Below are 144179 nucleotides of genomic sequence, written 5' to 3' on the forward strand. Positions count from 1 at the left end.
ATAGATTGAAATCAGATTTATCAGATAAATGTTTTAGTTGTGGTGAGGATGTACGATCTTTCATACATTCATCGTGGTCTTGTCCAAATGTGAAACCCTTTGGGTGTCTATAAGTAATTTTTTTTTTTTTTACAACAAGTTACAGAAGTTGTTTTTCCATTAAATCCTGATCTGTTGTTATCAGGAAATATTGAAGGTACAACTCCAAAATTGAAATGGTCAATTTATCATTTGAAATTTGTCAAATTAGCATTAACAGTAGAGAGAAAATGTATTGCAATTACTTGGAAATTGGATATATTTTTAACTTTACCAAAGTGGCATGCTAAAATTCTGGGAAAAAAATTACTTATAATTTAAGAAATAAATAGTTCATGTTTTTAAAAATTTGGTGTCCATACACTCAAATAATAGGATTGAATTTGTAGTTATCCTTTCATCCCTCTAACCCTGCAGAATTCTCCTCTGTATGTTTACGTTAGAACTAATGAACTGTACTGCACGTCATCACTTTCTCCAATACAAAGGTTCTTTTTACTTTCTCTTTCTTATTTTTTATACGTATAGTTTTTTTGGTATATTGTTTTTTCTTTGGGGGAGGTTGGGTGGGGGGGATGGGTGGAGGGGAGGAGTGAAAACCATCATGTATCTAATCAATTTGTTCCTTTTTGATATCTGTATTATCACTATAATTGTAGTTACTGCATGTATGGAGAATATTGAAAAAATGCTGAAATGTGCCGTGTCAGACATCGTGCTTACATAGAAGAGTACAGCACAGGAAATGGACCCGACTGCCCACCATGTCTGCGTCATCCATAATGCAAATCTAAACCAATCCCATTTGTCTACACACAGTCCTTACCTACCTAATCCCTGCCTGTACAACGTCTATCTAAAGCCCTATTACAAGTTACTATCATTTTAACTTCTCCACAAGGAACGACTCCAGTTGTCTACCATTTTCTGTGTAAAAATCTTTCCTTGAAAGATCAAGTTCATTATCATCTGACACACGGATCATGGTGCATATACCTACACACAAAATACATTTAATCACACAACACATAATAATCACATACATGCATAAAAAGATAAACAAAAGTATATAAATATTGTGGAATGATTTACTCAGTTACATTAATGAGACACACAGTTATAGGATACTATTTATCAATCCCACAGCCTGTGGGAAGAAGGTATTTCCCTCCCTGGCAGTCCTGATTTTGATGCTCCTCCACCTCCTTCCTGATGGCACTAGGTCATGTGAGATGGATGGTAGGGATCCTTAATAATAAGCAACTTTTCCGATTAATGCCATCAATAGAGAAAAGGAAGACCTGAGTGATCTGGGGTTGCATTATTACCCCCCGCCAAAACTCTACAGAAATTAGGAGCAAATGTGTAGAGAGGTTGTAATCGTAGGTGACTGGATTCTCACACTCCAAAGGGCTTGGGCAGGGCAGAACTAATTGTGTCCGAATAGAGAGGGAGTAAAACTGGACAAAGCAGAGCAAGTGTTTGAACTGTCAGTCGAAGACAGGGCTTCTCTGCTGCACAATTAAGGTTTCATCACTGGATTCCAGAGTGCTTCAGATCTGCAAGAACAATAATCAGCATCCAGATGTGCTCGAGCTTGTTAAATCCACTTCAAAGTCAACAAAATACACAATCAAAGTATTTGAAAAAGATTTATTTTGCTTCCAGAAACATTTTGCAAATTCCTTTCCCTTATTTAAATCATACACTTTGTTACAAATCCATTATTACTTTGCACAGAATGTCAAACAGAAATATATGTCTATATCATATAGTGAAGTCATTGCCCAGCTTTCAGTAAATATTTAAATGTAATTTTTCCTGCATCATGCAAAAATATTAACTTATTCCTATCAAGAGGAATCAAAGTTGAACAAAGAAATCAATAAAATCCCAAGTTTTATATATTTATTATGCAAAGAACAAGATAAAACTAGAGCAATCAGCACAGCCGTTAGTACTTGTTCTCTTTGGCTATCTTCCTACACCAGTTTTAAGAGAAAACTCAACATGACTACAATCTCAGAATATGTGTTTTATGTGGGTAATTAAAAGGCTTTTTTTTTCAAATTACACCTTTTCCACACCTTGTATGGCTAAGATTTTTAAAATGATTGATCACTGTGTCTTAGTTCTGAATGATCATACTTTCTACAATGACTTACCTTTTTTTGGGCAATTGATCTTCAAAGATTTTAATGCAGCCCAAAGGTTCAAAACAATAAATATTGACGAAAATACTTCATAAATATTGAATTATAATCTTACACTCTAATGTTTTCACTTTTTGGTATGTTGCAGAGAAAATCAAATGAAGGTTACAAAAATGTTTCACTGTCACAATATGGCTATCCTAAGTCACTCACTGGCTGGCAAGTTATTTTATTTCAGCAGAAAAGCTTTCCCTTGGTTTTACAATGTAATAATGAATCCAACACATAGTACAGAGAAGCAAATTTGTTCGCTGACATTTATCTTAAAACAGCATTAGAATGATCTAGAATGCAAGTGCTACTAAAAGTTCAAGAGAATCTCTCCATCAGCTCTATATTCAAAACAGAAACAGCCAACATGCAGAAGAATATATTGCATCACATCCAAAAGTGTACATTGATGCCATTTGAATTATACTTCAAATGCAGGAAACTTCGCCTTTGTGGGTTGCAGCAAATCAGCAAGGAAGTAAATAGTTCCTGCCACCCCTTAAGTGAAATGAACAAAGTAATTAAGTTTAGCAGATAATCAGAAAAACACTGCACAATACCAAATTTACCACAGTTAGTTGTAAAGCATCAAATTCTCAATTCTTTTTTAAATGCATCACATCATTTTGAAATCGAACATGTGGGTAAAGCAAACAAATAGGAAGACATTTATATTGACCTCTATTGCAAAAGGATTTGAGAACAAGAGTAGAGATGTCTTGTTGCAATTGAGACGGTTTCTGGAACACTACAGTATTTAGGTCTGCTAGTTCTACCCAAGGAAGGAGATACATGTGATAAAAAAGATGCAGTGATTGTGAGGGGAGGCAGTGGGAAATGAGGAGATGATGCAGATAAGACCTGTGTGTTTGCCCTGCCTGGTCTCAAAATAAAGTATCAACCATTCAGGACAGAAATGAGAAGAAAGATCTTCATCCAAAGTGTGGTGTATCTTGGAATTTTCTATTCAAGAGAGGTGTGCATGCTCAGCCATCGAGTAAATTCAGGATAGAAGATGATAGATTATGGAAAGAATGTAGAACAGTCCCAAAGGGCCAAAAGACTCACTCCTACTTCTGCTTTTATGAATTTTAGCAGAATGAAGGATTCCACTGCTCCAAACACGGCTCTTTAAGCTGTTTGCTGCTTCAATTCAAAGTTTTTTTTTGATACTTCAAATTGTTTCACGTTTTGAAATTTTACAGGGGAGGTGTTGAACAACATTTTGTTGATTTTAAATCTTCACAAATCACTCGTTCTCATTCATAGGTGCATTAACTCCCTTTCTGCTGAATTGAATACAGTGAAGAGAATGAGCAGAAGCAGAGTGCAAGACAAGATGTAGTTCTCAACAGCAGACTTGAATCATCTAGTGTTTAGGAAGCAATCCACCTAGTGAATCTCAGTGATGACCAGTGTTCCACGTGAGCCATCAATGAAACATGCCAAATGCTGTAGACACAGTTCTAACCCTGGAGCAGCTCAATCGTCACACTGTTGGTGGCTGTCATATTATACAACTGAGTATCTGGTTTCTTTCCAGATTCTGGAGTTTTTAGTAATATTGCACCAGAGTGTAGTGATCGGAGCAAAAACAAACCTTTGCAATGATAAGATGCATCCTCAAAGAACAAGGTGAAACCAAGTCTGACATTCCTGATGAAGGGCTGAGGCTCAAAACGTTGACAAATATTGCTTTCCATGGATGTTGCATGACCTGCTGAGGTCCTCCAGCACTTCTGTGTATTGCTAATGCAACCATCTGTCTGTACATTGTTTTACTGAGTCTCAGGTCAACTCAAGCATTTACTCAAAATTCCCCTTCAACATGTAGGGGATGTGTGACCACACTCAGCATATTGTGCAGGTCAATGCACCTTAATTAGGTAGCATTCACCCTGAAAAATTACTGGGTGACAAGGGCTTCCTGAACTGCTCTAGGACAAATATAGCTATTGGCTGATTGGGGCTGTACAGTTAGCGCGACGTCGTTACAGTGACCCGAATTTGAATCCGGTCTTGTATGTAAGGAGTTTGACGTTCTTCCTGTATCTGCATGGGTTTCCTCTGGGTGCTCTGGTTTTCTCCCACCCTTCAAAACGTAGGGGGCTGTAGGTTAATTTGGGTGTAATTTTACAGCATGGGTTTAAATAGACAGAATTGGCTTCTATCGTGTTATAAATAAAAAAAATGAGTGAAAGCTATGCTGTACAACCTTGAAACAACACATCACGCTCAAAGCCAGTGGAGGAGCCTGAGCAGGCAGCAAGAGGAGACATTAAAGGTAGAGAGAGGAGAAGAGAAAGGCAGCCTTGACAGCTCCTCTCTGCCTAGACAGGAGAATCAGATTAGCAACCTGCAACTGTAATCTCCCTCACCATCAGTTGTACAAATCTTAACTTCACTCCATCAGTAACCATCAACATTATAGCAAACTTCAATTCATATTTCTCAATAAAATCATGCTTTTTTTTATGGAAACTAATCTTGCTGTGTATTGCTTAGTTTCTATCTCCCATATGTCCTTGAATGTTCTTATGAGTGTGGCTGATGATAGGCTGGTGACTATCACTGATGGAAACTGCAGATGGCTTTGGAGGCCATCACCAAGCATTTCTGACCAAAAAGGGCCAGCTGTGGACTGCATCATCTCACACCACTACTAAAAGATCGAGCTAGCTGGCTGACAGATTATAGCGAGAGTCTGGTGAGCTGGCAAGGGTGCAAGCACAAATGCTCTCATTATGAGAGGACTACAGGCTCACACTTTACAGAACTACTGTTATGGTCATAGCCATAGAGCAGCATCTCAGTAATCCACAAGAGTGCAGATAACTAACTAGTCATACAATCGGGAAGAACAAAATGATATCCGTAATAGACGATCATTATCATAATAAGTAGTCAAAAACTGGATGCTAATACTGTCATACAATGGAAACAGAAATGTTCACTGTTAGACATTAATTCAAAGCTGATGTGAATGGGCTTTGAGGTCAAAACAAAGTTCATCTCAAGATAATGTAGATATTTTCAACCACCTCGACATTTAATTACAACTTTTTGGTAAGCTTCTCAATGCAGCCCGATACTTTGGCATTTTCTGTGTCCTGGCTTCCCAAAACCTCAGCAGCTGATTTTGTATGCATCCTTACCCACCAGTGGAGTTGATCCCTGTAATAATATACTGGCTGAAAGCCACTTGTTCTCAGTGCCTCAGCTCTAAAAATGTCCCGTGATAGCACATGATGTGGAGACTATAAGTGTCAAATCAAGTGACTGTATGCCTTCATCATCGACAACCTCCTGCTCTTTACTTCTCCCATGGCAGGGTGCAATTCTTGTACGTTAGAAATAGGAAGGGAACAAAAGTTGAATCACGGTAAGATGAAATGTTACTGCATGTGTATGCTAATATGAAGCTGAAAAGAAAATTTAGAATGACAAAAAGTAGGATGCATGAAGAAATATTAAGTACAAGATTCAGCTCCATCAATTGATCTCTGCAATGGCCTTTAACATAATGGTCAGCACTGTATCCTCAAAAGTGTGTACCTCTTCACCTTGTTGGTCCCTGCCTCTCACTTTGCTCCATCTCTTCCTGCAAGAAACAGGTGAGACCGTTTATATGTACTGCACAAAATAAGTTTTGTTGACGAAACCATAATGGTCAAATAACCAACCCAATTCTTGCTCATGACATTAATAGCTTCCTGTTCCCTTTGTATCCTTGCTTCTGGATGGGATCTTGCTCTGAAGAATACATGATGTTTTCTACCAGAACATTGATAAGATACTCCAAAAGTCTGGCTGCCTTCATTCTCCCATGGTCAGAATTCCTTGATCTTTCCATGATCAGTACCTTTGTTGTCAAATAATACAGATGCTGTGCCAATATTCCTTTTGTTCCATTCCAAATAAATTGCAATTTGTTCCCTTACTCCAAGAGCTAAAACACTAACTTTTGTCCTTCTGAACATCAATGAATTTGCTTCAGATTTTTACTTTAAATTTCTATCAGAAACATGACCACTCACAATATGTAGTCCTCACAGTCATTGTTTCTTACCTTGCAAATACTGCTGCACTTGGCCATTGTTTCTGAAAGTGACATAGCAGATGTGCATATACAAATCAATGAAAAAAAAAAGACTAAGGGGTGATCTAGTGTCATGCATAAAATAGTGAGGGATTGGAAAAAGTGGATAGTGGAAGACTGTTCTCTTTGGTGACAAGGGTAAAATAAAAGGAAAATTAAAACAAATGGAAGAACGTTCGCGTAGCTCACAGTTGAAATCTGGATTGCCCTACCTGTAGATGTGCTGGAGGTAAGGTCCAAAATTGTACAAATACTGTGTATGGTAGAGAAAAGTTTAGAATGCTGTGGGGAAAGGGCCATGAGTGGAACCAGTGAATTGCTCTGGGACATGACTGGAGGACAGAAATGCCTTCTCTTGTGCTGTAATTATTCTATAACTCTGTATTCCCCATGCATCTTTGGCTCATAGCTACATGAACAATAGAGTGATGTAATGTAAAATGAACACAAATGCTTAAGTAAAATGTAGTGTAATGGAGCATGAAATGAAGTTTTCTCACCTCGCCCCACCACTTTCCAATTGTCTGACCAACCAACACAGCAACTTAAAACAACATCAAGATCATCCAAGTTGACAAGACCTCATGTGCTTCGATCATTCCTTTCTGTTGTCAGCACCAATTATCTTCAACTATGACAAGGCACCATTTTAATTTCATCAAATTAAAAAAAAAAATTCATAGCAAGTATAAAATATTATTCTCATTCAAAACAGGAAAAGAAACCAGAACACATGGGATCCAGATGGAAACAGATTCAAAACCATAACTACCTTCGAAAAGAGAGAAAGGTGAGTCTGGTGTCCTACAGCCATGTTTTCCAAAATCAAAGCACCATTCTGCAAACTTAAAAGCAAATTTACTCAATTACAACAAATTCACCAGGCAGAAAACAAAAAGAGACACTATTTGAAAACTTTGAATAACATGCTACAAGGCTGGTGTTTTTCTGAAAAGCAATCACTTTGTCTTCATATTCCAATATCTTCTGACAATCAAGGAAAATGTGGATTCTCATAAGATTTAGGAGCAGGACATTCAGCCCATTGAGCCAGTTCCACATTTCAATGAGATTATGACTGATATGATGATAGGATCATCTCCACCCACCTGCCATTTCCCCATATCCCTTAAACTCATTAGCCATTCATACATTGTACAGCATTTGTAGATCATTGTGCTATACCAAATCACTTGGATTATTAATGTTAGTCACATCTCATAAGTGATGGTTGCTTTAATAAGAATTGCAGATATAAAAGAATCTTCTTTGCTCAAAAGCAGAATAGTGTGATGTTTATAAAACAGAACATATATAAAGGCAGAAGCAAAACACAAAAATCTGTATATACTGGGTGAAGTAAAAACACAATGCTGGAGAAACTCAGCAGGCTAAACAGTGAGCTTTATGTAGCAAAGGTAAATATACATAACTGACGTTTCAGGCTTGAGCCCTTTATCAAGGTATGGAAAAATACAGACAGGCATCTGAATAAAAGAGTTGGGGGGGGGGAGAAGATGTGGTCGCAAAGGCAGGAGGTTAATAGGTGGAGAAGGGAGGGAGGGGACAGCAGCGATCAAAGGAAGGGGGATGGAGAGCTGGAAGGGGGAAAGGAAAGGGGGAGGGAGAGGGAGAAAGAGGAGAGCAGGTTCACAAAAACTGGAAAAGTCAATGTTAAGGCCATCTGGCTGGAGAATGCCCAAATGGAAGATCAGGTATTGTTTTTCCAATTTACAGGTGGTCTTAGTGGGATAGTACATAAGGCCATGGACATACACGCGAGACACAGAACTAAAATGGTTGGCCACTGGGAGGACTCTGCCACTGTTGCGGATGGAGCGATCTCGCAGTCTGCACCCAGTCTCTCCGATGTAGCGAAGGCCACAAAGGGAGCACCTGCGGAAACACAAGTGAAATGTTTCTTCACTTGAAAGCCCTATTTGGGCCCCAGACTGTGGTGATGGAAGAGGTGTGGGGACAAGTGTAACACCTTCTGTGATCACAGGGGGAGATGCTGGGAGGGATGAATGCACGAGGGAGTCATGGAGGGAGCGGTTCCTATGGAACACAGAGAGGGGAAGATGTGTCTGGTAGAGGGATCCTGTTGCAGGTGCTGGAAATTCTGGAGGATCACATGTTGGATGCGGAGGTTGGTGGGGTGGTAGGTGAGGACAAGGGGATTCTGTGTCTGTTGGGTCTGGGGGTAGAGGGGGCCAGGGAAAATGAGTGGGAAATGGAGGAGATGCAGGCAAGGGCTAAACTGATGATGATGTAGGGGAAGCCACATTTGTGGAAGAAGGCAGACATTTCAGAAGATCTGGAATGGAAGACCTCATCTTGGGAATAGATGTGGCAGAGATGAAGAAAATGAGAGAAGGGAATAGAATCTTTGCAGGGGTCAGAGGAAGTGTAATCGTGAGAGTTAGTGGGTTTATAACATATATTGGTGGAAAGCTCGTCTCCCGAGATGGACAGAGATACAAAATGGGGAGAGTGTTGTCAGAGATGGATCACGTGAGTTTGAGATCAGGGTGGAAGTTGGAGGCACATAAAAAGGCAATTTTTTATTGACTCGCCACAATCCTAAAACGTTTTAAGTCTATTCTCTTCCCTGTTCACATTTCTTCACATCATACAATCTTCAGTGACAGGAACATTTATCTTAATCCCTAGGACTGGCACCAGGAAGTTCAAGAAATAAAATAGCTTGTTTTCCTGAACTTTATCCCTCCAATCCAAATAGACTAATTTTCATTGCTTCCGACTAACACATTATGTTATACATAGACTAAAGACTAAATCATTTTTAAAAAATTAACATGTACCTAAGTGAGCAACATAGTAACAAATTTATGATCCCACATTTTCTTTAATAAAATGTGTGGTTCATGCTCGTAGAGACTCCCCATCAAAGAGATGTCATCACATACCTTGCAGGCTCTGTATAGATACCTCTTATCTTGAGTAAAATTGAACATGGCAAGAAATCCATAAGCATTACCAGCAGGCCCATGGCACAGCCCATATCCTTTTTTCAACAATCCTCTCTGCCAAATTACTTCAGTGCAATCAGAGGCATCTTTAAGATATTTTTCATCCTTGAAAATCTATTGCCAAATGAAAAAACAGATTCAATAAAAGCTGATGTATTCACATTACAAAGGATTGTGAAAACTGGCCGTTCAATTTAACCCATTCATAGTTAATGTTCACACTTTCTTTTCTTTGGCTTGGCTTCGCGGACGAAGATTTATGGAGGGGGTAAAAAGTCCACGTCAGCTGCAGGCTCGTTTGTGGCTGACAAGTCCGATGCGGGACAGGCAGACACGATTGCAGCGGTTGCAGGGGAAAATTGGTTGGTTGGGGTTGGGTGTTGGTTCACACTTAATGTTCACACTTAATGTTCACACTTAATGTTCACACTTAATGTTCACACTTAATGTTCACACTTAATGTTCACACTTAATGTTCAAACAACACCCATCCTTCCTCCATCTTAAATGGTCTATTTCCTTTTCCTTTAATTGTTTGTCCAATGTTTCTTTAAATGCTATCCCTGTTCATCCAAGGCCAAATACTGCCCCAACTTACATACAAGATAAAACAGTGCATATCAACCTATACAAATTTACTCCACATCAATCTAATATTTCCCTCCCTTACACCCATAACCCTCCATTTTCTTACATCCATGTGCCTATCAAAGAGTTTTTAAATGTGCCATTGCACCAGCCTCCTGTATTGCAGTCCAGTCACCCACCATTCTCTGAGTAAAACCTACCTCTGTCATCTCCCCTAAATTTTCCTCCACTCACCTTAAACAGATTTCCGCTTCTGGAAAAAGATGCTGGCTTCCCACCTTACCTCTGCCTCCAATACTCTTGTATCGCTCCAAAAAGAAAACAGCCCAGTCAACCTTTTTCCATGAGTTATGTTTTCCAATCCAGGCAACATTTCCTCTGCACCCACTCTAAGTTTCCACATTTGTCCTATGATCAGAATCTGGTCCAACAAGAGTTTTAAACAGCTGCAACTTTATTTTGCGGCTCTTGATTTCAATTCCCCCAACAAATGAAGTCCAGCACGTCATACATCTTATTAACCACCCTATCAACATGAGTGGAAAACTTGAGAGATTTGTGGACCTGGAACACAAGATACCTCTGTTCCTCCACATTACTAAGAATCCTGCTACTGACCACATGCTCCACCTTAAAATTCAACCTTCCAAAGTGGATCACTTTATACTTTAGCAGACTGCTCGCCATCTTCCACTTCTCTGCCCAACTCTGCATCCTGTGTAACCTACAGTTTTCGACACTATCCACAACACTTTCAACCTTCATGTCATCAGTAAACTTACTGACTGATCCTCTCCCACCAGCACCCCCCCCACCCCCCCCCCCCCACTTCTATGCCCACACCAAAAATGTCAAAATAACTAAGACTGTACTGCCAGAGCTGCTGTAATGGTATTGCTGCCGCTGGTGCGGACTCACAGAGCGAGGAGTGGAGGCACAGCATTCCCTTGGGGTCCAACCACCCAGTTCAACTGCCGTCAGCTCCATACACACTTTGAATGGCCATTAAAGGAGCCGACAGGAGTTTTATTTAAAATCCCCTAACTGCAGGGTTTTCCCCCCAAGATGGTGGTCCCTATGATTGGCAGCAGCCACAGGGGTTGCAGAATCCGAGGAAGCAGAAGACTGGCGCAGGGCACCAGGAAATGGAAAGACCACCTCCTTTCCACCCCCCCCCCCCTCCTAGAAGACTAACCATGGGACAGTAATCATGATGGCGGATGAGTGAGGGGTTCTGCAGCTGAAGGACACACATAGGTGGTGGGCTTCTGGTGACTTGAGGTGAGAAACCGACAAAGGCTGTGGGCTGCTGGAGACTGCGGTCATAGGATTCGCATCAGGTTGCGGACTGGCTTGAAGCTGGCTGAAGGGGTACCAGGTATTGGAATCGGGATGTGAGAGGGTGCCAATGACGCTGAAAGGTTCTTAATTGTATTGGAGGTTCGCGTTGCTGATTGTTTGGACTAGACTCTGTGGCTGCAGAGGCTGAGATAGCGCTGGAGGCAAATCCACAGACACTCGGTGACGCTGGAGGGAACTCTCTTTTGTTTCTCTTTCTCTGTAAGAGGCACTTCAGGCAACTTCTGCCGATGACAAATCTGTCTGCCTTTCAGCAGACAAAAGCAATTTCACATAATAGGACACTGCTGTTATTACATGACAATAAACGGAATCTTTAATTTTGAACAGATCCCTACATAACATCATTAGTCACTGACCTCCAGGCAGAATACTCTCCATATATTATCATCCTCTGCTTTCTGCAGGCAAACTAATTCTGAATCCACAGAGTCAAGTTTCCACGAATCCCATGCCTCATGACTTTCTGGATGAGCCTACCTCGCGGAACCTTGTCAAACACCTTACTAAAATCCATATACATCACATCCACCACAGTATCTTCATTAATTTCTTTTATCACCTCTTTGGAAAAACTCAAATAAGCTCATAAGCCACAACCTGTCCCTTACAAACCCATGCTGACTAGCCCTGAGAAGAGTTTCTCCAAATGCTCATAAATCCTGACCTGTAGAAATTTCTCCAATAGTTTGCCCATCACTGATGCAAAACTCATTGGTTTATAATTCCCAGGATTGTCCCTATTACCTTTTTTGAACAAGGGAACTACATTTTCAAGAGTCCTTTCTTGTAATGTAATATTATACAAAATTGCCATCTGCCTGCTATAAGGCAGTCCAAGAGTCACTATTAGTGTCGCCCGGCGTCCCTTACAGTAAGAGAGAAAGAGAAGTGAAAGCGAGTCCATTCAGAGTCACTGAGTGTCCGTGTATTCACCTCCAGTGCTTCCACATCTTCTGCAGCCAAACAGACTCCTTTTCGATTCATCAACAACCTGAGCTTCAGATCCAATCCTCCAACACAATCAGGAGGCTTTCAAGCACATGAGGCCCATCGGGATCCTTTTTGCCTTTGCCACCTTCTTGACTCCAATTCCTGGTTCCTGTGAGCCAGCTCTAGCAGCCCATAGCCAATGCAGGTCCCCTGACTGCAAGTCACCCATACCTTGTGTGGGTCTTTCAGCTGCTGAGCCCCTCAATGTCCTGCCAGGATCTTGTAGAGTTGTCTCCTCTGCTTCTCCCTCTCAACTGGGGTGGTGTAGGCCCCATTTCTGGTGCCCTGCTCTCCAGAGCCTGCAACCCCTCGTAGCCACTGCCGAGCACAGGCATTGCCATCTTGTGCACAGACCTCTGTGGTTGCAGGATTTTACTTTACAAACACTGTCAGCTCAGCTCCTTTAACTGTTCAGAGTCGCCAGCATTAGGACTGGGCAGATGAACCCTTCAGAGCAGTGATTTGCCTCCGCTCTCCAGTTTCTGTACCAGCGGCAGTGCTGCTGTTACAGCAGTGTTGTCATTTTTTAACCATTCCAATCCTTTAGAATTCTCATTCTACTCCTGTGGCCAGGGAGGATGTAAATGCCCCAACAATTTCTTCCCTCACTTGTCCTAAGAACCTGTGGTGTATCCCATTTGGTCTCAGGGATTAATCTATCCAAATTCCTTCAAGAACCTCCAGTACTTCTTTCTTAATCTTGACATGCTCCAGCACATTTTCCAGTTTTATACATCACATTCACTAAAATTCTTCTCCCTGGTGAATATGAAGCAAAGTGTTCATTAAAGACCTCCTCTGTCTAGTCTGCCTCCAGGCACACGTTCCCCCTTTTATCCCTCATCACTCTTACCTCACTTTAGTGATCTTCCTGTTCTTCATGTTCCTATAGAACACCCTATGGGTTTCCTTAGTCCTACTTGCCAAGGCTTTTTTGTGCTCACTTTTAGCTCTCATAAGTCCCCTCCTGGCTACCTTATAATTCTCATGAGCCCTTTCTGACTTGGCATTCTGGAAGGCAAAAGACTCTCTTTCATCCAAAATTAACTCAAGCTTCCAGTAAACAAAATCAATGTGCCCATTGGCAAAATCCTATGCTTAAGACAAGCCAGATAAATGCATAGATAATAAGCAAGATGGATTATGCAGAGTTGGATAAAATGCATGGGAAGAGTTTTGTGTGTCATGCAGCATAGCTCAGGCCCTTCTATCCAAATAGTCCATGCCGATAATTTTTGTATTCTGGGCTAATCCCATTTGCTTATATTTAGTCAATACTTCTCTAAATCTATCCAAATGTCTTTTGAATGCTGTTATTGTACCCATTTCTACAGTTTCCTCTGGCACTTAAATTTAGCTGAGAGATCTTCATCAGAAACACTGGTTTACTTTCTTTGGAAGTAAAGGCACAGTAGAATTTGAAGCAAGGCTTAGGTATGGGATCAGAAGGAGGAGGAGGAGGAATGGGAGGTCACCAGAGGTGGGACTAGTTTACTCAAGTGCAGCCACCTAGTTATCATAAATATTTCCCTCAAACTCTTGCAATAAATAATCCTGCTTAAATAATCTAAATTTGAATTATATAAAGTCACTATTAGAAATTTTGGTAAATTTATTTGCATTTCCAAACTTTCACTTCACAGCTAGGTTGCCTTCACAAGAATGCAATTAAAAAAAAACTGGATGATCCCTCAAATCTGCTTCATTGTTCAGTAAATCTTCAAGTTAATAGTTCTGTTTTGTCTCCCCCTTAACTCATTTTTTTTAGTCCAAACATTATCTGATCTTAATCGTGAGATCATAAGAGATGGAGATATTGCAGATGCTGTAGTTAAGGAGGATGAGAGTAAAACAGTGAAGCGACAAACAGAGGAAGAAATAGGAGATTAGAATCTTTGAATATTGATAAATTACCAGGGCCAGATATAATAAACCCTACGATGGTAAAAGGAAGGAAATTGCAGTCTCACTGGCATTTTCAATCACGAAGAGCAGTGCCACAGGATTGAACTACTACTAAATATTTGTTTAAAAAGGGAAGAAGGGATAAAGTGAGTAATTATAGGGCAATTAATTAAAAAAAAACTAACAGCTGGAAGACAGGTACAACACACAAAAGTGCTGGAGAAACTCAGCAGATCGTGCATCCTCTGTGGAGTCAGAGGGATAGTGGATCTTTTGGGCCACAGCTCCGCCACAGAGTTCCTCCAGCAATTTGTTTTATGCTTCAGATTACAGCATCTGCAGTCTCTTATATATCCAGTTAATTTAATGTTGCTAATGGGAAAATCATTGGAATCTATTTTTAAGACATCTTAAAAATTATCCTTTACAAAAATGCTTATTAATCAAGAACAGATAGCACATACTGGTTAACAGAAGTTTGTGTTTGATTAACTTGACTAACATTTTAAAGAGGCAACAAGAAAGATTAATGAAGGCAGCATATTTGACGTCATCTATATGGGATTTTCAAAATATTTAACAAAAGGTCATTTGAAAAGCTGGTTACCATTCAGTAGAAGCCCATGGAAATCAAGAGTGACAAAATCTAAAGCTGGACAAATGGAAAGAAGCAAGGACTAATGAATGATGATAGGTTTTAAAACTGAACGGCTTTCTCCAGTGAGTTCTACAGGGTCCCTCACTTTTGTATGTTTATCAAATACATCAGTAATTATAATAAATAAAATCATATTGTCTATTTGGTCGTACAAAAAAATTTTAAATGGAATTAAGTCTTAAGAAGTGCAATATAATGCTTTTGAATAGGTTCAACAAAGTAAGGAACCAGACAATAAATGGGAGGATATTGAGTGGCAATGAGGGGAAACAAATAGCCTATGTTCTAGATCCTTAGATCGATAGAACCAGGTTAATTGGGCAATTATTATTTGAGGCAAAATAACAGACAAGCAGGTAGGCTGTGCCAGATCAGTGTACAACACCACAGAGGCTGCAAGTGAATATACATCAAGTTTTGGTCACCACTTTACAGAATAGATAGATATTTAACAAATTGCAATTTTGAGTAAAGAATCAGGTCACTTTCTTTAGCACAGAGAAAAGCTAGATAGGCCCAGAAAGAGCAATAGATAGGATTTATTTATCTTATCAGAGAGGTTAAACCCAGAAGGGGGCATGGATGTAAAATAATATGCAGAAGAGATGGAAAGATAAAAATATTTTACCATCCTAAGGATGGTAGGGGTCAGGAATCACTGCCTGGAAAACAGGTAGCGCCAGGAACCCTCCTCATTACTTGCATGCTTCTTGAAGGGTTGTGTCATGCAGATGTAGAAACCTGGAGCAGATAGATGGGTGGCAAGTGTGTGGGTCCTTTCCAACTGGGATGGAAATAATCAGCTGAATATAATCCTGTCTCAAAATCATTTTACATTATTCCATCAATATATGCAATATCTGAACATCTACGGACCTCTAGAGATTTCAAAAGATTCCTAGCACTCTAGATGAGCCTTCATCTTTGTCTTAACTAACCCAGAAGACTAAACTTTCTAGTTCTACAGTCAGCAGCCAGATGAAACAGTCTCAGCATTCACCAGATGAGTCCATTCTGAATTTCTTTCGGACCATCTACATTTCATATGCCAGCGAGTCATGGTTTCACTTTATTTCTCGGAAAGATCAGACTACCACAAAGTGTACATTGCAGATCTGCCTCTACTCATTCTGCAAGAACATTGAATGCAATCAGTGAGATAGATTTAATGCATGATATTTGTAGACACAAATAAGGATACCTTATAAGCTTGTAGAAGCATGTAAATTACTCCAGGTGACCCATGGCACCAGTGAACTAGGTTATCTCTGGATTCGCCTATACATGGAGGATAATTTCCAGATGAAAACTTCAGTTGACAAACATAATCCACACTTGGTTTCACCAGTTTAAGAAGTATATCTTGGTCAATCCCAATCTCTGGCTAAAGAGGATAGAAACAAAAAAAGAAAAAAAAATGGCATTAAGATATTTACATTTTAAATTTTAAAAAATTAGACGTACAGTATGTTATCAGACCCTTTTGGCACAAGAGCCTGTGCTGTCCAAATACACCAATTAACCTATAAGCTGCATACATTTTGATGGGTAGGAGGAAACTGGAACACCTGTGGAAAACCCATGCAGACATGAGGAGAATACACAAATTCCTTATAGACAGTGCTAGTATTGAACCTGGGTCATTGGCACTGTAATAGCATTGCGTTAACTGTGCTGCCTTTCAATTTTCTTCTAAAGTGACAATTGGCAATTAACTGGCCTCTGTAAGTTGTCCATTACCTGAGATGAGTGGTAGAATTTGGCAGAGTTGCTGCGAATGTGGGAAAATAAAATGGGATGACTTTAAAGTTAGTATAAACTGCAGAGTTGGTTGGTGTGGGCTTGGTGGATCAAAGGGTCTGTAATTATAATAAATATAATTGTACAGAAAATTTTTTTAATGGAATTTCGTCTTAAGTACAATATAATGTTTTTGAGGAGGTTCAACAAAGCAAGGAAACAGACAATAAATGGGAGGATATTGAGTGGCAATGAGGGGAAACAAAAATCAGACAGCTTTCTCCAGTAATCCTTCTTTACATTTTTGCTTCAATTACCTTTTAACTGCTTGATCAGCTGTCATTTAGTACATTAGATGGCAGACTATTCCACAACTGTGCACAGATGATTAAATTGTCATTGGCAGAGCAAGAACATTTAGAGCACACACCTCCAGGAAACATTTGGAGGGAGAGCAGCATCAATTTACCAGAATAATACCTCCACTCTCAGGAGTAAATTACAAATCTTGGCAGACAGCCTATGCCTTTCAATTGCATAATCAAAGTAAATTTAGATGCATAAAACCTCTCCTTTAATAGCAATTGATGCAATGTGATTTATTCATTCCAAAGCTGAACAGACATATTTTGTGAACCAAAGATATTAAGGAGGTACCGTATTTGATGGCATACAAGTCCCACTTGTTTCCCCCCAGAAAATGACTTTAAAAATATCCCCAGGTCCAATATGCAAAATTAAGGTATCTGGTATGCTAATGTTTATACCCAGACACCGTAGATTATATACAAGTACTGGGAGTCTAACTCCATAATACTGCAATATTATTTATTCAAATAACACCATTATTATTACTATTAATTTTATTACTATGGATATTTTAATTAAAAATAATTATTGTTAAAAATTAAAGCTGGATGTTCTGAGACAAACCTCTTTGGTTAGCACCCAACTCTAAAAAGTTAAGCAGTAACCATTTCTGAGCTTGTATGCATGTAAGTCTATTTCTATTATACCTTCCTTGTTGGTTTTCGTGCAGTTGGATAACCATGTTGAGGAACTAGAGCGCATCGGATGCCCCCCAAAGTTCCTCAACATGGTTATCCAACTGCACGAAAACCAACAAGATCGGGTCAGATACAGCAATGAGCTCTCTGAACCCTTCTCCATTAACAATGGCGTGAAGCAAGGCTGCGTTCTCGCACCAACCCTCTTTTCAATCTTCTTCAGCACGATGCTGAACCAAGCCATGAAAGACCTCAACAATGAAGACGCTGTTTACATCCGGTACCGCATGGATGGCAGTCTCTTCAATCTGAGGCGCCTGCAAGCTCACACCAAGACACAAGAGCAACTTGTCCGTGAACTACTCTTTGCAGACGATGCCGCTTTAGTTGCCAATTCAGAGCCAGCTCTTCAGCGCTTGACGTCCTGCTTTGCGGAAACTGCCAAAATGTTTGGCCTGGAAGTCAGCCTGAAGAAAACTGAGGCCCTCCATCAGCCAGCTCCCCACCATGACTACCAGCCCCCCCCACATTGCCATCGGGCACACAAAACTCAAAACGGTCAACCAGTTTACCTACCTCGGCTGCACCATTTCATCAGATGCAAGGATTGACAACGAGATAGACAACAGACTCGTCAAGGCAAATAGCGCCTTTGGAAGACTACACAAAAGAGTCTGGAAAAACAACCAACTGAAAAACCTCACAAAGATTAGCGTATACAGAGCCGTTGTCATACCCACACTCCTGTTCGGCTCCGAATCATGGGTCCTCTACTGGCATCACCTACGGCTCCAAGAACGCTTCCACCAGCGTTGTCTCCGCTCCATCCTCAACATTCATTGGAGCGACTTCATCCCTAACATCGAAGTACTCGAGATGGCAGAGGCCGACAGCATCGAATCCACGCTGCTGAAGATCCAACTGCGCTGGGTAGGTCACGTCTCCAGAATGGAGGACCGTCGCCTTCACAAGATCGTGTTATATGGCGAGCTCTCCACTGGCCACCGTGACAGAGGTGCACCAAAGAAGAGGTACAAGGACTGCCTAAAGAAATCTCTTGGTGTCTGCCACATTGACCACCGCCAGTAGGCTGATATCGCCTCAAACAGTGCATCTTGGCGCTTCACAGTTCGGCGGGCAGCAACCTCCTTTGAAGAAGACCGCAGAGCCCACCTCACTGACAAAAGCACGGACGAAGATTTATGGAGGGGGTAAAAAGTCCACGTCAGCTGCAGGCTCGTTTGTGGCTGACAAGTCCGATGCGGGACAGGCAGACACGGTTGCAGCGGTTGCAGGGGAAAATTGGTTGGTTGGGGTTGGGTGTTGGGTTTTTTCTCCTTTGCCTTTTGTCAGTGAGGTGGGCTCTGCGGTCTTCTTCAAAGGAGGTTGCTGCCCGCCAAACTGTGAGGCGCCAAGATGCACGGTTTGAGGCGTTATCAGCCCACTGGCGGTGGTCAATGTGGCAGGCACCAAGAGATTTCTTTAGGCAGTCCTTGTACCTTTTCTTTGGTGCACCTCTGTCACGGTGGCCAGTGGAGAGCTCGCCATATAACACGATCTTGGGAAGGCGATGGACCTCCATTCTGGAGACGTGACCCATCCAGTGCAGCTGGATCTTCAGCAGCGTGGACTCGATGCTGTCGACCTCTGCCATCTCGAGTACTTCGACGTTAGGGATGTAAGCGCTCCAATGGATGTTGAGGATGGAGCGGAGACAACGCTGGTGGAAGCGTTCTAGGAGCCGTAGGTGGTGCCGGTAGAGGACCCATGATTCGGAGCCGAACAGGAGTGTGGGTATGACAACGGCTCTGTATACGCTTATCTTTGTGAGGTTTTTCAGTTGGTTGTTTTTCTAGACTCTTTTGTGTAGTCTTCCAAAGCCGCTATTTGCCTTGGCGAGTCTGTTGTCTATCTCATTGTCGATCCTTGCATCTGATGAAATGGTGCAGCCGAGATAGGTAAACTGGTTGACCGTTTTGAGTTTTGTGTGCCCGATGGAGATGTGGGGGGGCTGGTAGTCATATAACCATATAACCATTTACAGAGCGGAAACAGGCCATATTGGCCTTTCGAGTCCACACCGGTTCACTTCTTTTTTTCTTCTTCTTTGGCTTGGCTTCGCGGACGAAGTCCTCATTAATTTCCTGTAGATTGGTTATGTCTTCCTTGCTCCATTTATTGTTACTTGATACTTGTAACTTGATATTAACTTACTTTATTATTACTATATGTACCTATGTATTTTGCATATATTAAAACCAATAAAAAGATTGAAAAAGAAAATTAATCTTGTGATGATTTAAAGCACAGGTACACGCTAACAGCCCCACTGGCTGCACTGACAGCTTAGCCGACTGACCAGTCATATTTCACAGTGTGGCCAGCGGCACTCTGATAGACTGACGCAAGCACATACTAATGTTACCCAGTAAATTCAAGTAGACCATTCATACCACCACAGAGTGATTGATGAGTTAACTCGGCCGAGCTCAGACCCTTGCCCCCAAGAATCACAGCCCAGTTGATTTTAACTCACCCTGCCCGGTTGGGACATTTCCCACTCCTTGATTACTGGATCTTCTTTGGCTTGGCTTCGCGGACGAAGATTTATGGAGGGGGTAAATGTCCACGTTAGCTGCAGGCTCGTTGGTGGCTGACAAGTCTGATGCGGGACAGGCAGACACGGTTGCAGTGGAAAATTGGTGGGTTGGGGTTGGGTGTTGGGTTTTTCCTCCTTTGCCTTTTGTCAGTGAGGTGGGCTCTACGGTCTTCTTCAAAGGAGGTTGCTGCCCGCCAAACTGTGAGGCGCCAAGATGCACGGTTTGAGGCGATATCAGCCCACTGGTGGTGGTCAATGTGGCAGGCACCAAGAGATTTCTTTAGGCAGTCCTTGTACCTTTTCTTTGGTGCACCTCTGTCACGGTGGCCAGTGGAGAGCTCGCCATATAACACGATCTTGGGAAGGCGATGGTCCTCCATTCTGGAGACGTGACCCACCCAGCGCAGCTGGATCTTCAGCAGCGTGGACTTGATGCTGTCGACCTCTGCCATCTCGAGTACTTCGACGTTAGGGATGAAAGCGCTCCAATGAATGTTGAGGATGGAGCGGAGACAACGCTGGTGGATAAGGACCCACTAAATTACCTGGTTCAACCCTTATGTACTTAGCAGTGTGAAAGGAGTTAACTGCTTTCACTTGAAGAACAGAATGCATTTTTGGGTAGCAAAAGCAAGGAGGTTGAAAAAAGTGCTGCATCTCCTGCGGTTGCCTGGCAAAGTGATGTCAAAAAGTGGTTTTGCTGAGGATGGTCCCTTCAGAATGCTGAAAGAGGGTGGGGAAGAGAAGATGTGTTTGGCGGTGTTTGGAGAATGTAATTTCAGAGGCTGATGGGGTGCAAGGTTGTATCTTTTTTTTTTACATTGAAACATCTTTTAGTTTTTAAAAGAAACTTGAAATTAGGGTGATAAAAGTAACGCCGACAGAGATCATCATCTCTGCAGGACTCACTAGCATCACCCACCATCGAACATTGCACACCGAAAACTCCTCGTTTTTGTCACGTTCACGAGTTGTTGCCATTTTGTGTATTTGGTGTTTACCACAATAAGGGCATTATAACCACAACAGAAATACAAATGCATGGTGTTAGCAGTGGAAGATTTTACCTTCAAGATGGCTACAGGAGGAAGTGCTTAAGCAATACTATTTGATACAAATGAAAAGTGATAAACTATGCTAAGAAACATGGTAACAGAGTGGCAGGGAGTGTTTCTGGGGCACCGCCTCGAGCAAAAATGATACGAGAATGGAGAAAGCAAGAACAACAGCTAGAGACTGCTAGAAAAGGTAAAGGTAACCTTTGTTATTCTGCCAGAACATGAGAAGTTTAAAAAAACTGGGTGATAAATGAGAAGAATTCAGGGAAATGCGTTTCAACCAAAATGATTAGGAGAAAAACAAGGGAATCAGGTTTTGCAGGAACAGAAGGTTGGTGCTACCTGTTCATGAAAATGCAGGGTTTGTGGCAGTGCACATCTCTGGTGAACCGGCTCCACGTGTTACCGTCATGGCAGCGGAGCAGCCACATCAAGAAGGCACCGCCAGGATCGTCTTTTCCGCTGGCCGGGTCCACATGCACAGCAATATGGTTTCCGGTGCTAGGGCAGGACTTACCTGTGGCCTTACAAGATGCAGCATGGGAAGTTTCAATAAACAACTGGAATGCAGACGAACTCACAGAGTACCGGTCTTGTTCTTTTGACCCCCGTTTAGCTGCCGCTACAGGTTTATCAATGTGAACAAAAACACCAATTGCACAGAAAATGCCAGTGGATTATGAAGGCAATGGGAAGAGTGAAATGTCCCACCATTCCACAGGCGTGGGAGTGGGTGAAGAAATATTGAGAAAATGTAAGAATTGAAATGATTGTGAAGCCTTTTATCTGTATTGGTAGTTTGTTTTTCTAAAATATTTTCTGCGATAGCTAAGCTGCTTTTGTTTTCTCTTGTAAATTACAGCAGAATTATTAAAAAAAATTTTTCCTGCTGTCCTAGTTGCATGTTTTATCCAAGTTTTTTTCTGCTTTACTGTAGCTACGTATTTCAGTAACATTAAATGTTTACCCATAAATACATTTAAAAATTCAATATTCCCTGCTGAAATGGGTCTTATATGCCATGAAATACAGTAGTTTTATACAGCAGTATTATAAGAGTTAAGCATTGTTAGCACGCTTAACACATCAGATTTATTGTCAGAGTACATAAATGATATCACATACAACCCCGAGATTCTTTTCCTGCAAGCGAAGCAGAATTATAGCTTATTGGTAGTGTGAAAAAAAACCACTCAATGTACAAATGTAAACAAATAAAGAAATATAAACAAACTGATTGCAATACAGAGGGGAAAAAGTGCAAAAGTACAAGTCCTTAAATGAATCTCTAATTGAGTTGATTGTTGAGGTTTCTGATGGTGGAGGGGTAACAGTGTTCCTGAACCTGGTGGAACAAGACTTGTCGCACCTATACCTCTTTCTTGATAGTAGCAGTGAGAATAGAGCATCTGCTGGGTGGTGCTGATCCTTGATGATTGCTGCTGCTCTCCCATCTATAGTGATCTCTGTAGATGTTCTTTATGGTGGGGAGGGTTTTGCCTGTGATGTCCGGGCTGTGTCCACTACCTTTTCCACGGGGGTATTCGTGGCCCTATACCAGACCATATGCAGCCGGTCACCACACATCTGCAGAAACATCAGGGTTTCTGATATCATACCAAACCTCTGCAAACTCCTGAGGAAGTAGAGGTGCTGATGAGCTTTCATGATGTTTTTAGTGTGTTGAGTCCAGGAAAACTACCAAGAACTTAAATTTGCTCACCCTCTCGACCTCTCTCCCCAATGATCATTGGATTATATACCTCTGGTTTTCCCTTCCTGAAGTCAACAATCAGCTTCTTAGTTTTGATGACTTTGAGTGCGAGGTTGTTGTTGGTGCACCATTGAGCCAAGTTTGCAATCTCTCTCCTGTTTGCTGACTCATAGCCACATTCTTAACGAAGAGTTCAAGCCCAAAATTGATTACATTTCACTTCTTATGGATGTTGCATGAAAAAAAAATGGCAGTGCTGCCAGAGCTGCTGTAATAGCAGCATTGTTGCTGGAGTGGGCTTGGAACACAGCAGAGACACAACACTGCTCTGCAGGGTCCTGCTGCTCAGTCCTGATGCCAAAGGCTCTGTACAGACATTAAACAATAGACAATAGGAGCTGGAGTAGGCCCTTCAGCCCGTCGAGCCAGCACCGCCATTTTTACAGATCATGGCTGATCACTACCATCAGTACCCCTTTCCAGCCTTATCCCCATAAATTCTCCAACCACTGATGTGGATAAGCCTTGAACTGGGGAATTAAACTGGTCAGGTAACTGAGGTATCGGTGGGAAAACACTTTAGGACCAGAGACCATAATTCTATTTGCTTTAAAATAGTTATGGAAAAGATCAACACCAGTCTTCAAGTTAGAATCTCAAATTGGTGGGAGGGGGGGCCCAAGGCCAATGGCAATACAATTCAGCAGGAGTTAACAATAGGTGATTGGATGCAATTGTTAGAGGGTAAAACCACGACTTCCAAATGAGAGGTGTTTAAGATCATGGTAAGGTAGGTCCAGGATGAACATGTTCTTAGGAGGGTAAAGGGCAGGAATGGCAAGGTAAAGGATAATACAAGAGGCATAAATCATACAAGGAATTCCTTGAGGAGTATAAGGAATGTAGGAGCATCATGAAAAGGGAAATAAGGAGGGCTAAAAGAGTTTTGAGATGGCATTGGAAGAAAATACAAGGGAGAATCCAAAAAGATATAAAAACAAGAGACACACAAGGGGATCAGAGGAGTGTCTATGTGTAGAGCCATAGGAGATGGGGAAAGATCTTAAATTAATATCTTGTGAATGTGTTTCCTGTGCAGCAGTAGAAAGAGGAATGGAAGGGGAGGGAAGTAAATAAAGATAGGCAGAGGAATATCTGCTGCCTTAGCTCATATCAAAGTGGATAATCAGAATCATGAACATGTGTCACAAGATTTGTTGTTTTGTGGCAGCAGTATTGTGCATTACAGATGCAAAAATTGCTATAAATTACAAATCTGTAAATACACAATTTAAGAATGAATAATTAGTGCAAAAAATGAGAAAAAAGTGAAATAGTGTCTATGGTTTATTGTCCATTCAGAAATCTGATGGCAGAGGTAAAGAAGCTTAGTCTTCAGATAGCAGTGAGAAAAGAGCATGGCCTCTGTGGTGAGGTTCCTGGATAATAGACGCTGCTTTCATGAGACACCGCTTCTTACTGGGGTCCTCAATGGAGAGAAGACTAATAATACCCACGATGGCACTGGCTGAGTTCACAACCTTCTATAGCCTTTTCATGTCCTGTGCTTTGGCACTTCCGTACCAGACAGGGATAGAACCAGTCAGAATGCTCTCCATGGTACACTTGTAGAAATTTGCAAGATTCTCTGATGACATACAACATCTCCCAACGAAATATAGCCATTGGCGAGCCCTTTTTATGACTGTATGGATATGATGACTCCAGGGTAAATCTTCAGAGATAGTGACATCCAGGCATTTGAAGTTCTTTGCCCTTTCCACTACTGACCCATCGATGAGGACTGGTTTCTGTTCTCCTGGTTTCCCCTTCCTGAAGTCCACAATCAATTCCTTAGTTTTGCTGACATTGAATACAAGGTTATTGTTGTGACACCACTCAACCAGCTGATTTATCTCAGTGCTGTACGCTTCCTCACTGCAGTCTGTGATTCTGCCAATGTCCATGGTGTCATTGGAAAATTTGTAAATGGCATTTGAATTGTACCTAGCCACACAGTCATGGGTGTCGTGGGCTAAGCATGCATCCTTGAGGTGTGTCTGAGTTGAGAAGAGGAGACGTTGTTATCAGTTGTAACCAACTGTGGTCTTCTGATGAGGAAGACAAGGATCCAGAGGCGCAGGTTTTGAAGCTTGCTGACTAGTACTGAGGAGAAGATAGTGTTGAAAACTGCGCTGTAGTTGATGTAAAGCAGCAGATATACATGTTGCTGTTGCCTAGGTGATTCAGGACTGATTGGAGAGACAGTGAGATTACATCGGCTGTGGAATGATTGTGGTGGTAGGTGAATTGTAGTGGGTCCAGGTCTTTACTAAGGCACAAGTTAATTCTGGCCTTAGGAGGTTGAGAGGAAATCTTATTGAGGTTTATAAAATCATGAGGGGAATAGTTAAGAATAGTGGCAGTCTGCTTCCTAGATTGGAGAATACAAGACTAGAGGGCAATAACTATAATGTGAAGGAACAGTTAATAGGGGAGTGGGGATGAGGAACAAGCTACCAGCCAAAGTGGTGGAGGCAGATATGTTAGCTTCCTTCAAGAAATTTGTATAAACACATGCGTGGCAGGGGATTACAGGGTTATGGACCTAATGTGGGCAAGTGGGATTAAAGCAGTACAGCATGTTGTTTGTCATGGACAAGCTGGTCCGATGGGTGTTTCTATGTTGTAAACCTCTAACTCATGCAAAACCAGTTAATTTGAACACCCACAGCATACGAAACATGGTTTAATGAACTTGTGGCACAAATTAGTGACAATGGTCATAATTGTAGCCATTATAAAACCAGAAGCCCCTTTTCCACTGGCACCCTGTCCCAGGAATTAACTGGGACAGGGTCCAGTGGAAAAGGAACATTGCCCGAACGCTGGCATCAAATGACATAATTTCACACCGGGGATTAACCGCCGCTACCCCTACTCATATCCTCAGCATTTGCTGATGCCGGCATGCTGATGAAACAAGTGGAAAAGGGATAGTAGAAAGTCACCCGTTTCCAGTTGAAGGTCGAACATGCCAATCCCCAGGATGAGTTGTGTTCAGCGGAAAAGCAATTAGTGTCCCAGTTAAGGGTGGCCCAGTGGAAATGGTACAAAAGGTTTCCTATCCTGGGACACTGCACAGCCAATTAACTGGGATGCCAGTAGAAAAGGGGCTATAGTTGCTGGGTGGAGATCACTGGGAATTAAATATCCAGGAGGATCAGGCAAGAATGTTATATGTAAATAGTGGAGGAACATGTGGCCTCTCTCTGCAACATTGTGGATGGCAGAGGATCATGTGACCTCCCTGCCTGAAACCTATTCTGAAGTTGCATCACCTGCCAATCAAGGTTGGACTCCAACCACCCATTAGTGCACACCTTACTATTGGCTCCTTTAAGATTCAGTGTCATCATTGGGCAGACACCCATTTCAGAATCATATAGAATATCAACGCATGGTGTACACTACACTGAGTTGAACCATAGTACTGCAATAGATCAGTGCTTGCAGAGAGCCGTTCCCCCATTGGTACAGGGAGGAATCAGGTTTGTTTGAAACTCCATCTGTGAAGTGTGTACACCTGTGAGAGAGTGTGGCAGGAGTCCCTTATGCCAGATATATCTGCTTGTACCATGAAAGTTTTTGTCTCGTACTGTGTCGAAGATAGGCAGCCACAGGTATTGGAGTCCAACCTGGGTCTATATAGTTATTTAGTTTGATGTCTTCCCCTGTTTGTCTCCTGTGTTCAATAGTTACCTTTGATTGTAATACTTGTGTCTCTGTGAACCCACTGAACCTGATACTTCCCAAAAATCATAGTTGTTGGGTGGAGATCATTGGGAATTAAATATTCAGGTGGATAAGGCAAGTTGGGAGGGTAAGCAGGAAGGAAAGGGAGGTGGGGTAAACACCCTGAACTAAAGATGAGATAAGGGGATCAAAATATTGAACAATCCAAGTAAAATTTGGAAAGGTGATAGGGGGAAAAAAAAATCACTGGAGGGAGTATAAAGGCCAGCAAATTATGGTAGCACAGGCAATAAATAAAGAAGTAACTGATCAAAGAGTAGAATTGTAGTTGTGATAGTGGATTTTAATCTACACATTTGATAGGTCAAATCAAGTCAGTCATGACAGTCTTGATGAGGAGTTCCTGATAGCTTTCCTGGATAGCGTGTTATTGAACCTTCAAGGGAACATGCTCTCTTAAATCTGGTCCTATCCAATGAGAAAGGTAAAATTAATCTCATAGCAAGGGATGCTCTCAGAAAAAGTAATCATAGTATGGTTGGATTTCTAATAAAGATGTTTAAGAAAGCTGTGTACAAAACAAGCCTGTTTTATCTCAATAAAGGAGGCTTCAATGGGATGAGGTAAGAATTGGCTAATGTAGACTATGAGCATAAGCTATACAGTGGAACAGTTGAGGAACAGTGGAGGAGTTTCAAAGAGAATTTTTGCAGTGCTCAACAAAAGTATTTTCTAGTTTAAAACAACAACAGTAAGGTTAGGGATAGCTTGGTTATCTAAGCTGATAAAGAAGGTATCGAATTAACAACTAATGCATTCAATGTTGCCAAGAATAGTAGGAAACTAAAAGACTGGGAAAACTTTAAAAAGAAACAATAAAATATTGAAAACAATAATGAAAAGAATGATTACATAATTAAATGAGCACATACCATAAAAAGATAGTAAATTTTTTTATAATTATTCAGTGGAAAAGAATGGTTGAAGTAAATATATGAGAAGTGGGGGGGGGGATTAATAATGGGTAATGCAGAAATAGCCGAGACCCTGATGAGCTCTTCGACGTCAGTCTTCACAGTGGAAGATGGCTAATATGCCAAAGACTGATGTTAAGGAGAGGAAGACCTCTATTTAATTGCTACCACAAAAGTCACAGTGCTAGGCACACTAACGGGCCTAAAGGTAGATAGATTCTCTGGTCCTGATAAAATGCATCACTGGGTGCTGAAAGAAAATGAGGAAGTTATAACAGATGGATTTGTGGTAGTTTACCAAAATTCTCTGGCCCAGCAGATCAGAAGGAAGCAAATGCAACTCCACTGTTTAAAAAAGGAGATAGACAAAAGACAGGTAACTAAAGGCCTGCTAGTTTAATGACCATACTTGAAAATGCTTGAAGCTGTCATTAAGAGAAGCTAACTACTTTAAGGATTGACCAAGTCCATAGGAAAGGGGAATAGTGGATGTGGCATACTTGGATTTCTAGAATGTGCTTGATAAGGTGCTGCACAAAAATCTTCTGCACGAGATGAGGACAACTGGAGTTTAAGGTAATACAGTATATTCGCATAATAGAAAGGAGAGAGTTGCAATAATTGGTGGTTCTCTAGATGGCACTCGGTGATTCGTTAGGTACTGCAGGGATTGGTGCTGGAGTCATAACTATTCAGAATGTACATAAATGCTTTGGAGGAGGGGACAAAGTGTAGGTTTGCTGATGACATTAAGTGGGAAAGTAAACCGTGAAGAGAACACAGAGATATAGCTAGGTTAAGTGAGTGGGCAAGGATCTGGCTCACTTTGGTAAATGTGAGATCATCTACTCTGTAAGAAAAATAGTTGATCAGATTATTATTTAAATGGTGAAAAATTGCAGCATGCTGTTGTGCAGAGACCTTTTATTTTACAAAAAGGCAAATGGGGCATTGCCCCTTATTGAATTTAAGAACAGGAACTGGTGAGGCCACACCCCGGTGTACTGAGTGCAGTTCTGGTCTCTGTACTTGAAAAAGGATATACTGGCCTTGAAGGCAGTACAGAGAAGGTTCATCAGATTGATTCATGGAAATAATAGCTTATGAGGAGAGACTGAGGAGCCTGGGACAAGACTCAATGGAGTTGAGAAGGATGAGGGGGGAATCTTATGGAGACATTAAAATTATGAAAGGAATATATAACATAAAAGTAGAAAGGTTGTTTCCACTGGCAAATAAGATTAGAACTCAGGGTCATAGATTCAAGTAACAGGGGAATAGATTTGAAACAGAGATAAAAAGGAACTGTTTCATCCAGAGAGTAATGAATCTGTAAAATTCTCTGCCCAAGAAAGAAGTGGAGGCTGTCTCATTAAATTAAGACACAGATAAAGTTTTGAAAGGTAGGGAATTAAGGATAATGGAGAATAGGCACAAAAAAACAAGCTGAATACATGGCCAGAACAGCAATGTTCTTATTGAATTGCACAGCAGGCTCTCAATGGGCCAAATGGCCCCATTTCTTATATCCTGCTGAATAAAGACATTTTACATCTGGTGCTCCAATATCTATGTGACTCAAAGTCACAACACCACATATCTTCATTTCAGGAAGCTATGGATTGCACCCCAAAATCAATCTGCAGATCAATGCTTCCAAAGGTCCTGTGACTCAATGTACACTTTTGTCTTGTATTTTACCTCCCAAAATGCATCACGTCATACTTTTCCAGATTAAACACAATCTGTCATTTCTCTGCCCAAATTTCTAACTAGTCCATATAGTGCTCTATCTGTTGAAAATCTTCTTCTCTATCCATAACTCCACTAATTTTCATGTCACACTTAAAAGAGATGCTCACTGGCCCTTGTTCTATTGACAATAAAAGCTAGAGAAAGTGCAAAAAGGATTGCACCAGAATTGACAAATTATAGCCACTGGAAAAGAATGGGAATCTCTTTTCAGAAAGGACTCAAAGCTGCTTTGTTGCCAGGTCTTCAAAATTAAGTTGGGTTGAAAAAAAACAAACACTAAATGAACAATAAATGGCCTACACTGTACAATATTAACATTTCGTTAATTGGCTGAAAATGTTAAGAATGCAATGAACAGTAATTAATGTTCTCCTACCTGCATCAGGAAATAGTAGATCCCTGCTAAACCATGAGCTGCTCCGACATAATACTCGTGGTACCACTCATACATCAATGGACTTTTGGAAAAACTTTTTTTGCTGCCCAATTTTTCTCCAGAAGTTATCGCAGCACTACAAATCTTGAAAGACACAAAGATGTTTTACAATATAACATATGATTTGATGCATTTGGTGTTAACCTGTTAAATAATTTATTGTGAAGAATGCAATTAATGAAGTAAATTGTTTGCTTATGTTCATTAGGCTGAAATAGAATGGTGACATCTGATGGCAAACAGGAGACTAATGAAGACAAGTTATGCAAGGAACCTGCTTCCTGGAGGTGGAATTTTGCCAATCAGGACCCTCAAATATCTTTGCCTTTGATTAAGGATTAGGTACACATGAACAGACAGGGACTAGCAGGATAGAAGATCACGTGCAGGCAAATGGAATTCATTTAGATTTGCATTATGATAAGCATCCACATGGTGGGCCTAAAGGCCTGTTTCTATGCTGTACTGTTCTATGCTCCAATGAACTTTCATTTATACATCAACTTTAAGGCAGTAAATTATTGTAAGCAACTTCACAAGATTGTAATCGGGGGAAAAAAAATGAACAAAATGAATGTTTTGAAGATTAAATGCCTGATTATCCAAAGGTTAGACCAATGAGAAACCTTGTGTACAAGAAGCTTTACCTAGAGAAACATCTGCAAGATGTTACAGAGAGTTGGACATGAAGGAACTTAAACACAAGAATGAGAATTTTTTAATTTTGTGGTCAGTTTAGTGTGAGTAGGGGGCATTAGGAAGATGATTTGGAAGATGATGTCGTGCTTGACAAATCTGGAATTCTTTGAGATGGTGACAGGTAAAATAGATGGGGGAGAGCCAGTGGATGTGGTGTACCTGGACTTCCAAAAGGCCTTCGATAAGGGCCCGCATAAACGACTGGCTTACAAACTCAAGGCTCATGGGATTGGGGGCAAAGTATTGATGTGGATTGAGAACTGGCTGGCAGGTAGAAGACAGAGAGTTGGGATAAATGGCTCGTTTTCTGAGTGGCAGGCGGTGACCAGTGGGGTGCCACAGGGATCTGTACTGGGACCCCAGCTGTTCACAATTTACATTAATGATCTGGATGATGGGATTAGATGTAATATCTCCAAATTTGCAGATGACACTAAGCTAGGAGGGGTTGTGAGCACGGAAGAGGGGGTCAGGAAGCTCCAGTGTGATTTGGATAAATTGAGGGACTGGGCAGATACATGGCAAATGCACTACAATGTGGATAAATGTGAGGTTATCCACTTTGGTAATACAAACCGGAGGGCAGATTACTATTTGAATGGCAATAGATTAAGAGATGGGGAAGTGCAGAGAGACCTAGGGGTACTTGTACACCAGTCTCTGAAGGCGAGCATGCAGGTACAGCAGGCGGTTAAAAAGGCAAATGGTATGTTGGCCTTCGTATCAAGAGGATTTGAGTATAGGAACAAGGATACCTTACTGCAGCTCTACAGGGCCTTGGTGAGACCCCACCTAGAGTATTGTGTGCAGTTTTGGTCACCTTATCTACGGAAGGATGTTCTTGCAATGGAGGGAGTGCAGAGGCGATTCACCAGGCTGATACCTGGATTGGCAGGAATGACTTATGAGGAAAGATTGCGCAAATTGGGATTGTACTCGCTGGAGTTTAGAAGATTGAGAGGGGATCTCATAGAGACATAAAATTCTGGCAGGACTGGACAGAATGGATGTAGATGGGATGTTTCCAATGATGGGAAAATCCAGAACCCGGGGCCATGGTTTGAGGATAATAGGCAAACCATTTAGGACCGAGAAGAGGAGGAATTTCTTTATCCAGAGGGTGGTGAATCTGTGGAATTCATTGCCACAGAGGGCAGTAGAGGCAGGTTCATTAAATATATTTAAGAGGGAATTAGATATACTTCTTCAGTATAAGGGTATTAAAGGTTACGGAGAGAAGACGGGCACGGGGTACTGAACTTTAAGATCAGCCATGATCTCGTTGAATGGCGGAGCAGGCTCGAAGGGTCAAATTACCTACTCCTGCTCCTATCTTCTATGTTTCTACAGTGGAGGATTGGAGGCCACCTATTGGAATTGTCCAAACTGGAAATAAATTGCTCTTTGTAATAAGCATTAACATCTTAGACATGAATGTAGAAGGAATTATTAGTAACTTTGACGATAGAATAAGCAAGGGTTAGGATATCATACTACCACTCCAAAAAACAATAGTTAGGAAGCCCTTAGGAGTATGATCGAAAAACTAAGGATGTGATTGAACTGGAGAGAGACCAGGAGATTCACCAGGGTGTTGCTTAAATTGGAGGATATTAGTTATGGGAAGAGATTAGATAAGATGGTCTTGTTGTCCCTGGAGCAATGGAAATGTTGTGCTGACATATATATTCCTACCTCATAACCCTTTATTTTTCTTTCATCCATGTGTCTGCCTAAAAGTCTCTAAATGCCCCAAATGTTTCAGCCTCTATCACCAACCCTGGCAAGGCATTCCAAGAACCTACAACTCTGTGTAAAAATATTTAACCCTGATGTCTCCCCTAAACTTTCCACCCTTCACTTTGTACAGATGGTCCCCTGGTGTTTACTATTCCTGCCCTATGAAAACAAATTGCTGGTTGTCCACCTTATCTATGCCTCTGCAGAATCTTGTAGACCTCTTTAAATCTCCTCTCATCCTTCTTCACGCCAAAGAGTCCCAGTTCTGCTAACCTCACCTCTTAAGATTTATTTTCCAATCCAGGCCACATTCTGGTAAATTTCCTCTTCACCCTCTCCACAGCTTCCACATCCTTCCTAAAATGAGGTGACAAGAACTGAACACAATACTCTAAGTGTGGTCTCACTAGAGATTTGAACTCAACCCCTATTAATGAAGCCCAGCATCCCATGGCCTTTTTAACTATCCTATCAACCTGCGTGGCAACCTTGAGAGATGTATGGATTTGGATCCCAAGGCCCCTCTGTTCCTCCACACTATTTAACCATTAACCCTGTACTCTGCCTTCTGGTTTGACCTTCCAAAATGCATCACCTTACACTTATCCAGATTGAATTCCACCTGTCACTGTTCAATCCAACTCTGCATCCTGTCTATATCCTTTTGTAAACTATGACAACCTTCAACTCTATGCACAACTCCTCCAACCTTGGTGGCAAGAGTCTTAATCAGGATCTCAAGGGCAAGTTTTTCTTTTATGCAGAGAGTGGCTGATATATGGAACTTGATGCCATATGGACTTGAAAGGAATTAAATAGTCAGAAACATTGCAGGCAAATGGGATCAGGGTAGATAGGCAAAAAAATCAGCATGGACATAGTGGGCCAAAGGGCCTATTAGTACAACTCTATGACTCCATGCATGGTTTCCAACAGCAGTGCAGAGTAAGTTACCACTTCAACATTGAAGGAGACTGATGAGGGTTAGAGAGTAACTGTGAAAAGGAATTATTTGGTGACTTAGAAATAGGGTTTCTCACAACGGAGGACAATACTCTTGATTCCCCAGTTCCAATGGAGCAAATTTCAGCTCATTGAGAACTAAATGTTGGTAAAATTTTAATACAGTAAAGGGGTCCTGACAGGGAGTGATAGAATAAAATATGGAGTCATCAAAGTGGAAATCAGTCCTTTTTTAAGTTTTTGATAAAGTCTAAAAGGGTTGAAACTTCAAACTGGACCAGTGGACAAAAAGTTCAACAGTTTAAAATCAACAGGTATCCACTTATTGACTATATATTCTACAGTACACCAAACTAAAAACCAAAATGACAGTGCTTGTAATTTTTCAAAGAAATTTAATCTAAAACGTTTAATACACAAAAGTGCTGGAGAACAAGCAAGAGGTTATGGGTGGATAGGGTGGGAGGGCAGAGAGAACAGAGGGATTCACTCTGTCTGCTGCAATATAGGGACCTCACAGTGGCCAACCATTTCGATTCCCCACCCCATTCCCACACCAGTATGTCCATTGCCTCATGAGTTGCCAAACTGAAGCTATCCACAAATTGTAGGAACATTTAATATTCCACCTGGGCACCCTCCAAGCAATATTAACATCAACTTCTCTGGTTTCTGTTCAGCCTCCCCCTGTCTCGATTTCTTTCCCTGACTCCTTTCCTCCAGCTCCCCACCCCATTCCTTCCACTTCTCAGCTTTTTTTCTCTTCTGCCCTCCAACACATATCCATATACGGCTTCTTGCCTTTTGGCATGTGGTCTTCACCCTACCCCTTCCCTCCACTCCCCAGCATTTTATTCAGACACTTGCCAGTTTCTCACTCATCTTTGACAAAAGGCTTAGTCCTGAAATGTTGGTTATACATCTTTGCTTCCTATGGACCCGCTGAATTTCTCCAGCACTTTTGTGTATTAAAGTACAATCACAGCATCTGCAGACTGATTTGTTAACCTAAAATGTTATTCTACAAATTTATAGAAATAACTTGAGCATACTTTGGAAATAAACAGTCACAAAAAACCAAGCAAGCCATCAGTCCCCGAAGCTGACTCCTAAATCTATCCCAGTATACATAGATAACATGAAAAAAAAATTCAGCAAAATTAGTGAGGACCCCTACCACCATGCACACCTTTCAGCTACCCCTGTCAGAAGAGATAAAGGATTATCAGAACCAGAACCACCATAGACTGAGAAACAGCTTCTTCCCAGTGAGACTGCTGAACAACTGATGAACTACACATACAAATCCCCTGTGACTCAACTATTTATTTAACAATAATATTTATTTTATTTTAATATTTGCATACAAGTATTGTATAGTTTGTCTTGTGTTTTTGTAGCGTGTTATACTGAGGACTGTTTAGTTGGGTTGTACTTGTACAATTGGATGATAAATAAATAAACCGATTTATAAAGAAAGCAAGCAAGGAGATGTAATATGTGGGAAATGTAAAGTGCTTTATTAGGAAGAGAGGTAATGCTACCTCTTTCATGTAATGCAAAGGGATCCTCTCATTGCCAAACTGGTCATTAACAAATAATAATGCATAAAGATAACCCATTCGACCATACAGCAGCTCATCTGGAAGTCTGGAATTCGGTTTTACTACAGATTGATGTAGACGGAGAAGTCTGAAACAAAAACATTTAAAAACAGTTAAGAATTGTAATATTGCAATTTGGATACAAGAATAAATATTTGGCTCATTTAATATCAAGGTATGATGCATTCGTTATTCATAGCACAGGAACGGGCCTTTCAGCCCAATATGTCTGTACCATCAATGATGCTAATATAAAGCAATTTTATCTGCACAATCCATATCCCCCATTTCCTGACTTCATCAGAATAAAAACAAATGATAGAATTACTCAGCAGGTCTTTGACGTGAAATGCTGACATTTTTTCTCCTTCCACAGATGCAGCTTGATCTACAAAGTATTTCCATCATTTTTTTACTTTTGTTTTCATTATTGGAAGATGATTGCACTGGAAAGGGTGCAAAGAAGATTCACCAGTTGATGGAGTTATGATAGTCTGAAAAGGCAGAGTTTGCTTTACTCGGAGAAGAAGAGGCTGATGGGAGGACTTGATAGAAGCATGCAAGATTTTGGAGGGGCATAATTACATTAGATATATGGAAACTTTTCTCTATTGCAGAGGTATCTAAAACTCGAGAGCAAAGGTTTTTTTGGGGGAAGGTTTAAGACATTTAGAGGGAATCTAAGAAATATTTTTTTCATCCAGGGAGTGAATGGAATCTGTAAACTACTGATTGTGGTGAAGGGAGGCATTTTCACCAAATTTAACTTGAATTACTAACATAGAAGGCTATGAAACAAATGCTGGCAAGGAGGACTGGTAAAAATGGCTACTTGATGATTGACGTGGACATGGAAGGCCAAAGGATCGGTTTCCATGTTCGAGGGCTCAAAGGGTTAAGCAGAAAAATATCATTAGGGTAAGAATTAACACCAGGCTGCTTCATTAACAACAATGAAAACTTCAGAATAAAATATTTTCTCCAATAGGAAATGAGGTGGGAAAGGATAGTTTCAGCGCGCCGAAACAAACCAAGGCATGTTAATTATTGCTTTAGTAATTGCTTTAGTAATTAGTAATCCAAGCAAATAAAAGGAATCAAATATGCATTGCTCTGTATTCTACACAATACAAATCCAGAGCAGCTCTCTATTGCAGAAAATAAGCAGATTTTGAACACAGTATTAATTTTCCTGTGAGATTAAATTTGAGGCTATAGAAAGTATGAAATAGACTAAAATCCCTTAACTGTGCTTTTAACAATGATATTTTCATAAATAGTTCAATATTTTAATTGAACAAAGTTCAATGACCGAGCAGGCAGTGCGTAAAAGGCAGAAAGTTGTACAATTGATGTTTCTCAGAAGCTAAAACGATAACTGACCCTTTGTTAAATCAGAAATCTTTGAACCATTCACATTGCACCACTGCGACAAAACATTAACCAAAGAATACACAACCATGCAATCACGGCACTGAACTGTCAACATTGTAAGAAATTTGTTTCTTAAAAAATTCTAACCTTTTATTCATCAAAAATAATTGAACACGTGAACTGCATTACCGTATATTTTGGCGTACAAACTGACCTTCAGATGTTGGGTCCTCATTTTCATGGTTTTAGCAAATATTGGGTGAATAAGTCAACCAACCAATTTTCTGCAAGAAACATGCTGGAGAATGGAGTCCGGGCCTCCCAGCAACAACCCAAACTTTGTTACAACACCCCAGACACCAAGTTACAAAATTTGTAAATTAAGCAAGTAAAAAAAAAGTTAGAAACCTTTGCTTCTGGCCAGGAGCTTGCCAAACAGAGCTGGGTTCAAGTCTTCAGCATTGGCTGCAGTCGGAGTTGGCAATTCCATTCTCAATGTTGAGAGTGGAGAAGCTGCCTCGCTGCTCAATTGTGTTCGTTGCAGGAACCATGGTTATGTGTTGGCTCCAAGCAGGAGCGGTGGCCTTGGGGACTACCATTGTCTGGATGGGTTATAGTGGTGCCTGGTGGTCAGGAAGCAGTGGCACCGGCGTTGAGAAGGTGCCTCAGGTCGTCTTCTATGCCATATCTGTCGAGTGGGTTTTTTTTGGGGAGTTAAATTCAAGGTCTTATTTTTGTATCTGGTGTAGAAGTTGACCCCTGATTTTTGAGTGCTTTTTGAGGGCTTCCAAGACTTGACTTGTATGCCAAAATATATGGTATATTCATTCAAGCTGTATAGATGTGAATGCTATCAGTAATGTTTCTTATGTTGATCACCATGGATTCTAACAAAGTAATCATCAATGAATTTGCAATATTTCACTCAGATACTGTATAGCTTCTTTAACGACGTAAATCTACTTGCTTTTTATCCTAACAATCAAAGAAACCAAGCAAATGCGGTCTTATGGAACATACAGAATTAACATTTTTTTTTTAAACAAGGAAAATATTACAGACATTTGTGATGGGTCACTAAGGAATGTTGATGAGTTGGTTGGGCTTCAAATGTACAGTTCCCTGAAAGTGGCAAAACAGGATCAGAGTGGCTACATTTTGGCATGCTTGTCCTTATATTAGAGCTGGGACATTATTCTGCAACTTTACAAATACCAGTTAGGCTGCAATAGTTTCCTGTTCTGGTTGCCATACCATTGGAAGAATCTGATTACAATGGAGAGAGTGCAGGGGAGATTCACCAGGATTTTGCCTGTATTGGAGAACACGAGTTGTGGGGAGACAATGAATGGGCTGTGCTTACTTTCCTTGGAATAAAAGGAAGAATGTAGCATGGTTTCACCAGGGGCTTTTCTAAGTTTCTTAGAGATTATGGATGTCAGACTGGAGACAGAAATGGATACAGGCCAGAAAACAATTTAAGCAAGAAGGTGAGAATTTTGAAGGCATCAGGGGAATGGGAGTTAAATGCTGATCACCAAGTACTCAGGTAATAGGTTAGGAAAGATAAACTAAGAAAAATTTAATTTTTGTGTTTTACTTACTGATTGATATAATTGTCCGATTCTTGCATTTGCTGCAGCTTATGGTATACAACTGCAGCTATAGCCAGGGGTCCTGCGTCACCACACAGAAAAGTCACCACGCGTCCAGCAAGACATTTCAGGCTTTTATTTACATAATGAGCAGCTTTTTGCAGAAAATGTTGATCACCATAAACATTGTGCATGTGTAGGTACAGCAAAGCAATCCCTGAAGGAATGGAAATAATTGTTATGCACAAGTTATTATCCATTCCCATCTTTCAAACAATCAAGCATAAACTATTCCTGTGTCATGAGTCACTCACTTAAAAAGAAACAGCAAACTGTCAACACTTTTCATGAAAAGGAATCATTCTCACATATAGTCAATCTCCCTGGGCTATAACAGGATCAACTGTCAATGTCAGACTTTACAGATTTGATACACAAATATCAATAGGATGGACTTCCTGCAAATTTGACTACCTCAGTGCTGAAAATATTTGACAAAAATTTTTTGATTTTTTTTTTTTTAAAAGGATTTCTTATTGACAGAAATCAAGTTATTAAGCCAAAGTAGGACTTGTTCAATGTAAATTATTACAAATGTAAACACTATAAAACAAAAGGGCTGCTATATCCATCATCGAAGAAACCTGAATTATAGTAATTATATCATTTATTTTGCATAAAAATGAATGAGATGTAAACTGCTGGCCCATGGAAGCTGTTTGGATTCACCAACTAATGGTAATAATTTTACACTTTTCAAGAGGAATGTGAGCAGTAATTTCAAAACAGGACGACAAAATAAATAATTAACTTGCATTGAGTCATACTCATCCAATATTTTGTTAATGGTAATGTTGCATCTTTTAGGCAAAAAGATGTACCGTATTTGATGTCACACAGGACCCCTCCAGCCATTTTTAGCATGAGATTTCAGGAAAAATTTGTTTTAATGTATTTCCTTCACTCACCTGGATGGAAACCCTCCAGCCTTGCATGGCTAAGATGCTGAAGCTTCCTCGCACACGAGCAACTGCACCAACGCGTCCTCCTGCCTGCTATATGCCAAGGCTTAGGCTGCTTCCCCCAACCGTACAATCGCCGATTGATAGGTGCACTAGGACCCATGGGTGTGCAAGGGCGGAAGGGAAAGAAGCCAGGGCAAGGGCAGGCCCCAAGCCCACTGTCGTGAAGAGCAGACGATAGATTGCTTGCTTTGAGGGGAGTGCTGGGCCTCAGTGATCAGGTTCCATGCTGAGTCTTTGTTCAAAGAGCAGCTCCCTGAACAGATTGAATGAGGTGTGGGTGTGGGTGGCAGTGAGCAAGCGACCTGTTGAGCTGAGCTGTGAATTCCAATCTACCTACGTGTCCTTTCCCATGACCTTTAATTCCCTATTATGCACAAATATATGCCTCAAATATACATTTTTAAATTAATTTTTTTAAATTTACAACCCGGTAGAAGCAGATTCTGACCATTTAAGCCCATGCTTCGCAATTAATGACACCCAAATGAACCTACAACCCCGTATGTTTTGGTGAAAACTGGAGCACCCGGGGGAAACCCATGTGATCATGAGGAGAACATACAAAGTCCTTACAGACAGTGCCAGATTCAAACCCAAGTCGCTGGCGCTGTAATAGTGTCGCATTAATAGCAACCTCTTCTGTTTCCTTGGTCAGAGAATTCCACAAATATCACCACTCTCTGGGAAAAGCAGTTTCTCCTAATTTCTGTCCTAAATGTACTCCTTTGAACCTTGAGGCTATGTACCCCAGTTCTAGTCTCACCTATCAGTGGAAACAACTTTCCAGTTTCTAATCTATTCCTTTCAGAATTTTGTTTCCATAAGATTTCCTTCTCATCCTTCTAAATGCTTGTGAGTATAATTCCAGGTGTCTCAATCTCTTCACAGGTTTACCTCCTCATCTCTGGAATCAACATGGTCAACCTGGTGAACCTACTCTTCACCACCTCCAAAGCCAGTTACCGCAAAGTGTGGAAAGAATGACACATATTAAAGAAGTTGAGGTCGCAGAATGATTTATTGCACTGGCAATTCTGCTTATATTCTCTCCCCGCTGCTGACAACAAGAGTGACATCACAGTAGCACCAGCCTCAGATTGGTCGGTGTTCCTTCCGTTGCTCATTGTTTCCTGCTGTGCAGGTTGCCACCTGGGACAAAGGTCGTTGGTCCCTGTGGGGTCTGCGTGGTCGCCAGCCATCTTGTGTACAGGGTCGCATCCTGGTTAGTGGGCCACGACATGACAACCCGCCCCCCCTCCCCCAGAACCGGCAATCGAAGCGCTGTCTGCCACTTTTGGTGGTCTACCTCTGCGTCACAGGGGCTGAGTGGAAACCGGTTGACTAATGTCCCAGATGTGCTGGCTAGACTAGGCAGTCGATGGTGAAAATCTCTTCCTTACCACCAATATCCAGCACACACAAAGACCCGTTGTGTCTGACTACTTTGTACGACCCCTCATACGGCTGTTGCAGAGGTGTCCAGTGTGCCCCCCTCCAGATGAAAACATACTCACAGGTCTCAAAACTTTTGGGGATTTAGGACTTGGTCTGGCTGCAGAGGGTCTAGAGTACCCAGCCTTTCCCTCAGCTTTGTCAATGAGGCTATCGGGTCCTTTGGGTCTTTGGCGGCGTACACCATCTCGGCTGCTGAGGGCTTGAAATCTTTCAGCATGGTGCGGATTCCCAGGAAGACCCAGGGTGGCTCGTCTGCCCAGTTCAGATCCTTGACCCGAGCTATCAAGGCCACCTTTAGATGTCTGTAGAACCGTTCCATCAACCCATTAGCCTGAGGGTGGTATGCTGCAGTGTGGTGGAGCTGGGTTCCCAGCAAGTTGGCCAGCGCTGCCCAGGGTCCCAAAGTGAACTGTGTACCTCTCGGAAGTCATATGCTCCGGGACTCTGAATCTCAACACCCAGGTGTTAATCAATGCCCTGTTGCAGGTCTCAGACGTTGTGTCGGCCAATGGGACTGTTTCCGGCTAATCATGGCGAGGAGATATCTCACCCCGTGGGAGACCGGTAGCAGCCCTACAATGTTTATGGGCTGTGAAGACCCTGAATTGTCTACTTTCCAAATAATAACTAAAGTGCCTGACTGCCAGGTACAGTGCCAATAGCTCCCAGTCAAAGGTGCTGTATTTGAGTAAGTAAGAGAGTTGAGGTGGGGTACAGATAACTTGGCTTCCCTCAGGTGCATCGTTTGAAAAGTCCTGGTGTGCACCAAACGCTGCTCTTTAAGATCCACCAGCAGGCAATGGGCTCACAGGATGTCTGCTCCCAGGAGCAGTTGTTCCACCACCACAATCGTGAATGTCCACTTGAACCGATTGCTGCCGAAGCAGAGAGGGATGGTGCGGGTGCCAAAAGTTCTTATGGTGGTGCTGTTCCCTGCCATAAGTGCCTGGCCCAGCTTGCCATTCTGTGTGCTGTTGGTTAAGGGAAAGGACGCTCATTTCAGCATAGGTGTCAATGAGGAAGTGTTTTCTGGACAGAGAGTCCCACACGTGGAGGAGGCTGTCACGTTTGCCAACTGCCGCAGCCATTAATGACGGTTGGCCATGGCATTTTCCTGAAACGCATAGGGTGGGCAGCATTGACAGGCCCCCAAACTTCATTGTTGGTGATAGTAGCAGTACTATTGGGTAGGGGGTCCTCTTGCCTATCTGCTTTCAGTGGCCTTGTTGCTGGCTGTGTGTGGGGCCTAGCGATCGGCTCCACTGAAGCACCGTTTTCTTTCTTTGCTCTCCAGAGCGCAACAGCCTGGGCTTCAACTTTCCTGGGATCGCTGAAGTCTTTATCAGCGAGCAAGAGTTGGATATCCTTGGGCAGCTGCTCCAGGAAAATCTGCTCAAAGAGCAAGCAAGGCCTGTGTCCCTCAGCTCTGTCCCACAATCCATCCACATGCAACAATCGGACAGCACGCTTGTGCTGTGAGAGCCCAAAAGTGCAGATTAATAGCTTCTTGAGGATATTGTATTTGCCTTGCCGCAGAAAATCAACGACCCTTGCTGCCGTGCCCCGGTCGAGCGAACTCACCACATAGTAGTAATGTGGGTCATCGGTGGTGATCTATCAGAGGTGGAACTATGCCTCAGCCTGTTTGAACCACATGTGTGGCTGCGACGCCCAGAACGTTGGCAGCTTCAACGAAACCACGTGAAGAGCTGCCTGTTCCGGCATCTTCGGGTCCAACTGGCGGTTGAACCTGCCGGGGTCACCAATGTAACATCCGTGCTGCTGCAGAGTGTGGAAAGAATAACACACACCCAAGAAATAGAAGACTGGTTTATTGTACTGGCAGCTCTGCTTATATTCTCTCCCGCTGCTGATAAGAATGACATCACAGCAGCGCTGGCCTCAGATTGGTCAGCATTTCTGCCATTACTCGCTGTTTCCCGCCACACAGTCCTGGTTAGCGTTCCGCTACACAGTATACATTTTCCAAGTAAGGAGATCAGGATTGCAAACAGTATTCCAGGTATGTCCTATACAGTTGCAGCAGAATCTCTCTTCATTTAAATTCAATTCCTCTAGTAATGAAGGGCGGCATTGCATTTCTCTTGATAACCTGTTGCACCTGTAAACTACCCCAACCATTTTGCGATTCATTTCTGCACAACAGCATGCTGCAATCTTTCCCCATTTAAGTAATAATCTGGTCTTTTTTTTCCTTCCAAAGTGCAAAGCCTCACATTTACCCACATTAGACTCCATCTGCCAGATCTTCTCCCACTGACTTAAACTATTTATATCTCTCTGCAGACTCTGTATAATTTGATTTCCACTCAATTTAATGTCATCAGCAAACTCTTATACTCTATATTTGGTGCCTTTTACAAATTGTTAATGTATGGTGTGAACAGTCGTGGGCCCAATACTAACCCCTGCAGCACTCTGCTCACCACTGATTGTCAACCAAAGAAACACACCCATTTATTCCAACTCTCTGCTTTCTGTCAGTTAATCAATCTTTAATCCATGTTAATACATTACCCTGAACTCAATGCATTTTTATTTAATGAAAAAAATTTTTTTTGCAGCATCTCATTGAACACTTTCAGGAAATCCAAGTATACAATATCTGTTCCCCTCTGTCCACTGTGCTCGTTGCACCTTCAAAGAACTCCCAGTAAGATAATTAAACAGTACCTGCCCCTCTCAAATCCATCCATGTTACATCTGCCTGATGAAACCATTTCTATCCGGATGTCCCGCTATTTCTTCCTTAATGATAGCTTTGCATTTCTCCAACTGCAACCGTTAAAGATCATTGATAAGTCTACTGTATTTTCAAATGGTAGTGCTGCCACCGGCATAGACCTGGGAGAATGGGGAGTGGAGACACAGTGCTGGTCTGCAGAGTCCTACTGTCTAGTCGTGATACCAATGGTTCCATACAGGCTTTTAAAACATCCTGTCTACGCCCAAGATAGCAGCTGTGCTGGGCAGTGTAGTACAAGGGGTTGCAGACCCCAGGGGAGCAGTGACCTGGTGCAGGGCACCAAAAAAAGGGAACACCCTCCCCCATTGAGAAGCCTGAGAAATGACCCTACAGGGAAGGTGACCACGGCAGAGAATCTGCGATGGGCTCAGCTGCTGAAGGACCAAACAGACTGTTGGCAACTTGTGGTCAAAAGACTCAATGCAGGCTGCTGGAGCTCGACTTATAAGATCCAAGTATTTGAACCACCAAAAGACCGCGAACCCGAAATGCTTTCTGATTATATCATGTTTGGATCTGAAGCTCAGGTTGCCGATGGATTGAACAGGAGTCTGTGGGCTGGATAGGCTGCAGGAGGGCTGGAGGGGAATCCATGGACACAGTGTCTCTGAAGTGATTCGGTTTTGCTTCTATTATTGTGGGTGCTGGGCAACACTAATTGCGATTCTTTGTTTGCCTTTATGGTAAACAAAGGTTGATGTATATAGTGTATATTACACTTTTTTTTGTATTATTACATGACAATAAAGGGAACCTTGATCAATAGTTACCTGCCTTTTACTTAAATCCTTCATTAAACTGGTGTGGCATTTGCAGTCCTTCAATTTGTCAGGTCCTGCCCAGAGTCCAGAAAATTTTACATGATTATCACAAACATCTCTACTATAACTTCTGCCATTTCTTTTAGTACCCTGGGATGATTTCATAAAAACTGGAGAACTATTTTTTTTAGGTCCACTAGTATATTCAGCACTACCTCACTTATAATAGCAATTGTACTGAGGTCCTCATGACCCATTACATCCACAATATCTATTAGAAGAGTCCTTTGGCTTGGCTTCGCGGACGAAGATTTATGGAGGGGGTAAAAAGTCCACGTCAGCTGCAGGCTCGTTTGTGGCTGACAAGTCCGATGCGGGACAGGCAGACACGATTGCAGCGGTTGCAGGGGAAAATTGGTTGGTTGGGGTTGGGTGTTGGGTTTTTCCTCCTTTGCCTTTTGTCAGTGAGGTAGGCTCTGCGGTCTTCTTCAATGGAGGTTGCTGCCCGCCAAACTGTGAGGCGCCAAGATGCACGGTTTGAGGCGTTATCAGCCCACTGGCGGTGGTCAATGTGGCAGGCACCAAGAGATTTCTTTAGGCAGTCCTTGTACCTTTTCTTTTGTGCACCTCTGTCACGGTGGCCAGTGGAGAGCTCGCCATATAACACGATCTTGGGAAGGCGATGGTCCTCCATTCTGGAGACGTGACCCATCCAGCGCAGTTGGATCTTCAGCAGTGTGGACTCGATGCTGTCGACCTCTGCCATCTCGAGTACTTCGACGTTAGGGATGTAAGCGCTCCAATGGATGTTGAGGATGGAGCGGAGACAACGCTGGTGGAAGCGTTCTAGGAGCCGTAGGTGGTGCCGGTAGAGGACCCATGATTCGGAGCCGAACAGGAGTGTGGGTATGACAACGGCTCTGTATACGCTTATCTTTGTGAGGTTTTTCAGTTGGTTGTTTTTCCAGACTCTTTTGTGTAGTCTTCCAAAGGCGCTATTTGCCTTGGCGAGTCTGTTGTCTATCTCATTGTCGATCCTTGCATCTGATGAAATGGTGCAGCCGAGATAGGTAAACTGGTTGACCGTTTTGAGTTTTGTGTGCCCGATGGAGATGTGGGGGGGCTGGTAATCATGGTGGGGAGCTGGCTGATGGAGGACCTCAGTTTTCTTCAGGCTGACTTCCAGGCCAAACATTTTGGCAGTTTCCGCAAAGCAGGACCTCAAGCGCTGAAGAGATGGCTCTGAATGGGCAACTAAAGCGGCATCGTCTGCAAAGAGTAGTTCACGGACAAGTTTCTCTTGTGTCTTGGTGTGAGCTTGCAGGCGCCTCAGATTGAAGAGACTGCCATCCGTGCGGTACCGGATGTAAACAGCGTCTTCATTGTTGGGGTCTTTCATGGCTTGGTTCAGCATCATGCTGAAGAAGATTGAAAAGAGGGTTGGTGCCAGAACACAGCCTTGCTTCACGCCATTGTTAATGAAAACTAACACAAAACAATCATTCTAGCCCTAGGCAATTTGCCCATTACCCTTCTCACCTTCTAAGACACCAATGTTCATTCTAGCCACCATTCTCTTTATATAATTATTTTAAAATGTACTTTTTTATACTTGTATGAGTTTACTTTCATAATCTATCTTCCCCTTTATTATTACTTGCCTAAAATTTTGAAAGCAGCTGAAATATAGCACTTAACCCATAACCTGAAAAGAAGTTTCTGCATTTCATCTGCTTTCAAAGATGGTAATGGTTTTTATTTTGTGGTAGTAGCAAACAGTTAAAACATTAAACAATTTAACAAATTCTGGGCCTCTACCATGTAATCAAAGGATTCAAGAGACTACCAGTAAAGAGCTAATGATCTACTCATTTCTTTGAACAATTCCTAAACTTGTAAATCATCTCTTGAAAGTTGCACATCTTGCCATTGTTTAGTGAATTACCGTTGATTAATGTTATAACAAACCAATTCCATGGTTATCAGAAAAATAAATAAAAACTAATTATATGCTATTTTACTACAAACTTTGGGGACCATCTGCAACTACAGTAAATTAAAATAATAAAGCCAGTTCTCAACATTGGATCAAACTGCACTACCTTCCAACAAGTCCCCTTAAGCCCAGTCAAATGTTGTCATTATCACCACTGTCCTTACCAAGGTCACTGAGTGTAACCAGTACTTTTCCAACATAATCAATAAGATCGCAAAAGCAGCACTCGAACAAAGCACTAAAAGCAAACAGCCACGAAGACAAACAAATTGCGATATTAAAATTTTCCAGAATTTAAGAATGTTCTCCAAGTTCTACACACTGTAATTTTGTGATGTCCATCCATGTCCAGAAGCACGATACTCAAGCAATCACTCAGCGGGAACTTGCTTTTTTATATATATACCTCCCCACAATTTAGCTCCTTTGATTGTTGGAGTAGGACTCCACAGTCACTCTCTGCTTTTGAAACATGTTTTGTAACTTTACTGGAATAACATGCTTTGCTTTTCTGCTTTGGCTGGAGGTGATCAGCTAAAACCCCCATTTCAGTTTTTGACTTTACATAAACATATTATTCTGTATTTATACCACAAAAGCTACTGAAATATTTATTTTCAGGGCCCAATCCCATAATACAAGACATTATCAATCAGGAACACTCATCAGATAACATAAAACTTAGGTTTAAAAATATATTGATAGATACATTTGCAATCTCAGGATATCCCAAAAATCACTTCTGTAACCAATGAAGTACTTTTGAAGTATGGCCATTGTTGCAACATTAGAAAGCATAGCAGCTAATTTACATGCAACAAATACCCATAAACAATAATATAACAAGTCCTGTGAGATGTTGAATGTACATTTAAGTATTAGTCAGAATATAAGAAATATTTCCCGCTTCTCCTTCCAAACAGTGTGTCTGAGAGAACACTAATATCTCAATATCTCAGGAGACACAGATGACAGCAGATGGAGCAAATGAAACCAAACTGCTGGTGGAACTCAGCAGGTCAAGCAGCATCTATGGACACAAAGGATTGCTGCTTTGTCTCCAAAGATGCTGTAGAGGACAGGTTGAGATCTGCTGCAGCAGGGACCCAAATCACCAACTCTTTGCCTCCATTGACATCAGTCCACTATGTTCTTCCAACAGATTTTTTTTTGTTTCACTTCAATACATCATTTGAAAATTGCCAACTATGCAGCATTCACAAAGTAATGAATAGCCAGTCAATTTCTGTGCTCTAATCTTTGAAATATAACTTGGACCTTTGACTTAGAATGTTACTGACAAGGCAACAACTGGTATAAACAGTTTACTTCAGAAGGAAGAAAATTATGAAGATACTGATTTTTTTTAAATAAAAGATTTTTATGCCTGAAGAAAAATTGAAATAGAGAATGCAATCAGACTTGGTTTCAATAGAGAGAAAGGGTGAACAAAGGAAGAAAAAAATGCTTGGTCATTAGTGTAGATCTTTTTGCATTAAATTAATTCCTAATAGTTTGGGATTTCAGGAATTAAGAATCTGAATTTGCAATAGTTTCCAAGTTCTAAAATTACATGTTCCCTTATTTTTGAATCTTTTGACAATATAATTTAATTATTTTTAGATATTCAGTGCTCACAGTACCTGCCCATCCAGTGTAGGTGCTGCAATCAGTTTGATCAGCTTTTAAAAGGCCATTTTCCATATATTGCAGAAGATCACTGATCTTGCTCTGTAGACGTTGAATGAAGTTGCTATTTAACTGTAAAGAGTTAATAAAAAAGTTTTCACAAGATCACCCAAAATTAAAAAAAGACCAAATGCACACAACTTATTCAGACATGTTCATTTCTTCTCTTCCTGTCAAAGTTTCCAGCATAAATGAACCATTTTCATAAGTACTGTATAAAAGGAACCGTAGCTTTAATGCAAATAGATAACTAATAATTGAGCAACCAGTTTACACACTGTGGACTCCAAAAGGGCATCTACTTGAAAAAGCTAACTGGACTACAAAATAAAATATCCTATTAACTCAAAACCTTCAAATTGTGCATCCTCCTATCTGGTGCAATGACACAAGAACCTTTATCAAATCTGCCTTATCTACCCTTGTCCTAAAGAAAACAATTGAACCTAGTAAATATCCACCTACAACTGAATCCTTCATCTTAAATGCTTCAGTCAATAAAAGTATCACTTACACCTTCTTTATCTATCATTCCTTCCATATCAGGGAATCCACTTCATGCTATCTTGGTGTATTCTAGCATGTATTTGGAATGGTTGACCCCATAGGCTCAAGTAGTTACACAGCAAGGAAACAACCCATTCAGCCCAACCTGTCCATGCCAACCAAGATGCTGTACTATTGCCTTTTCTATCGAAACCTTTTCTATCCATAAACTTGTTGAAACTCTGAAATTCTATCCAAATCCACCAGTTCATCTGGCTGTTTGTTCCATATACACATATCCTCTGTGTGAAAATCTTCCCTTTTAAAGGGTCCCCTTTAAATATTTCCCTTCCCACCTTAAACCTATGTCCTCTACTTTCAGACACTGCAGAAAAGACTGTGATCATCTACCTTATCTCTACCCTTCAATATTTTATATACCTGCCTGATGACCTTGTCCTCAAAGGCGTAGGTCTGAAAAAACTTTTCCATGAAAGGTAGGTGGTGCGGCAAAGTCCAACTGTCTGGGACATTACGTGGCAAAGGGGCCAGGTCTACCCTTAGCAACACCTAGGACAGGTAGAACTTCATACATAGTGGCACTTAATGCCCCACTATGGTTCCACACACAACCTGATACACCCACACATGAAGGTGCTCATCAGGAAGAGGGCCACCATTGTCTGGTGACTTTCATTACAGAGAGACCTTGACCTGAGTGCCTTCACTGCCTGACAACATCACTCTTATGCTCTCATTCTTCCAGAGCATTCGGCAAAGGGCTCTATGCAGCACACAAATAGAACTGGAGAGAGTGGGCAACCTTGCCTAACTCCAGACTTGATGGGGAAGCTATCTGGTTCCAAACCATTGATTTGGACTGCGCTATGGATGTCCGTGCAGAGTAGTTTAATCCAATTTTGGATTCCCTCCTTAAAACCCATTTTGGAGAGTACATCCATCATGTACGTGTGTGATATTCGATTGTAGGTCTTCTCCTAGTCCAAGCTTACCAGGCAGGATTCCACCCCCCTGTCCTGCACATAGGCAATGGTATCCCTGAGGAGCGTGAGGCTTAGAAATCTTCCTGCCTACAACCACACAGGTTTGGTCTGGGTTGAATATCTGCCCCAGGGCAGACTTGGTTCAATTGGCAATGGTCTGGACAGGATTTTGCAGTCAGTGTTTAACAATGATATGGGTCTCCAATACCTGATATCCTCCTTCTCTCCCTTCTATTTGTAGATGAGGGTGATGGTACCCTTCTTCATGGAGTCTGGAGTCTGACATGCTGTCAGCAGGTTCAGGCCCAGCCAGTCCCACAGAGCGTGTACAAATCAGCTGGTAAGCCATCGCTTCTGGGAGTCTTACTTGATCTAAAGGAATCCATCAATTCCCCCAGGGTAATTGTTGGTCCAGACTTTCCCACTTGCTGCTATCTAAGACCTCTATGATAGAGGTCAGGAAGTTTTGGGAGGCCTTTCTGTTTGTAGTCTTCGTGTCGTATAGTTCAACATAAATGTTCTGAGCTGTCACTGGGTCAAAGTTCTTTCCTTGCTCCAGGATATATGTACCTTCATCCCATAAATTCTATGGATCAGCGCAACCAATCACTAATGGAAACACAATATATTCTGCCTTTCCCAGTGATGCCCAAATCCCATCTTGAATTGTTACCTTGTCTAAATTAGAACTAAGGTTCAAATGAAGATTTGAGTGAGAACCTGGCAAAACAATGGAGAGTATTATGACTGGTTGCATTACTATCTGGTATGGAGGTGCCAATGCACAGGATAGGAAAAGGCTAGAGAGGGTTGTAAACTTGGCCAGCGTCATCATGGGCACATCATCACTCCATTAAGGACATCTTTAAGAAATGGTGTCTCAGGAAAGCAGCCTCTAACCTCAAGGACCATCACCACGCAGGCTATGCCCTCTTCTCACTGCTACCATCAGGAAGGAGGTACAAGAACCTGAAGACAAACACCCAATGTTACAAAAACAACTTCTTCCCCTCCACCATCAGATTTCTGAATGGACACGAACTACAGACACTACCTTACTTTTTTTCTCTTTTTTTAAGCACAAATTATTTATTTTTAAATAGTGTTTTTAAGAAAATGTAATTTATAGCAATGTTTGCACCTGTAATGTACAATACTTCTGCCACAAATCAATACATTTTGTGACACATTTTCTTGGCAATAAACTTGATTCTGTAACTGGCTGCAGTGGACCATGGATAGAATACATTAGAATGGTAAGTGGAATTAAAGTGGCTGGCCATTGAGATCTTGAATGTTCTGACAGATGGAGAAAAGGTGCTCTACAAAGCGATTTCCACCACCCCCCCAAGTTTGCATCTGGTCTCCACAATGTAGAGGGAGCACCAGGAGCACTGGATGCAGTAAATGACCCCTACAGATTTGCAGGTGAAAGGTTGTTTCATTTGGAAGGAATGTTTAGGGTCCAGAGTGCTGTTGAGGGAGGAGGCATGGGTGCAGGTGCAGCATATTTAAAGCAGTCACAGGGACAAGTGCCAGGGTAACGAGTGGGAAGGGACAAATGGTCAAGAGAGTCGTGGAGAGAGTAATCCTTACAGAAAGGATACTTGCATGGGTCTCAGTTATGCCCATCTTTCATTGGCTATCTGGAATAATTCATGATGCAAACCTACAATGGTAATGTTCCCCAACTCTTTGCCTGCTATTTTGCACGACTACACTGGTGCTGGGAGGGGAAGACATTTCTGGTGACGGGATCTTGTTAGAGGTGGCAGAAATTAAGGAGAAAGATTCAATGGTAGGTGAGGATGAGGGGAACCCTATTCCTGTTATGTCGGGGAAGGGAAATGGAGCAAGGGCAGATGCGTGGGATATGTACTAGCAATGGAGGGGAAACAAAGTTTACTGAAGGGCAACATCTTGAATGTTCAGGGATGGAAAACCTCATCGTTGTAACAGAGACGGAGGAACTGAAAGAAAGGAATACCATCCTTACGAAAGAGTGGGTGGAAAGAGGGGGAATTCAGTTAACTTTGGGTGTCAGTAGGTTTGTAAAAGATGTCAATGGGTAGTCAGTTATTCAAGATGAAGACAGAGAGGACAAGAAAAGGAGAGGCATACCAGAGATAGTCCATGAATGTGAGGGAGAGTGGAAATTGACAAAGAATTTGATAAAATTGGCAAGCTCTACACAAAGTCCGAGAACACCTAGACTGTAAAGACCATTCATCAGGATGCTTTTTATTGACTACAGTTCAGCATTTAACACCATCATCCCCTCAAAAATTGATCAGCAAACTCCAAGTCATGGGATTCAACACCCCGCTGTGTAAGTGGATCACAGATTTCCTCATCTTCAGACCACAATCAGTGATGATTGATAAGAACATCACAGTCTCCACTGGAGCAATACAGTACTTCTTAGCCCCCTGCTCTACTCACTTTATACCTACAACTGTGTGGCTTGGTACGACAATAACACCATCTACAAATTTGCGCATGATACCATAAAGGAAGGTGATGAGTCGATATGCAGGAAGGAGATTGAAACTTGGCTGAATGGTGCACCTACAGCAACCTTGCACTCAATATCACAAAATTAAGGAGCTAATTGTAGACTTCAGGAAGGGAAAACTGGAGGTATACAATCCAGTGGTCATTGGGGGATCAGAGGTGGAGAGGGTGAGCAAATTTGAGTTCTTTGGAGGCACTCTCTTGGGAGGATTTTTCCTAGACACAACACACTAATGGCATTGTGAAGAAAGCACGTCAATATCTCTACTTCCTCACGAGTTTGAGGAGGTTTGGTATGACATCAGAAACCCTGACAAGTTTCTATAGATTTGTGGTGGAAAGTGTGCTGACCGGCTGCATCACAATTACGTGATGGAGACACCGAGCATAAAGCCCTGTGAAAGGTAGAGGTCATAGCCCAGTACATCACAGGAAAAACCTTCCCTACTATCAAGAACATCTACAGGGAATGCTGCTGATGGAGAGCAGCTGCAATCATCAAGGATCAATACCACCCAGCACCTGGTTTGTTTTCACTGCTGCCTTCAGGAGAGAGGTATAGGTGCCACAAGACTCACACCACCAGGTTTAGGAACAGCTGCTACCCTCCCACCACGGACTTCTCAACAACAAACTCAATCAGAGTCTCATTTAAGGACTCTTACTTCTCCATTTTATTGATTTAAAAAAAAATTCTCTGTATTGCACAGTTTGTTTACAATTCTTTATTTGTTTCCGTGTATACACTATATACAGTCTTTTTTTTGCACTACCACTAAGTAGTAATTCTGCCTTGCCCACAGAAAAAAAGAATCTCAGGGCTGTATGTACTCTGACAATAAATCTAAAATCTGAGTTCATTATGGGTGCATAGCACAGCATTACTGTAGCAGAGAAAGAGTTTGGAAGCATTAAGTGTTGGTTTGCATTATGGATTGTTCCCCATAACCAATGAAATTCAGGTATAGCACTTAGCCATCTCTATTTCTTTAATGTAGAGGAAGTGGGAGAAGTTGAAGAAACTGTTATGGATGAGTACCAGTTCCTCTCACATATGAGAGAAACTGGTTGTGATTAATATCCAGGAATAAGCAGAGAGCTTTAAGACCTTCATTATGGAGGATGCAAGTGTATGGGGACTGGACATCATGGTGAAAATCAATCAGTCAAGGCGAGGGAATTTAAAGTTGTTCAAGTGGTGGAGAGCCTGCAAAATGTCACACATGATCTACCGGGATCATTGTCTGAAGAGGGCATGCAAAATTTGTGATGACCCCTTCCACCCTGCACACAGCACCTTTCAGCTTCCCCCAATCGGGAAAGAGATACAGGAGTATCACAACCAGCAGCACGAAGCAGAAGAACAGCAGTGAGAATCCTGAATGACCAAAAGGACTGCTCACACTAACCATCTGAGATTCATATTCATTAAACAATATTGGTTTATTTATTTGTTTATATGAACACCTGTCCTGCATATATATTGTTTGTCTGTATGTGTTATATCTGATTATATACCTGCAAGTTTTGTTGGGTTGTACTTGTGCAATCAGATGATTTTAACCAAGGGAATCTAAAATGGAGTTGAGATATGATGGTACAAGCTCAATGGGCAGCAGCTTATGAAAACCATAGTGCAATTATGTTTGTAGGCCTTGGCTAGGAGGTAGAACCAAGCAGCACCACTACTGATAAAGAGCTTTGGCCCAAAACATCGACTATCTTTGCCTTCCATGAATGCTGCCAACCTGCTGAGTTCATCCAGCATTCTGTTTTTCAGCATCTGCAATCTCTCGTTGCACAGCCCGAGTGCTCTACTCGGTTACACTAACTGCTTTCTGGTGTACACTTTGAGGCACTGTAAAATAACACACTATCTTCACAAGGTCCATTTCAGCAACAGGGAAGCCTTTGGCCAAAGTAACTGCTGCTTCCAGTAGAAATTCTGCCTGCCTCACAGGGCACAAAAATCTCAGGGTTGTATGTGTTGTTATACATGAACTCTTGTAGGAGTTTAGAAACAGTTATTATTTTAATGGTAGGAGTTCTGAAACAGTTATAGAAGGTAGAAAGGAAAAAAGCAAGGAAAAAGCTAAAATGTTGCATGAAAAAGCGCCAAAGTAAACATGATAACAGAGGAATTTAAGCAGACATAGAAATATGCATGTACACACAAAGAGCTTGTTTAATAGGGGGTGGGGAAAGGAGGTGTGAGCACGGGATAAGAGAAAGTTGGAGTCAGTCAAGAGTCAGACGAATAGGGAAAAGTGCCAAACCAATCCAAGAAGGACAAACGTAAGACAAATGTAAGGGGAGGTGAAGTAAAAATTGTATAAAAACAAAGAGGCTTCCCGCCCTCAGGGTACTTTCCCGAGGTAAGGGGAGAGTACCCAACCTTGCAATGCTGTAAATATAAATAAATGTTCTTTGTTCTCAACATTTGTCTCGAGCATATTTTGTGAACGCGAAGGCACTTCTTACAACTAGGGGGCTCGTCCGGGATCACACTCCTTCCACTGACTGGCGCTTGTCTGAAGAGTGGTCGGTGCAGCCCGGCTGATTTAGCCGGACTCCTGGTCACCGAGTGTTCGGCCAGTGGACGTAGCGAGTGATATCTAAGAGGCGTTGAGAACAAACAACAGGACAGCCGTATAAGTGACGTGCTGGGAAGGCTCAACAGCCAGAGATCTATTTTTTCCACCATGGGTGGGGGAGGGAGCAAAAAGAAAGGTCTGAGAATAGGTCCGGTTGACAGAATTCCCCCAGGAAGCCCATTGGGAGGCAATTGATGAATTGGGGTGCGGGAAAGACCAGGGGGAAAGATAAAAAAGAAAATGATCCCGTACTGTTGCCACGAGTGGCCTGAGAATCCAATTAAAGGGTCTTCAGTATTTTGGCCAAAATACGGTTCGGATGAGGATTGGGTATGTCAGGCACTGAATACGTGGCTTTATGAAAATAGACCCGATGACTCCAAGAGCAGGGATTACGCTGCCTGTTGGTAATTTGTGGAATCGAACCAAATGGTGATGACTACAAGGAATCCGGCAAAACCTGAGGAATTGGAGCCTTTGGCTCCTCTTCCTGAAAAATGGGACCCCTTACAGGCATTACCTCCTCCATATCCCGAGCCGGCTCCTCCGCTGCCTCCTCCTCTTCCTCCCCACCCACTTTATCCTCCCCTCCCAATGTCGTCCACTTCACCCCCCCACACCTTGTTAACGAAAATGAACAGAAGAATGTAGTTAGGACTAGATCACAGGCTAAGCGTCCTCCACCACCCCTTACTTCCCAGGTTGGTGACCCAGATTGTACAGGATTGTTGGAAGAACAGTGTGAAACCCTCCGTGAGGAGGAAGCCGGGGAGTTTGATTTGAGTCCTAGACGACAGAAGGGGGACCCCGCCCTACCAGGAGGACAGGGATCGGACCAGCACCAGGCGCGAATGTGTCCCCTTCATGAAGTGCCCCTGGGAGGTCCAGGAGGTGTGATGGGATTTGTTAACGTCCCTCTAACAAGTACAGAAGTGAGGAATTTTAAACAAGAAATGAAGTCCTTGATAGAGGACCCCCAGGCCTGTGCAGAACAATTGGATTAGTTTTTGGGGCCAAATATTTACACCTGGGATGAATTGATGTCCATATTTAAGGCTTTTGTTTACTCTGGACGAGAGAGGAATGATTAGACAGGCGAGAATTAGAGTATGGGATCGGGAACACCAAGGAGGTCCAGGAGCTGTGGCGGGAGAAGACAAGTTTCCCTTGGTGAATCCAAATTGGGATAAAGGAACTGCTGAAGGCCGAACTCGAATGGAAGAATATAGGGTTAATTTAATAAAGGGAATGAGAGAGTCGGAACCCAAGGGGCAAAATTTTAAAAAGGCATTTGAAGTCCCTCAGGGCCCAGAGGAGACTCCTTCAGCTTTCTTGACTAGATTGCAGGCAGCAATACAGCAATATGGAGGGGGGGGGGGGTTAGATATAGAGTCGCCAGTGGGGGAACAGTGTTTTGACAGGATTTGTTACAAATTCAGCCCCAGACATAAGAAACTCCAAAAGACTGAAGATTGGCATGAACAGGGATTATCACAACTTCTACAAATAGCCCAGAGAGCTTATGTTCAGAGAAGTGAGGATAAGCAGAAAGGAAAGGCGAAGATATTAATGCAGGCGGTAAAGGAAGTCGTAGATGGACAGCAGGGAAGTCAAAGACGCCGGACCAACGGTCCGGGAGGATGGATGGAAATGAGAGAAAGAGGAGGGCCAGGATTTGAAGGATGGGACGAACCCCAAGGTCCCCGTCCACGAGCAGGGGCCCCAAGAGGTGATTCCAATAGAGGATGGCAGACAGGGCCCAAGGTTTGTTACGATTGTAAAAGAGGGGGACACTTTAAGAGGGAATGTCCCCAGAGGATTAGGGACACGCGGTCCTATGTTTTGATGGAAGAGGAAGATTAGGGAAGTCAAGGTTCTCTTGTAAGGAGTGCCGTGGGGCTGCATGGAGAACCATTAGTAAACTTAAGCATAGGACCCCACGAAGAGGACATGATTTTTATGGTAGATTCGGGAGCAGCTCGTTCTAGTATTCTAGCCAAACCCAAAGGAACGGTGACTAATGGGAAAGTAGTTATTTCAGGGGTTGGGGGATCGGATTTTGAGGTTCCAGAATTAAAAGGCCTCAGAATACAGATGGGAAGAAAAGTGATAGAGGGAGATATTTTACTAGTTCCCCAAGCAGGAGTCTGCCTGCTGGGATGGGATTTGCAAGATCTATTGGGTATTGGGACCTGGCCTCAAGGAAAGGGAATTGGGGTCCAGTTCTACACATTGACACAGGAAGACCGCATGTTGGTTGACCCCAGGGTATGGGCAAGGAAAGGAAATAGAGGGGGGCTTGATGTACCTCCTCTTCAGGTCACGTTGAAAGACCCCACTCAGATAGTTAGACGAAAGCAATACCCAATCCCAATGGAGGGAAGGAAGGGACTGCAACCCGTGATTGATCAACTATTATTGGATGGGTTACTCGAACCCTGTATGCCCCCCTTTAACACCCCAATACTGCCAGTACGAAAACCAGACGGTACTTATCGGCTGGTACAAGACCTACGAGAATTAAATAAGGTGATTTTGGCCCGATACCCCGTTGTGCCTAATCCTTATACAATTATGGGAAAAATAAATCCGAATAGTGAATGGTTCAGCGAGATAGACCTGAAAGATGCCTTTTGGGTTTGTCCTCTGGATGAGGGCAATAGGGACATGTTTGCATTTGAATGGGAGAACCCGTATACTGGGTGAAAGAACCAGTATCGCTGGACAGTTCTTCCACAAGGCTTCACAGAGTCCCCTAATTTGTTTGGCCAGGTATTAGAATAAGTGCTGGATGAAGCGCCAAAAAGACCAGACTGTCAATTAATACAGTATGTAGATGACTTATTAATCACGGGAGGACAAGAGACTGTTAAACAGTATACAGTAGCTATGTTAAATTTCTTAGGAAACAAAGGATTGCGAGTTAGCGAGACGAAGTTACAATTCGTACAGCCAGAGGTAAAATACTTGGGTCACTTAATTAGTCAGGGAAGCAGACGTATCAGTCCGGAAAGAGTACGCAGAATTCTGCAGGTCCCTCCTCCCAAGGACGCTCGTGAACTTAGGAAGTTTCTGGGCTTGGTGGGATATTGCCAAATTTGGATAGAAAATTATTCTAGTTTGGTAAAATTTTTGTACAAGTTAGCTGGCCTAGATAATTCTCTTGCTGTCTGGACAGAGGAAGAAATGAAGGGATTTAAGAGGATAAAGAGTTGTCTCGCCAAGGCTCCAGTGTTGGCATTACCTGATTTGAATAAACCATTTGACTTATTTACTAATGCAAAGGTTGGGGCAGCTACGGGTGTATTGACCCAGGAGCGAATGGGGCTCCGGCTGCCACCGCTGTCCTGGTAGAAGAGGGTTGAAAGATTACCTTTGGCACACCCATGATTGTCCATACCCCGCACACAGTTAGAACTATTCTGTTACAGCGTGCGGGTAGATGGTTGACTGATTCGAGAATTCTAAAATATGAGGCAATTTTGATGGACCGAGATGACTTGACGCTGATTACTAATCGGGACCAGAACCCAGCTGCATTCTTAGTATCTCCGTCATGTGAGACGGCATATGATCAGCTGGAACATGAGTGCTTGGAAATAATAGATTTGCAGACTAAGATCCGGAACGATCTAGGGGATGAGCCTCTATGTGAGGGAGAGAGATGGTTCTTCTCGTTGTATAGAAGGAACCCGTTACAGTGGATATGGCATAGTGGATGGAAAAGATGGTTCTGTTATCGAAGCTGGTCGCCTCCCTGGTCTCTGGTCGGCTCAGACATGCGACTTATATGCGCTGTGTCGAGCCCCCCAGGGGCTACAGGGAAAAGCAAGAACAATTTACACAGATTCTAAATATGCTTTTGGAGTTATACACACCTTTGGAAAAATTTGGAAGGAACGGGGATTGATTACAGGAAAGGGCCAAAAATTAGTCCATGAAAATTTAATAATCAAATGCTTGGATGCTTTAATGCTACCGAAGGAGGTGGCCATGGTCCATGTCCGGGGACATTAGATAGGGGAAAGCCCCGAAGCCAGAGGTAACAGACAGGCAGATGAGGTTGCAAAGGAGGCATCCATGGGAGTAAACTTCAGCTCACCCGCCTGTATGCTGAGACAGGTCTCTCCTGGCTTAAATGTTTACCCCTGGCTTTGATTCGTATTCGTACCGCTCCCCGTCGTGATATTGCCATCTCCCCATATGAAATGATGTTCGGCCTTCCCTATCTGGGCTCCCATGCAGACCTCCCAATACCGGAGGCAAATGATCAATTTATATCTAAGTATCTGCAGGAACTTTCCGCCACATTGGCTGATCTGAGAAGAAGGGGGATTCTGGCGCAGACGCCGCCTTTGGAATTCCCCATACATAGCATTCAACCCAGTGACTAGGTAGAGTTGGAAAGATGTTAAGTTGACGCCAACCTGGGATGGTCCTTTTTATGCCCTTCTAGTTACAGATACTGCTGTACGAACACGTGAAAAAGGGTGGACTCATGTCCAGAGGGTGAAACGTTATCACCAGCCCCTCGAGAATATCTCCACTGACCTCGAAGGCTCATATTGGCAGTAAGAGCGACATCCTAGCGACCTCAAGCTCACCCTGCGACGAAAAATTTGATTTGTGTATAATAATAATGTCCTTGCTTGTATTTTTCTTTATTTTCCCCATTGCTTTCGCCTCCACTCCGTCTTGCTCCCAGTGTGTTAAGTCCTTTTGGAAGAGGGGCTGCATTTCAGGTAATGATGTTGAGCTTAGGGAAATTAAGTATTTTGAGAAGTAGACGGGGACGAAGGAGGGTTGCGTAGTCTCAAGAAAGAATGACAATTGTTCTTTTGCCTCCGAGACATATACCATTTTTCTAAGTCTACAAGAGGGTTCTCCCCGAGGTAGGACAAGAAATAGATTCTTCCTGTCCTGCCCCCCACCCCACCCCCCCACCCCCACCAGGATACTTCTGTGCCTCCAAATTAGGCAAACCGGGAGACTCTCTAGTGAAGGAAGTGATTTCACTGCGGGCAGGTTCTAAGTATAGTGGTACCAACATGATCACTGTTTCGCCACACGAGTCTCAAAAGAACTTATACGAGAGGGCAAGAATACAAGCCAATAAGCATAGACTTGGAGATAACCTATGGGTCGATTAACATCAACTTACCATCCAGGAGCTTGGTGTTCGTAACTGTTGGATTTGTAGCGGCCCAACCAGGGATGGAACTTGGCCATGGAGAGGTGAGCCATTAGATGATCGTACACTTCTTGTCTCCAATCTTTCCACTAGCACTTCTGGTTGATCCCGTGAGTCTTTGAAATTGGAAAATCATCCACAAGGCTTTGAGTGCTTGGTAAAAGAACACGGCAGGTACCCAAAGGGTGATTTGGCTTGCCGGCGCTGGAAAAATATCACTAGTGGAAATTGGGTTCCAACCCCGCCTACCGGCTTCCTGTCCCTTTCTAATCCATCAGATGTTCCACGTGTAACCTCGGTTCCCATTAATGACACATCTGACCTTGCCGACGTTGAGTTTTGGAATTGCACTGGTTTCAACCCTTATCAGGCCATTCCTGCGCTGACATCCTTCTGGGAAGATTCTAGTCCTTCCGGCTATGCACCCGACGGCTTATATTGGATTTGTGGGAATATGGCTTATACATACCTTGAACCCGACTGGAGTGGGACTTGTTGTATTGGTATGATTCAACCACATTTCCATTTTCTTCCTCCAGATTCCGATGAGCATATTTCCACTCGATTACATTCCCCCATACAACGCTGTTCAGCTGAGATCAGCAAATGGGGGAATGACTGGCCCCCTTAACGCATAATTTCATACTATGGACCGGCTACGTGGGCACAGGATGGTTCATGGGGGTACCGAACTCCAATTTACATGCTTAATTGTCTAATCCGTTTGCAGGCTGTCCTACAAGTAATTACTAACCAGACAGCTACTGCCTTAGATTTGTTGGCAGAGAAACAACAGCAAATCCAGGCTACCATTTATCAGAACCGCCTAGCCCTGTACTATTTATTGGCTGCAGAAGGTGGTGTGTGTGGCAAGCTGAGTCTCTCCAATTGCTGCCTTACAATTGATAATAATGGACAAGCTGTTAAAGATATCTCTTCAGGTATACGGAAACTCTCCCATGTGCCTGTGCAAACATGGCACCCCACCTTTGGCTCATGGTTGTCTAAATGGTTTAGTGGCTCCTAGTCATGGATACATTCAGCACTTATGTTTATTGCCTTTATACTTCTTGCCTTAATACTGATCCCTTGCATCCTTCCTTGCCTCCAGTGTTTGGTTAGTCGAGCCGTTCGACAAATCAGTCCCATTATGGTTCTGCAACAACAGGATTATGCTGAAGCGGCAGAGAACCTTCTGAAACTATGGGAAAAAGATACCTCTATTATTTAGACAGGTTTGAAAGCGTAGCTCTTTTTAAGGGGTGGATTGTAGGAGTTTAGAAACAGTTATTATTTTAATGGTAGGAGTTCTGAAACAGTTATAGAAGGTAGAAAGAAAAAGCAAGGAAAAAGCTGAAATGTTCTTTGTGTAAAACGGCGCATGAAAAAGCAGAACAGAGTAAACAAGATAACAGAGGAATTTAAGCATAGAAATATGCACGTACACACACAAAGAGCTTGTTTAATAGGGGGGTGGGGAAAGGAGGTGTGAGCACGGGATAAGAGAAAGTTGGAGTCAGTCAAGGGTCAGACGAATAGGGAAAAGTGCCAAACCAATCCAAGAAGGACAAACGTAAGACAAATGTAAGGGGAGGTGAAGTAAAAATTGTATAAAAACAAAGAGGCTTCCCGCCCTCAGGGTACTTTCCCGAGGTAAGGGGAGAGTACCCAACCTTGCAATGCTGTAAATATAAATAAATGTTCTTTGTTCTCAACTTCTGTCTCGAGCATATTTTGTGAACACGAAGGCACTTCTCACACTCTGACAATAAATCTGAACTTTGACTGCGAACTGTGCAGGTCTGGCGAACCAATCTCTCTCAGATGCAATAGGCTTCCTTTCCTCCTGGGCCTAGCCTGACCCTGTTCTTTGGCCCTTCGTGGCCCTGGCTCTAGCCCCTTACCCTTTTTTGCACTGGCCAACCCCTGATCCCTTTCTCCTCTGCACAGTTTCCTCCTTCCCTTTTCTAAGCGTCCCACCTTGACCAACCACCTTTCACAGCAATTGGCCCTCCAAAGCCAATCACTCTCTCTGGGTCCCCTTCCCCCGCCTATCTTCCTCCCCTCCCCGGAGGCCCTGCCTTTCCCCGGTCCACAACCCTTTTGCTGCAGGCCATCGGCCTCGCCCCACTCTACCGCACTCACGTGGCCCGAGGAGTCGAACAACCCCTCGGTGGACGCCGGACCCTCGTAGTCTAAGTAGGGGTTTTGGAAGGCCCGTCTTTCCATCCTTCCTGCAGTTTGCCGCTCCACTCGAGCTCGGGCCTCCCGCAGCAGGGCCGACCACTAGGCCTCGGTAACCACAGCAACGTTCCAACCGCCGCTCATATCGATGATCCCGCCCATGAATATGTCAATCACGCAGGTGATCCCGCCCACGGTCACGTCAATCACGCAGATCGTCCCGCCCTCTCGCCCGCAGCGGATCTGTCAGCAGAATGGTGCAGGGGCTGGTGTCGCCATGTTGGGGGGGGGGGGGGGGGGGGGGGTCCTCAATTCCGGACAGAATCGTACATTTCCCCCTACATTAGCACGGTGTGTGGCTGCTTGCAGTGTGTAGTGCCTGTTGGAATCCATGGGGCTTGTCAATCAAGACTCAGAATAGAAGGAATGTGTTTACCCAAAGAGTCTAGGAAACCTTTGCAGTTCACAAGCCAGAAAGAACGTGGATACCCTATTACCAAGTGTGTTCACTACAAAGATGGATGGATTTTTGAATACTGTGAGGATCAAGGGTTACTGGTAAACAGGAAAATTTGGAGATGCTGGGGCCTAGTGCAGTACACAAAGGTGCTGGAGAAACTCAGCTGGACATGCAGCATCTACAGGAAATGAAGGACAGGCGATGATTCAGGGGATCTCCAGAGGAAGAGCTCAGGCTGTTGACTATTACCGCTCATGACTATTGCAGCTTTGGCATTCATCATCTTGTGGCAAACGTCTGTTGATGCTGTTGTTCTGGGACCAGGTTGGTGTATGTAGAGGAGTAGATAGTAGTTGATCCAGTGACATTGATGCCTGTGTGATGGAAAAATTCTTTGTAGTCCTTCGCTCAGAAGATGACTTTAACTGGGACTGATGCCATACATATTGTGCTGGTTCCTCTGAATAAAGTCAGAACACTTGTTTTGTCAAGATTGTGTTCCAACCTCTATTGCCTTTCAACAAAAGGGTCAATGACAAGACCCAGGAAAACACTGACCACTTCCCAAATCTTGGGAAGCACCTTTCAGCAGAGGTAGACATTGATGGTGAAAGTCATTACCAGCAACAATACATCAACACAACCTTCGGTCAATTGAGGAAAAGGATGTTTGAAGATCAAGACGTCAAAAACTGGCTGAAAACTCATGGGACACCAGCCAGCAGAAATTCCTGTTCTCTGTGTGCTTCTGAGGTACTGACTGCCTGCTCCCAGGCTAACGTCCCCACCTTTAAGCCCCCTTGTAACATACAGTTAGCTCTGTTGAGAAAATTACACCATTTACATGTTCAAAAACAGGCTCTCCATTCCGAGTTCCAGCAGAATCAGAATTTATTGTCAGGGAAGAAGCTGTCCTTGTGCTGCTGAGTGCTTGTCTTCAGGCTCCTGTACCTTTTTTCCGATGGTAGCTGAATGAAGAGGACATGGCCTGGGTGGTGGGGATCCTTGAGGATAGAGGTTGTTTTCTTAAAACACTGCCTCTTGTAGATGTCATCGATGGAGTAAGGACTGGTGCCTTGATGTCTCAGGCCCAGTTAACAACCATCTAGAGTTTTTTTCTTGTCCTGAGCATTGGCAACAGACAGTAATGCAGCCATTGCAGTGATGCAGAACTCTCCACGGTACACGGTACACCTACGGCTCCTAGAACGCTTCCACCAGCGTTGTCTCCGCTCCATCCTCAACATCCATTGGAGCGCTTACATCCCTAACGTCGAAGTACTCGAGATGGCAGAGGTCGACAGCATCGAGTCCACGCTGCTGAAGATCCAGCTGCGCTGGATGGGTCACGTCTCCAGAATGGAGGACCATCGCCTTCCCAAGATCGTGTTATATGGCGAGCTCTCCACTGGCCACCGTGACAGAGGTGCACCAAAGAAAAGGTACAAGGACTGCCTAAAGAAATCTCTTGGTGCCTGCCACATTGACCACCGCCAGTGGGCTGATAACGCTTCAAACCGTGCATCTTGGCGCCTCACAGTTTGGCGGGCAGCAACCTCCTTTGAAGAAGACCGCAGAGCCCACTGACAAAAGGCAAAGGAGGAAAAACCCAACACCCAACCCCAACCAACCAATTTTCCCCTGCAACCGCTGCAATCGTGTCTGCCTGTCCCGCATCGGACTTGTCAGCCACAAACGAGCCTGCAGCTGACGTGGACTTTTTACCCCCTCCATAAATCTTCGTCCGCGAAGCCAAGCCAAAGAAAACACTTGTAGAAATTTCCGAGAGTCTTCAGTGACTTAACAAATCTCCTCAAACTCCTTACAAAGTGTAGCTGTTGACGAGCCATCTTTGTAATTGCATCAACATGGAGGTTCTAGGACAGACCCACAGAGATATTGACACTAGGAATTTGAAGTTACTGACCTAATGGAAAGACATTACTGGGTGAACAGAACATAGAATATTACAGCACAGTACTGGCCATTTGGCTTATGACGTTGCGGTAGTCAATATAAAACTACTCCAAAAACTAAACCTTCCTGACCTCATAACCTTTTATTTTCCTTTTGTCCATCTGCCTTTCTAAGAATCTTTTAAATGTTCCTATTGTACACATAGGGTCACACACTATCTGAGGAAGCATACAGGAATGAGATAGATCAAGTGATTGAGTTGTCTCACAATAACAACCTTGCACTTACTGTTAGCAAAACTAAGGAACTGATTGTGGACTTTAGGAGGAGGAAATCAGGAGAACACAAACCAGTCCTCATTGAGGGGTCAGCAGTGGAATGGGTAAAGAACTTCAAATTCCAGGGTGTCAACAATTCTGAGGATTGGTCCTGGGGCCTCAATGTCGAAGCAATCATGAAGAAGGCTTGCCAGTTGCAAGACTTCATGAGGAGTTTGAGGAGATTTGGTATATCACCAAAGACTTGCAAATTTCAACAGGGTGAGTATTCTGACTGGTTGCATTACTGTCTGGTCTGGGTGCCAGTGCCATCAAGGGCATCTACAAGAGGCGGTGTCTTAAGAAAGCAGCATCTATCCTCAAGGACCCCCACCACCCAGGCCATGAGGTACAGGACCCTGAAGATGAACACTCAGCAGTACAAAAACAGCTTCTTCCCCTCTGCCATCAGATTTCTGAATAGGCAATGAATGACAGATACTACCTCATTTTCTCTTATACACTATTTTTAAAAAAATGTAATTTATAGCAATATTCACACCTCAATGGTGCCACAAAACAACAAATTTTGAGACATGTTCATGATAATAAATTCTGATTCTGATTTTTTCTTTGTTTACATTTCCCTCTTTTGAACACTTTTTTTCTTGATTACAGATTACACTATGCATAAGTAGAATTTCTGCCCGGCCCTCTGGATAAAGAATCGCAGGGTTGTATGTGATGTCATGTGTGTAGTCTGACAATAAATTTGAACTGAGAGGTGTTGGCAGAGACAACAAATGACTGCTGGTGATGGAATCTGATAAGAAAGGGGATGATGAATGGAACTTGAAAACAGATGGGAACAGTGTGTCCCCCCAAAGAAAGAGTCAACTATTACATGGTATTGAGAATTTATTGAGTATCTATGACATACCTTTAGAACTAATAAATAGTAGAGTTACGGAGAGTTGTGGGAAGAAGCTATTCCTTAGCCTGGTGGATCTGGCTCTGATACTCCTGTATTTCTTTCTCGACTGAAGTAGCTGAAAGATGCTGGGTGTAGGCTTACAGATTTTGCAAGCCCTCTTTAAACAATTATCTCAACGGAAGAGTGGGGAGGGGGAGAGAGACCCCAGTGATCCTCTCTGCCGCTTTTATGAACCTGTGGATAAAGGCCAGAATACCATTTACCATACCAATTGCTTATTCTTTTTAATATTTTATTTAAAATGTTCTCCATACATGTAGGTGTCAAAGATTAATATAATAATACAAATTACAGGAAGAAAACGAACTAGAAACTACATACATGACAGTATATATCTCCCCTCCCCCCTCCAAGACCTCCCTCCCATGCCAATCGTTTGCCGAACCTGATTGGCATCCAAGAACATCCAGGCCTCATGGAGTACATCCTGCTTTCCCAATTATTATTTAGATAATAATCTCTTACTGCTTAAAGAACAAAAGTGGATAAGATAACCTCACTTTTACCCACATTAAACTGCATCTGTCATGCATTTTCCTAATCATTCTACTTTCAAAATCACATTTGAGTTACTTTGGATCTTCTTCACAGCTCGGTGTTCCACCCCTTACCTTGAAATTTATATCATCTGCAACCTTGGCACTGTTACTTTTAGTCCCCAAACCAAATCATTGATGAATATTGTGTGAATAACCATGGTCTTAGGGCTGATCCTTGTCATTATACCACTCATCACTGCCTTCTTCTTGAGAGAGGCCTGTTTATTTCAATGCTCCATTGAGATAGCTGCTCATCCTTGTTTGTGACGATAGAGATGAGTGACTATGAGCAGCTTCCACATTGACGTTTACATGTGCTAAGGATGCTGGGCTAAACATTGGCAAAGATATTAAAGTGTGGTGTTATTGATCAGGACAGGGCCAACAACAAATGTTTGACATGAAACTGGACTAAATTCAGTCTCAGAGTCATACAGCATGGAAACACTGGAGACTGTGGATTCAAGCACCCATTTCATTAATTCTCCATGAATCTCAATTTTTTACTCAAATTGGAGGCCTTTGACCAGTGGTGTGCTGCAGGGATCAGTGCTGGCTCACTGTTGTTATCTATATTAACAACTTGATGGCAATATTATCAGGATAGTTAGTAAATTTGCAGATTTCATCAAAATTGGTAGTAGAGCAGACAATAAACAAGGCTATTTAAGGAAGAAACAGGATCTAGATAAAATAGGAGAGTGGTTCGAGGAATGGTGAATGGAACTTAATACAGAAAGAGGGAGGTGCTACGTTTTGGGAGGTGAAACCAGGGCAGGACTTACACAGTGAATGGTAGGGCCCTGGGAAGTGTTATTGATGCGAGCGTACAGGTGCATAGTTCCATGAAAACGGAAAAACAGGTGAACAGAGTGGTAAAGAAGGCATTTGGCACTCATGCCTTCATTGCTCAGAAAATGAGTACAGGAGCAGGGAGCTCATGTTACAGCTGTTCAGAGCGTTGGTGAAACCACATTTGAAGTATTGTACAGTTTTGATTATCCATCTATTCGAAAGATATCATTAAGCTGTGAAGGGTGCAGAAAATAATTATGGGAATGTTCCCAGAATCCGTAAGATTGAATTATAAGGAGAGGCTTGATGACTGAGACTTCTTTTCCTTGGAGATTAGGAGACTAATGGGCCACCTTATGGGAATCTAAAACTGGTGTAGCTACATGAGCTGAATGGCCTGTCTCTGTGCTGTAGTGTTCTATGTTCTATGGATGGCATAGATTTAAGGTGAGAGGAGAAATATTTAAAGTGGTCCTAACAGGCACCTTCTTCAGATAGAAGGATATAGAATGAGCTGCCAGAGGAAGTGGTAGAAGCCAGGACAATTGGAATGGTTATAAAACATTTAGATAGGTGCATGGATAGGAAAGGTTTTGAGCAGGGTTTACCAAGCCTTTTAGCTCACAGAATCCTTTTAGGGAGCCTTTGGAAATAGAAAAATCCATATCTTCATGTACAGTTTGCAGAAGTACAGTACTCCCTCATGATCTTTTGGCTTGGCTTTGCGGACAAAGATTTATGGAGGGGTAACGGCCTCGTCAGCTGCAGGCTTGTTTGTGGCTGACAAGTCCGTTGCGGGACAGGCAGACACGGTTGCAAGGGAAAATTGGTGGGTTGGGGTTAGGTGTTGGGTTTTTCCTCCTTTGTCTTTTGTCAGTGAGGTGGGCTCTGCGGTCTTCTTCAAAAGAGGTTGCTGCCCGCCGAACTGTGAGATGCCAAGATGCACGGTTTGAGGCGATATCAGCCCACTGGCGGTGGTCAATGTGGCAGGCACCAAGAGATTTCTTTAGGCAGTCCTTGTACCTCTTCTTTGGTGCACCTCTGTCACGGTGGCCAGTGGAGAGCTCTCCATATAACATGATCTTGGGAAGGCGATGGTCCTCCATTCTGGAGACGTGACCTACCCAGCGCAGTTGGATCTTCAGCAGCGTGAATTCGATGCTGTTGGCCTCTGCCATCTCGAGTACTTTGATGTTGGTGATGAAGTCGCTCCAATGAATGTTGAGGATGGAGCGGAGACAATGCTGGTGGAAGCGTTCTAGGAGCTGTAGGTGATGCCGATAGAGGACCCAAGATTCGGAGCCGAACAGGAGTGTGGGTATGTCAACGGCTCTGTATACGCTAATCTTTGTGAGGTTTTTCAGTTGGTTGTTTTTCCAGACTCTTTTGTGTAGTCTTCCAAAGGCGCTATTTGCCATGGCGAGTCTATTGTCTATCTCGTTGTCGATCCTTGCATCCGATGAAATGGTGCAGCCGAGATAGGTAAATTGGTTGACCGTTTTGAGTTTTGTGTGCCCGATGGAGATGTGGGGGGGGCTGGTAGTCATGGTGGGGAGCTGGCTGATGGAGGACCTCAGTTTCCTTCAGGCTGACTTCCAGGCCAAACATTTTGGCAGTTTCCGCAAAACAGGACGTCAAGCGCTGAAGAGCTGGCTCAGAATGGGCAACTAAAGCGGCATCATCTGCAAAGAGTAGTTCACGGACGAGTTGTTCTTGTGTCTTGGTGTGAGCTTGCAGGCGCCTCAGATTGAAGAGACTGCCATCCGTGTGGTACCGGATGTAAACAGCGTCTTCATTGTTTAGGTCTTTCATGGCTTGTTTCAGCATCATGCTGAAGAAGATTGAAAAGAGGGTTGGTGCGAGAACGCAGCCTTGCTTCACGCCATTGTTAATGGATTTAATAAATTTAAATAATGCATGTGTAAATATACAAAATGATGAAAAAGTGGAATCCTTTTTTTATACTTGCGCATATTTATTTATTCTCAAAGAAATTAAATTCAGTTTTTGTTTTGCCCATAATTCTGTATTGCTAAGAAATTGTAATATTCAATAATTTTCTGATTGTTCTTTCAAATTTTTTTTAAGGTAAGTACGATTAGAAAGAAATGTGTCAGTTTTGCAATACCTGGTATATAAAAAAGAATAGTAAGAAAATAAATAAACTTACCTTTCTCCACAATGAAATAATTTGTTGCCGCTAAAATTCACATTTAATGGGAGGAATGAAATGGTTTCTTGTCGTCACAGATCTTCTTAATGTTGGGCACAAATATTAGATAGTTGAATCCTTATGCCAGGAGCGGCATCAAGTTGGTTTCTGATATTTGTTTTTGTTGTTATATAGTACAAAAATCCAGTTTTGCACATGTAAGATGTGGAAAATGGTAATAGGGAATGCGGACCAGACAGAATTTTATCACATAAAACACCTTGTGCATCTGGTGCCTCTTTATTCCCAGCTGAAGTGAATCCAAGTGACAAATAATTTTTGTCATACTTTTGTTTCTTTATAACACTTGATTTTTCAGATATAGGCATATTCGAAGATTCTTCATGAAAAAGCAGTGGCACTTCAATATATTCTTCAGAGGAATTATCCTGTCTTTTAGTTTTTTTTAATCCAACGATCCATGGGTTAAAACACCCATGAAACCACCTAAAATGACAGAAGGAGAAGGAAATGAAAAGAATTGACTCAGTGGAATTTCTTGTTTATTTTTATTGAGTGACAACATTGTTTGACGGGTTTAATGTATCTTAGATTCTGTACTTTAAATGAATGGGAGGGGAGGTAGGGAGGGTGGGATGGGAAGGGGGGGGGAGAAAACGACACTGTATATATTTGAAAAGAAAAATGTATGTATCTTGATCAATGTGGTTTATAGTGTGAAAAATAAAACATTTTTAAAAAGTAACATTGTCAAGATATTGTTCATAATATTGCACACTTAAACTAATTCTAATAATCACACAAAAATAAATATCAACAATAAACTAATCACCATGTGGAATGTCAATGTGGAATATTGGTAAAATATGGCCAGCTCCTTTGCCAGCTTCGCGCCAGTGCATGAAAAATTCGGATTCTCATTGGTTAAAAATAATGCACTAAGCGCCGTCTGCACTGCTGACATCAGGCCTCATGATGCCTTTTTTACCTTGGGGGGAGTGTACACTTTGCTGCCATCCCAAATAAATTTAGATTCTGTAAGAAACAAATTGAATTAAGGACAGAAGAAATAAGTAAATTAAAAAAGGTATCATGTAACTACGAGCCTTTTATATTCTTTTAGTTTTACTCCTTGTCACTTTTTCTATAGAACCCTTACTCTTTTCCACAGAACCCAGTTTGGGAAACCCTGGTTTAAAGGGATATAAGCCAAGTGCAGGGATGGGACTAGCATGTACAGGTTGGCTGAAGAGCCTGTTTCGGTGCTGTACAATTCTTAGGCCTCATTGCCTTCATTCTCTTCATGCTCCCTTCAACTGCCCTCAAATTTTGCTACTGTACACTCGGTAACCAATAAATTCACATGGAAAATGTGCATCCTGCACTTTGGCAGCACCAGAATTCAGGACTGAAGCCGAGTTATTAAAACGCTGCTCATTTCAGTTTAAAGGTGCTTGATATGACAATATAGTAGCATGCAGCACAGTACAGGCCCTTTGGTCCAAGATATTGTGCTGTCTCATGTCAACCTACTCCACACAATCTAATCTAAATCCCACCCATGATCCTCCATTTTTCTCACATCCATGTGTCTAAGAGTCTTTTGAACATTCCTATCGTACCAGCTTTCACCATCTTCCCCAGCAATGCTTCCAAGTACCCACTATGCTCTGTGTAAAAAACCTACCTCTGATATTTTCCCTAAACGTTTCGCCGCTCACCTTAAATACATGGCCTTTGGTACTTGGTATCGTTGCCCTGGGAAAAAAGATGTTGGCAGGTCACCATCATATACATCTCATAATTTTAATTACTCTATTAAGTTCTCTCATCCTTCATCGCTCCAATGAGAAAAACCCTAACTCGGTCAATCTTACATCATTAGACACGTTCTCCAATCCAGGCAATATCCTGATAAATCTTGTCTGCATCTTCTCCAAAGCTTCCACATCCTTCCTGTAATTAATCGACCCGACCTAACCACAATACTCCAAGTGTGAAATAGTGTAATATTGTGTTGTCGTAAATGAATCAAAGCTAATAGTGTGAAAATTGTGCTAATTGGCCACCTAACAGCGAGCAAAGTGGACTCTTTTAAAATTGAATAGATTTTTGAAGTCTGCACAGCATGACCAATATTGACTCTGTGTAAGAATGGTACAACAGATGAAAAGATTTGGGACAAGACTTGAATGTAATTCTGGGAAAAGAAAGAAAGATTTCCTGAATGATCTGCTTCAGAAAATGCAGGGGAATCATGGGCTTGGAAGCAATTAAATGAAAAGCAGCAAATGCTGGGAATTGGAAATAAAGTCAGACACTGCCGGCTGTAAAATGGGTCTTGTCTCCTGAACACTGAACACTGCCAGTGGCAAAGGCAGAATAGTGCTCAGAACTCATTGCTCTGGTCTGGATTAATGAGAAATTTCTACCCAATCTTAACAACTTATCCTGAGCTTGATATTAAAGATAAATCCTCATTAAGATATTCAGAAAGCAAACAACAAATATTTAAATAACATCACCTCCCCTAGGTTGTTGAGCAATAGCTGGACAATGAACAAACATGCCGCAACTTGCTTCAGATTAACAGAACCAGAGCGGCAAGAAATCTTCATCAATCCACAGTCCAACCACAAACTTCTCATTGCTCAAATGATGCATTCCTGAACCTCCTGATACTGACACACTCCTGGGGAACACAGACACACTCCAGGGAATCTGCTGTGGAATGTCTCATGAACATTGTCACACTTTGTGAAGGGGAGAAGATCTCCTGATGGTAACTGAGGAATGAATATAGGCTTATTTAGGGTATGGCAGCCAGAGCACATACCCTGGATGCCATTTGCAAGGGGCTGCCACTGTCCTCGCCTCGCCCGTCCAATATATGAGTCCTGAGCCCAACACAGATTCTCCATCCCACTAGAGTGACCCAGAGAGCCATTCCACCACCTCACTGGGCCGGCATCTCATTGGGCCACTTCGGGGCCTCAGCTGCTCTGGGGCCAATCTGGGACATCGTGGTGGCAGTGTCTCAATGCATGATCAATGGGCAAAAAGGCTGCCTTCCTTATCCCCCACGCAGAAGGAACCACTCTGCTGGTGCCTACGCCAGGGAAATGCAGAGCATTATCTTTGTGACACTGACAGAGTATTGTGTATCATCTTTAAAATGTGAATTAAAAGTGTGTTGGTGTGTGACTAAAAGAATAATATAATCTGAAGAATTGAATGACCATTTCACCACTCTGTATTGTATTTAGAAGCAGTGAAAGGTCGCAATAGCACTGGCCAGCACTGCCAATCAAGGTTTGACCCCCAACCCATTCATTAAGTGTACACTTTGCATTGGCCAATTTAAATTCCTTTGTACTTGTCCTTTGTAGTTAGCTTAACCTTGTTACCCTGTAAATTACCTGAGCTGGGTTGCCCAGCCCGCCTGTACTTGGCTGTTGTAATTGGTTTAACCTTGCTGGCACTGAGCCATTGGTCTCCTGTAAATGACCTGGGCTGGAATGCTCCAGCCCTCCAGCACTATAAAGGGTGCGACATGTGCTCAAATTGCCCTCTTTGCCATTGGGGCCACCCTGCTTCACTCCAGGCCTTGAAACATGAAACTGTGCTTGCCACTGGAGAAATTGTTGCAAAGTTGTTGTTGGTACTAAGATGTGCACTGTATTGTTAAAGGATTGAGAGTGTTTAATTAGTGTCCCTAGTTCCTCATAGTAGCATAGGCCTGTGTGTCTGAGTCAAGGGGTGGCTAGGCAGGTTTTCCTTGATTGTTGAATGTACTGGGTACCCAATTCGGTGTGTGTATTTCATCCCAGCCAGGGGTGCAGAGCACCTCTCTGGCACCTTACTGGGCTGCTCTGGCCTCCAGCATCTCATCGGGCTGCTTCAGCTGGAACCACTCTGTGTTTCCCTGGCACTGGGACTGGCAAAGTGGTTCCAGCTGGTGGGAGATTATGGACAAGGAAGATGGTAATTTTGCACATTGAGCCACCACTGCTGCTGTTGAGCAGCCCCAAAGGCTGAAGCGGCCTGATGTGATGCTGGAGTGACCTGATGAGGTGACGATCCAGGTCATTCTGAGCCAACCAACCCAAAGTTATCAGGAGCACAGAAGCTGCAGGTCCTCCAGTTAGTGAGGTGAAAGCCGGGGGTTGGGGGGGGGGTGGTGGGTGGGGGGGGAGCGAGAGGAGGGGGGAGCAAGGGTCGGAGTGAGAAGGTGCGGCCTTTTCCTTACTAAAGCCCCTTTTCCACTGACACCTTGTCCCAGGAAATAATGGGAAATTAACTGGTTAAGGGTCCAGTGGAAAAGGAAAACAATCAGCACGCTGGTGTCAAATGGCGTAATTTCACGTCGGTGATTTACAACCTTTACCCCTACTCCTATCCCTAGCATTGGCTGATGCCGGTGTGCTGATTAAACCAATGGAAAAAGGACAACTTCCATCCATTCCATTCAAAAGTATCTCTCCAATCCCCGTGGATGAGTGTGTTTAGTGAAAAAGCAGTCAGTGTCCCAGTTAAAGGTGGCCCAGTGGAAACAGCACAAACGACTTCTTTTCCTGGGACTCTGCATGGCCAATTAACTGGGATGCCTGTGGTAAAAGGGCTATAAGCTCAGCCAAGGGGCCCGAGTGGGAGTTAATCCACTGGTTCACTTCTTATAAATTACAACATGTGAATTTAGATATGTCGGGCAGCACGGTTGGTCTAGCAGTTGGTGTCAGCCCAATTGTGCATGAAAATCACCTGTGTCAACTTTATGTGCGGTTTTTTAACAAGGAGGGGGTGGGACTGCAATTTCAGTGCTTGCCATAGGCGCCAATGAGAATGAACTATTAAATAAATGTGTCTCATGGAAAGCAAAAGAAGAAGGCAGAGGAAAATATTTTTGGTTGTGACATCATGGGTTAGGAAATGGCAGAGGATGATTGCTTGAATGTGGGGAGTGGTTGGATGAAAGGAGAGAGCAAGGGAGATAACTGCTATGATTCAGTGAGGGAAAGTGAAGCAAGTACAGTAAGGCGGCCAGATAGGATCAGGTCAGTCATCCAGGGGGAAGTGGAAGACACAGCTAAGGTAAGAGGAATACATCCCAGGTCCTCTGTTATTACTGTAGTTGCAGCAGAGACAGAGAAACTGGGAGAGTGGAGATGAGTACTTCCAGCAGCCATAAGTGAAGAAGGTTGGACCAAGGATCTTTTGAAAACGGTGAGCTTGATGTGGATCTGCAGATATTGAGAATGTTTCTTGGGGGTAATATGGTCTTGAGGCCACGGTGGAAACCGTCAATAAAATAGTGAACTTTGAAGGTTGAGAACTGGGATTAAACACAGGAGAGGATGAGGAGTCATGTGATGGAGTAGTGGCTGGTAGGGTAAAACCAGCCCTCTCCAGAAAAAAAGAAAAAAAAGTCAAGAAAAGACAAAGTTCAACAAATATAAAATATAAGAAATAGAAGATAAAGTTGCAGAGAAGAGAAAGAAGATGGCACAAAAGAAGGAAAAAGTAAAAACAATGGGAAAAAAAGAAGAAAGGTCACTGGAGAAGAAAGAAGAAGGCTTTACCTGCATGAAGGAACAGGGAGCCGTGGTGGCAAAGAACATTCATTCTCTGCAGAGCTCGTCGAAAGAACCAAAGACTTGTTGATCCAAACCAAGGCTTTTATTAGCAAAAGACAGCTCTTCACAGGTGGCTGACCAGTCCAGAATGATCCGACCTGGCTAGGTACACAACCCTTTAAGGCCCAGACAGTAGGCGTGGCTAAGCTCTCAGACAATCGCTGTAAGCACAGTCTAGATACTGTAACTACATACACTATATACATTGGTGATAGATCTGTACTATCACATTCTCCGAGGTTGGTGCCAGCCTTGTGGAGTTGCGACCCCCTCCCTCCACCCCGACCAGTGTACTGCAAAATTGGCTCTCTGAGCCAAACAAAAATGCGCAGTGTGCAATCAAAGGTAAAAGGAAACACCAACAGGAGGGGGGCTCAGCCAAGGAGCAAGCAACCATGGCACGACCAGCAGAGGGACGCCCGACACCAGAGCTCTCAGCTGGAAGATGAGTAAGCCAGCAGGAGAGGGAGTGAGGAACCAGGCGAGGAAGAAAGTCGATGGGGTGAACGGCAAGAGGAGCAATAGCAGAGGCCCGACAGATGAGCAGCCCAGGAGGGGAGGATCACAGCAAGAGGCCCAGCAAGAAGAGGCCCGACAAAATGATACAAGCAACTCATCAGGAAAATCAGAAGAGATACAGATACAAAGAAGAGAAGAAGAAGAAGAAGACACAAACACAGGTACAGATACAGAAGAAGACCAAGATCTTCACAGAGAAACAGAAGGTAAAACAGATGGACAGAATATAGATAAAGTATTTTTCGAAGAACAAAAGATAGCATTAAAAGAATGGTTGTCATTAGAATTTAGTGCAATTAAAAGAAAAATGAAAAGAACAGAAAATAAAATGCAATAGATTAGAACTTGTCATGACAGAAATAGGGAAAAGAGTAGAAAATATTGAAGAATGAGAAATGCTGTAGAAATGGAAGAAAACAATTTAAGAGGAAAATTGGAAGAAGGTGACAAAAAATTAAAGAGACACAAGAGTTGTTATCTCAGAAAATTGATAAGTTGGAAAACAATAGTAGGCGAAACAACTTAAAAATAGTGGGCCTGAAGGAGGGTGAAGAAGGCACAAACATGAAGGAATTTATAAAAGGATGGATCCCAAATATTTTGGGAACGACTGAAATGCAGGAAGAAATGGAAATAGAAAGGGCACACAGAGCACTAGCTCTGAAACCACAGGCACATCAAAAACCAAGATCCATCTTAGTAAAATTTTTGAGATATACGACAAGAGAAAATATACTGGAGCGGGCAAGGAATAAAATTAGAGAAGATGATAAACCATTGGAATACAAGGGTCAAAAAATATTTTTTTACCCATACACAAGTTTTGAACTCTTAAAGAAAAGGAAAGAGTTTAATACAGCAAAATCGATCCTATGGAAAAAAGATTATAAATTCATTTATACCCATGGAGCAAAACAGACTGTTCTTGGATCCAGAGGAAGCACAAGAATTCGCAGAGCATTTGCAGGATAGAAGGGGAGGTGAAGAGATGTAATAAGAATGAAGAATGGCAATAAAGTAGATATAAAGATGTAAAAACAATGTATATGTCAAGAACTAAACAGGGAAAAGAGAAGGGAAGGAAAGAAGTAAGGGGAAAAAAGGGAGATCTTTGTTATATGTGTTTAAAAAAAGTGTTTTCTGGGGGAAGTTGGAGGGGAGAGAATAACCGTCACTGCGAAATCAGTTGACGCTTATGAACATGATCGCAATCCAAATGGAAAGGGGAGTTGTGGTTGCCAGGCAAGGGATAAGGGGCAACTCAGAGAGGGGTGGGGCACTTGGGGTTAAGGTAATACTGGGTGTGGGAATTGTTGGAGTATTTTATGTTTTAAATGTTTGGTCATACATTGAGTTTAAAAAGGGAAAACTGAGAGATGAAAATGGGGAAAAGAGGGATGGTGGTGGTGAGGAAGCAGAAATGAGGTGTAAACAGGATATGAGATGGCCATGTTGAACTATATGACTATAAACATTAATGGAATACATAACCAAATTAAAAGGAAGAGGCTATTAAATTTACTGAAAAAAGAAAAAAATTGATATAGCATTTGTGCAGGAAACGCATCTAACTGAAGTGGAACATAACAAGTTGAAGAGGGACTAGGTAGGGCACATAGCAGCATCATCGGATAATTCAAAAGCTAGAGGTGTAGCCATATTAATTAATAAAAATGTACTAATCAAAATAGAGGAGGAAATAATAGATCCAACAGGGAGGTCTGTAATGATAAAGTGTCAGATATACTCAGAATTTTGGAACTTGCTCAATATATATGCACCTAATGAGGAGGATCAAAAGTTTATGCAGGATATATTTTTGAAGATTGTAGATACACAAGGAAATATATTGATAGGTCGGGATTTTAACCTTAATTTGGATCCAATGTTGGATAAAACTGGACAAAAGACAAGTAAAAAGAATAAAGTAGCCAAATTTATGGTTAAATCAATGCAGGAAATGAAACTTATGGATATATGGAGGAGACAGCACCCAAGAGAGAAGGAATACTCATATTATTTGAGTAGGCATAAAACATACTCAAGGATTTATATGTTTTTGTTGTTGGCCCATATTCAAGGGAGAATTAGAAAAACTGAATATAAAGCTAGATTACTATCTGATCATTCACCTGTTATTAGCAATAAAACTGGAGGACATCCGACCAAGAACATATAGATGGAGGTTATACTCCATGCTACTTAAAAGGCAGGAATTTAGAGAGATTATTGAATGCCAAATTAAAACGTACTTTGAAATAAATACAGAATCAGTGAAAGACAAATTTATATTATGAGATGCAGTGAAAGCCTTCATTAGAGGGCAGATAATAAGTTATGTAACTAAGATGAAAAAGGACTACAATCGGGAAATAGAACAGTTGGAAAAGGAGATAGTAAGTATAGAAAAGGAACTAGCAACAAGGGATGATATAACAAAAAAGAGAGAATTGGCAGACAAAAAAAAAGAAACATTACAAACATAGAAGGTGGAGGAGAACATAATGAAAATAAAGCAAAAGTATTACGAACTGGGAGAAAAAACACATAAAATATTAGCCTGGCAACTTAAAACAGAACAAGCTAAAAGAGCTGTATTGGCATCAAGGAAAAAGGACAAACAAATTACATATACCCAATAGAGATTAATGAAAACTTTAAGGAATTTTATGAACAATTATACCAAACTGAGAATGGGGGAAAGATGATAAAATAGAGGAATTTTTAGCTAAAATTGAACTGCTGAAATTGCAAGAAGAGGAACAAAACAAACTAATAAAACCATTTGAAATAGAGGAAGTACAGGATATATTAAAAAAGCTACTGAACAATAAAACACCAGGAGAGGATGGGTTTCCAATAGAATTTTATAAAAAATTTAAAGAGTTATTAATTCCTCCTCTCCTGGAAATAATGAACCAGATAGAAGAAACACAAAACTTGCCAGATTCATGTAAGACAGTAATATCAAAGATGGGGAAGGATCCATTAACACCAGCATCATATAGACCAATATCTCTACTTAACTCAGATTATAAGATAATAGCAAAATTATTAGCAAACAGACTGGCCAATTGTGTACCAAAAATAGTAAAACAAGATCAAACTGGATTTATTAAGAAAAGATGAATAGTGGATAATGTCTGTAAACTTATTAATCTAATTCATGCAGTTCAAGGAAATAAGGAGCCAACAGTGGCTGTTGCTTTAGACACAGAAAAAGCCTTTGACAGAGTAGAGTGGAACTATTTATTTAAAGTATTACAGAGGTTCAATCTACCAGAAAAATATATTAATTGGATTAAAGCATTATATAATGGACCATTGGCGAAGGTAACAGTAAAAACATATTTATCAAGCCAATTTAAATTAAGTAGGTCAACTAGACAGGGGTGTCCATTATCCCCATCATTGTTCACCTTAGTAATAGAACGATTGGCAGAACTGATAAAAACAGAAAATAAAATAAAGGGGATAAAAATAAAGGAGAAGGAGTATAAAATCAGCTTATTTGCAGATGACTTCATAGTATATCTAACAGAGCCAGAAATATCAATAAAAGAATTACATAAGAAATTGAAGGAGTATGGAGAAATATCAGGGTACAAGATCAACGCAAATAATAGTGAAGTGATGCCAATGAGTAAAGCAGATTATACAGAATTTAAAAAAGAATTACCATTTAAATGGCAAGCACAAGCAAGCCGATACCTAGGGATCAGGTTAGATTATAACTTAAGCCACTTGTACAAACTAAATTATCAGCCACTAATAAAGAAATTGCAGGAAGACTTAGAACATTGGAAAGTATTACCCCGAACATTGATAGGGAGAGTAAATTGCATTAAAATGAATGTTTTCCCAAGGATACAATGCTTTCAATTGTTACGCCTCAAAAGTTAAAAGAATGGGATCCAACATTATCAGATACATGTTTTCGCTGTCAGAAGGAAATGGGAACAATAGTACATGCAATTTGGGCATGTAAGAAAGTGAAAATGTTTTGAGAAGATCTAAATCAGATATTAAATAAAATCACAGAAAATAACATACCAAAAAAATCAAGAGATCTTTCTTCTAAGTAACATAAGAAGTAAGGAATTAGGCTTCAAATTGGATAAAGCACAAAAAAGATTTATTATGATAGCCTTAACAGTAGCAAAAAATGTATAATGGCAACTTGGAAAATGGAAGAGAGCCATAGAATATAGCAATGGTACATGGAAATGAATAAATGTATTCCATTTGAAAAAATAACATATAAATTAAAAAATAAAGTTACATTATTTGAACAAATTTGGGAACCATACATGGAACATAACAGAGAGGGCTTGCCTTGGACCCCCACCCCCTAAAATGATAAAAAGACAAAACAATTTGATTCAGTGTGTAAAAGTCGATGAGACATCTTTCTTGTTTATTTTTCATTGTGTGAAGACATTGTTTTATGGTGTTATTGTATTGTATATGTTGAATATTTATTGGTTTTGGAGGGGGTGGGAAGAGGGGAGGGAGGGTAGGGGAAAAAATGGAGAAAATGCCACTGTGTATATTTCTTCTTCTCTTTGGCTTGGCTTCGCGGACGATTTATGGAGGGGGTAAAAGTCCACGTCAGCTGCAGGCTCGTTTGTGGCTGACAAGTCCGATGCGGGACAGGCAGACACGGTTGCAGCGGCTGCAGGGGAAAATTGGTTGGTTGGGGTTGGGTGTTGGGTTTTTCCTCCTTTGCCTTTTGTCAGTGAGGTGGGCTCTGCGGTCTTCTTCAAAGGAGGTTGCTGCCCGCCAAACTTTGAGGCGCCAAGATGCACGGTTTGAGGCGATATCAGCCCACTGGCGGTGGTCAATGTGGCAGGCACCAAGAGATTTCTTTAGGCAGTCCTTGTACCTTTTCTTTGGTGCACCTCTGTCACGGTGGCCAGTGGAGAGCTCGCCATATAACACGATCTTGGGAAGGCGATGGTCCTCCATTCTGGAGACGTGACCCATCCAGCGCAGTATATTTAATGAGAAACATTTGTATATATTTTGGTTGATATGGTTCACAGTGTAAAAAATTTTAAAAAATAAATAAATAAAAACACAGGAGAGGATCTAGAAATCAGCTCATATGTCTTAGTCCCATTTTCTCCTTATTTCCCTGACTCCCTTCAATTTATGATCTCCCTTTATGTCTCTTTATTAGATCTTACACTTGCTTTAACTCCTTCTGTCAGCTACAGATGGACAACTGAGGGTTTCATGTTGGGTTTTGTATTTTAAAGGTAGATTTATTTTTGCAAATCCTGTATTTTTTTTAAATGCTAGCCCTGGATTTATGACCCTACTTTCTACAAAACTTTCAAACTCAATGCAAAATCCAATCTATGGTCACACTCCAACAATGGTCACTGACAACTAATATGGCCTTCCTCTAGATTGGTTCCTCAACATCTTGTCTACTTTTGGCAACTCAGAAGTAGATCACTTAGCTGGACAGGTCCATGCTGGCTCCCAGAAATGCATCCAATCAGTACCATTCTCCTCTTTATTTCCCTGATTCCCTTCAACATTCTCTCTCACATGCCTTCTATCTCCCCTTTAAACCTTAGGTAATGTTAAGTCTGCTTTGTTCGAGAATGAGTGAGTCAGACACCAGACTGAGTCGAAATCAAGGTTCTTTATTACCGGATTGTAACACTTGCAACTAACAGTGTTAGTTGGAGAAGGCGCATTTTCCTGATATCAACAAGTGGTATTTTTTTTATACCTCAGGACACACACTTAGTAAATTATCATACCATTACACTGTCCAATGAATAAGCTGTTGCTACCCTTCACTGTTAGTCTGCTGCTCATCAGCTTGTTAGTGCCAAACTTATCTTGAGCGTACAAGGTCACACCTGCATCCTGTTACTCCTTAGTAATGGGTGACTCCTTCTCCGGTCCCATCTCATGATGTTTTAACTTACAATCCCTCCTTTGTCCTCTTTAGAGGACAATCTTGCCCTGACTATGCTACCACCGCGTTACATTAGTTCGCCTATTATTGCCAAGCTCTATATGGGTTCTGTTCACGGGGTTTTTCGGCTGGTGGGCGAGGGCTCCCCCCAACCCTCTTTAGCGTATACCCCCCATCCGTTTCCCCGATCCCATTGCCCATTTACAAGTTTTCTCCCCGTTTGCCCCCAAGCAAATAACTAGCTATCCCTTCTAAGCATTAGTAATTAGTTAAGATAAAAGTTAACATTTGTGCTACAATCTATTTTATAATATTTGTTCTACAATCTATTTTATAATCCCTCCTTCCCGTCACATTCTCCATCAGACTCCGGATTGATCTCAGCAATTTTTGACGCCTCCTGTGATGTGAGATAGTCCCGCTCCTTAGCTTGTAGAGCTTGGTATTTTGGAGGCAGCTCATCGCGGTTGGCAAAGGCTCTCTCAATGGTCCTCGTGACCAACGTTCAAATGCATGGAATACAACAACAGCCACAAGTGATAAAAATGGATACAGAAATGAACAATCCTAGGAAAAGTTGTCCCAACATTGTGCCCCATTTCCCAAACACTCCATGTAACCAGGACAAAACAGGGTTAGAGACTCCAGATTGGGCTTTTAATTCCTTCGCCAATGTCTTAAGTTTTGTCAGCCCCTTAGTGAGTGACCCATCTAGCCCTGCGTTATTAGAGATAGAAATGCAGCATAGATCGAACTGGAAGGTGCTATCCTTATCTTTATCTATCTTCAGAATAACTTTGGCCCCGCATGGATCCGAACTACTCTGTTGGCTTGTTTGGCAACCCATCAGCAGGAATGCCCATAGGGCCCTCGGCATTGTCCACTTGAGTTTCATCATATTTTCCAATACTCGCTACTTGTTGTTTTGCCTTGGAGCAAAAGGCAAAATGATGCCAATTATTATCCCCTGGTTTGTCAATTCTTACCAACCTATCTGTCACGGCGGTAACAGTATATGGTCCAGTCCATCTAATTTCAGTCCAATGTACCTTCCCAGGTTTACGGATATACACCAGGTCTCCCTCCTTCACTGGAACTTCTTCAGTGTCCGGGTTCTCCTTATTTGCATTCGCCACCTGTTGTGAAACTGATCCGGACACAGCTTTTGCAGTCTTTGGTCGACGTCGTTGTTCACCAGGCAGGCATCTCTAAGTACTCTTTTTGTCGTCTCAAGGCCTCTAATGTCCACTGTGGTATTCCACCACGGCAAATTTGGGAAATAAATTCTTAAGTTTTCAAGTGTACAGACATTATCATATCTACCGGACATTTATAAGCGAGTCTTATACAATTGAAACCAATAAGCCTGAACCTTCGTTTTCTTTCAAAGCCCAACCTTCACGTGGGAGATTTCTCCTCTTAATAACCAGTTTAGGGCAGAAAACTCAGGTCCCCAATTGTTCTTAGACCACCTTCTCACTCTATTTGACTTTGCAACGTCACAATAAAGACTTTTTAAACTCTAGTAGTTTGTCGGCGAAGCACTTATCAAATGTCACTAAAACACCTTAAGGACTTTATAGTTTTGTCTGTAAACACTTACGTGTTACAATCCTGGCAGGTGACGACCTTCAATTATGATCGTCTAATTTGTCCGATCTCCAGTTCTTACTGACAATCATAAAGATTTTAAGAGAGAGAGAATTTTGTTAAAACAGGCTTCTCTGGACCTTTTTGTCAGCCGGCTGAGATGATTGTCAAGAAAAACAGAAACCGTCGTCTAGTGTCCACTCACCCATCACGTCGGGGTCACCAAATTGTTAGGTCTGCTTTGTTCGAGAATGAGTGAGTCAGACACCAGACTGAGTTGAAATCAAGGTTCTTTATTACCGGATTGTAACACTTGCAACTAACAGTGTTAGTTGGAGAAAGCGCATTCTCCTGATATCAGCAAGTGGTGTTTTTTTATACCTCAGGACACACACTTAGTAAATTATCATACCATTACACTGTCCAATGAATAAGCTGTTGCTACCCTTCACTGTTAGTCTGCTGCTCATCAGCTTGTTAGTGCCAAACTTATCTTGAGCGTACAAGGTCACACCTGCATCCTGTTACTCCTTAGTAATGGGTGACTCCTTCTCTGGACCCATCTCATGATGTTTTTACCTTACAGTAATTAACCTACAGTGTGGGGTAACATATAGTAGCCAATTAACTGACCAGCAAGTCTTTGGGATGTGGGAACAAAGCAGCATGTGGCAGAAACCAATGTGTGAACTTTGATTGTGTGGGATTGGCCCAAGTGCTCTGAGTTTCTCCCAAGTTCCTCAGACGTGCAGGCTGGTTGGTTAATTGGTCACTGTAAATTGCCTATCGTGTGTTGATGGGTGGATGAAACTGGGAGATGTTGATGAGAAAGTGAGGAGAATAATATATGGTATTAAGGTGAGTATAAAATGTGTGGTTGGCATGTCGACTCAATAATCAAAGGGCCTGTTTCAATGCTGAATCTCTCCATGACATTATGAGATACCATCAATTCAAGTCAAGTTTATGGTCATCCAATTGCACAAGTACAACCCGATGAAACAGCGTTCTCCAGTCCTCAGTCCAAATCACACAGACACAACATCCACACAGACAGATAATTCATATGCAGGACAAGTAATTCAAATAAATAATGTTTCATCAGTATGAGAGAACCAGATGGTTAGTGTGAGCAGTTCCTTTGGTCGTTCAGCATTCTCACTGCCCGTGGGAAGAAGCTGTTCCCCAGCCTGGTGGTGCTGGCTCTGATATTCCTGTATCTCTTCCTTGACGGGAGCAGCTGAAAGATGCTGTGTGCAGGGTGGAAAAGTGCCTTTACTTCACCATTTCATCATTCAGCACCTTTACTTCATCATTCCGTCATTTTTTTTTCTTCTGATGTGCTCTTTGTTGAATGCAAGTCGTTGTTGCCTCTGTGATAGACTGAATTTCATAAAGATACTTATTTGAGTGGAAGTAAAACACAAAAGTCTGCAGACACAGTGACTGAAGTAAAAATACAACGCTCCAGCATTGTGTTCTTATTCAAGTGGAGTCTATAGCCAGGTGTTCCATTGGTCCAAATGTGCATTTGACCTGGCACTCACATCAAAGAAAATAAATCATGGCTTATATTTCTCATTTAAAGGAGTCCCCAGTGTGAGTAAGTCCAAAAGAACAGAATATGTGATGCCTACTGTCGGATGTCGGCTGGACAATCCTATTCTCAGCCATTCAAGCAAGTGCAGATGTTGGAAAACTGAAATAGGAACAGAGGGTGAAGGAACACTGGGCAGGTCAGAAGCATGTGTGGAGAGGGACAACTTCAAATGAAGAAATCTGAATTGTTACCTCTGCATTGCCCTCTCTGCAGATGCTGCCAGACTTGCTGAGCATTCTAAGATTATCTGTATCTGTTTAAATTTGCCTGGCTCTTTCATGATAAAAGGATTTTGTTTGATCCTATTAATAGGTGTAACACGATCGTTTTTTTTTCTATCTTGAGATATTATGACATCAGATAGGAACACTAATGAAGTTACTTCTGCAGTTAATTCCAACCACCTGAAGAAACTTACAACAGCACTCAGTTCAGTGGTTCCCAATAAATGGTGTTTTTCCCTCACTGTCCCTATGTTCATCAGGCATGGCCACATCATTCAAATGGACTTTTCAGTGAGTCCTTAAACTAAAGGAAGTTTAAAGACTCACTGAGGCAGCCAAGTGGACAGGAAAACTCCAGATGCGCAAATTCTAAGAACATAAGGAATAAGAGTAGCAGGAGGACATTTGGCCCTTTGAATATGGTCTGCTGTTAATAGCTTTAAAGCCAGCGCAATACACAAAAATGCTGGAGAATTGCCCTTGACCCCTGGATCTGCAAACTTTCTTGTTTAACTCCTTTTATCCCAGCACCACTTTCCTGCACTAAGCTTCTTAATGAACAAAAATCTATTGACCTCTACCTTGAGCGTACTTGAATGTCCTACATAATACCTCGCTGTCAAACACCGTCACTGAAAGTAAATCAATCACTTCATCAGCAGGAATTGGAGTAATAATTAGTTGCCAGGTTTAAGAACATAGAACATTGCAGCACAGTACAGGCCCTTCAGCCCATAATGTTGTCCCAATCTATATACTGTATACCTACTCAACAAACTAAGCCTTCCCTACCTAATTCTGGGTATTGAACCTGGTCAAGTGGCAGACCTCTCATTGGGTGAGCACTTTGGTGAGAGTGACCACAACTTCCTGAGCTTTAGCATAGCTATGGATAATGATAAAAGGAGACAAAAGGGTCAAGTGTTTAATTGGTGAGGGGATAATTATGATGGGATGAGGCAGGAACTAACGGGAATAAATTGGGAACAGAAGTTCAAAGGTGAAAGGACAGAACTAACGTGGAGGAAATTTAGGGACCACAAGTGCTGGGTTCAGGATAGGCTTTTCCCAATAGGATAGGGAAAAGATGATAGGAAAAGGGAATACTTGAGGCAGTAGTCAAGAGAAAGAAGGAAGCATACATTAAATATCAGAAGCAGGAAATGAGAAGGACTCGTAAAGTATATGGTAGCTAGGAAGGTGCTTAAGAAAAGACTTAGGAGAGCTTAAAGGGGGCATGAGAAGGCCTTGGCAGGTAGGACTAAGGAGAACCCCAAGGGGTTCAATGAATACATGAAGAACAGAAGGATGACAAGAATAAAGGTGGGGCTGCGAAAGGATAAAGGTGGAAACATGTGCCTGGAGGCAGATGAGGTGGGGGGGGGGGTCCTAAATGAATACTTTGCTTCAATATTCCCAAGAGAAAAGGACCTTGATCAAGGTGAGGTCAGAATAGAAGAGGCTTCTGTTCTGGACAGTATTGAGATTAAGGAAGAGGAAGTGTTGGATCTTCTTAAAAACATTAAGATTGATGTCCCTGGGGCTGGATGTGATATACCGCAGATTGCTGTGGAAAGTGAGGGAAGAGATAGCTGGGGCAGTAGCTGTGATATTTTAATCCTCTTTGGCTGCAGGGGAGACACCGGAGGATTGGAGAATGGCAAATGTAGTCTCCTTGTTTAAAAAGGTATTAGGGAGAATCCTGAGCTTTATAGACTGGTAAGTCTTACATCAGAGGTGTGCAAACTATCAGAGGATTCTTAAGGATCAGATCTATGAGCATTTGGAGAAGTACAGTCGACTCAAGGATAGACAGCATGGCTTTGTGAAGGGAAGGTCGTGCCTCACGAGCCTAATTGAGATTTTTGAGGAGCTAACAAAAGAAATTGATGAGGGTTGGGCAGTAGATGTGGTCTACATGGACTTTAGCAAGGCATTTGACAAGGTCCCCTACAAGAAAGTCATGAGGCAAGGGATCAGTAGAACCTTGGTTGTGTGGATTTAAAAAAATTGGCTTCCAGGAAGAAAACAGAGAGTAGAAGTGGAAAGAAAGTATTTGGCTTGGAGCTCTGGGACCCTCACCCTTTATGATCTTTATAAGAGATGAAGAGGCAGAAGGATGGGTCAGTAAGTTTGTGGATGATATGAAGGTTGGAGGAGTTGTGAGTGGTGCTGAAGGTTGTTGTAGGTTACTAAAGGATATAGACAGAATATAGAATTGAACAGAAAATTCACAGATGGATTTCAATCCAGTTAAGTGTGAGGTGATGCATTTTGGAAGGACAAACCAGAAGGCTGAGTAGAGGATTAATGGTCAGTGTGGATGAACTGAGGGACCTTGGGACCCAAATCCATACATCCCTCAAGGTTACTGCACAGGTTGATAGGATAGTTAAGAAGGCCTCTGTAATGTTGAGCTTCATTAATAGGTGGATTGAGTTCAGGAGTTGAGAGGTCATGTTGTAACTGTACAAATCTCTGGTAAGATCACACTTAGAGTATTGTATTTAGTTCCGGTCAACTCATTACAGGAAGGATGTGGAAGCTATGGAGAGTGTTCAGAGGAGATTTGCCAGGATGTTACCTGGATTGGGAAACAAGTCTTATGAGGCAAGGTGAGCAGAGCTGGGACTTTTCTCTTTGGAGTGTAGAAGGATGAGTGGAGACTTAATAGAGGTCTACAAGATTATGAGAGGCATTGATAGGGTGGACAGCCAGCATCTATTTCCCAGTGTACAAAGTGAAGGGAGGGAAATTTAAGGGAGACATCAGGGCTAAGTTTTTTATGTAGAGGGTTGTGATTGCTTGGAATGCCTTGCCAGGGATGGTGGTGGAGGATGAAACTTTAGGGGCATTTTAGACACTCTTAGACAGGCACATGGATGGGGGAAAAATGGAGGGTTACAGGGTAGGGAGGATTTCCATCAAGGGCCAAAGGGCCTGTCCTGTAGTGTTCTGTGTTCTATGTTCTACCTCATGCACATAACCCTCTATTTTACTTGCATACATGTGACTGAGTCTTTTAAATGTCCCTGTTGGACCAGCCTCCACCATCACCACCACATTCCAGCTCCCCACTACTCTCTGTATAAAAAATGCTAGCTTGACAGCTCCCCTAAATTTTTCTTCCTTCATTTTGTACAGATGTCCTCTGGTATTTATTAGTTTTTCCCCAAGAAGAAGGTGCTGGCTGTCCACCCTATCTATTCCTTGTAGATCTCTAGTAAGTCATCTCTCATTTCGCTTCGCTCCAAAGAGAAAAGCTCTGTTCGCTTTGACTCATAAAAAGTTCTCCATTCTAGGAAACATTCTGGAAATTTTCCTCTGCACCTTCTCCAAATCTTCCACATCCTTCCTTTAACGAGGCGACCAGAACTGAACACAATATTCCAAGTGCAATCTAACCAGAGCTTTATAGATCTGCAACACTACCTCTCAACTCTTGAACTCAATCCCCCACCTAATGAAGGCCAGCATTCCATAAGCCTTCTTAATTACCCTATCAACCTGCATAGCAACCTTGAGAGATCTACGGATTTGGACCTCAAGGTCCCTCTGATCTTCCACATTATTAAGAATCCTACCATTAACCATGTACTCTGCCTTTAAGTTTGACCCTCCATAATGCATCATTTCACACTTATCTGGATTGAACTCCATCTGCCACTTTCCATCCAACTTTGCATTCTTTCTATATCCTATTGTAACTTATGACAACATTCTATACTATCCACAACACCAATCTTCATGTCATCTGTAAACTTCCTGACCCATCCCTTTATTTATTCATCCAGGTCATTTATAAAGGAACACCACTAGAGGAATACCACTAGTCACTGACTTTCAGGCAAAAAACAATCCATTTACTACTACCCTCTGCATTCTGTTGGCAAGCCAATTCTGAATCCACACAGCCAAGTTTCTATGGATCCCATCTTTCATGTCTTTCTGAATGAGTTTCTCATGGGGTACCTTGTCAAATCCCTTACTAAAATACATATACACCAGATCTATCATCCTACCATCATCAATTTCTATTGTTACCTCCTCAAAAAGCTATTATGAGGTATGGCTTTCCCCTTACAAAGTATCCTGACTATTCCTGAGTAGACTACACTTCTTTAAATCCTGTCCTGAAGAATCCCCTCCATTAGTTTGCACACCACTGATGCAAGAGTCACTGGTTAAATAATTTCCAGGATTCTCCCTATTACCTTTTTAAACAAGGGGACCATTTGCCTTTCTCCAATCCTCTGGCACCTCTCCTGTGGCCATGGGTGATGCAAAGATCATCACCAATGCCCCAGCTATCTCTTTCCTCCCTTCCAACAGCAACAAGGGGTATTGAGGTAAACCACTGTTGTATGTATTTGTCTGGTTGGGCACACCCATTGGCCAGCTGTACCTGTGGCCACTCCCACAGGCTCCTGTATAAAGGTGACTATTCCACAGCCCCCACCTCAGTGCAGGAAGTAGAGCAGTATGAATGTGCCTTTGTTCTTCACTGAATAAAAGCCTATTGATTTCTCAACCTCAGTCTTTGAGTAATTAATGTGCATCAATTTTATTCACTAAAGTTTTTGCAATGGAGCAAATCCTGAACCCAGAAAAGCTGGAAATCGACCCTCTATCATCTGAGGCATCTACCAACTTTGAACTTTGGCTATGCTGTTTAAAGCATTCCTTCAGGCATCTTCAGCCATTATGGGTCAGAGACCGATAAATTGTAGATACTGCACTCCTGAGTCAGCACCCTGGTGTACTCCATGATCAGGGACGCCATGTCGTATCAGGAGGCCATGGACATTCTTAAAGGCCAATATCTGTGGAAGATCAATGTTGTCTATACCAGGCACATTCTAATGACCCGCAAACAGCAACCCTGTGAATCAAACACCGAGTATCTTCGGAGCTTGTGAGGCCTCGAAAGGGCCTGTGAATGTAAAGCCATGACTGCTGCTGAGTACATTGAGGACCTGATCAGTGATGCCTATGTCGCCGGGATCAGGTTGAACTACATCCACCAGAGACTTTTGGAACAAAGGCAGCTCAGTCTGTGGAGAGCAGTTGAGCTAGCTGGTACACTGGAGGTGGCCCTCCAGAATATGGAGGTCTATGCGATAGATAACACAGTCACCTCGTGGTTACCCCAGGTGCTGCCATCTTGGGATGCACTGCCACCCCTTTGCTCCACTAATGAGTTGACTATGGCATCAGTGCTCCGTGAATGCCTTGCATTGCTTTCGCCTGACCACAGCTGCGGTACTCTGGGAGCTCCGAAGTACTACTTCTGTGACCTGGGCAAGCACCAGAGGAAATTCTGCTCAGTGAAGGATTCAACCTGTTCCAGCTGTTGGAAGAAGGGACACTGCACCAAAGTGTGTAAGTCTAAACCCCTTCTAGCAGCGTCACGTACGGACCATGGTGGCCAGCATCCTGGACACCACCATCGCCAGGATCCAGCAGCACCATGTGCAGGCCCTGGGAGCCACCATCTTGGGCACTGCCATCCTCCGAAACAGCGACCTGACATTGGCCTCCATCACACTTGACCAGGACATCCCGCATCAGCTCGCTAGCTCAATGATGGACATTAAGGTAAATGCGACGAGTTGTCTATTTGACAGTGGGAGCACAGAGAACTTCATACACCCCAACACAGTATGGCGCTTCTCCCTCGCAGTAATGCTGGTGAACCAGAAGGTCTCCTTGGCTTCCAGATTGCATAAGGCAGATGTCCGGGGCTACTGCATAGTGACTCTAACCGTGCGGGATACAGACTATAAATACTTTAAACATTTGGTAAAGTCGCAGCTCTGAGCTGCCGAGCTATTGGGACTTGATTTTCAATGTCATCTTCAAAGCATGGCGATGGAGTTTGACGGACCCCATTCGCTGCTAATGGTCTCTAACCAGCAATTTTCAAACTGACTGCTGTACTTCACCTACCCCTCAGCTACCCACCCCTCCCCTCAATTGTACACAGCAAACAACTCAGTCACCCACCGCACACAACCTGTGGGTTCTAGATACTTAAAATTACCCCTCAACCACTGTTCACCAACCTCACCCCCGACTGTAGACCCATTGCCACTAAAAGTAGATGGTACAGTGTTGGGGACTGGGCCTTCATTTGGGCAGAGATAGAGCGTTTACTTAAAGAAGGGATCATCGAAGCCAGCACCAGCCCTTGGCGAGCACAGGTAGTTGTAGTGAGGAATGGGGAAAAGAACAGGATGGTTATTGACTACAGTCAGACCATCAGCAGGTACACACAATTAGATGCGTATCCCCTCCCCTGCATAGCTGACATGGTGAACCAAATTGCACAGTATTGGGTCTTTTCTACCATTGACCTGAAGTCAGCATATCACCTGCTCCCTACCCGCCCAGAGGACCACCAGTACACTGGGTTTGAGGCGGATGGCCACCTTAACCATTTCCTGTGGATCATCTTCATCATTATGAATGGTGTTTCGATTTTCCAATGGGAGATGGACCACATGGAGGACCAGTACGAGCTGCAGGTCACTTTCCAGTACCTTGACAATGTCACCATCTGCAGCCACGCCGTGCAGGACCATGATGCCAACCTCCAGAAATTCCTCCTAACTGCCAAGCTCCTCAACCTCACATATAATAAAGCCAATTCCGTATTTCGCACAACACACCTGTGTGGTTGAGAATGGGGTCATTGGCCCAGACCCTGATTGCATGCGTCCACTCCTGGAACTTCTACTCCCCCACAGCCTTAAGGCTCTGAAAAGGTGTCATGGGTTCTTCTCTTATTATGCCCAATGGGTTCCTAATTATGCAGACAAGACTCACCTCCTCGTCAAATCCACATCCTTCCCTCCAATGGTGGAGGCTCATGCAGACTTCAACCTAATCAAAGCAGACATTGCTAAGGGCACAATGCACGGTGTGCATGAATCCATCCCATTTCTGGACCACACCCTTAACCAGACAGGCAGACCAGTTGCTTTTTTTTCCTGTACCCTGCAGGGCCCCAAAATTCGACACACCTCGGCCGAGAAAGAGGCCAAAGCCATTGTCGAGGCAGTGCAGCACTGGCACCGTTACCTGGCTAGTAAATGATTTACCTTGCTAACTGACCAATGTGCAGATGTGTTCATGTTTAACAACTAGCAGTGGGGCAAAATTAAAATTTACAAGATAGTGAAGTAGAGAATCGAACTGTCCACCTATAATTACGATATCTTGTACTGGCTGGGGAAACAATGAGCCACCGGATGCCCTGTCCTACAGGAACCATGCCAGTGTGCAGATTGACCACTTACAAACCCTCCACACTTTGCCTCCCCGGAGTTACCAGGTTCTACCACTACATCAAAGCCCGCAACCTGCCATACTCCATCGAAGAGGTCAGATTCATGACCAAGAACTGTCAGGTCTGAGCTGAGTGCAAACCACACTTCTACCGGCCAGACAGGGTGCACTTGATTAAAAACAACCAACCTCTTTGAGCGCCTCAGTGTTGATGTTAAAGGACTCCTGCCCTCCACAGACCGCAACGTGTATTTCTTCAATATCATTAACGAATACTCCCATTTCACATTTGCCAACACCTGCTCTGACTCTGCCACAGTCATCAAGACCCTGCGCAGTCTTTTCACTCTATCCGGCTTCCTCAGCTATATCCACAGTGACCAAGGGTCCTCTTTTATGAGTACCTGTTAGCCCCAGACATTGCCACGAAAAGGACCATTAGCTACAACCCCCTTACGTTGCTTATGTATTTTTATCTTTGCTACATAAACTACACTGTTTGACCTGTTGCGTTTCTCTAACAATATGTCTTTACTTCAATCATGGTGTCTGCAGACCCTTGGGTTTTACTCCACATTACAGTGAGAGGACATGAAATGTACTGTGGATGAGAAGAGCTTTAGAGCAACTTGAAATTGTGAAGGGCCACAGAATCAATGCAATTTCTATCTTGTGTGAGCCAACTCACAAGAAAAAGCAACCTTAAGTGTTGACTGATGTATATTGATCCTAATGTCCTTAGAAATTAAAGTGACCATTGATGCAAATCAAGACTGGACTTCTTCGACCAAAATCCAGTTTTCAGATTCAGGTACAACGTTCTTCAATCATTAAGAATTCTCACTGGCAGTTGCATACTTTAATTAAAGCATAACAAATCCAGTCCATCAAATTACCACCTAATTGGCCTGCTCCGAACCATCAGCAAACTACTGAAAGCTGTCAACAACAGTGCAATCAAGGGACTCAACCAACTGCGTCAGAGACATCATGACCACCAAGGCTTCCACCATCAATCTCTGCTGCTGTCATTGCCCAGAAAGCAACTGATACATTCCATGACTACAAGAGCAGGTCAGAAACCTAGTAGACTGACCCTTACCTCGAAGCCTTTTCGCCTCCTACAATGCACGTCAGAAATTTAATGGCATACTCTTCTCTTGCCTGGAAGAATGAAACAACTTTAAAGAAGGTTGACATCATTATTGACAAAGTATGATTGGCACCTCATCAACCACCTAAACATTCATTCTCTCCAGCACCCGCTCATCATAGCTGCAATGTACGTCACCATGTGCTCGAGCTGCTCACCTTCCTAACCTCCAACCTGACTGCTATCTGAAATGACAAGGACAGCAAGCCCATGTCAACACCATCACACGCAGGTTCCCCTTTGCCTGGGTCTAAATCATGGAATGCCATTCCCCAATAGCCTAATGAGATTCTTCAAAAGAATTGCATCGGTTCAAGAAAGTGGCTCATGGGATGGGCAATAAATTCTATGCATACTTCTCTTACAATGAATAAATAAATAAATAAAACTACAAGGGGATATGGCAGAATCTGCTGGAGGAACTCAGTGGGTTGAGCAGCATTAGTGGGAGAAAAAGAATGGGCCACATTGCGGGCCAGAGCTCTTCATCAGACACAGAACTCTCTTTGCTGTATTTATACCAGTTTTCAGGAGGAATCTTTAATGTTTTACCTTGGAGGTTTTTGCAATTGATCATCCCTGGTTGCCCTTCAACACTACCTGAGCATTACAGAGGCAGAGGGCACTGGACTGGGCTTCAAGGTCAGCCTAGCATTACTAACAGTACCCATTTCCAGAACCATTCTGAGAAGCTCCCACTGCACCATGCCCTGAGGGAGTTATGCTAGAATGGGATACAAGACGTAATATTCCAGTGGAACATGGCCAACGGCTTTTGCCTCAGTTTAGCATGACCTCCAGGCAAGTGAACTCTCTGCCTCTATTTAGAAGACCCAAGATCCTCCAAGCTTAAATTAACCCTTTGATTACCTGCCCTGGCAACTTCAGCCTTTCATACACGAACACCTGGTTCCTTCCTTCTACATGACTCTTATTTATAGCATGTAATTCCTGGAAAGAAAACATATCACATACTTCCCAGCAATGATTTGCTGTCATTCTGCAATGTATCTATTCATTCCACCCACCAGTTTTTCATGGCTTTTTTTTTGTTGCAAATTTTATTTATTAATCACAATAACTCATACAATAAAAATACAAGTAAATACATAACATTTTACCCCATATAATCATCCACCCCAAACCTAACCCATGCACCCCTCCCAACCACCCTCTAAACTACCCCAAAAGAAAGAAAAGAGAGTAGAAGAGGAGATCAATTTACAAAACAACCTTCAATTTTTGCCATGGTTTAGTGCAACCCCAACAACTGTGGGAAAAATCTATTACAAATTCAATCCCATATATCTCATATATGGGCTCCAAACTTTAGCAAAAAAAGAATAATTGTTACATAAATTATACGTTATCTTTTCCAATGGAATACAAGACCTCATTTCCGAATGCCACCATTGAATACTCAAATCAGTCTAATTTTTCCAAGTAATTGCCAAACATTTTCTAGTCACAGCTAATGCCAATCTCAAAAAAGCAATTTGAGACTTATCTAATTTTAATTCCAAACTCAATTTCTTAATATAGCCCAATAGAAATGCCATAGGATCAAGCGAAATTTTAAATTTAAATAAAACTTCTAAAAGCTCCTTAATTCTATTCCAAAAAGGTTTCACTGTTTCACATAACCAAGTAGAATGCAAGAAAGAGCCAACTTGTTTATGGCACCTAAAACATAAATCAGAAGAAATAAACTTATATTTCCTTCTTCTCAGGAGTTAAATATAACTGGTGAATAAAGTTATAATGAACCAATCTACACCTTACATTTACAATTTTAGTCATACTGTCCTCACACAAAATCATCCAATCATCTTGAGAAATAGATATGGACAAATTTTTTTCCCATTTTAATTTAGATTTATGAATATCAGGTTAAAGCATTTTATTCTGTAATAGAGCATACATCTCAGATATAAATCCTCTCTTCCCACATTCAGTAAGTAAACCTTCAAATTTAGACCACTTAGGTAACTGTCACATGTGCCCAAAATTATCCAACTTGTTAATAAGTAAACAAAGTATTTGAAGAAATTTCATATTTCTCTTTCATTCTTTGGAATGAAATAAAATACCCAGCCTCATAACAATCATCTACCAATCTAATTCCTTTCTGTTCCCACAATTTCAAAAGATGATTATTTTATGTAAAAGAAAAAAATCTTATTTTGAAGTAAAGGAGTTTTAGCCGAAATTTTACCTTCTGTACCTATAGTTTTTCATGGCTTTGAAGTCTAATAATAGTTACCTTGCTGTTATTGCTTTTCCATGTTCAGGATTGTCTGCACAATTTGAAACTCTGCTCAGGCTAATGATGGATATGGTGAATTACCACTGAACCCATGCATATTCCTTTCCAGTTTAGAAATACCCATTCACCACCACACATCACTATCCTTTAATCAATTTTACAGAGGTTGTTGTCTGTTTTATCTTACCTTGTGAAAAATCCGGTCGTAAAATACTGTGAAACAGATGCTGTGATTGTAGTAAAAACACAGAAATGCTAAAGGAACTCAGCCAGTGTCACAGGAGGTAAAGATATATTACCAATGTTTCAAGCCTGAGCCCTTCTTCAAGGTGTGAGAAAAAAGTAGACTGGCACCTGATATGTTAGACAAGGAGGCTGGTGGGATGAAAGGAGGACAAGGGGAATCCTGTTCTGTTGCACGTGGAAGCAGAGGAGGCCAGGGCAAATGTGCGGGTAATGGAGAGGGCTGAGTTGATGGTGGTAGAGGGTGGTAGAGGGGAATCCACGTTGTTTAAAGAAGGAGGACATCTCTGATGATATGGCATGGAAGCCCTCATCTTGGAAGCAGTTGTGATGGAGTTGGAGGGATTGAGATAATGGAATAGGATCCTTTCAGGGAACAGGGTATGGAGGTGTAGTTGTGGGAATTGGTGGATTTATAGAAGATGTCAGTCAAGTGTTTGTCTCCCGAGATGCAGGCAGAGAGATCGAGAAAGGGAACAGTGTTGAGTTCCTTCAGCAATTCTGGGTTATGAGTACTGTAAAATGCTGTTTGGTAGTCCACAGATCCAAGGTCAGGCAACCAACCTCTGATGTTCAGAAGCTTCTCCACATTCACTTATCCCTTGGAGTGTGGTATTTGCAATGTTCTAACCACCTGCTGCAGGGGAGGGTTGGATTTCCAGGGTGAGAAGTACCTATTTCCTAAAGATTGAGAGATTTTTGGAGATGGAGGGAACAAGTAATGTGGAGTAGAAAGTGGTTCTGAGATGGTAGATTAGCCATAATGTTATTAAAGGGTAGAGCAGATGGGAGAGCCTAAGGAGGTGATGGGAGGGTGGGTGGTCGATGTTCTGCCACTCACAGACTGGCTTCCATGTATTTCCAATGCTTGGTCTTCGATGAAATGACCTTGATGTTGGTTACTAATCTTCCCCGTGAATTTAGACAGAGAGCATTACAGACACCATTGAACTTGAAGCACCTTCTGTGGTAGATAAAAGGGCAGGATCATTACTGTTCTGTAAACTAGACTTTTTTTGTCAGGTCTGCTCGTTAAACACCATTTTTATCAAGCCCAAGGCTGTGCTGGTCTTGGTTCATCAACTGACATCTCCTTTCACCTGGAGGTGATTCCTGTGATGTCGGTCTTACTCATCCATTTCCAGCATCTTGCCATGAACTATATTAGTTAGAACCAGTGTGATATAGCAGGAAAAGTTTTTTGAGGGACAGCAATGCAATAGGAATGACTGAGCAAACCTGTGGGCATTGATACAGCATTATATGACACTGGTCTTTATAGAGGTTCACTGTATGGACATAGTGATTCATATCATGGTTTTATATACCACAATAAAGTCAATGAAAACAAATATCCGTGGTAGGTGAATTTGAAGTTGGGTTCCACAGTTCCTGCTGATTAATAGTGTCAAACACTTTAGTGAGGTTGAAGAAAAGGCCATGGACATATGCCATATCTCAAGATCCTTTGGTCAATGGAGGAAGAATTATACCTCAGGACTGGCATAAACCCACCTTCAACTAGCAGTGATTTCCTTGTGCCAGACAGCAGGGAGGTCTTGTGTGGTTACCCCCGTTGGATGTGTCTTCCTTCTTGAAGATACTTGCAGCATATCCTAGATTCTCTGGTCTATTCCCCTCTTCCCTATTGAAATTGTGGATTCATAACTCAGGGTTTTTATTGTCAAATTTGAGGATATTGTCAGGGATATTCAACCATGATTTATTCCAGACAGCATAGAAATGATTGAAAACTGCCCCCAGGGCACTTCATACATGCACAGTATTCATTACAACCACAAACCATCTAAAGTCTATGTAGATCAATCACTGTGTTCATATCCTGTATGTCCGGTTTACTAGGTTTCTGGGGGATTCTCTGCTCTGGTGCACTCGAGTGGGCATGTTTTGTTACTTTGCATCCTCTATGTATATAGTTAACAAACTAGGTTTGAAGTGAATTCACTTGCTTTCATTTATCTAACATGCAACATGGTGTCAGAAGTAGGATGTCCCTGACTTTTCAAGGTTCATGTTTTTTGTCTGGGATTTGTTTTTGGTTGAGTGAGGACAACTAAACCAGCCATGACACCACAGCTATACTGTGAATATGGTGGATGGATTCCGGAGGCCCGACCCACTTGTCTTTGACGGTAACATCACCGAAAACTGGTAGATCTTTGAAGAAGAATATGATATTGTTGTTGCGGTGGCACACTCTGACAAACCAGCCGTACTCAAGCATACATTCTCCTCAATCTAATGGGACCAGAGGTCATCGAATGTGAACGGTCTTTCGTGTATGTGGGAGAAATGAGAGATCTCAGCGAGAGAGGACCAATCCTCATTCCTGCGGAATCCTGAAAATGCTTCAAGAGAAAATTTAGAGAGATGTGCAACCCTCAAACCAACATTACTATGGAAAGGCACAAGTTCAACACATGAAATCAGAATGCCGGTGAGACGACTGACTCAAATATCAATGATTTAAGAAATCAAAATGAAAAGCTGCAGTTTTGGAGTTCTCTGTGAGGAGCTTATTAGAGATAGACTAGTCTGTGGTATGAATAATGACTACTGCATGGTAGTGATTTGACATTAGCTAAGGCTTTCTCCATCTGTCCAATTCATGAGAGCACAACAAAACACTGGCTTCTCCACAGCACTCAGTCACAAATGTTGATGGAGCCCAGCTTAATGAGAAAACAAAAGTGTGAAGAACCAGCCAGATAAAATTATGACACACTTTATTGCTAACTGCAATAACTGTGGAGGTGATCATGCAACTAAAAGAGACAAATGTCCATCTTTTGGTCAACAGTGCCATGCCTGTAACAAATGGAATCATTTTAATAAATGGTGTAAGTCCAAACAACAGGCCTACAGATAGCAATACCCCTGAGGCATGCAATGTCGATGGCATATCTCTGCAAATGGCTGTTGATTCAACTGATGCACAGATAAAAGAAAATGATGAAGCTTTTGTCTCTGCGCAAATTAATGGGACTGCAGTTAAAATGAAAGTTGACACAGGCACCAAGCATATAGTCTTGTCAAAAAAGGCATTTGAGCAAAGAAAGAGTGAAAAACAAACAAGAGCCTGCATCAAATCCACAAGGCTTATTGCATATGGGGGTAGCCAAATCCAAACAGTTGGGATGGTTAAGTTGCAGTGCTGTCTAGAGGGATGTCTATACACATTGCTGTTTTTGGTTGATCATGAGATGTTCTGCCACTTCTAGGGCTACATATGTGCATTCAAATAGGGCTGGTCTCATTCAGCAAAGACATTCACCAGTTAAGCCCTTCTGAAGATAAGCTGTCACATCAAATTCAAGCTGAATATTGCAAGCTTTTTTCTGGTAAGTTGGAAAGCTACCCGTAACCTGTTCCATGAGACTTGACCCAGAAGTGAGATAGTTGTTCATCCTGCACATCGCACTCCTATGGCGATGAAGGACGGAGTCAAAGCTGAGCTCGACAGGATGCAGAAATTGGATGTTATCATTCTGGTTTCTGAGCCAATTGATTGGGTATCTTCTATGGTGGCTGCCAACAAAAAGGACAAGCAAGAACTCAGAATATGCATCAATCCAAGAGACCTGAATGCTGCCCTGAAAAGGCCAAATCATCCCAAGCGTACTGTGGAGGAAGTGGCCTCAGAAATGTTGAATGCAACTTGAAGCGTAGATAAAAGCTCACACTCAACTGGAGGGAGAACTAATGCTTTCATTAGCTTACAACACAGGTAGGGTTCATAAACAGGCTTCCGAAGGGTTCTGGGGTTTAGACAGGAAAGCAGGGTTATATACAGGACCCCCAGGGGAGGGGACCCACACTGCTAGTGAATCCCAGATCACTACACACCTGAGTTTTCGGTCTTCGATGCGATTTCACTTGACCACAAATCAGAACTTGTTTTTGTCACTACAGATGCTATTTGGACTCAACTCTTCCAGTGAAGTGTTCCAGCGGTCCATGGAACAGATTTTTGCTAGATATCCCTGTGCCATCACAGTCAACATCATCATTGGAGGAAAAACGTGAAAGACCATGACGCCAACTTAAGAAAAGTGCTAGAGAGGTGAACTTGAGGCTTAATCCCCTCAAGTTGAACCTAGACTGATATCTTGGTTATGTTTTTACAAGTGAAGGCCTCAAAGCTGACCCCTCCAAAACAAAAGCAATCAGTACCAGGAGATGTCCCAACTCTTCAAAGATTCCTGGCGACGGTCAACTATCTTGGAAAATTTATTCCCGATTCCAGTCAGTTGATGGCTCCACTGCAGCAACTACTACACAAGGGCAATGAATGGACTTGGCATGAGCAGCAGCAAAATGCTTTTGAAGCAGTAAGAAAGCACATGTCCTGCCCACTGGTGCTGTCTTATTACAATGCCAGTGAGCCGGTGACACTTGCCAGTAATGCTTCACAGTGTGGACTAGGTCCAGCCTGTTCGCAGGAAGGAAAACCATAGCCTATGTTTCACAAGCACTAAATGACACAGAAACCAAATATAACCATATAACAATTACAGTATGGAAACAGGCCATCTCGGCCCCTCTAGTCCGTACCGATTGAAGTGATCTCCTCTTGTCCCACTTAACCCTCCAATCCCCTCACATTTATGCTGCACCTATCCAGCTTTTTCTTAAGTGACAAAATTGACCTTGCTGCAACCACCTCTTCCGGAAGATCATTCCACTCAGCCACCACTTCTGAGTGAAGAAGCTCTCTCTCATGTTACTTCTAAACTTTGCCCCATAACCCTTAACTTATGGCTCCTCATTCCAATCTCACCTACCATCAAGGGGAAGAGCGTATTCACATCTACTCTATCATTCCCCCTCATAATTTTAAATACCTCTATCAAATCCCTTCTCAACCTTCTACACTCCAATGAATAAAGACCCGGTCTAATCAATCTTTCTTTGTATTCTAAATTCTGCAATCCAGGCAACATTTTAGTAAATCTTCTCTGCACCCTCTCTATCTTATTCATATCCTTCCTATACTTTGGTGACCAGAACTGTACACAGTATTCTAAATTTGGTCTCACCAATGCCTTGAATAGTCTCAACATCACTTCCCAACTCCTATATTCTATACTTTGATAAAGGCCAGCATATCAAAAGCCTTCTTTACCACATGAGATTCCACTTTCAGAGAACGATGAGCAGTTATTCTAAAATCTCTCTGTTCTTCTGCATTCCTCAGTGCCTTCCCCTTCACTGCATATGTCCTGTTTTGATTATTCTTCCCAAAATGAAGCACCTCACACTTATCAGTATTGAACTCCATCTGCCATCTTTCAGCCCACTCTTCCCAGCAGTCCAAATCCTTCTGCAGTCCCTGAAAACCATCCTCACCATCTACAACTTCCCCTATTTTTGTATTGTCCACATATTTACTAACTCAATTCACCATTCCATCATCCAAATCATTAATGTAAATGACAAACAACAAGGGACCTGACACCGAGCCCTGAGGTACACTGCTTATCACTGGCCTCCATCCTGACAGACAGATATCCACCATGACTCTCTGCCATCTACCTTCTAGCCACCATTGAACCCATCTGACTATCTCAAGATTAACATCTAGTGCCTGAACCTTCATTACCAACCTTCCATGTGGAACCTTATCAAAGGCTTTACTGAAATCCATATAGACAATATCTATGGTTCTACCTTCATCGACCTTCCTAGTCACCTCCTCAAATAATTCAACAAGATTTGTCAAACGTGACCGTCCCCACACACACCTATGTTGGGTATCCATAAGAATACACCTAGAGCCCTTTTTAAACAAAGGAACCACGTTTGCAACACGCCAATCCTGTGGCACCATGCCTTCCTCCAGTGACTGTTGAAAATTAGTCGGAGCCTCCACTATTTCCTTCCTGACTTCCCCTCAAGGTCCTGGGGAAAATCCCGTCAGGACCCAGAGACTTAACCAGCTTTATATGCCTCAAAAGTTTCAACACCCCCTCTCCTAATCCCTATATTTTCCACAATAACCCCTTTTGCTTCTCTTATCCTACACGATTCCATATCCTTTTCCCTAGTGAATACCAAAGAGAAGAACTCGTTCAATATCTCCCCCATCTCATTCGGTTCTGCACACATTTGTCCTCTCTGATTCTCTAAGGGACCAATTTTATCCTTCACTTTCCTTTTGCTATTGACATATTTGTAAAAATCCTTCGGATTTACTTTCACTCTGTTCACTATAGCCACCTCGTACCTTCTCTTCGCTTTCCTAATTTCTTTCTTAAGCTTCTTTTTACAATTCATGTATTTTCCAAGCATCTCGTCCATACCTTGCTTTTTGTATTTAATGTAGGCCTCCCTATTATATCGAAACAAATTTCTAATCTCCCTTGAAAACCATGGCTCTCTCAAACTTTTGGCCCTGCCTTTTATCCTAACAGGAACATAAAGATTCTGCACCCTCAAAATCTCACCTTTAAATGCCCTCCAATTCTCCTCTACCTCTTTCCCATAAAACAAATCAGCCCAAACCACTTCTTGGAAATCCCTTCTCATTTCTTCAAATTTGGTTTCTCCCACTCAAAAACCTTAGTCTTTGGACCAGACCTATCCCTTTCCATAATTATATTGAAACTAATAGTACCATGATCACAGGATCCAAAGTGCTCCCCAACACACACCTTAGTCACCTGCCCTATCTCATTCCCAACAGTAGATCCAACACTGCCCCTTCTCTAGTGCTCAGATTGAAAAAAGAGCTGTTGGCAGTGGTTTTTGCATGTTCAAAATTCCATGATTATATTTACGGCAAGCCAGTGGCCATAGAAATGGATCTGCAGCCCCTGGTCAATATACTGAAGAAACCCATAATGCAGCACTGACAAGACTACAAAGGATGATGTTACAACTTCAAAAGAACAGCATCACCCTAGTGAATAAAAGCGTTTGGCTGTAGTAATATTGTTTACATGTAGCAGAGTGTTTTTTTATGTTTCTTACCTAATATGGTTGTCATTTCAGTTGCTGAATGTGTCTGCTAAATATTGGTCATTCTGTGAGACTTTGTAAGCACTGAAGTTTAATAAGGTAATTTTGTCATGGTGTGGAGTATGAGCTAAGGAAGGGGAATGTAGATCAGTCACTGTGTTCAAATCCTGTATATCCAGGTTACTGGGGTTCTGGGGGATTCTCTGTGCTGGCGCACTTGAATGGATATGTTCTGTTACTTTTCTTCCTCGATGTATATTGTTAATAAACTAGGTTTGAAATTAATCCACTTGCTTTCATTTATCTAAACACACAACAGTCTACATAATACACAAAGGTTGCTTAAGGAGGTTCACAGAGAGTTCACACCTCTCAATGCCTGCACAACTACTGAGTATTCCTGCATCCCTTTTGAGAGAGGTGGATGGTCCCTTCCATGTTTGTTTCCAAGTAAGTGTGTGTGTGTGTGTGTGTGTGTGTGTGTGTGTGTGTGTGTGTGTGTGTGTGTGTGTGTGTGTGTGTGTGTGTGTCTCCATGCAGTCCCTTTGTCTCCCATTCCCCTTTTCTTCTTGCCAGTGGACTGAGACCTCTCTGGGAAGTCCATGGAGTATGACAGTTACCCCAAGATTTTTTTCCAAAAATAAACTTTATTCACACTAAATGATGTACAAGACCAAAGGCTGTTCCACCTTTACATTCTTAATTTCAATCCTATTGAGTAAGATATTTACAAACTTTTACATAATGTTAGTTATCTCATATCAAGGAAATTATTTACAGTACAGGAGAAGCTGTTCAGAAACATTTTACATTTTGTCAGCCGTCTCACTGGTGTACCTCCATGTTTAACATTGTTGCCTTAATACTCAGCCACCACCCCTGTGGCACCTTGTTTCTCCTTGGTTTGAGGAGCTTCCCCTCAGTGTCAGTCCCTCAGAGTCCGGTTATGGGGGGGTGGGGTGGTGCTCTAAACTCTACTCCTTCCCCACAGTGCCCTCGTGTTGGCTGCACCAAGCCTCAGCTTGTCCCTCAGCACGTAGTCCTGCAAATTAATCCACACAGAGGTAACATCCACTTCTCAAAAGCGGAGGGACTGCATGAGAAGATGAGGAGGAGACTGCCCATTACCTTTACAGGCAGGAGATAGGCCAAGACTAAATCAGATAAAGTGGGTTCAGCAACTATATCACACTGAGGCTCCTGACCTTGTGCAACTTACAACTCTATCAATTTGTTAAACAAAGGATGATTAGGCAAATTGTTTTAACTTTATGCAGAGCCAAAGGGGTACAAAGGCAGGAAGACAAAATCCATGGAGCATCTCGCCACTGATAAGGCCAAACATGAGGGATAACCATTAACCATGGAAAATAACACAAAACCCCTAGGATAACAGGCTCTAAAGCTCCAAAGGGCCGCAACCATTGGAGTTTACCTTATCTTTTCACTGTGGGTCCATTATTTAAGTACTTAAAAAGAGCTCCTGAATTTCTTTTCTCAGTCATCAGAGAAAGGACAAATGCAGAGAGATTCCTACGGGAAACAAAAATTGTTTCATAAGGGAAAGCCACCTGATTCCTGGGGTGGTGAGAGAGGGGGCATTCTGAGAGTCACCTGAGTTCAATTCATCCTTGGCTGGCTCCGTTTCAGTGAGAGATCTAGGGTGGGGGGTTCAAAGAGCTTATGCCAGGCCACCTGGCATAATGGAGGCTCTGTGGCACCTGGTGTTCCTAAGCAGTCTGATCTCAGAAGGTAAGCAGGCTCTGGACTTGGAGGGGAGACTGCCTCGGTGCTGTGGGTTTCTGTGAGGGGCACTGGACAAAGTGGAAACTCTCTGTCTGCCTTACAGTAGACAAAAGTTAAAGAAGTTCATGTATGTTACACTCTAAATGTAGTATTACATGACAATAATGGAACCTTTATCTTTACCTACTGTTGTGTGACTGGGTGGCATGCTGTTACCTACAGTGAATGCATGTTCCCAGGCCCAGGGCAGCGTGAATGTTCTTCTATCAGGGAATATCAACTCTCTTGGATGTCATTGGTAGAGGCAGATACATCATTCTTTTTTTTTAAATTTTTTATTTTTCACACTATAAACCATATTGACCAAGATACATACAGACATTTTTCTTCTTAAATAAAAGGGGAGAAAAAGATACATCATTCTTAGGGGATTTCAGCTGCGCTCTTGAGGAGAGGGATCACTTCACTCCCCAGTATGACCAAGCATCGATGAACATATTGAGGGAAACTGGTCAGCTCCCTCAACTCGGTGGATGCCCGGTGAGCTCTTCATCTCAATTCATCTCCATTCACCTGGAAGTCTCTGAAATCAACTACCTGCAGATTTCACAGGCATATATCTCTCGGAACCCAATGGACCCCATGTATCTGGTGCTGTGCTCATATCTGGGGTAGCAGAGCGGGGAATAGTTCTGGGATTTGTCTGGTTGATTCTGGGCTCATGAGAGAAGGAAGAAGCTGGGTTTTCCTTAAGGCTATAGGGGCAAGACTCACATCTGTCTATTCTTCTGGAGATGCAAAGGGGTTAAAGTTGTCCCAGGAGCTATTGGCCCCTGATGTTTGAATATAGCCATTATCTGTCATGGTCTGACAGGTATCCCAAACCCAAGAGTAAGATTTGAATTAACACTGTAGGAAGCCATAAGTAATCCTTCTACATCACATTTCTGGAAGACCCTTCCTCACCAAGCCTCAATTACAGACCAGGCTTCACTCATCACTCCATCTCCCTGGCAGTTCTCCAGCTTTAGAAAATTGAAGCCTCTGTGTATTCTGTACTGACACTTCCAAGTGTCAGGGGTTCGGGTGCTTTGAGACTTGTGGAATCCTGTCTGGGTCATGCTATCGAGATCTTGGCCCTTGGGCAAGCATGCAAAGAGAAGGGAAGACAGAAGGACTGTTATATGTGGACTATGGAGAAACACACATGGCCTCCCTGCCTGTCTGGAATGTATGTGTTGTGGGTGGTCACGTGTCCTCACTGTCTGAAACTTACTCAGAATGCACATCACCTGCCAATCAAGGTTGGACTCTGGCCACCCATTAGTGCACACCTTAGTAGGCCCTTTCAAACTGCCGTGTAAAATGGGGTTAACCAGGCAATTTGCCCAGTTAGTGCCCCAATTACGTGACAGTTTGAAAGGGTCTGACCAGGTCAACCCCGTCAGAACTCAACCTCAGAGGTAATCAGGGAACCCAGTTAAACTTTCCTAGGTCTTGTCCATGGCTGCTTTGAAAATGAAAATAGCCGACCTGCTTATTCTGGTGACATCAGCGATTGCATGTGTGTGTCATGGGGCTACCAGCATCTGAACATCCAGCAGTATTTCAGGTGAGTGCATGACGCGTCTTTGTGGGAGTGGGATCCCTCTTAAATCACTGGGTTGGCAATTCAGTGGGTCAATCCTCCTGCGATTTGAAAGGTGCTTCCAGCACCTTTGCCCCAGTAACTGAACCCGGGTCCCAGAAGGGCTACCCAGGTGCTGCAATTTGAAAGGGGCTACTGTTGGCTCATTTAAATTACCTAGGGTCATTATTGGCTAGGCGCCCAGATCAGAACTGGATATAACATTGACATATTCTTTCTCCCTGCTTTGTGGTCCAAGCCTCAGACATCGCTCCACACCAGGTCACTACTGTGGACATTGCTGGAAGTGTCACGGGTAAGGTGTGCACTACAATTAAGCTGAGCCGTAGTATTATGATAGATCAGTGCTTGCAGAGAGTTGCACCCCCACCTCTCGTTGATGAGTGTACGTTTAAGTCCCTGTCTTGCTAGTAACTGTATATTACTTATTATTGAGCTGCACCCCGAGGTACATGGATCAGGAATGTCTGCTAAAGTCCCCTGTCTGTGAGTGTTACACATGCAGAAGCGTGTAGAAGATAGGCGGACACTGGTATCGGAGTTCAACCTGGGTCCAATGTGTATGTCTATAGTTGTTTCGTAGTAGAGTAATTAAGTATCATTTGATGTTCTCCCCTGATTGTCTCCTCTGTGTTCATTAAAGGTACCTGTGATTGTAACACTTGTGTCCAGTCTCATCTCTCTGTGAACCCACTGAACCTGTTACTCTTCCAAACACAACAAGGATCTAAAGTCTGAGGGGTGCTGGCTTCTTCATTAGAGGTCCAGAGGTGTTCCCTGTAACAGAGTTTTGTGCAAGGATTGGCTGACGAGGTGTAATAAATTGGATACGCTGCTGACATTGGAAGAAGTGACCAATGTCCTCCACCAGCTCCAGATTTGTTAAGTCTCTGACTGGACAGGGTGATCAGTTACTTCCTCAGAGTTTTCTAGGATGTGCTTGATCTCATGACGTGTAGCTACTGGAGGAAACCTTGGCAATAGGGGAGTTGGCCCTCTCGCGGTGCAGAGCAATTTCTCTCCTCAGCACTCAGATTTTTGCCTGCACCGCGAGAGGCTGATGTGATGCTGGCTCACATCATTCACACTGCCCAATCTTCCATGTGCATCCCTATTCATTGGACCCGGGACCAGGTCCACTTTTCCCAGAGGGCTGGTGTGTTGGTTGCCTTTCTCACCCTTTAGAGGGGATTCAACAGGATGGATTGCAGGTCAGAATTTCAGTTTTTGGACCTGGGCTGCATTTTGTGGCCCATGCCCCAGATTAGAACATTTTGCAGGGTGTCCGGTGGAAGTAAACATGTCCTTGATGGTGTCCTTTGGCTTTGGGAGTGAAGGGCATTAGGGGTGTCTCATGTTTAGCCAGTTGAATTCCATTTTCGGGGAGATTGACAGGCTTGACTCTGTGCAGACCAGTGATGGTGTATTCCTCATGGTTGACCTGTGGAGACTGCACAATTCTATAGGCCGCTTTCAGCATGCTCTGTGCACAAATCCTTTAAGAGGAATGTTCTGGACTCTTGCTGGGTCAAAAGTGGGTGAACTCCTTGCTGGATGAGATAAACACATTTGCATGGTGCACCATACACCTCCTCCATATGGGAGTCAACCTTGGTCTTGAGCAGTACCAGAAAACAAACTGGCAGGAGAGGGAGGTAAGGCTACTATTCAGCTCAGGAGCTGGACAGAATTTTTCTGCTGTTCTGAGTTTCCTGATTGAGGTGGATGGTGTGAGTTTGTATCCGGATGGTGATTATCTGAAGAGATCTCAGTACATGGAACACCTTCCTAGATCGTGTGCTCTGCTGGCACATTCAATGCACCAGTGCACTGGCTTCAGGGTGACCCACACTCCCAGTGGCAAGCATCAGCCATGTTGCCCCATAAGAATGGCCCTTCTTTTACTGAGACATTTTCAGTGTTCAGAGTTGCAGTCAAAGTAACGGAGGAGTGAACATTGACTAACGGATGAACTAAACAGTGGAGGAACGAGATTCAAGCCTCTTGAGCTTGGAACCAAAGCCTCTGGTAGATTTGTCTTAGTGGATCTCAAGGGAGTACGGGGTGATCCAGTGTGAAAGTACAGATTCTATCACCAATGTATATATGTACATATGTACAGATGGTAGTGTAGGATGACTGTGATTGGCTGAGAGTGTAGCCACACCTACTGGCAGTACTTAAAGGATTGCTCCTAGCCAGACCAGGTCATTCTGGACTGGTCGACCTACTTGTGATATGCTCCAGTCTTTTAGTTAATAAAAGCCTTGGTTTGGATCAACAAGTCTTTGGTTCTTTCGACGCACACTACATTCAGTTAAGCTGTTTGACCAGAAATGCTCATTAGACCCCAGGCCCCAACATCTTCCTTGGGAGCTGGTTCTACACAATATAAAACATCTCTCAAAAACACCCTCTGTGCCTGCACTTGGCAGAGGCATTTCCTGTATGGCCTGCCCCCATAGATTCTTTGCTTGTTTGTCTGCTGGTCAAACACACCAAGATGGAATGTTCTGGTGTCTGACAGTGTGGGGCCCCCAGTGGAGTTCTTTCTATGCAGGTGTCCTCTCCCCTTACAGTGGGGTTCTGGAGGGCCGAGTGTTGGACAGAGCAATTCCGGGAAGAAGATTTTTAAGCTCATATGATATAGTGTGAGAGTTTATTGCCATATACTAAGTTACAATGTGCCGATGCAACGATATTCTTACTTGCTGCAACCACACAGCCACATAAGACACACCAACTACAATTAAATTACCTTAATGTGCCATGAAATTTTTAAAAATCCTAAATATAAAAGGGTAGATAAATAAATATTCAACATTTGCAATTAATGCAGTAAACCTCATGATATTTCAACAGTGCAGACAGATTTATTTGGTGGTCCTAGAATAGCTTATTGCCAGGGCATTATGGAGAAATTCAACAGCCTGATAGCTATTGGGAAAAAAAGCAGTTCTTGAACCTGGAGCTGCTGGACTTCAGGCTTAAAGGTCACAGTGAGACGAGGTTGTGAGCAGGGTGATGGGGGTCCTTTATGACGTTGGCTGCTTTCTTGGATGGGAGATTAGAGCCCATGATGGACTTTGCCATGTTCTTCAGCCTTCTGCATTGATGGATATTCGAGTTTCCAAACCAGGTCGTGATACAACCTAACAGTATGCTTTCCACTGTGCACTGATAGGCATTTGATAGTATTCAATTCCATTCTGAATCTCCTCAGACTTCGCTGAAAGTATAGGCATTGGTATGCCTTCTTCACTGTTACTTCACTGTACTGGGCCCAGGAGATATCCTCTGATAATGCGGACTTCCAGGAACATGAAGGTACTAACCCTCTCCATCGCTGTCCCATCAATGTGGGCAGGTGTGTGGTCCTCAGCCTCCCCTTCCCAAAATCCACAATCAGCTCTTTGGTCTTGTTGATATTAAGAGTAAGATTGTTGCTCTGGCACCATTCAACCAGATTCTTGACCTCCATTGTTATTTTCCATTATTAGGCCAAGAATAGTGGTGCCATCAGCATTAGACATCATTGGAGCCAAACTTGGCTCTGATATTGTGGCTGTGGAGTGAATAGAGCAGGGGACTAAGCATGAAACCTTGAGATGCCTCTATGTTGACATTCAGTGAGGTGGAGGTGGTGTTGCCGATCTGCACAAATTGGTTTCTGCTGATGAGGAAGTCGAGGCAAAGAGAAGAACAGAGTCCCACATCCCTGAGTTTTAATTGTGTGTATGAAGATGTTAAATGTCGAGCTGTAGTCAATGAACAACAGCCAGGCATAGGTGTTCTTGTGGTCCAGGTGATCTAACACAAAATGGAGGGTCAGCAACATGGCATCCAGTGTTGTAGCAATAGGTAAAATGAAGTGGGTTCAGGTCCTTCCTGAGGTAGGAGCTGATTTGTTCCATGACCAACCTCACAGAATGTCACCATATTTTATTTCTCTACTTATCAGGTTCCAGCACATATTACCCCTCCAGCAATCACCTACTTCACCACCTGACCATTTTTTTTTACTGACCCACAACTACATCACCAGATCCAGTTTCAACAGTGTCATCAAGCTTGCAGATGATATAACAGTGGTCGGCCTCATCAGCAACAACGATGAACCGCACTACAGAGAAGAGGTGGAAAATCTTGTGATTTGATGTGAGAGTAACAACCTGCATTTCAACATGGACAAGATGGAGATGATCATGGATTTCAGGAGGACCAGGAATGACCACCCTCCAGTACACGTCAATAGCTCTGTATTGGAGAGTTCCTTGGAGTCCACTTAACTGGGACACACAACATGTCCTCAATTGTCAGGAAGGTGCAACAATGACTGCACTTGCTGAGAAGACAGAAATGGGCAAGGCTACCAGCCACCATTATGTCAACCTTCTACAGGAACTCTATCGAGAGCATCCTGGCCGGCTGCATCACAGTGTAGTCCAGTTGCTGCAGAGAAATGGATCAGGCTTCAATCCATAGAACCATAAGAGTGGCAGAGAGGATCACTGAAATCAACCCCCCTCCCCTCCATCAACATGATCTACTGGGATCATTGATCATTGAGGACCACTTCCATCTTGCATACAGCAGCTTTGAGGTGCTCCCATTGGTGAAGAGATACAGGAGTATCTGAGCCAGCACCACCAGGATGAAGAATATCTTCTTCCCACAGGCAGTGAGAATGCTGAACGACCAAAGGAACTGCTCACACTAACCATCCAAGCCTCTCACATTTACAAAATAATATTTATTTATTTGTATTTTTTGAATACTTGTCCTGCATGTGTATTGTTTGTATTTGTGTTATGTCTGGTTGTGTGTCTGCAGGTTTTGCACTGAGGACCAGAAAACGCTGTTTTGTCGGATTGTACTTGTGCAATTAGATGATAATAAACTTTACTTAACTTGACAACTTTTATCTGGCACCTGCCACCTTCACCCCTACTTTACCTTGGCCCTGTCCAACTCCCTCCAACTCTATCGACATTATACTGGCTACCTCCCCTCCACACTCTCAGTCTCATTGAAGGGTTCTGGCCCAGATCGTCAACAATTCTTTTTCTCAGACTGATGCTGCTCGACCTGCTGAGTTCTTCCAGTGGTCTGATTTTTGGTTCAGATTCTAGTACATGCAGTCTCCAGGCTGCTCTTCAGTTAAACGCAGAACAAAGAATGGTACAGGCCCTTCGGCCCATAATGTTATGGTGACCTATATCAACCTACTCCAGCTTCAATCTGATCCCTTCCTCACAATCCATGACCCCCTACTTTTTTCTGCAGTTTTTCTTTGCAGTTCATCTCTATGCTCCAGATATTTGGGCACCTAATACGGAAGATGGCTGATTAGATTTGGGGAACCTCCTTGTCAGTCAGCTTCTTGGCTTGGCCAGGGTGCCCTTTCACAGGCAAGGCACCAAGCAGTCTGTCCAAGCCAGTTTTGCTTCTGAGGATACACTAGTAGTACATTGCCTGTGAAGAGGAAGCACATGGTATCTCCTGGTTTGCTGAAGGTCTTCTAGAACCAGTGTGCAACACAGTGTACATCATAATAAGGTTGATGGTTTGAATAGATCAGATATCATAAACGGGTTTGATCGTGGAAAGTTCCCTGTGTTTTGATTGTTCCACCCACCATTCACAGGTTAAAATACAGTGCATAAAATTGCCTATTTCAACCTTTTGAAAGCTCCTTTTCTAATGTTTCTGAGGTTTTAATCTGGAAAAAAATGGATTATAAATGGATGAGAAAGTAGAGGGGTTAGTTAGATGACATGTAAGTTGGAGGTGTTGTGAATAGTGAAGAAAGTTGCCATATTCTATAGACAGAATGGAAAGTTAGGTGGAGATGTAACAAATAGAATTCAATTTGGAAAGGGTTAATGGCAGGATTCTTAGCAGTGTGAAGGAAGAGGGGGATCTTGGAGTCCAAGTCTATAAATTCCTCAAGGTTGCTGTGCAGGTTGATAGAGTGGCTAAGAAGGTGTCTGGTGTGCTGGTAATTAGTTGGGGGAATTGAGTTCAAAAGCTGCAAGATAATGTTGCAGCTCTATAAACCTCCAGTTATAGCACTCTTTGGGTATTGTGGTCAGTTCTGGTTGCCTTATTATGGGAAAGATGTGGAAGTTTTGGGAAGAGTGCAGAGGAGATTTACTAGGATGCTGGCTTGATTGAAGAACATGTCTCAGGAAGAAAATTTAAGTGAGGTCAGGCTTTTATCTTTGGAGCGACACAGGATGAGAATAACTTAACAGGTCATGATAGAGTTGACAGCCAACACCTTTCCCCCAGGGTGCCAATGGCCAATACTACAGGACATTCACTTAAGGTGAGTGGAGGAAAGTTTAGGAAAGATGTCAGAGCTTTTTTTACACAGAGAATGGTGACTAACTGGAATGCATTGCTGGGGTGGTGGTGGAGGCAGGTAAAATGAGGTCGTTTAAAAGACTCGGGTACTTGGATGGAAGAAAAATAAGGGGGTTATGGTCAGTGAGGGAGATGATCATAAGATAGGTTGGCACAACATTGTGGACTGAAGAGTTCACTCTCTTAGATGAAAGTGAACTTACAAATGATCCCACCCACAGAGAGCACGTCGCCCCGGGCTTCTCTTCCCTTAACCCTGTCCATTTGACACATTTTAGCGTGTGCATTTGTGCAAAGTCATTAAAGATGAATTTAAAGCGAAAACCAGGAGAAAAACCCGAATGTCAATTATTTTTTGCAATAATCTGGTCAGTTCTGGTTCGCTGCATTTGCCTGGTATAGATTTATTAATGTATTTGACCAGGTTAACAACGGGTTCACATTTCCAATGGAAATCTCCACAGGTGAGTAAATCTGGTATTAAAAGCGCGGTTTGATTAGGAGAAATACGGCGCTGACATCGCAACCACGTCCCAAAAGTCTGAACGAATTGATGTGCTGTAAGCAGCTGATACGATTTCATCAGTTTACAGGAGAACCCTCCCAATGGAAGTGAAGTGAAATAACGCAAGGAGATACGAGGTGGCGGCTGGTCAAACTTTAACGTCAGTGAGTCTGCCGGGTCACCAAACACAATAGTACAAAAGAGGCCGGATCCTCACCAAGCCAGTGGGATCGAGTTTGGCCGTGACTGAGTCCTGCAAGGGGGCAAAAGAAGGTCTGCTGACAATAACGTGCATTTCAAAAGAAGTTGAATCGTTTGAAACCTAAATACAATTATGAGCAAGATACTAAGAGCGTGCAACGTGTTCAAATCCATCAAGCATGGCATTACAACTTGCAAACTTGCACAGCGGCCAGTGTGGAGTTTGGAAAAATCAGGAGTCAGATTATACAGCGTCAAGGTAACCATTTACATAAAGATATTTTAAAAAATATTACGAAAAAACGACTGTCGACGCTTTTATTTCATTACTAGCTCATTTGGGAGTAAATCACACCATTGAATTAACTTTTTAAACCGGTCTTCTGTGATTATGCAGAACAAATCAGGTCCTGCAATTCATGTGCGTTAGTTTAGGAAGACGAGCTTGAGAGTGAGGCGGGGAAAAGTGATTTTAAACCGCGTGTATTTGTTTCCATTCTGGAAGGGAGACGGTACGTGTCTGCAGCAGATTGCATTTCCCGTCCCTGGTGGTCCTCGTGTCGCGTGCAGTGGCTGCGGGGACTTTCCCGAGGATTTGGAGCCGCGCATGTATCTGTCCAGCTCGTAGCCGCGCGTGGGCGAAGTGCGACGTTCTTTGGGGGAGGGGGGGGGGGGGGGCAGAACACCCTGTTGAGGGAGCCGGGCCGAATGCCATCCCTACTTTTGTTTTAGTCTCCAACACCAAACGTCCCCTTTACTCGGGCCGCCCTTCCTGGTGGTAAGGCTCCACCTGATCTCCAGGTCAGGCGGAGAGATGGAATGTTCAGTAATTCCAGGCAGCATCTGTGGAGAGACCAGCGGGGCTGACTCCAGGCTGTCCCCGGCCTGATGACTGGCAGAGTAGACTCCTGCCCTGAGTGTGTTGTATGCAGTTGTGATCATAACAAGTATCATTGTAATGTTCATTGTTTTCCAATGCGTCTGTGGAGGAAGCAAACAGTCTTGAACTGGAACCTTCAGAAGAACAAATGAAGAGTTCTACACAACTCATTAATAGATAGTGGTAACAAGTGGTTTGGCTAGTAAAGGTATACTTTTCAATATTGATATGAATCAGGTTAAGTTTGGGCCTTGTGGAAAAGAACAACATTGAAGGAGGGGAAATTAAGATATTGTTAGGCAGGAGCTTGGGGGAGGTAATTGTGGGGTTGCCTGATTACAGTTGCTTCCAACTGACATAAGGGAGTTGTTTAAGGACCAAATAATTTGCGTTCAGGATAACAAGGTTAGAGAACCTTGGGTGACAAGAGGTTGTGAATGTTTTTTTTTAAAAAAGGGCGATCAGATGCTGATTATAAGAGGAATACAAATATTTCAAGAAAGAGCTCAAATAGGCCATTGGGAAGGTCAAATGGGGCAATGTGATTTTGGTGGATGGGATTAAAGAGTATCCCAAGGTATTTTATATTTTCATTAAAAGCAAGATGACTACTGAAAGGATAGGACCTCTTAAAGACAAAGGAGGGAATCTGTGGAGCAACACCAAAATGCTGGAGGATCTCTCAGGCAAAATCCACAGAAGGTGGATGTTTTGGGCTGAAATATCATTGGGAATAGAAAGAACTGGGTAGATTTCTGAATAAAAGGTGAGGGGGAGGAGCAGAGGTTGGTAGGTGATAGGTGAATACAGGTGGGGGGGGGGAAATAAGCCAGGAGGTAAGAAGATGGGAGGAAGAGGCAGAGGACTGAGGAAGATGCACTCTGATAGGAGGAAGGAAAGGAGTGGGAAGCTAGAAGATGAGAAATGTGGGTGACTGGCAGGTTGAGAAGGTGGGGAATGGGGTAGCGAGAAAAGCAAAAGCAAGAAGTTTGGTGTGGGGGGGTTGTTGTTTGAGAAGACAGGGTGAGAGGAAACCAGAAATGCCTTCTGGTTGGAGATTGCCAAGACAGAATACAAGGTTGTGCATCTTTTCTCCCAACCTGACAGTACAGTAGTCCATGGACAGAGATGTCGGTATCACAAGTGAACAGATGGAGTGAAGGTATTCAGTGAAGCTTCCCACACTCTCTACCCCCAATCTGTAGAGGAATTTATGCTTGGAGTCCGAGGAAGTGGCAAGGTACTAAATGAGTATGGTTCATTGGTATTCACCAAGGAGAAGGATATGGACAGTGACAGGGAGCATGAAGTGAAGAATTCTCATGTGTTCGGTCATTTTCAGACCAAAAAAGTGGTGGTGCTGGGCCTTTTGAGGAGCATTAATGTGGCTGTCTTTGGCTGCTGATGGACTATAATCCCACGTTATTGAAAGAAACAAGGGAGAAGATTGCTGGGGCCTTGACACAGATCTGTGCACCCTCACTAGTGACCAGAAAGGACTGGAGAGTGGATAATGATAGTCCTTTTGTTCAAGAATGGAAAATGAAGAAATATCTAGGAACATTTTGGCCAATAAGCCTCACATCAGTGGTCAGGAAACTATTTGAAAGAATGCTTAGGGATAGGATTTACACAGATTTGGAAAGTCATGGCCTGATTAGGTACAATCAACATGGCTTTGTTAGGGGTAGGTGATATCAATTTGGTTGTTTTTTTTGAAGAGGTGACAAAAGTGGTTGATGAGGGTAGGGCAGTGGATGTTGTCTACATGGATTTTAGTAAGGTTTTAGACAAGGTCCCTTCTAGTAGGCTGATCCAGAAGGTACCGAAACATAGGATCCACGGAATTAATAGTATGAGCAGAAAAGAGAGGCTGAAGAATGATCTGATAGAAGTTGCTAAAATAGTGAGGGGCTTTGATAGGATGAACTGTTAGAATCTTCCCCAGGGTAAAAGAGTCACACACGAGAAGATGTGCTCAATGTGAGGGGGAAGGAAAATTTGAGGGAAAAGGCAAATATTTTGCACGGTGGAAATGGACACAATAGCGTTTAAGAGGCTTCTGGGTTGGCACATGAATATGATGGAGAGATATCAATTGTGTAAGCTGCAGAGTTTTAGTTTGATTTGGATATCATGTTTAGCATGTGGACCTCCCCCCCCCCCCACCCCTTACAGTGACAGAGACCCAGATTCAATCTTGATCTCTCGTGCTGTTTTTCTGGAGTCTGCACATTGTAGTTGTGCTGTGTGCCCTGGTTTCTTCCCACATTCCAAAGATGTGCAAGTTGATAGGTTAAATGCCACTGTAACTTGCCCCAAGTGTATAGGTGAGGGGTAGAATCTTTGGCAGGGGTAAGGGAGGTTATAAAAATGTAGGGAGATTAAAACAGCATTTGTGTAAATGGGTGCTTGATGTTGAGCACAAACTCTGGGCTGAAGAACCTGCTTCCAATTCTCCTTTCCTGAGGCCATGAAAATTAAGTGCAGGAATAGACTGCTTGGGCCCTTGAGTCTGCTCTGCCGTCAAATAATTTGTGGCTGATCTATCTCAGTCATTTTCTTGCCATATTTCCAGTTCCAAGAGGTGTCTGGATGTTGGGCGGTCTGGAATTCAGGCAGTGAGTCAGCTTCCACAATGTGATTTTTCTGAGTGTTTCCAATATTGTACATTATTTAGTAAACATTAGGGCAAGATCAAAAAGTTCAACATCAATGCCTCTGCTCGTTGTTCCTCACTCAAAGGAATGTACTCACAGAGCTTGTGAATGAATGCACCATTGAGGTACAGGCTTTTCTCTGGGAACAGTTTTGGATTCTGGGGTTCTTGCCCTCTTTGACCATGTGTAAATTTTAAATTTAAATTTAGACATGCAGGACGGTAACAGACCCTTTTGGCCCATGAGCCCGTGCTACCCAATTGACCTACAACCCCAGTATGTTTTGAACGGTGGGAGGAAATCAGAGCACTTGGAGGACACCCATAGACACAGAGAGAACATACAAACTCCTTACAGACAGCACCAGATTTGAATCCCAATTGCTGGCGCTGTAATAGTGTGTTAACCGCTTTGCTAACCATGCCATCTGCAGGGGTAATGGAAAAGACAACTCAAGGTGTTAAACAGTTTCCTCAAATTGACATATTGAGTACATTTGCCATATTGCTATTGGATTGCAGTTGGTTAAGATTTAAAACGGTGGTTCTCAACCCTTTTCTTTTCACTCGCATACCACTTTAAGTTTTCCCTATGTTATAAGTGCTCTGTGATTAGTAAGGGATTGCTTAAGGTATTCCAAGTGTGGCTAATCAAAGTTTTGAATAGCTACAAAATGAATTCTTTATTTTTGTAGTCAATGCCTTGCCCAGTGAAGGAAAGCATACCATAAGCCTTCTTAACTACCCTGTCTAATTGTGTTGCCAAGGAGCTATGGACCTACACCCCCCAGATCCATAAGCATCTTAACACTTTTAAGAATTCTTCTATTAACTGTATACATTTCCCTTGCATTTGACCTCCCAAAGTGCAACACCTCACACTTAACTAGATCAAAGTCCATTTGCTATTTTTTCTGTCGACATCTGTAACTGATACAACATTTTGTACACGAAGGTTGGGTGAGATAAGAATGAGAGGACATGACTAAGGGTAAAATGTTTAAGGGGAACATTAGTGGAAACTTGGAGGATGGTGAATGTGTGGAACAAGCTGCTAGCTAAGGCGGTAAATGTGGGTTCGATTTCTACATTTAAGAAGATTGGATGGGTACATGCATGGGAGAGGGTTATGCTACAGCTGTTGGTCAGTGAGACTAGGTGGAATAAATAGGTTGGCATGGAAAAGGGGGTATGTTTCCATTCTATAGAGCAGTGGTTCTCAACTTTTCTTTCCACTCACATACCACTTTAAGTGTTCCTGATGCCATAAGTGCTCTGTGATTAGTAAGGGATTGCTTAAGGTGGTATGTGGGTGGAAAGAAAAAGTGTGAAAACCACTGTTTTAATTGTACCTTATTGACTCGTTATGTGCATGGTTTCTTAACTCCAAAGGAAATGGGCCAATGTCAATTTTTCTCAAGCAAAATATTTCAGTAACAATTGGGTCTAGAGCAGTGGTTCTCAGCCTTCCCTTCCCACCCACATACCATCTTAAGCAATCCCTTACTAATCACAGAGCACTTGTGGCATCAGGAACACTTAAAGTGGTATGTGAGTGGAAAGAAAAGTTGAGAACCACTGCTCTATAGCATGGAAACATACCCCCTTTTCCATGCCAACCTATTTATTCCACCTAGTCTCACTGACCAGCAACTGTAGCATAACCTTCTCCCATGCATGTACCCATCCAATCTTCCTAAATGTCGGCAAATTTGTTGATGGTGTTATTGTCGAATTGAATCACACAGACGTAGATGTCAAGTGAGTAGAGCAGGGGCTAAGAACGCAGCCCTGTGGTACTTCAGTACTTACGGACATTGGTTGCATGCAGAGTTTGGATTCTTATGGTTGTTTCATAAGATTCACCCAAATTTTAAATTTAGACATGCATCCCTTCCAGTCCACGAGCCTATTTCACCCAATTGACCTATAACTCCAGAATGTTTTGAATGGTGGGTGGAAACTGGAGCCCCCAGGGAAAACTCATCCAGATACAGGGAGACCATACAAACTCCTTAGAGACAGTGCAGGATTCGAACCCCAGTTGTCGGCACTGTAACTGCATCGCACTAACTACTACACTAACGTGCTGTCTGTTTTGTTTATTCATTGCTGGATCACTGGTGTCACTGCCAAAGTCAGCATTCACTGTCCCACTGTAGCCAACTTTGGTGGTGATGAAGTTTCTTTGCTTTTGAAGTTCGCTTGAGGATGGAAAGCCCATGTTGTGCAGGGAGTTCTGTAACATGGACCTTGGAATAGTTTTGGGTCAAGGTAATATGTGCTTTTGAGGGGAGGTCACCTGTGTCTTATCCATCTGGTATATGTTTTGTGGGTGGAGCAGGTGAGTAACTGCAGTGAGTTTTGATATTGCAGTCATGGATTACATGATACTACTGGTTTCATGGGGATAGAGGATCAATTATCCAGTTCTCTACCTCTCCACCCTCAAAATGTACTCTTCGTAAAGTCTTTTAATTTGCCACAAAAACTAATGGAATGTTGGCTATCATCTCCAGAGCTGAAGTACCAAGAATTGAAATTTTCCTGGAATGCATTGGGGGGAATGCTAGAATAGTTATTACCTTTAAAAAGGGACATAGAAAGTGTTCAGGAAATACTAGTTAGTGATAATTGCAGTAGAAAAGTGATGGAATTTTCACTACACATAGAAATTGAAAATTGAGCAGTCAGTAAGATTTTGAAAAGGAAGGTCACTCTTGATCAATTCATTGAATTAATTGAAGAACCAACAAAGATCAGATCAAGGACGCACTGTGGACGTAATACATTTGGATTTTTAAAAGGTCACTTTGATAGGCTTATGACCAAGGCCAGAACATGTTTAGTCAGGACAAATACCAGGATCGATAGTCCTTTGGCAACCAAACAGAAAATAATGTAGGAGAAATTCCAATGTGCAAAAGGAAAGAAAAGGTGTTCTACAAGGGTTGGTACAAGGTCTACTATTCATCTTTGAGGCAGGAATCTGATATACAATTTGAGGAGGACAGTAAGTTGGGCAGTGTAATGAATGAGGAATGTACTGCTGCTCATGTGCTTCCTGATTCTGTCTTATCTCTGACTAGGCAGATGTGAGCTTGGAGAGTGCTTGGGTACAAGCCTAGCTCGGAATACCAGGTATACAGAATTAAGGGAAGAGCACTGTGCCAATTTACAGGAGGACATCAATCAACTCAACTGCAGTGTATCATCAATGAACTTCAATGTAGATAAAGAAGCTATGTTACAATTTTGGTAGGCTAAATGGGTGTACTTCACTGCCAACCCAGTGGTCTGTTTTGGACTTTTGGGAACATTACTAAAGTTCAATGTGACTTGAAAACGATTTGAGAGAGCTACCAGAGCCTATAAGGGTGGCTCCTTTCTTGGGAAAAGGAGGGGAGTGGGGGGGGGATTGGTGGTGATCATGAAGAATGTTTTTGTCTGCTCCTTTAACTTGTGAGCAAAACCAGAATTAAGCTTCATAAATAAAACGTCATGTCTGATTTTTATTTTTAACCCAGGAGAAAGTTTTAAAAAAAAACTTTTTGCCCAGAACATAAAAATTACTGGAACTGAATAGCAAAAGTAGTAGTTGAGGATAGCTTGGATCCGTTTCAAGAAAAAAGAATGATAATTGATGATGGGAAAATAGGGCAGAGAAATTTTAATCTGGTGAATTGGAATGGAGGAGTTTGAGTGCATTGTAAATCAAGGTGAATTTGGCTCAGTGGCCCATTTCTGTGCAGAAGGGGCTAAGTGAAACAGAACAATTTTCAGAGGCAAGATGAGTATATCTCTACGAATGGAAGATTAGGAGATTGATGTAATTGAGGTGTTGAAAGAAGTTACAGGAAACAAAGCATTGGGAATATCGAATCGGTCAAGAACTGATGGATCTTAGAAGAGTGCAGAACAGGCACTTCATCCCACGTGTCTCTGCTGAACATGATGTCCAAATCAAATTAAAATTCTGCTGCTTCCACCTCATGGATCTCCCCGCCCCCCCCCCGCCTCATTCATCTTCACATTTCATGTGTCTGTACAAAATCCTTTTAAATGCGACTATTCTATCTGCTTTCACCACCGATGGCAACCCTGTCATTCATTGTGCAAGTCTAACCTCTGTTTCACTTCACAGAATGCATCATTTTGCTCTTTCCAGAGTTAAATTGCATCTGCTATTGATTTGCCCACTTCCCGAACTGATCTAGATCCTTTAATGTTACATAATCATCACTGTTCCCAAGATGAGGCCTTCCACTCCAGATCATCTAAAATGTCTGCCTTCCGCAAACATGGCTTCCCCTCCTCCACCATCAAATCAGCTCTAATCCACGCTTCTTCCATTTCCCACTCATCTGCCCTGACCCCCTCTGTCCCTGTACCTAACACAGGATTCCCCTTGTCCTTACCTACCAACCCACCAGCTTCTGTATCCAATGTGATATTGAGATTTCTGTCATTTATAACAGGGTCCCACTACCAGACATATCTTCCCCTCTTTGCCTTCGTAGGGACCGCTCACTCTGTGACTCCCTCGTGCACTCATTCCTCTCCACCAATTGTGCCCCCTCCCCACCCCGGCATCTTCCTTCTTCCTCCTTCACCACAGTTCAAGGCCCAAAGCGGGCCTTTCAAGTGAAGCAACACCATTTGTGTATCTGCAGGAGTGATTTACTGCATCTGGTGCTTGCTTTGTGGCCATCTCTACATTGGAGAGAGTGGGTACAGACTGGGAGATCACTTTACTGAGCCCCTATGCCACACATGTCAAACTCTGGCCCGCGATATAATTATATTTGGCCCGCAAGATCATATCAAAAATGTATTAGAGGTGGCCCACTGGCCGCCGCGCCAGTATAGCGCATGCACAGTAACTGCTGTGTCCCAGGTGAGAGAGAGAGAAAAATCCTGGTCCTTGAAAACCACCGTGGTGGGTAGTTTTATAAACATGCTGTCGTGTCCCCCCGCCCACCCCCCCACCGCAGCGCAGCTTGGCCGGTGTCAGGGGAAGCCAAGGCTGCTTCCCAGCGCCCGGAACTCCAGTGGCACAGCGTTTCTTGGAGCTGCAGATGGAGTCGGGACGCCAGAGGGAAGATTGGGGCTCCCCGCCGGGCGATGGGGGCGCCAGCCGCTGGCCACCCTGCGCCTTCCCACCGGACCAGCGGCGGGTGCCCGGAGTACACGTGGAGAGCGAGGCTGGTCGGGCAGGTAGGGTGGAACCCCCTGCCAATCTCGGGAGAGGCGTGGGCTGGATCAGGATTAGCCACGCTCACCTGCTCCTCCACCGCTGACCGGGATCCCAGCACGGTCCTGAGCGCAGAGACTGCCCTGGAAAGGTCCTGGGACACCGGCACGGAAAGAAGAGCAGGGTCCGTAGAACATTACAGATCAGAAACAGGCCCTTCGACCCTTTGACTACCTCGTGAAAACCCAACACTGCAGAAACTCAGCGGGTTAAACCGTATCCTTTATCCAGCAGAGAGATACCTGACAATGTTTGGCCCTTGATCCCCCTCATTAATGTATGAGCGAAAGTCTGTGGTTCTCGTAAAAACACCAGAAGGGAGAAACTCAGCAGGTCAAAGGGGGATCCGGGAGAAACTCAGCAGGTCAAAGGGGGATCCGGGAGAAACTCAGCAGGTCAAAGGGGGATCCGGGAGAAACTCAGCAGGTCAAAGGGGGGTCCGAGAGAAACTCAGCAGGTCAAGGGGGGTCCGGGAGAAACTCAGCAGGTCAAGGAAGGTCCGGGAGAAACTCAGCAGATCAAGGGGGGTCCGGGAGAAACTCAGCAGGTCAAAGGGGGCTCCGAGAGAAACTTAGCAGGTCAAGGGGGAGGGGTCCGGGAGAAACTCAGAAGGTCAAGGGGAGGGGGTCCGGGAGAAACTCAGCAGGTCAAGGGGGGTCCGGGAGAAACTCAGCAGGTCAAGGGGGGTCCGGGAGAAACTCAGCAGGTCAAGGGGGGTCCGGGAGAAACTCAGCAGGTCAAGGGGGGTCCGGGAAAAACTCAGCAGGTCAAGGGGGGTCCGGGAGAAACTCAGCAGGTCAAGGGGGGTCCAGCAGAAACTCGGGGGGGGGGGGGCCTGACCTCGCCAGGACCGTTGCCCACTCCCCCTCCCTGCCGCAGGCCGACCCGCGACTCACGGTGACGGGGCTGCTGATCCGCCGAGATGCCGCCCTGCAGCGAGAGCCGATGCCCCCGCACTGTCGTTGTCCAACCCGATCGCCCGCAAACCCCGCCCTCCCGCACACAGGCCTGAGTAAGGATTATGAACTTTAATCTCAGGATAAAATGATCTTCCAATAGTTTCATGTCACAGTGATAAATATATTTCTGGTTAAAAATGGTCCTGCACCTGGATACAAGCTCATTAGGCATAAAACTTGAAAAGTGTGTAAATCAAAGGATAAATGTGCCAATGGAAAAAGGGCATGGCAAATAACCCTGCTAGAGTTCATGCCCACAATCAGTCACCCATTTGATTGTTTCAGGAATCATGTTATTCTCCCACATTCTCAATAGCCCTCAGATTTTACTATTCGACAGCACACTAGCAACATTTGACAAATCCTCTATAGAGAAATATTATTTATTGAATATTTTATTTCTCATTTGTTAATGCTTCTGGAAAGAGTTTATCCAAAACTATTATTAAACATTTATTTTAATAAGAAAAAGTTTAACATTACATATGTTGAAAGAAGAGAAAACATGCAGATGTTGTTGAAAATTTTCAATAAATATTTAGTTCGGCCCTCGACTTAGTCCAAGTTTTTAATTTTGGCCCTCCGTGAATTTGAGTTTGACACCCCTGCCCTATGCTCTGTCCGCAGCAGTGACAGGGACCTCCCAGTGGCCAACCATTTCAGTTCTGTATCCCACTCCCATACTCGTATGTCTGTCCATGGCTCATGTACTGTCCCACCATGACCACTCATAAATTGGAGGAACAACATCTGATCTTCCGTCTGGGCACTCTCCATTCAGATGGCATTAACACTGACTTCTCCAGTTTCTGCTAATCTATTCTCTGTTCTCCCTCCCTTCCTTTCCCCTTTGTCTTCTTTCCCTAGCTTCCCCCCCCCCCCCTTTCTATTCACCTAACCACTCCTCCTCCCCCTGCTTGCTGCTGTGCCCTCCCTTCCTCCTCCACCTATTACTTCCTGCCTTTAGGTCCGTGCTCCTCATCCCACCCCTTCCCCATTACCTTTTTGTTCGGATGGCTGCCGACATTTTTCTATACCTTGATGCAGGGCTCAAGCCTGAAATGTTGGTTGTGTAGCTTTATCTTTGATGTATAAAGGACACTGTTTGACCTGCTGAGTTTCTCCAGCTTTGTGTTTTTACTTCATCCACGGACTCTGCAGACTTTTGTGCTTTATTTCTTACATAGAAACATAGAAAATAGGTGTAGGAGTAGGCCATTTGGCCCTTCAAGCCTATACTGCCATTCATTTTGATCATGGCTGATCATCCACTCAGTACTCTGTTCCAGCTCTCTCTCCATACCCCCTGATCCCCCTAGTCACAAGTACTAAATCTAACTCTCTCTTAAATATAGCTATGGAACTGGTCTCAATCACTTCCTGTGGCAGAGAATTCCATAAATTCACCACCTTCTGAGTGAAAAAATTCTTCCTCATCTCAGTCCTAAAGGACTTCCCCTTTATCCTTAAACTGTGACCCCTGGTTTTAGACCTGCTCAACATTGGGAACAATTTTCCTGCATCTAGCCTGTCAAATACCTTAAGAATTTTGAACATTTCTATTAAATCTCCTCTTAATTGTCTAAACTTCAGCAAGTACAAGCCCAGTCGTTCTAGCCGTTCTTCATATGCAAGTCTCGCCATCCCTGGTATCAATCTGGTAAACCTTTTCTGCACTCTCTCCATGGCAATGATGTCCTTCCTCAGATAAGGAGACCAAAACTGAACACAATACTCCAGGTGAGGTCTCACCAAGGCCCTATACAACTGCATCAATACCCTCTGCTCCTGAACTTGAATCCTCTTGATATGAACGCCAACATACCATTCGTCTTTTTTTACTGCTTGCTGCACCTGCCTGCCCACTTTTAATGACTGATGCACAGCGACACCCAGGTCTCTTTGCATATCCCCTTTTCCTAATTGGATACCATAAAGTACTCAGCCCTCCCATTCTTTCCTCCAAAGTGGATAATCACACACTTATCCACATTATATTGCATCTGCCATGCATTTGCCCACTCACCCAACCTGTCCAAGTCACCCTGCACACTCTTAACAGCCTCTACACTGCTTACAATCCCACCCAGCTTTGTGTCGTCTGCAAACTTGGACATGCTGTTTTCTATTTCCTCATCTAAATCATTATTATCTATCATAAATAACTGGGGTCCTAGCACTGAACCTTGTGGTACCCCACTAGTAACTGACTGCCATTCCGAAAAGTAGCCATTTATTCCTACTCTTTGCTTCCTATCTGTTAACCAATTCTCTAACCACCTCAATACCATATCCCCTATACCGTGTGCCTTAAGTTTGTATAGTAATCTCCTGTGTGGTCCACCAGACCACTAATTTAGATATCATCTGTAAACTTGTTAATCATGCTAATTGCAATCACACCTAAATTATTAGTATTTAAAAAAAAATAGACATACAGCACAGTAACAGCCCCACAAGTCCATACTGCTCAATTTACACCCCATTGCAACAAGGAAGTAAATTTGATTGGCCACAAGGGGGTATTAAATATTTAGGGATAAGGGTAGACAATAACCTGTGAATTTGTATAAATTGAATGACCTCCCCTTGTTTGGAAAGATTGAGGAGAATTTATATAGATGGAGGAGCCTGCCCATTACTTCGATGGGGAAGCATCAGTTGTATTAAGATAAAAGTGATGCCAAGACTGCAGTTTCTCTTTCAATCCTTCCCCATTCTTAAACCAACAATTTTTTATTTAAAGCACTTAACAAGCATTTCAGGCAATTTATATGGAATTCTAAGATGCCAAGAGTCTCCATGGAATATCTTACTTGGGATTATTCATTGGATGGACTATGATTAACCAATTAAAAAATATATATATATTATTTGGCTGCCCAATCAAAATTTATAGCATTTTTTTTGAGGGAGGGGATATTCTTGATTGAGCTCAAATTGGTCCATTCATGACAGGTGAGAAGATGGAAGAAGGTTTCATTTACAAATAAAATGTTTAAATTATTGTCTGGAAAAATGGATAACTCCATTCTAAAACACATAATTTAAATATGACAAATTAATAAATGTCGAGGATTGTTATGAACAAGGGAAATTTATGACATTTGAACAGCTATAAAATAGATATGATTTGTCAAATAGGACTTCTGCCATCTTCAATTTTAAAATAATATTTAAAGCAATGCATGGAATAATAATAGCAAACAATAATAAATTACAATATTAATAATTATGTTGAAAATGTATAAAAAGAAAGGAAAAAAAAGTAAAAAAAAATCTTCTAACTAAACTAAAAACAAAAAAAAACCCTAAACCACCCCCCCACCACCTTAACCTAATCTAATCCCATAACTGATCTAATTCTATTATAAAATGCACAATAACATGGCTACATAGTAATTTGGATTGCATCAGATGACACTTAAGGATCCCAAAAAAATCACTCCAAAAATTATTATTCATTCAGGGAAAACTTCACTGGTCAGAAGGATTAATTTCAATCTCATTATTCTAGCATATGGGCTTAAAATCTGTAAAAATAAAGAATATTTACCTCTTAAATTATAAGTATTTTTTTCTAAAGGAATACAACTTTGAATCTCTGTATGCCATCTTTCTAATGTTAATGAAACATCAGATTTCCATGTAACAGTAATATTTTTCCTTGCAATTACTAAGGCTAACTTAACAAATTTAAATTGAGAATATGACAAAGGTAATTTAGGAGTAATACTTTCAAAATTTCCTAACAACAATAATTCAGGATTGATCGGAAAAGTCACAGCATTGTAAAAACAAACTAACAGAAACCTAAAAAGAATGACATGTAAAATGAAAAAAAGTTCCAACTTCTTTTCCACAACTAAAACATTGATCTGATAAATTCAATCTCCATCTACTCAATTTCTGAGATGTAATGTTTTTTTTTCTTTGGCTTGGCTTCGCGGACGAAGATTTATGGAGGGGGTAAAAAGTCCACGTCAGCTGCAGGCTCGTTTGTGGCTGACAAGTCCGATGCGGGACAGGCAGACACGATTGCAGCGGTTGCAAGGGAAAATTGGTTGGTTGGGGTTGGGTGTTGGGTTTTTCCTCCTTTGCCTTTTGTCAGTGAGGTGGGCTCTGCGGTCTTCTTCAAAGGAGGTTGCTGCCCGCCAAACTGTGAGGCGCCAAGATGCACGGTTTGAGGCGTTATCAGCCCACTGGCGGTGGTCAATGTGGCAGGCACCAAGAGATTTCTTTAGGCAGTCCTTGTACCTTTTCTTTGGTGCACCTCTGTCACGGTGGCCAGTGGAGAGCTCGCCATATAATACGATCTTGGGAAGGCGATGGTCTTCCATTCTGGAGACGTGACCCATCCAGCGCAGCTGGATCTTCAGCAGCGTGGACTCGATGCTGTCGACCTCTGCCATCTCGAGTACTTCGACGTTAGGGGTGTAAGCGCTCCAATGGATGTTGAGGATGGAGCGGAGACAACGCTGGTGGAAGCGCTCTAGGAGCCGTAGGTGGTGCCGGTAGAGGACCCATGATTCGGAGCCGAACAGGAGTGTGGGTATGACAACGGCTCTGTATACGCTTATCTTTGTGAGGTTTTTCAGTTGGTTGTTTTTCCAGACTCTTTTGTGTAGTCTTCCAAAGGCGCTATTTGCCTTGGCGAGTCTGTTGTCTATCTCATTGTCGATCCTTGCATCTGATGAAATGGTGCAGCCGAGATAGGTAAACTGGTTGACCGTTTTGAGTTTTGTGTGCCCGATGGAGATGTGGGGGGGCTGGTAGTCATGGTGGGGAGCTGGCTGATGGAGGACCTCAGTTTTCTTCAGGCTGACTTCCAGGCCAAACATTTTGGCAGTTTCCGCAAAGCAGGACGTCAAGCGCTGAAGAGCTGGCTCTGAATGGGCAACTAAAGCGGCATCATCTGCAAAGAGTAGTTCACGGACAAGTTTCTCTTGTGTCTTGGTGTGAGCTTGCAGGCGCCTCAGATTGAAGAGACTGCCATCCGTGCGGTACCGGATGTAAACAGCGTCTTCATTGTTGGGGTCTTTCATGGCTTGGTTCAGCATCATGCTGAAGAAGATTGAAAAGAGGGTTGGTGCCAGAACACAGCCTTGCTTCACGCCATTGTTAATGGAGAAGGGTTCAGAGAGCTCATTGCTGTATCTGACCCGACCTTGCTGGTTTTCGTGCAGTTGGATAATCATGTTGAGGAACTTTGGGGGACATCCGATGCGCTCTAGTATTTGCCAAAGCCCTTTCCTGCTCACGGTGTCGAAGGCTTTGGTGAGGTCAACAAAGGTGATGTAGAGTCCTTTGTTTTGTTCTCTGCACTTTTCTTGGAGCTGTCTGAGGGCAAAGACCATGTCAGTGGTTCCTCTGTTTGCGCGAAAGCCGCACTGTGATTCTGGGAGAATATTCTCGGCGACACTAGGTATTATTCTATTTAGTAGAATCCTAGCGAAGATTTTGCCTGCAATGGAGAGCAACGTGATTCCCCTGTAGTTTGAGCAGTCTGATTTCTCGCCTTTGTTTTTGTACAGGGTGATGATGGTGGCATCACGAAGATCCTGAGGCAGTTTACCTTGGTCCCAACAAAGCTTGAAAAACTCATGCAGTTTGGCATGCAGAGTTTTGCCGCCAGCCTTCCAGACTTCTGGGGGGATTCCATCCATACCTGCTGCTTTGCCACTTTTCAGTTGTTCGATTGCCTTATATGTCTCATCCAGGGTGGGAACCTCATCCAGCTCTAGCCTTAGGGGCTGTTGAGGGAGCTGGAGCAGGGCGGAATCTTGGACTGAGCGGTTGGCACTGAAAAGAGATTGGAAGTGTTCTGACCATCGGTTGAGGATGGAGATCTTGTCGCTGAGGAGGACTTTGCCGTCTGAGCTGCGCAGCGGGCTTTGGACTTGGGGTGAGGGGCCGTACACAGCCTTTAGAGCCTCGTAGAAACCCCTGAAGTCGCCAATGTCCGCGCTGAGCTGGGTTCGTTTGGCGAGGCTAGTCCACCACTCATTTTGGATCTCCCGGAGTTTGCGCTGAAGATGGCTGCATGCGCGAAGGAAGGCTTGTTTCTTCTCTGGACAGGACGGCTTTGTAAGGTGAGCCTGGTGGGCAGCTCGCTTCTTTGCCAGCAGCTCCTGGATTTCCTGGCTGTTTTCGTCAAACCAGTCCTTGTTTTTCCTGGAGGAGAAGCCCAGTACCTCTTCAGTGGATTGCAGTATGGTAGTCTTCAACTGATCCCAGAGGGTTTCAGGGGACGGGTCCGTGAGGCGGGTTGCAACGTCGAGCTTTGCTTTGAGGTTTGCCTGGAAGTTTCCTCTCGCTTCGTCTGACTGCAGTTTTCCAACATTGAACCTCTTTCTGGGGGCTTTATTGTTCCTGGGCTTTGGCTTGAAGTGAAGGTTGAGCTTGCAGCGAACCAGCCGGTGGTCAGTGTGGCATTCCGCGCTAGGCATGACCCTGGTGTGGAGCACATCTTGTTTGTCACTTTCTCGCACCAGGATGTAGTCCAGGAGGTGCCAGTGTTTGGATCGGGGATGCATCCAGGTGGTCTTAAGGCTGTCCCTCTGCTGAAAAAGGGTGTTTGTAATGACAAGCCGCTGTTCTGCGCAGAGCTCCAACAGGAGGAGCCCATTGTCGTTGCACTTGCCGACGCCATGCTTGCCCAGGATTCCTGGCCAGGTTTCTGAGTCTTTGCCGACACGAGCGTTGAAGTCGCCCAGGATGACAACCTTGTCGGCTGTAGGGGTACGCTGGATGAGGTTGCGCAGGTCGGTGTAGAACTTGTTCTTTTCTGCTGGTTCCGCCTGGAGGGTTGGAGCATAGACACTGATGAGGGTGATGTGACGCTTGTTTTGAAGTGGGAGTCGCATGGACATGATTCGGTCCGAGAGGCCTGTCGGAAGGTTTTCGAGTTTGGAGGCAATGAAGCTCTTGACCATGAAGCCTACACCAGATAGGCGTCGTTCATCCGAAGGCTTGCCAGACCAGTAGAGTGTGTAGCCCGCGCCGCGTTCTTGGAGGCTGCCTACATCTGCCAGGCGGACTTCACTGAGAGCGGCTATGTCGATGTCAAGTCTGAGGAGTTCATGTGCAATGAGGGCAGACCGACGTTCAGGTCGGTGGCTGTCAGCCTTGTCTAGCATGGTTCTGATGTTCCAGCATGCTAGCTTGAGTTTGTGAGCATCTTTTGAGGGGGAGGACGTGGAGGGGGAGGACGTGGAGGGGGAGGACGTGGAGGGGGAGGACGTGGAGGGGGAGGACGTGGAGGGGGAGGACGTGGAGGGGGAGGACGTGGAGGGGGAGGACGTGGAGGGGAGGACGTGGAGGGGGAGGACGTGGAGGGGGAGGACGTGGAGGGGGAGGACGTGGAGGGGGAGGACGTGGAGGGGGAGGACGTGGAGGGGGAGGACGTGGAGGGGGAGGACGTGGAGGGGGAGGACGTGGAGGGGGAGGACGTGGAGGGGGAGGACGTGGAGGGGGAGGACGTGGAGGGGGAGGACGTGGAGGGGGAGGACGTGGAGGGGGAGGACGTGGAGGGGGAGGACGTGGAGGGGGAGGACGTGGAGGGGGAGGACGTGGAGGGGGAGGACGTGGAGGGGGAGGACGTGGAGGGGGAGGACGTGGAGGGGGAGGACGTGGAGGGGGAGGACGTGGAGGGGGAGGACGTGGAGGGGGAGGACGTGGAGGGGGAGGACGTGGAGGGGGAGGACGTGGAGGGGGAGGACGTGGAGGGGGAGGACGTGGAGGGGGAGGACGTGGAGGGGGAGGACGTGGAGGGGGAGGACGTGGAGGGGGAGGACGTGGAGGGGGAGGACGTGGAGGGGGAGGACGTGGAGGGGGAGGACGTGGAGGGGGAGGACGTGGAGGGGGAGGACGTGGAGGGGGAGGACGTGGAGGGGGAGGACGTGGAGGGGGAGGACGTGGAGGGGGAGGACGTGGAGGGGGAGGACGTGGAGGGGGAGGACGTGGAGGGGGAGGACGTGGAGGGGGAGGACGTGGAGGGGGAGGACGTGGAGGGGGAGGACGTGGAGGGGGAGGACGTGGAGGGGGAGGACGTGGAGGGGGAGGACGTGGAGGGGGAGGACGTGGAGGGGGAGGACGTGGAGGGGGAGGACGTGGAGGGGGAGGACGTGGAGGGGGAGGACGTGGAGGGGGAGGACGTGGAGGGGGAGGACGTGGAGGGGGAGGACGTGGAGGGGGAGGACGTGGAGGGGGAGGACGTGGAGGGGGAGGACGTGGAGGGGGAGGACGTGGAGGGGGAGGACGTGGAGGGGGAGGACGTGGAGGGGGAGGACGTGGAGGGGGAGGACGTGGAGGGGGAGGACGTGGAGGGGGAGGACGTGGAGGGGGAGGACGTGGAGGGGGAGGACGTGGAGGGGGAGGACGTGGAGGGGGAGGACGTGGAGGGGGAGGACGTGGAGGGGGAGGACGTGGAGGGGGAGGACGTGGAGGGGGAGGACGTGGAGGGGGAGGACGTGGAGGGGGAGGACGTGGAGGGGGAGGACGTGGAGGGGGAGGACGTGGAGGGGGAGGACGTGGAGGGGGAGGACGTGGAGGGGGAGGACGTGGAGGGGGAGGACGTGGAGGGGGAGGACGTGGAGGGGGAGGACGTGGAGGGGGAGGACGTGGAGGGGGAGGACGTGGAGGGGGAGGACGTGGAGGGGGAGGACGTGGAGGGGGAGGACGTGGAGGGGGAGGACGTGGAGGGGGAGGACGTGGAGGGGGAGGACGTGGAGGGGGAGGACGTGGAGGGGGAGGACGTGGAGGGGGAGGACGTGGAGGGGGAGGACGTGGAGGGGGAGGACGTGGAGGGGGAGGACGTGGAGGGGGAGGACGTGGAGGGGGAGGACGTGGAGGGGGAGGACGTGGAGGGGGAGGACGTGGAGGGGGAGGACGTGGAGGGGGAGGACGTGGAGGGGGAGGACGTGGAGGGGGAGGACGTGGAGGGGGAGGACGTGGAGGGGGAGGACGTGGAGGGGGAGGACGTGGAGGGGGAGGACGTGGAGGGGGAGGACGTGGAGGGGGAGGACGTGGAGGGGGAGGACGTGGAGGGGGAGGACGTGGAGGGGGAGGACGTGGAGGGGGAGGACGTGGAGGGGGAGGACGTGGAGGGGGAGGACGTGGAGGGGGAGGACGTGGAGGGGGAGGACGTGGAGGGGGAGGACGTGGAGGGGGAGGACGTGGAGGGGGAGGACGTGGAGGGGGAGGACGTGGAGGGGGAGGACGTGGAGGGGGAGGACGTGGAGGGGGAGGACGTGGAGGGGGAGGACGTGGAGGGGGAGGACGTGGAGGGGGAGGACGTGGAGGGGGGAGGACGTGGAGGGGGAGGACGTGGAGGGGGAGGACGTGGAGGGGGAGGACGTGGAGGGGGAGGACGTGGAGGGGGAGGACGTGGAGGGGGAGGACGTGGAGGGGGGAGGACGTGGAGGGGGAGGACGTGGAGGGGGAGGACGTGGAGGGGGAGGACGTGGAGGGGGAGGACGTGGAGGGGGAGGACGTGGAGGGGGAGGACGTGGAGGGGGAGGACGTGGAGGGGGAGGACGTGGAGGGGGAGGACGTGGAGGGGGAGGACGTGGAGGGGGAGGACGTGGAGGGGGAGGACGTGGAGGGGGAGGACGTGGAGGGGGAGGACGTGGAGGGGGAGGACGTGGAGGGGGAGGACGTGGAGGGGGAGGACGTGGAGGGGGAGGACGTGGAGGGGGAGGACGTGGACCTGTCCTCGGGCCTGCGCAAAGGAGCTTTTAGGTGGAGTGCAGTGCGCGCAGTACTGGCCCCACCCTTTACACCCATGGTTCGTGTGCCGTGGCCAAGCAAGCTGGGACGTGGCAGCGAGGTCCTTGGGTCGTAGGTTTTATATCGGAGTGGCCTTCTCCTATGCAGGTTTCTTACCCGGGCTGGAGGGGTCTGCCTCCCCTCCTAGGTCGGTCCATACTGCCCGGACCGGGGCCGAGGCCGCCGCAGTTCACCCTGTGCCTGGACTGGGGCCGCCGCCTCCCACTCCCTGCCCGGACCGGGGCCTCCGCCTGCCTCACTCGACCGAGGCCGGGGCCGCCGTCTCCCCCTTGCTCCTGCCCGTATCGGGGCCGCCGCCGTCTACCCTTCGCCCGGACCGGGGCCGTCTACCCTTCGCCCGGACCGGGACCGGGGCCGGGGCCGCTGCTGCTCTCCCTGTGCCCGGACTGGGGCCGCCGCCTCCCACTCTCTGCCCATATCGGGGCCTCCGCCTGCCTCACACGACCGAGGCCGGGGCCGCCGTCTCCCCCTTGCTCCTGCCCGTATCGGGGCCGCCGCCGTCTACCCTTCGCCCGGACCGGGGCCGGGGCCGCTGCTGCTCTCCCTGTGCCTGGACTGGGGCCGCCGCCTCCCACTCCCTGTCCGGACCGGGGCCTCCGCCTGCCTCACTCGACCGAGGCCGGGGCCGCCATCTCCCCCTTGCTCCTGCCCGTATCGTGGCCGCCGCCGTCTACCCTTCGCCTTCGTACATGTAATGTACAATTAATGTAAAAACAAATTATAATGAAGTAATCTATTATGTTACATTAATATTATTAGACACAACTTCTATACATAAATCTTGTCAAATCTTGTTCTCATCTTTCTTTTGAATTATACAAACCTACTTTAGGTCCTTGTTATTGTAACAAGGTACATGCTTTTGAGATAAAAAAATTTTTTAATCATTCCATCCACTAGAATTTGTTCCAAATTTATAAGATTTTTAAAACCATATCATGTCCTATTTCTCTCTTAAATAGGCTCTTAATTGAAAATAACATATTACAAGGAATATCACATTTGATTCTTAATTGGTCAAAAGACATCAATCTATCATTATCAGAACAATCTCCCAATTTTAAAAATCCTTTGTTATTACAAATATTTAAAAAAGGATTATATTTTGAAAAAAATTAAAAGGATTAATTAATAGTTTTTTTAAAGGAGAGAAGGTTTCCATCAATTTCTAATTTAACTTTATTCCAAATATTAAGCAAATGTTTTAATATTGGAGCATTGTTATTAATTTTGGTTTCCATTTATAAATAAACTCTTGTATAAATTCACCAAATTTATTTAATTCATTTTCCACCGAGGATGGTTTAGTTTTTACAAACAAGGAAACTAAGAATCTTAACTGTGCTGTCTTATCATAATTCTTAAAATTAAGAAGTTGTAGTCCCCCTTGTTCATATTTCCATGTTAACTTTTCTAATGATTTTCTTACCATATTCCCTTTCCAAAGAAATTTCCTAACTTGTTTATTTAAATCTTGAAAATATTTTTGAGGTATTGAAATAGGTAAAGTTTGAAATAAATATTGAATTCTTGAAAACATATTCATTTTAATACAATTATCTCTCCAGATTAATGTAAGAGGCAAATTAACCTATCTCTTTAAATCTTCATCTATCTTTTAAAATATTTGAATATAATTTAGTTCATATAAATCTTTAAAATTATTATCAATACATATACCTAAGTATTTAATCTTAGCTGTCCATTTAAATTGAACTTCTTGTCGACATTGTGAATAGTCTCCTTGTACCAATTCCATTACTTCACTTTTATCCCAGTTTATTTTATACCCTGAAACTTTCCCATATTCTAACAACTGACTATTTAGTCTTGCCAATGATGATTGTGGTTGAGTTAAATAAACTAATTTTATGTTCAATCTGATTTATTACAAACCCTTTCAATTGTTGGTCATCACGAATCTTTTGTGCAAGTGACCCTATAGCTAAAGCAAACAAAGCTGGTGATAAAGGACATCCTTTTCTACTAGATCTAGTTAAGTTAAAAGATTGAGATATCTGTCCATTTGTTAATACCTTTGCTTTAGGATTTCTATATAATGCCTTAATCCAATTTATGAAATTCATACGGAAACCAAATTTACTCAAAAACTTGAATAAAAAAATCCTATTCTAACCTATCAAAAGCTTTGTCTGCCTTTAAAGCCACTATTACATCCATTTTTTTTCTGCGCTAAATTAATTATACTTAACCTTGCTATATTTTCAGAAGTTTGTCCATTTTTTAACAAATCCGTTTGGTCCATATTTATCAATTCAGGAAGATGATTATTAATCCTATTCACTAATAATTTTGCTATAATTTTATAAATCAACATTCAATAATGATATAGGTCTATATGAAGCTGGTTTTAATGGATCTCTATCTTTTTTAGAATAACTAATTATCGCTGGGGAGAAAGTTTCTGGAAGATGATGCAATTTAAAGGCTTTTTCTATTACTTTAATTAATAAAGGAATCAACAAGTCTTTAAATTCTTAATAAAATTTAACTGCGAACCTGTCTTCTCCTGGGGATTTATTATTTTGTAAACTATTCCCTTTGGCTTGGCTTTGCGGATGAAGATTTATGGAGGGGTATGTCCACGTCTGCTGCAGGCTTGTTGGTGACTGACAAGTCCGATGTGGGACAGGCAGGCACAGTTGCAGCGGTTGCAGGGGAAAATTGGTTGGTTGGGGTTGGGTGTTGGGTTTGTCCTCCTTTGTCTTTTGTCAGTGAGGTGGTGCATCATAAACCTCATGTTCAGTAAAGGACCGTCTAAGCCATTTTAATCTACTTGTGGTAATACCATTTGTGATAAATATTCATCTCATCATGTAATGATTCAGATGTATATAATTTTTCATAAAATTCCTTAAATACATTTTTTTGTGGTTTGAATGTCACTTCGTTATAATTCTGTAGTATTGCATTAATTGTTCTCAAGGATTGTTCAACTTTTAATTGCCAAGCTAAAACTTTATGCGATCGTTCTCCTAGTCATAATATTTCTAAGACTGTAATATTATTTTCTCTGTTTTATAGGTTAACATTGTATTATATTGTAATTTCTTATGAACTAAAGTTCTATATTTCTTCTCAGACGATTCTTGAATTTCTTTTTCCAATGTTGTTATTTCCTTTTTTAATTTATCTGTATCCTTCATATAATCCTTTTTAAGTTTTGAAGTACAACTTATAATTTTTCGTCTTAAATAAGATTTCAACACATCCCAAATAATAAACACATCTTCTGTTGAATGTAAGCTAATATCACTAAACAATTCTATATGTTGTCTCATTTAAAAAGTCAAAAATCTTCCCTCTTCAGTAATAAAGAATGTAATCTCTATCAGTACACTGAGTGTTTTTCAGCAAATTCCAATTCAATCAGCAATGGAGAATGGTCAGATAATATTCTTGGTTTTTTAATCAACATTTAGGACTCTTGATTTTGAGTTGACAGCAAGAAAAAAATCAATTCTAGAATAAGTATCAAATCTACTAGAATAAAAAGAGTAATCCCAATCTTTAGGATGAATCCTTCTTCCATATATCAATTAATTAAAATCTTTCGTTAATGATAACAATATTTTGGCCCCTTTTGATTTAACTATAGTTTTCGATGATTTATCTAACAAAGTTTCCAAACACAAATTAAAATTGCCACCTACTAAAACATTTTCATGTACAGTTACTAAATTCAAAGAAGTATCTTCTATAAATTTCTGATCTTCTGTATTAGGTGCATATGTATTTAACAAAGCCCATTCAGAAAATATCTGACAATTTACGATTACATATCTTCCGCTGGATCTGTCATTACATTTTGGATTTTAACTGGTAAATTTTTTTTAAATAAAATTGCTGCTCCTCTAGCTTTAGAATTAAATGTAGAAAAAAAACTACTTAACCTACCCAATCTCTTTTTCAATTTCAAAAGTTGATTTTCAGTTGAATGAGTCTCTTGTTTAAAAAAAAAGTAATAACTACTCCCAATTTTTTAAAATAAGATAAAATATCTTTTTATGGGCCCATTAATATTAAAACTCAAAATCTTAACTGCTTTATTTGTTATTATCTATACATTTAAAAAAATCCTTTTTTAGTGATGCTAACTGCGGAGATCAAGAAACACAGTTTACCAGAGAAGAGTCAACTCCCAACTGGTTTTTATTTTAAACAATTGCATGCCTCGCGAAGGGGAGTGAAGTCCGGGGCCCTCGCGAAGGGGAGTGAAGTCCGGGGGCCCTCGCGAAGGGGAGTGGAGTCTGGGGGCCCTCGCGAAGGGGAGTGGAGTCCGGGGGCCCTCGCGAAGGGGAGTGGAGTCCGGGGGCCCTCGCGAAGGGGAGTGGAGTCCGGGGGCCCTCGCGAAGGGGAGTGGAGTCATTGTCTCTCTGGCAACATGCCAGCAGGGAAGCATCGTGCACCGTCAACCACGCGGGTCTGCAAACGTGGGCTTCTCCTGGACAAAGAAGGGGAGCCCGCACCATTCTGTGCTGGCCACTTAGTGTGGCGATTCTGCCTGTCCAAGCTATGTGGCTGCTCGGTCCACCACATCACCCCCAGAATTGTTGCATGGCTGCAATGTCACAACTTTGGGTATTTTAGTAGGTCGTCCCTGGCGCTTGGGAGGTGGGACATACACAGGTTCAGTAATGTCCATGTGTGCAGGCTTCAATCTGTCTTGTGTAAAAAGTTCTGGTCGACCACCAATGTTCAATAGCACCATTGATCCATTGCGATGCAGCACTTTATAAGGACCCATGTAAGGTTGCTGCAGGAGTGTAGTGTGGGATGGACATTGAACAAAACGTAGAAATAGAATCTAGAGCAGCAGGAATGTGTGAAGGCGGTGATCCATGACAAATTGCTGGAACTGGAGCCAGGGAACCCATCTTGTTTCTTAGTTCTTGTAATTCCTCTGTAACCGAGGATCTATCTTTGGCTGGAGAAGGAGTGATGTCTGCTGGTACTAGGAGTGGAGTGCCATAAACTAATTCTGCTGAAGGTGTCTCCAGATCATCCTTGGGTGCCGTTCTAATACCCAACAGCACCTACGGTAACTCATCTGCCCACTGAGGCCCGTTAAGTCTTGCCCACAAAGCTTGTTTCAGATGCTGGTGGAAAGATTCCACTAGCCCATTAGCTTGCAGGTGGTATGCCGTAGTATGGTGTAATTGCATACTGCAAAGTCTTGTCAGGTTTGCCCACAAGGTTAAAATAAACTGAGTTCCCCTGTCAGAGGTTAGATGGACTTATATTCTGAATCGACCAACCCAGGTCGGGAGGAAAGTCCAAGCACACATTTCAGCTGTGATGTCCATCATTGGTGTAGCTTCTGGCCAGTGGGTAAAATGGTCAACCATCATTAATATATACCGTTGACCTCTGGACATGGGCGGCGGTCCCACAATGTCTATGTGTAAATGCTGAAACCTTTGAGTCATAGGTGCTTGGCCATTGGACCTTAGCTGCTTGGGAGGAGAGGCATGTTCATGCCCAGCAAGTGACCTGCTTCCTTAAGCCATGCCAGACATATTTTGAGGACATAAACGATGGTTGTGTGGACAGATGGATGGGACAGGCTGTGAATGTGGTCGAAATGTTTCCTCTGCCAAGACGGTGGGATGATTGGTTGTGGGTGTCCGTTTGAAGAATCACAAAGTATGTTCACCTGGTCGGGGCACAATGGAATGTCGGCTAAGAGCAGGTTCGTAATAGCTGTTGGGAAAGCTTGTACCTCTTGGCTCTCTTGTTGGGTTATTGTGAGAGCCCAGAGATCCAGCCCTCCTGTAATCACTTTGATCTCTGTCCTGGACAAGGCATCGACTACAACATTGTCTTTACTAGACAAATGCCGCACATCAGAGGTAAATTCCGAAATATAGGCTAGATGCCTCTGTTGATGCGCCGACCAGGTTTCTGTAATCTTGGTAAGGGCAAATGTTAGAGGCTTATGGTCAGTAATTGCAGTGAAATGCCTGCCCTTGAGAAAATATCTGATATGTTTGATGGCCAGTTAAAGTGCAAAAACTTCCGGTCGAAAACACTGTTCTTTAATTTGGGTGGGTGTAGGTGGCAGCTGAAAAATGCCAGGGGTTGCCAGTGACCGCTGATTTTTTGTTCTAGGGCTACCCCCCATGGCGATATCTGATGCTTCTGATGTGAGCTCAAGCAGGGCATGCATATGGGGGTGGTCCAACATGGTCATCTTTGAAAGCACCTCTTTTGCTTTGTCAAATGCTTCTGTGGCCTTTGTAGTCCAGAGCAGTTTTTTTAGGTTTGCTGGTGAGGATGTGGAACAAGGGCTTCATGATCCTGGCAGCTGCTGGGATGAACCTGTTATAAAAGTTAACCATTCCCAGGAATTCTTGTAGCCCTTTAACTGTAGTGGGCTTTGGGAAGGCCCAAATGGCTGATACTTTGTCTGGAAGTGTGATTGTACCTGCTTTTGAAATCCTGTGTCCCAAAAAGTCGATTGTATGTTTGCCAAATGCACACTTGCAAGGCTGAAATCCTGAAGCCTCTGGAACAATTGTCACAGGTGTTGTCTGTATTCGTATTGACTCGCTAGCCACTAAGATGTCATCGAGGTAGATGAAAAGGAAAGGCATTCATTAAACGTTGGAACTTCTGAGCCATGTTCTTAATGCCTAAAGACATCCTTAGAAACTCAAAAATGACCAAATGGAATAATAATGGCCAATTTAGGGATGTCCTCCGGGTGGACAGGGATTTTTTGATAATCTTTTACTAAGTCTACTTTTGAGAAGATGCATTTGCTGTGGAGGTTGGCGGTGAAATCATGAATGTGTGGTATTGGATATCTATCTGGCATAGTTGTGCCGTTGAGGCGTTGGTAATCTCCACAAGATGCTTTGGGCACCATATGGAGTGGTGAAGCCCAAGGATTATTGGACCTTCGGATGGTTCCTAGTTCCTTCATAGTTTTTGAACTTTTTTTTGGCCTGTAGTAGCCGGACAGGGGGAAGTCTGCATGCCTTGGAATGTAGGGGAGGGCCGGTTGTGGTTATGTATTGCTGAACTCCATGACGTGGCGAGACTAAATGGAAATCTGGTGTAAGAGTTCAGGAGTACTAATGAGTTCACAAAATCATTGGTGGTGAGTGTTTGCACACATAGCAGTGTTGCCAGCTGATGACCTGAAGAAAGTGGACATGTGTGGAATGTGGTGGCTTAAACCAAATAGTGCCCTTTCATGGCTACCTACAAGTCATGTGCCTTCAGGAAGTCCGCTCTCAAAATTGGCTGTCATATGGCCGCTAGCGTGAAAATCCAGTGGTAAAGTGTGTTGCCTAATCCCAGTTGTATCAACTTGGTACTGTAACTCCTAATCGTAGTGCCATTGGTGGCACACAAGTCGGCTTGTGGCAGTCGAGATTCCCGCTTGTAAGAGGATGGCGGGAAGATACTGAGCTGAGCTCCTGTGTTGACTAGCAGTTTGCATCCCTTGGACTGATCAGTGGCATATAACAGGTCTGTTTGGTCGTCAACCGCTGAGACCATCAGTGGTCTCTGGCATTGTTGTTTCCCTGGGAGTCAACCATGTAACTGCACAGTGGCACACATTCCTGCCCCACTTTCTGTGGTAGAAACACCACTGACTGTTCTCCAATGGCTTTTTCTTCCTTGGTAGCTTGTGGAGTGCTGTAGAACTGGTGGCTGCATTGACTTGACTGTCCAAGGTGGCCTTTTTAAACATTGCCACAGGAGGCTGCGGTACCCTGTGAAGTCTGTCTGCCTCCCTCGCCACTTCCCTTGGTTTGGAGAAATCAGCAGAAGAGAACAACAGGGCAATGTCATGAGGGAGCCATTCTCAGAAGGCTGCCTTGAACATTAAGCCGTTGAAATGGCCATCTGCTAACGCAAGCATTTTATTCATCAGTTTTGACAGCCTTCTGTCCCTCAAATCATCAAGGTGGAGTAAATGTGTGCCTCTTTCCAGGTCAAACATCCTGAAAGTTGCAAGGAGGTATGGCTTAAAAGCACTGTATTGATCCTCTTCTGGCAGTTTGTTGATAAAATCATCTACTTTGGCAGCAGAGTCTTCATCTAATGAGGTGACTACATGCCAGAATTTGGTGGCTTCATGTTCTGTTCCTAATGTGGAACTGGGCCTCAGTCTCCTGGAACCATGGATATGGTCTGTGATGCAAATAAAAAAATTAAAAAAAAAAAAAAAAGATATGGTCTGTGATGCCAGAAGGTGGGCAGTTTCACAGCCACCGTGTGCAGTGCAGTAGTGGCATCCATTCTCCAGGCTTGCTCACTGTTTCACTATTGGGGCTCAAAACACATTGAGCACCTGTCGGGGTCACCGATTTAGTGGTGCTAACTCAGTGCTCAAGAAGCACAGCTTACCAGAGAAGAGTCAACTACCATCTGGTTTTTATTTCAAACAATCGTACGTCTCACAAAGGGAAGTGAAGTCAGGGCGCCTCACAAAGGGGAGTGAAGTTAATGTGCTGCAGCTATTGTCTCTGGCAACATGCCAGCAAGGAAGCAACGCGCTTCGTCAACCCACATAGGTCTGCAAATGTGGGCTTCTCCTGGGAAAAGAAGGGAAGCCTGCACCATTCTGTGCTGGCCACTTAGTGTGGCGATTCTGCTTGTCCAGCTGTGCGGCCGCTCGGCCCACCACACTATCAATCCTTCCTATCCAGGAAGGATTCCCACAAATTAATTTGGTCCCTGGCGTCAACGTCTGCGATCCAAAAACATTAAAATTGTTCAAAGTAAACACATAAAAAATTATTATAAAAAATAAAAATAAAAGGATATAATAACCCCCCCACCACCCCCCCAAAATGCCAGAGATACTAGTATGGCCACCCTCCATTTTATGGGACGTGGTCAAACCACGAAAACATGTGTAGCTGTCAGAAATCAACAATCACATCCCCCCAATCCCCAGGGGAAAATACTTCCCCATACAAAATCTCTTCATCCATTAAAAGAGAAAAAAAGAGAGAATACACCCCCTTTTATACATCAGCAATTTATTTCAACAAATCATCATCTACTGTTACTTGAATTTTAGACAAACCATTTGCATATTCTTCAGCCTGAATATGATTTGTAAAAACACACATTCTGCTGATCTGGCATAAATATTTTCAACATAGCTGGATAGCGAAGAACAAATCTATAATCTTTATCATATAAAACGTTCTTAAACGGGTTAAACTTTTTTCTTCAAAAGAGTTTGACTCAGATCTGGATAAAAGAAAATCTTATCCCCTCCATAATTCAAAGATCCATATTCTCTAGCTCCTTTCATCATTAAACCAAGTATCTTCTCTATCTTGATAGTTTAAAAATCTAATCAAGATAGAACGAGGTCTCTGGTTAGGACCTGGCTTTGGTCTAAGAGCTCTATGAGCTCTCTCAATCAAAATCTTATTTTCAAAATGCTCTTCTCCAAACATTTTCAGTATCCATCCTTGGGAAAAAAAAAATCATATCTTGACCTTTACCTTCAGGCGTCAAAATGTCAACTTTCTCAAGCAATTTTTCATTCATAGAAATCAGAGCAGTCATTGAATCTTCATTTACATTTGTCCTTCAATCCTTTGTACATCTTCACACACATCTTGAATTTTCTCTTCTGCTTTTTCAAATCTTTGTGAAACATTATTTATCAATTTAGTCATAACAGTTCTAACTTGCTTTAATTCTACAGTTAAAAATTACTTTCCAGTGTATCAGAAAGTTTGTCAATTTTATCCATTCTCTTATTGTCTTTTTCTTGCCTTTAGATTTTCCTTCTGAGCATGTCTCGCCTTATTCACTTCCAGAGTTGTCAGTCTTCTCCATGTTAGATGTGTCTCTCTCTTGCTCAGAGGTAGAGACTCTGGTGTGGCCCTTTAAAAGTTGTAAAGTTTTTTTTCAAGCTTCTTTACTTCTGCAGCATGCATGCACGAGGAGTCGCGCATTTGCAAAGCTGTTTTAGTTATTCCAGCGGCACCATCTTTGCGGGGTGCCATAGAGAAGGCTCTGGAGGATGGTCCTTCCCTAGGGCCCTCACCAGTGGATCCGGATCCAACTTCAGAGGCCTGCTTCAATGATAAGGTAGGTCCGTGTTCTCTCTCCTTTCTCTCTTCCAGTTTTTCTTTTGGTGTAGTATTTACAGCTTTTTCTTTCTTCAGAGACATCCCTTTTTCTGATAATCACTTTAAAGTAACTTTAAAATAATTTTTTTAACTTATCTTCATATGCACTTTTTTTTTAGTAAATCCCTCAGGGGTCGGTGGGGTGCATGGTGTTCCTCATGACTTCACGTGCCCCACGCCCCCATCTTCAATTAAGATCTTTCTTTAAGAGGTAGTTTAGGACCAGCCATGACCCTGCCAATGTGTAGTGACCTGGAGGCTCCTCTTCAAAAGGAGATCACAGGTAAATTTATATCTACGATATAGTTCCTATTGCAGAGCAATAGCCTGAATCTGGGTTTGCACAAATTGAGGGAAAGGTGGGAGAAGGACTTGGGGAACAGGATTCAAGAACAATATTGGTCAAAATTGTGCTCTAATAATATGACATCATTTATTAATATTAGATCTAGATTGGTACAATACAATTTTATGCACCAATTATACCTAACACTGCAAAAATTACATGGGGTAAAATTTGAAACTCCAGACTCATATTTTAGGTGTGGTATAGAGGTTGAAACATTTATTCATTCAGCCTGGCTGTGTGTGAAAGTAACATCCTTTTGGTTTGACTTGGAAGAAATTTTGTCAAAAATTGAAGTGGATTTTCCATTGGAACCAGAACTGTATTTATTTGAGCACAAAACTATCAAATCCAGTTCATGAGGATCGCACCAGCGGTTCCCAGGAGATGTATCGCTGTTGCATGGAATCCAACTCCCCCAACTTAATACTCGCTAAAATATGGAAATGCAAAGTTGTGCCCCCAGAAATAGGATGGGGTTGTTAAAATATGGCAACCTTATTTGAATCATACTGGCTTAAGGATATAATTAACTTCCCCAAAAAGGTTTAAATAATATAGTTAGGTTAATAGTGTTGAATTCCTGAAGATCAAGGTATGGTCTAATTAATGAAGGCAGCTCAAACACCCTTTTTTTTTTGGACTTTTTAATGTTAACAGTTGGGAGGCGGAGGAGAGGGGTGAGATTTAGGCAATCGAATGAGACTCTGTAATTTTCAAATACTATGTTCTATAATGAGTCTTGGAAAAGTTAAAATAAAATATTCAATATACCCTATTAACCAACATGGTGAGAGGAAACATGAACCTCCAGGGAAAACCCATGCAGACACAGGGAACGTAGAAACTCCTTACAGATAGCGCGGGATTTGAACCTTGGTATGGTCCTGATCACTGGCACTGTAAAGGCGTAGCACTAACTGTCCCACCCTTTGTATATTTGACAAGCAGCAGGGCACACCAGAGGACTTGATTCTCTCATAACAATGCCATCCTACCTTCCACAAGTTTAGTATCGGCCTGACCAGTTCATCCTAGATCCTGTGATTACAATCCCAGATCAGCCTTCCACATGACTCTTGTCGAAGGCTTTTATGAAATCTACATAGAAAACATCTCTGCCCTGACCTTGCCAATCCTCTTGGTCACCTCTTCAAAAAAAAACTTTGTTGCATTTGTGAGGCATGTTTTCCCTCCCATGAACAAAGTCAATCTTTGCTTGCCAAATGAAGATAGATCCTATCTCTCAGTATCCTCTTCAGTAATATTTGGGTTTACACTCAGTAATCCCCTGGGTTGTGCTTTGCAGTTCTTGTTAAATAAAAGCACAACATTAACCACCTTCCAATCTTCTCGTACTTCACCCATGCTTATGAGCAGAGACTCAGTAATTTAAATTTAGACATAGAGCACTGTAACAGGCCAATTTGGCCCTACAAGTCTGTGCCATCCAATTTACACCCCATTAATCTACACCTCCAGTATGATTTTGAAGGGTGGGAGAAAACGGGAGTCCACGGAGAAAACCCACACAGACACAGAGAGAACATACAAATTCTTTACAGACAGCATGGGATTTGAACCCAGGTCTGATCCT

General features: G+C 43.3%; 2 protein-coding genes across 6 annotated transcripts in view; one reads left to right on the forward strand and one right to left on the reverse strand.

Annotated features, from left to right (window-relative positions):
• Positions 1-1678: 1678 nt before the first annotated feature.
• lancl1 (LanC antibiotic synthetase component C-like 1 (bacterial)) lies at positions 1679-61688 on the reverse strand. 5 transcript variants are annotated; one of them, XM_069934068.1, is made up of 10 exons: positions 61480-61688; positions 47500-47617; positions 37862-38069; positions 34824-34971; positions 29818-29961; positions 16040-16222; positions 9273-9449; positions 7115-7187; positions 5799-5844; positions 2676-2741 (listed from the first exon to the last, which is right to left on the reverse strand). In XM_069934068.1, exons 1-9 carry the CDS (start codon positions 61561-61563, stop codon positions 5825-5827), a joined length of 1155 nt encoding a protein of 384 aa, XP_069790169.1. In that variant the 5' UTR covers positions 61564-61688; the 3' UTR covers positions 2676-2741; positions 5799-5824. The 5 variants fall into 5 exon arrangements, with proteins under 5 accessions (XP_069790164.1, XP_069790168.1, XP_069790166.1 ...); XM_069934063.1 differs by lacking the exon at positions 5799-5844 and having other exon boundaries at positions 1679-2741; positions 61480-61686; XM_069934067.1 differs by lacking the exons at positions 5799-5844; positions 47500-47617; positions 61480-61688 and adding exons at positions 38821-39130; positions 39772-39877 and having other exon boundaries at positions 1679-2741.
• A 50761-nt stretch (positions 61689-112449) lies between these two features.
• Positions 112450-144179, forward strand: part of cps1 (carbamoyl-phosphate synthase 1, mitochondrial) — a 169270-nt gene continuing 137540 nt past the window's right edge. The window contains exon 1 of the mRNA XM_069934069.1: positions 112450-112818. Coding sequence (XP_069790170.1) covers positions 112693-112818 — 126 coding nt within the window. The 5' untranslated portion in view covers positions 112450-112692. The remainder of the gene's footprint in view (positions 112819-144179) is intronic.

Source organism: Narcine bancroftii, chromosome 4 (genome assembly GCF_036971445.1).
Source record: "Narcine bancroftii isolate sNarBan1 chromosome 4, sNarBan1.hap1, whole genome shotgun sequence".
NCBI classification, from domain to species: Eukaryota; Metazoa; Chordata; class Chondrichthyes; order Torpediniformes; family Narcinidae; genus Narcine; species Narcine bancroftii.

What these genes read in the sequence shown, in the direction of transcription:
- lancl1 (XM_069934063.1), bottom strand. Translation starts at nt 61,563, where the DNA reads ATGGAAAGACGGGCCTTCCAAAACCCCTACTTAGACTACGAGGGTCCG. An exon ending in TCTACTATTTCCTGATGCAG is followed by an intron (nt 16,223 to 29,817) that starts GTAGGAGAACAT and finishes TATCCTCTTTAG; the next exon opens with CCAGAGATTGGGATTGACCA. An exon ending in ACCTTTCTCTCTTTTCGAAG is followed by an intron (nt 2,742 to 7,114) that starts GTAGTTATGGTT and finishes ATTTCACTTAAG; the next exon opens with GGGTGGCAGGAACTATTTAC.